General features: G+C 28.4%; 2 protein-coding genes across 5 annotated transcripts; both read right to left on the bottom strand.

Moving 5' to 3' along the window:
• Window positions 1-56,303: 56,303 nt before the first annotated feature.
• On the bottom strand, window positions 56,304-69,368 carry LOC129987673 (E3 ubiquitin-protein ligase UBR3-like). Its single transcript, XM_056095628.1, has 4 exons — window positions 69,177-69,368; window positions 64,193-64,402; window positions 61,893-62,032; window positions 56,304-60,313 (listed from the first exon to the last, which is right to left on the bottom strand). Exons 1-4 carry the CDS (start codon window positions 69,366-69,368, stop codon window positions 60,196-60,198), a joined length of 660 nt encoding a protein of 219 aa, XP_055951603.1. The 3' UTR covers window positions 56,304-60,195.
• Window positions 69,369-69,517: 149 nt separating this feature from the next.
• On the bottom strand, window positions 69,518-142,750 carry LOC129987901 (E3 ubiquitin-protein ligase UBR3-like). Of its 4 annotated transcripts, none has more exons than XM_056095887.1 (34): window positions 142,370-142,750; window positions 140,086-140,299; window positions 135,102-135,238; window positions 134,810-134,956; window positions 133,260-133,367; window positions 129,931-130,073; window positions 128,878-129,106; window positions 126,745-126,924; window positions 126,166-126,299; window positions 125,487-125,579; window positions 124,756-124,911; window positions 123,659-123,840; window positions 121,818-121,951; window positions 118,270-118,415; window positions 116,996-117,162; window positions 110,276-110,423; window positions 109,778-109,873; window positions 107,914-108,151; window positions 105,696-105,878; window positions 97,564-97,828; window positions 92,750-93,055; window positions 90,835-90,923; window positions 89,896-90,036; window positions 88,040-88,230; window positions 86,773-86,883; window positions 82,713-82,919; window positions 76,969-77,102; window positions 76,777-76,847; window positions 74,226-74,355; window positions 74,044-74,141; window positions 72,454-72,617; window positions 72,227-72,334; window positions 70,708-70,827; window positions 69,518-69,651 (listed from the first exon to the last, which is right to left on the bottom strand). In XM_056095887.1, the coding sequence occupies exons 1-34, from the start codon at window positions 142,587-142,589 to the stop codon at window positions 69,535-69,537; spliced, it is 5,307 nt and encodes a 1,768-aa protein (XP_055951862.1). In that variant the 5' UTR covers window positions 142,590-142,750; the 3' UTR covers window positions 69,518-69,534. The 4 variants fall into 4 exon arrangements, with proteins under 4 accessions (XP_055951862.1, XP_055951864.1, XP_055951865.1 ...); XM_056095889.1 differs by having other exon boundaries at window positions 88,094-88,230; XM_056095890.1 differs by having other exon boundaries at window positions 105,774-105,878.
• Window positions 142,751-144,179: the final 1,429 nt, after the last annotated feature.

Raw genomic sequence — 144,179 nt, 5'->3', positions numbered from 1 at the left:
TAAGTATTTATTATTAAGTATTTATAATTATTAAGTATTTATTATTATTAAGTATTTAGTATTATTAAGTATTAAATAATATAAGCTTAATATTATTTACTTAAATAAAAGAAAATGAGAAAATTTTGGTTGCTGAATTTTTGTGAATTGCAGAGCAACAAACACAGACATTTTGAAAGTATCTCCTGAATCTTTTTGCTCGACATTTATTCAATAACAGGTATTCCATTAATATAAGCTTGGGTGAGGGCTGCTTCACCTACATGGAATTTTCGCTTCATCTTCTAAATGTATTTGTTTTCTTTTTTCAATAAGTATCTTGTTTTGTGACAGTTATGACAGTGTTTTACTCACAGAAATTTTTAATAAATAAACAAAAAAAATTATTACGAATTCTCTTTAATTTTTTACCTGCTTAATATAATAAAATGAAATTTGAGTGAGTTTAAAATTTGGTATATGCCCAACTTTTCTGGCATTTCTTCATTTCATTTCAGTATTCAACAAATAATATATCAAGCTTCATGTCGAAATATATTTCCTCTAATTTATTTATTTTTTACTTCTGTTAAAACAAAAAAAAATTAAAGAAAAACAAAAGATTTTATAAAATTTCTTACAACATGTATAAAAAATCATGAAGCCTTTTTGTTTAAAAAAAAGTTATGGTAATTTTACATACCAGTCGAAAACAATATTTTCTAATAAGAATTGCTTGAATTTAAACTGTTTTGCCATGTCATTTTGGCTTTTCAATTACCATTGCTAATCACCTAATCAATATTTCATAACGATCCAATGTTCAGATTTTACAATGAAAACTAAAAGAACAGACTTGGGAATTTAAATTTGAAAAGTATTCGTCTTTTCTTTTTAATTAGTCTCTTAGTCTTAAATTAGTCACTAAATATATTTTCCGAATATTATCACCTGAAAAATAAAATACAATAGAAAATACGAGTAAATATAATTTTATGTTTGTTAAAATATGGCGTACATTCTATAATCAAAGAATCCTTCATATTTATCATATAAGCATCACAAACACCTGTTTCATGAAAGTATCATTAAAGTGAAAACCAAAACCCATTAAAAGCAATTACTATTAATTCATTAAGCACTAATCGTTCATTTGGCCATTAAAACTTGTGTTAGCAACACCAAATTTATTAGTTTAAAAATAACCGTAATTCTTTCCAGTCTGCTTATCATAACATATATCTTGTCAGATATGCTTCATTTAATTTCTCCGCTTTGCAAACAGAGGTTATCTATTTTGGGACATAATTTATCGCTGTTATGATATTATCATGCATGCAGCATATCCAGTAAAATAAACTGACATTATAAAGTTTAATAGGAGGACGTTAATTATAAAGTAACTTTGTTTTAATTATCTTTGGATCTTTTATTGCTTCTTTCTAGAATCTTTTGTTTAGGATAAAGTAATTATTTCTGCCTTAAACATACTGGATATCAGGATGAAAAAAATATCAGTGTATTATTCATTTGTTTGAATGTTGACTCAGGTTTGAAGCAACTCTATGGGATGTTATATAATTGGGAAACATCCTTCAAAGAAATTATGAATTTCGATGATTTTTTTTCTTTTCTCTTATATTTATTTATTCTTTTAAATATAGTTTTATAGTCTGGGTCTGACAATAATAATTAAAGAACACTAAAAAATATTTTCATTTGTAAGCTAAAACTTTTTTTACCTTATCTTAATTATAGCAATTATTTTAATTAATGATAAAACATTTCAGAATTAGGATCTCATATATCAGTAAAAAAGAAGATTTCTCAGTAAAAATATTTGAATCAATTTTTTTATTTTGCCAAAAAAGACAGACAAAACAAAAAAAGAAAAAAAAATTGAAATCTGGTATCGCAAATTTTATGTTGTCATGGGAGAACCTTTTTATTTTTCAAGTCATTGTTGTCTTAATTAATTTAAGTCATTAATCAGTTTAATCCTGTTTGAAACAATCACATAACTATCAGATTACGCATACATCAATATTTAGGAAAACGATGGTCCCTCCTCCCCTTCAAAATCGTTCGAACTCCAAAACTTTATCTCAAAGCCAACTTTTTTTTTTTTTTTTTTTTTGCGAAAATTTAGTTTAAATTGGTTTGGAATGATCACGTGACTATCGTATTGCGCAATGGACAACTTTTAGAAAAGCTATTATTATTTTCTTTTTTTCATCTCAAAATAGTTTGAGCTTAAAAACTTTGCTTGCCTAAAAATTGAAATCTTAAAAAAAATTAGCTGCCCTCACTGTTTTGCGTTTCATCCCCAACTTTTTCTCTGTGCTTCTTCGGGTGATAACTTCTTACAACCCTGTCCTTTATTGGCCAGAGAGGAGAATCGGATACATGGCGTACATTCTCGTCTAGCTGTAACTTTTTGCTGGCCATAAATTTCCACATGTGACGATCTTTCTTTGTCACTTTCAAATAACCCTAAAAGCAAAAAATTGATGCCTCAAAAGCGAGAAATCGCTAATTTTCAGCCCGTAAATTTTCTGTCTTCAAAAACCTCAAACTAAAGCAACATCATGTTCTCACATGTTAACAAGATTGCGACAGTATTTATTCAGAGATTGCATGGCAAATTTATAACCATCCAGAATAATAGAATTCATTATTTATAAATTTTATTCATGATAATGATGAACTCATGAATAGGAATGGAATTCTGTAAATTCAGGTTTGACAGAGCTATTTATTACATACATACAAAATTAAATTATAAACGATGTCATATAGTTTTGTTACTATTTTACTTCTCTAGAAATATAAGTTTTATTTTTTTATTCCTTTCTTGTTCTTTCTTACACAATTAATCATCGAATAATATTGGGTTGGCAACTAAGTAATTGCGGATTTCACTCATAGATGGCTTCAGTTGAATTTTTAGGTTTGCAGACGTAGTACAATAGTAAAAGACATTTTGTTATTTGATAGTTGGCAATTCAGCTGTCAATCAGTAAAAAAAGTTTTTTGATCGGTTGCGTAGTTTTCGTTTGGCGTTCGTTGAAAAATGGAAAATCAAAAGTAACATTTTCGTCATATTTTGCTTTTTTATTTCTGCAAAGGGAAAAACGCCTCGCAAGCTCATAAAAAGTTATGTGCTGTTTATGGTGACGAAGCCTTAAAAGAACGGCAGTGTCAAAATTGGTTTGCCAAATTTCGTTCTGGTGATTTTTCACTTAAAGATGAAAAACGCTCTGGCCGTCCAGTTGAAGTTGATGACGACCTAATCAAAGCAATAATCGATTCGGATCGTCACAGTACAACATGTGAGATTGCAGAGAAGCTTCATGTATCACATACATGCATTAAAAATCACTTAAAACAACTTGGCTATGTTCAAAAACTCGATACATGGGTTCCTCACGAACTGAAAGAAACGCATTTAACGCAACGCATTAACAGCTGCGATTTGCTAAAGAAACGTAATGAAAATTATCCATTTTTAAAACGACTAATAACTGGTGATGAAAAATGGGTTTTTTACAACAATATCAAGCGGAAAAGATCGTGGAGCAGGCCAGGTGAACCAACTCAAACAACATCAAAAGCTGATATTCATCAAAAGAAGGTTTTGTTATCAGTTTGGTGGGATTACAAAGGAATTGTCTACTTTGAACTCTTACCACCCAACCGAACGATCCATTCTGATGTCTACATTGAACAACTAACGAAATTAAACAATGCAGTTGAAGAAAAGCGGCCCGAATTGACAAATCGAAAAGGTGTTATATTCCATCATGACAATGCAAGGCCACACACATCTTTGGTCACTCGGCAAAAATTATTGGAGCTTGGTTGGGATGTTTTGCCACATCCACGATATAGTCCTGACCTTGCACCATCTGATTACTTTTTGTTTCGATCTTTACAAAACTCCTTGAATGGTAAAAATTTCAATAATGATAATGATGTCAAATCGTACCTGATTCAGTTTTTTGCTAATAAAAACCAGAAGTTTTATGAACGTGGGATTATGATGCTGCCTGAAAAATGGCAAAAGGTCATTGATCAAAATGGGCAATACATTACAGAATAAAGTTATTTAGTTCCATGAAAAAATTGTCTTTGATTTTCTAAAAAAAAATCCGCAATTACTTAGTTGCCAACCCAATAGCAATTATTTTAATTAATGACAAAACATTTCAGAATTAAGATCTCATATATCAGTAAAAAAGAAGATTTCTCAGTAAAAATATTTGAATCAATTTTTTTTATTTTGCCAAAAAAGACAAACAAAACAAAAAAAAGAAAAAAAAATGAAATCTGGTATCGCAAATTCCATGTTGTCATGTGAGAACATTTTTATTTTTTAAGTCATTGTTTGTCTTAATTAATTTAAGTCATTAATCAGTTTCAACCAGTTTGAAATAATCACGTGACTATCAAATTACGCATACGTCAATATTTAGGAAAAAGATGGTACCTCCCCCCCCCCCCTCAAAATCGTTCGAGCTCCAAAACTTTATCTCAAAGCCAACTTTTTTTTTTTTTTTTTTTTTGCGAAAATTTTGTTTAAATTGGTTTGGAATGATCACGTGACTATCGTATTGCGCAATCGTCATCTTTTAGAAAAGCTATTATTATTTTCTTATTTTCATCTCAAAACTGTTAAAAGCTTAAAAACTTTTTTTGACTAAAAATTGAAATTTTTTAAAAAATTTGCTGCCCTCACTGTTTTGCGTTTCATCCCCAACTTTTTCTCTGGGCTTCTTCGGGTGATAACTTCTTACAACCCTGCCCTTTATTGGCCAGAGAGGAGAATCGGATACATGGCGTTCATTCTGGTCCAGCTGTAACTTTTTGTTGGCCATAAGTTTCCACATCTGACGATCTTTCTTTGTCACTTTCGAACAACCCTAAAAGTGAAAAATTGATGCCTCGAAAGCGAGAAATTGCTCATTTTCAGCCAGTGAAGTTTCTGAATTCAAAAACCTTAAACTAAAACAACATCATGTTCTGACATGTTAACAAGATCGCGACAGTATTTATTCAGAGATTGCATGGCAAATTTATAACCATCCATAACAATAGAATTCATTATTTATAAATTTTATTCGTAATAATGATGAACTCATGATAGAGGGCGGAGAATTCAAAACATCAATTTATTCTTAGAAAAGGAATGCAAATTCTGTAAATTCAGGTTTGACAGAGCGATTTATTATATACATACAAAATGAAATTATAAACGAAGTCCTATAGTTTTGTTACTATTAGAAATACATTACATTATTACATTTTATTACATTAGAAATATATATTTGATTTTTTTATTCCTTTCTTGTTCTTACACAATTAATCCTCGAGTAATATTTATAAATTCATATTTCTGTTTCCAAAATATTTTAGCTGCCCAGATATAAAGATTTAGTCTGTAAAATGTTAAAGGTTAAGTTCAATTTGGAAGAGATTTTGAAATTCAAAATGATTTTGAAAATGTGTTACATCTTTAAATAACAAAATGAAAATGAAATTTTACGTATATTGAATATTACGGAAATGAAAGAAAAAGTTTGCTTCATATTAAATTTTTCCTTTCAAATCTTGTCTATTTCCAGACATCCAAATCTTGCCAAAAAAATTGTATTTGAAATTATGTGTATCGTCTGCGTGCCTTTCTATAAAAGTTGTTACTGTGCTTGGATATTTATTTTACAGAATAAAATTCTTGGCCTGCTACCAAAATTACGTAAATTGGAAAGTTTTTTTTTTTTTTTTGCGGGATTATTTAAGGCAAATGAAAATTGTTTAGAACTCTTTATAAAACAGCTGAATATGAAATCAAAAGTTAATAGAATAAACAAGTAATAATGAGAATTAATGTTTAGAAAAGATAAATACTGAAAAATGCCAATGGCAGATATTCCCTTTTTGTATTCACCATGTTTATGTAAAAGAAAGTTTAATTTGTCAGTACAAAATAATAAGTTTTAATAATACAGAAGCGGTTTTAATCCCTCTGTTTTTTTGTTTTTTATTTTAATCAAAACATTAAAGTTCTCATACGCTTATTTTGGATTCATAACTTTTTATTTAATGAATATTTTGATAAAAACGCTAGCTTTAAAGGAATTTTTGCTCTACTTTTGTTAGAAGTTTCCATATTATTCGGCAAAATTTCTCTCAAAATTACAATCAGAAGGATGTTTAAAAAAATTTCAGAAAAGATATTTTAAATGAAAAAGTTGCAACTACTTTTCTTAGTTATAAATATGATTAAACACAACATAATCATATAAGTTTTCTAATATCATTAATTACTTTCCATTTTTTGAAATCAAGAGAAAAAGAAAATAGATGCAATGTTTTATTGAACTAAATCCCTTTGAGTATATATTAATTTCATAAATACGCTGCGTACATTTGAAATAGCTAAAGATGCATTTGTTAAGATTCAGTTAGTAAATAAGTTACATTGTACGTTATTGGCAATTGTTAAAAATTATTTACAGTTTTCTTAAAGATGGTGATTTCGTTGCATATATTATTCGAGTTATTCTTGCTTAAGTTTTTCTGACTTTTCTAAGAGATTCACATGATAAATATATCAGATATATTATTGAAATTGGTTAAAATTATATCTTTAATAAATTAATTGAATTGTATTTGTTAGATTTACTTTGGAAATACACTGCATATGTTACTGAAAATATCAAATCTACGTTGGAATTTTATTAAATCTTAATGCTCGTTAAAATTTTAATAATTAATTATTTTATGTAATTCCTACTTTAATAGTTTCTTCATTAAAATATTTTAAAACTTCACATTTCAATTCACTCAGAATATTATAAAGGCCTTCAGTCATAACGCAATCTGCATCTCTCCAATTTTCTGTTAACTCCCGTAGAATTTATGCTATAAATTAAAGTGGAAATGGTTAATCTGCAATTAATATAATAATATTTTTACTGAAACAAAGCATTTGTTTTAATAATATGATTACTGAAAACAGAGTCACTGAGTATTTAAACCTTATGGGCACTAAAGAATATCTTTCTTAATTTATGTAATATCTCAAGAATTTGTCAACAAAATTTTCTCAGATTCATCATGAGTAGATTGATTAATTAACAATGTATAATTTTAAATGCATCAAACACTAAGAAAATAAACAGAATCGTTTAAAATAATAAGTCGAAAACAGGTTAAAAAAATTACTTAAAAAACGATGAACTTAAACTAACATAAGTCAACCTTCTAACTCTCCGACCCGCCCTAAGGCACACGGATTTAAACCATAAAACTGAATGACCGGACCGCCGCAACAGCAATTGGCGGGAACTGTGGTTGAGTCCTAAGGGCCGTCACCGGCCACGGTACAACCCTCCCCGAAGGAAGTACGTCCCGTCATCGATGGGAGGAGCCAGATCCCCCACCTATTAGTGTACCCTCCAGGGTGGCGAGATCCAACCACCATGCCAACCAACTTAATTACAAAAGCATACAACTAACCTAAAAATAATTTAAATCGAGTCCGCTTCCGTTGAAATGTAAACAATCAGAATACAATGCGCATGCGTGAATTTTCAAAGCCAGTTACGGCAACGCAAGTGCGTGAATTTTTCTACGCCAGTTGGGGTAACGCTATGTAGATTAGAAATTTTCCTTTCATATGTTTTATTTTAATTCAAAAGTACTTCAGAATGAATCTGAAAGATCGATTCATTAACAATGTTTAATTTTAAATGCATAAAACATTAAGAAAATAAACAGAAACGTTTGAAATAATCGACCGAAAAATGTTAGCCCTAGCCTCATTGCTGTTGGGGAAAAAAATGGAAGCCTTACTCATTTGGCGCTGGGGAAAATGAAAGGATTTTTTTTGGCGGGAAAGTTAGTTTTTAATTAATAATTAAAATTTCAAAAAAAGGGACCCCAGGTGCACATTCCCCACCTCCAAAGTATACACGTACCAAATTTGGTAGCTGTAGATCAAATGGTCTTTTCTGTAGAGCGCCAATACACACACACACATATTGAGCTTTATACATAAGTATAGATTTATTTGATAAATATGATTATAGGTTGACATTTTATTAAACGGAACTTTTATTCTTTCAGTAAATACATTGCATATGTTATTAGAAAGTTTTAAAGCTATATTTCTTGAAAGAATCATTTGGCAAATGTGCTTCAATTGTCTTAAAAAAATAAAATTAATGTCTTAGCTGTATTTATAGTTACGAATTACTATAAGCATTTTTTTGTTTGTTTGTTTACGCTATAAAAACCTACATTGAAAACCTTTATGATAATAATATTTATCAAAACCAGCACGACTAATCTCTCCGAAACTTTTTTTTGCATACCCCCAAGGAAGGTGCTATTCCCTCTTCTCTCCCCCCTCCCCCCGCGGAGCATTTAAAACATAGCGATGAGAAGCCTCCGGAATGGTGATTCGTTCTCGTTGTCCTTCTTGATACAGAAATGGTGTGGGTTCAGCTACCCCTGCTGATGATGGAATGCGCCTCTTACTAGAGGGGTTGTAGCGTAGCCGGTGATGACCCTTGTGACTTAACCTTAATTCCCAAAAAATGCTGTCTGGGAAACCGGTCATTCAGATTTTTCCGTATGCTTTCGGTCAGATCGGCGTAACTGTTTATGGTTACCTCCCTTCCATCGCATAAAATTGTGGTTGGGCAAGGCTGTAAATGCCAAGAGGGCACAGAGTTTAATTTTTAAACGTGATAATCGTGTGTTTTCGTAGTATAAAAAAATCAGTATTTTTGCATTAACTGCATGTTCTTGGGGAATGGTAGGTACAAAAGTTTGGTCTTTGGCATGGTTTTATTGAAGCCAAAGGCTAATCAATCGCCAACAGAGAATCGCCTCATTTCCAGCCGATTAAAACTAAGAACTGAAATGGATCTATAATTGTAATCATAATATTATATCCTAGATTTCAGTTATTTTATAGCGTTTCTGAGTTATAGCATTTGCATTCATGAGAAAGTACACGCTGACGGACAGTCAGTCGCTTAATGGATTTGGTTCCAAATTTGATACGAATCTACATTACAAATGGTAAGCCAGAGTACCAAATTTCATCTAACTAGCTCTTTTCAATTTATAGTCACAGTGTTCACTTGTACTCGGGACTTATTTTGAATGGTTTTTGCTTAAAATTTGTTTGAAATCTAACAATTCGATGCGAAATGACATATTTCATGCATCTAGATCAAAGGATTTTTTTTTTAAATTTTCGTCTTCACAGACAGACAGACAGACAAAGTTCCAAAAAACAAATTTTCAAAAAAATCTAAAACATGAAAATTGATTTTTTTTTTTTTTTTTTTTTTTTTTTTTTTTTTTTGGCGAGTACTATACTTTCTCTTTGTATAATTCGAATACGAGAAAGTAAAAATGTTTGAGTCCCATTAAATAAGCTTTATAATTTAGCTTCCTCTATAAGAACGCAAAGTTTATTATTTTTACTGTACTTATTTTTGACTTTTGTAAATTTTTTTTCTTTAGCACGGCATTATCTAATTGCTTTCTTGTTTAACGGTGATTTCAAAAGATTCTACGGCACTACATTTTGAAACTGAGATAATCATTCTTTATTTTGTAAACCTGCATGATTTGGGTTTTTACGTAAGATTTTTTTGTGTTTTCTCATCTAGTAAGTTTGCGCCTTTTAAAATTTTTGCCCTGTTTTATTTCAAATTGGAAAATGAAAATATTCTATGTAAATCAAGATTTCAAAAATTGCTCCGAATAAAGGAACGATAAAAAAAAAGAAAAGAATATATTCTATTTTCTGGTATTAAGAAAAACAGATTCGTTAATAAATAATTTCATTATTTTTTTCCCAAGAAAAATCTAAGATCGATTCTTTGCCATTCGTCTTATTTCATGAAAATTTTCTCTTTCATATATTTTTAAGAGTATTCTATTATAATCTTTTAAATTGTTTTTTTTTGAGGGGGGGGGGCTTGTTAAATATTTTATCCCAAATACTTCTTACATAAAAATTCCTTTTTCAACAGAATTCATATAATGAAGACTAACATAGAGCTTCGAATTGAAAAATACAAAACAAGAAAACAGCAATATAAATCAAGAAATTTGATGAAAGCGGAAAGAAGTATTAGAAATAAAGTTTCGAATGCATTGGAAGAATCAACATTATGAGACAACAAATAAATTTCAAAAAAAATTGAAGCCTGCAGACCATGGAAAAAATACAATCATTTATAAATGCTTCATTTTTCTTATATTCCTAAAATTTTTTTCAAAATTTCATTACAAAGTGTCCAAAATATCTACAGAAAAATTATAGCAATATTTGGAAAAAAAGGATCATAACAATAATATGAGAGCTAGAATTATTCTTGTGTGTGATGCAGTGAATTTCTAAGTTGCAATCTATATTTATAATAAAGCTCAATGTGTGTGTGTGTGTGTGTGTGTGTGTGTGTGTGTGTGTGTGTGTGTGTGTGTGTGTGTGTGTGTGTGTGTGTGTGTGTGTGTGTGTGTGTGTGTGTGTGTGTGTTAGCGCTCTACAGTCCAGACCGTTTCATTTACAGCTATCAAATTTGGTACATGTATACCTTGCAGATCGGAAATGGGCACCTGGGATACCTTTTTTTTATTTTTAATTAGAATTTCATTTATTAATTAAAAACTAACTTTCCCGCCACAAAAATCTTCATTTCCTCACCGCCAAATGATTAAGGCTTCAGTTTTTTTTTTTTTCTCACGCTAATGTTGTTAGGCTTAACATTTTTCGACCGATTATTTCAAAGGATTCTGTTTATTTTCTTAATGTTTGATTCATTTAAAATTAAACATCGTTAATTAATCGATCTTTCAGATTCATTCTGAAGTACTTTTGAATGAAAATAAAACAGAATAAAGGAAATTAAAAATTTCTAATCTGCATAGCGTTACCCCAACTGGTGTAGAAAATTCACGTATTTGCGTTACCATAACTGGCGTTGAAAACTCACGCCTGCGCATTGTGTTCTGATTATTGACAATTATTTCCAACGGATTCGGACTTGATTTAAATTATTTTTAGGTTTGTTGCGCGCTATTGTAATTAAATTGTATTTATGTTAGTTATATATTTTTTGTATATGCTTATAGTTTTAAGTATATCGTTTTTTAAGTAGTTTTTTTAAACTGTTTTCGACCGATTATTTTTAACGATTCTGTTTATTTTCTTAGTGTTTGATGCATTTAAATTTAAACATTGTTAATTAATCGATCTGCTCATAATGAATCTAAGAAAATTTTGTTGACAAATTCTTGAGATATTACGTAAATTAAAAAAGATATTCTTTAGTGCCCATAAAGTTTAAACGCTGAGTGACTCTATTTTCAGTAATCAGATTATTAAAAAAATGCTTTGCTTCAGTAAAAAATATTATTATATTAATTGCAGTTTACTCATTTCCACGTTCATTTAAAGCATAAATTCTACGGGAGCTAACAGAAAATTAGAGAGAAACATATTACGTTATGACTGAAGGCCTTTATAATATTATGAGTGAATTATATGACTATCAAAATTTGAAGTTTTAAAATATTTGATGAAAAAGCTATTAAAATAGCAGTTATATAAAAAATTTCATTAATAAAATTTTAACGAGCGTTAAGATTGGCTAATCAGCTGGCCGCCAAAGGCGGCTAGTATTTTTATAAAATAAAAGAAATCGGGAATTGTAAATATATTTTGAAGAATAACATTATAATCATACAACTTTTCTGAGTATCAGAAAAATAATACTTTCTAAATTTATAAACTTGATTTTAAGAAAATATGGACAATACTGTAGGATAGATTATATTATGTTCTAAATAAAACTAGCTTCAACATAGGAAAAAATTTTGATTTTTGACTTAGCAATAATGTTTTATAGCATTATAATACAAAAAATTTTACAATATCGTTTGCGCGTCGTCTGAGTCTTTATTTTATCTGATACTTTTAAAATATCGACGTAGAAAACCAAAAACATTATGATTTTCCCTATAAATTTTCATAACAAATTTTACCCTACTATTAAAAAAGTTGTAAGAATATTTTATTTATAAATTTTAGTATTATGAAGTTTTCTTTTACTATTCATACTTTTTCATACTTATTATCATTAATTATCTCTCGTTTCAACACTTCAGATAAGTTCAAACCACACTTTGATTTTTTTCCCTAATAGCTATCATTTCTACAAAGCTAAAGTTCATAAACATTAACATATCAGTTTCAAATTCGGACGACAAAATATATCGTATATAAAATTAAAAGTCTTAAATTATAGAATTAAAATTCTGAATTTAAACAATTCAGAACAATTAATTTAAAGCAAAGATTCTAGCTAAGTCGTAACCATTAAATAGATAGCCTACTCAATAGTGATTATCTAACATTGTTATCTTCTCGCCTCTCTTAAATTATAGTGAATTAATGCAAAGAAAAAAGATATTTTTCAGTATAATACATTAAAAAATAAATTCCTCTCCATAGAGTACAGATTAGTTTAAAAGGAAATAATAGTTCTCATTTGTTCTGAAAAGGCATCTACCGTGCACTAGTGAATTTGTTTTGCAAATGAGCCCAATTTAAATAATAAGATTTTCAATAATTTTTTCCCTTTGGAATACCTTACTCCAAGTAAAATCATCGTCTTAGACGTTTATTAATAGATGCTGTGTATTTTATTATCTTGTCAAGTTTTAAAATTCGTAAATTTGGCCCAAATGCTTATATTTCGATCACATGAGTTAGATTCGATGTAATTTCATTTACATTTTATAGGTAATGAACCGCTTTTGGCGACTGGTTGATAGCCTGGATAATTGTTGTGTCATACTTCAATTCAATCTTCTAGGCATAATTTGATATCCATGATTCCTTTAACAAAATATTTTCAACCACTGAATTATAATAAGCAGTAAAGCTGTCTCATTTTAATATCCTTATAATTACATTGTTGCAGGTGTAAGTGAAAACTTTCCTAATGGAGTCAAACCCCATGACATCACAGTGCTACTAAAAACCAATTTCCCCAAGTAGTCCACCTTTAAATGCTAATTATGCGTGAAATTATTTTAAGAAGCTCTGCAAACTAGGTAAAAAACACAATTAAATTGATATAATAACAAAAAAAAACATTTTTTAATATTAAGTTGATATAAAGATTTGTCATGTGACAAGCATTTCTGGGTATAATCGAAGAAAAGTGCCAAAATTTTGTTCGGTTTTTTTATTAAATAAAAAATTTCAAAAACATTTATATCGCTCCAAAGTACACATTTCTATTCTTTAAAATATAATTATGGCATGTAAGATTTATAAAATTTGGTGGACTAGCTTCAATGATGTACCATGTAAACATGGTACATCATTGACAGACAAAAAGACACCTTCAAGACAAAAAAAGATAGATAGAAGACAAAGACAGAAAGACACCTTCACTTTTATCATTATAATGAAAGTAACAGGTATTTTAATAGTTAATGATCATGTATTTTAAAAACGTTATTTAAATCATATGAGATCTTCTTAGTTAGGAGAAGGTCATATTTTGAGAAATAATTTCTAGTATAATGAAGTTTAAATAATTATAAATTAAAAAAGTAATTAAAGTACAAAATTCTATTAGATAATTTTATACTTTTTTTAAAGCAGAATATTAGAGTATTAATAATTTTGAAATAATATGACTACTAAGAAATTACTAATTTCGCATCTGAAATGTCTGACAGTGAAATATATCCAAACTTATAAATTAATGACAGAATTCCTTCCAAAATTGTATTAAAATAAATGACTAAATTTTAAAATACATAAAATTTAGTAATTAGAGATATACAAATCATGTCTATCTCACCTTAAAATGTTAATTTTTAATTTTTGAGAGCTTACATTTTTATAAATATTTCTATTTAATGTAATTTTGTCCTTTAACTAAACTTGTGTACTAAATAACTCTTACTTAAGATTTAGAAAAAAAATTATCTAAAAATTTCTTAAGGTGACGAAATAAATCTTATTTTAGCGACTAACTTTTCCATTAACTATTTAAGTTAAGTAGTTAAATACTTGAACTGAAGTCGGAAAGTTCGGCCTAAACAGACAAAAAATGTTCCAAAAGTCGAAGTTTTGCACACGCCATAAAAGAGAACACTTTAATCTGCTTAACAATGTTTATTGTTAAAGAGCAGAAATTTGCTCAGGACAACCAACCTTGGTGAAATCCAAAGTTGCCGAATACTAAACCTACTGTGAATATTCATGAAGCAATAGATAAACGAATGTAACAAAAGGATGAAAAGTTTCGGAATGAATGGTAATCTAGTTATTGACTTTTTTTATCGTCTGCCAGCAGTTTCGCGCTTTTTTTTTTTTTTTTTTTTTTGTAGCGAGTACAAAAGGAGATAAGAGAGTCTGATTGTATTCGCTTTACATGAACAGCACGTAGAAAATGCAAATGTTCCAAAGAATTCCGATGAATTTGTGGTGTCTAGTTTATGCGAACATTTCGGTTCGATGCATTAACAAATTTCTTGTTATCTTTTTTAATCGAATCTTTTTTTTATTTACTTAAATAAGTTTAGAAGAACTTTCTGAATACTTTCATCGATCTTTGTAATATCTCAATTATAATTTGTTTTACAAAGTGCTAGAAAGAATTATTTCGTTATAAGTAAATGTTCTGTCAGATTTATTTAAAATAAGGAAGAAAGATATTTTCATTTTTGTAGTTCATTCATATTCATTTTGTTAGAGATATATTTTTTTCTTTCGCTTTCTTGTTGCACATTAAGTTACTAAAGAAATAAAAGTTGAAGATATCACTTTATTTTTCAAATGTTTCACTTTTTAAAAAACATTTATTGTAAAGTATGATATTCAATATTTAATATAATTATCGTTTTTAGAAAAATATATATGTGTAAAATAATACTTCGAATTTTTATTCCACTATAAATTTATACCTAGTTTTTTAAATAGCATCCAATAATCAGTAGATATTTCTAGCAACTAAATAAATAAATAATAATTTCAACACGGATTAGATTTAAAATGGAGAAATGAAGAATTAAAATTATGTTTTTTGAATAAAGTATAAACCATTTTTAATGACGAAAAAAATGACATTAAAGGTAAGCTCCGAAGAGATATTAATGTGGTTTTTTTTTTTTACTTTTAATGATTTTATGACTTTAATTTAACATAAAGGAAGTAAAATCTTTACTTTATTTTAAAAATAGATAGAACTATTTATAAGTACAGTGGCTCAAACAATTGAGAGTACACCTTACTTTTACTTTATAAATCCGACTTTCAATATAAATAACACATTACCGGGAAGTGCAAACATGTTTTTATTTTTACACATAACAATTGGTTTAATTTAAAGTAAAAATAAAGAAAAGATGATCAAAAACTTCTAAACTGAAGAATTTCAGAAGCATTTCAAATAAACATACGCAGATTTTTACCTGAAAAAATTGAGAATACACCAATGAAATGATTGTAATATCTCGCATAAAAAGAAAGTGTCAATATTTAATTGCATGTCTTTTGAGTTTTATAATAACCTTTAATCGTCATGGTACTGATTCGACCACTTTTTGATGGTATCTGAAGATATTTTACCCCATTCTTCTTGCAACACTTGCTTTAAATGGGTTTTGTTTCTAATTTTGTGTTTTTGAACCACTATTTAGAGTGTGTCCCACAGATATTCAATGGCATTGATGTTGGGGTACTGTGGTGGTGTGTGTGACTGCTTTCTACAATGAAAAAGACATCACATTTTGACGTTACGTGCATTCTGTTTGGAGTCGTACTGGAAAATGGAATTTCCATCTAATCCCAAATTTTTAACACTTTTCTTTAGATTGCTGCGATCATATTGGTCATCAAACTTGCTGCAGAAACTTCTCAAATCATAGAAACTGTGAGAAATACCATTAGATAAGCTGGATATAAAAGACACGTTGTTAAAGAGAAACCATTCACCAGCTTGCAAATTAAGAAAAAGCATTTGAAGTTTGCAAAAACTCACAACTGAAGACCCATAACTTTTGGAAGAAAGTTCTATTTAGTTATAAAAGAAAACTCAATATTTTTGGCAGTGGCAACCATCTTACTATATGGAGAAAGCCTAATACTGCTTTGGATCCAAAAAATTTCCGTCCTACTGTTGAACATGATAGTGACTCCGTCATGGTTTGGCGTTGTATGGCTTCATCCGGGATAGGAAATTTAATTCTTATAGATGACATTATAAACCACATGGTTTACTTGGATATACTTCGCAGCAATCTAAAAATTTGGGTTAGATGAAAATTTCATTTTCCAGCAGGACAACTACCCCAAACAGAATGCACGTAACGTCAAAATGTGGTGTCTTTTTCATTGTAGAAAGCAGTCACACACACCACCACAGTACCCCAACATCAATGCCATTGAATATCTGTGGGACACACTCTAAATAGTGGTTCAAAAACACAAAATTAGAAACAAAACCCATTTAAAACAAGTGTTGCAAGAAGAATGGGGTAAAATATCTTCATTTACCATCAAAAATTGGTCGAATCGGTACAGGACGTTTAAAGGCCATTATAAAAGTCAAAAGACATGCAACTAAATACTGACACTTTCTTTCTATGTGAGGTATTACAAAAATTTCATTGGTGTATTCTCAATTTTTTTAGGCAAAAATCTGCTTATGTTTATTGAAAATGCTTCTGAAATTCTTCAGTTTAGAAGTTTTTCATTGTTTTTTCTTTATTTTTACTCTAAATTAAACCATTTATTATGTGTAAAAATAAAAACATGTTTGCAGTTCTCGGTAATATGTTATTTATATTGAAAGTCGGATTTATCAAGTAAAGGTAAGGTGTACTCTCAACTGTTTGAGCCACTGTGCATTAACTTCGAATTAAATATTTACAAATCGAGTACCAACGAATAAATTGTTATTTGCATGTAAAGTATTTATAAATAAAACGTGATTTCCGTCTGCATTTGTTTGGGCTGTTACGTGGCCTCGCCCAATACTTGGGAGGATAGGCAGCTGGAATCACTGCGTGCTTTGCACTCTTTCTTTGATACTTTATTCATGGGTTTCTATAGTTATGCCAGAAAGCCTATAGAAAAAGTTATTAATAGTTTAATAATGAATAGCTAAGTTAATATGAACTTTTTCTGTAACTTCAATGCAATAAATATAACTGTCAAAAATATTTTTCATTGCTGTATTAGATTCAACGCATTTCCAGTGTTCCGACATATTTTTAATTGTTTTTCAATCCATTGTGTAAAAAATTTCATACGAATTTCTTTTTTTGCTTATGACTGATATTATTTGCTTGCAGATTAAGGACAGAATAAAATGTTTTTTTAAAAAGGCTGTACATTCTGTTCAATTTAGTTTTTTTTTTTTAACAAGTAAATGAAAACTATAAAAATTTATTTATTAAAATTTAAAACATTCACAATTATTAGGGAGGGGAAAGAGAATAAGAATAAAAATTAATACTTGGAAATTATATTGATTTTAATAAAAGTTAAACAGTCAAAAAAATTTGAATTTTTCAGACACAACATATAAAAATGTGCATTAAATATTCAAATCTTTGGACAGAAAAAAATTCAAATTGCAATCTAGGACCAGACATTTAGACTATTACACCTCAAAAACATAGTATCAAACGGTATGAGATTATTTAGTTTCCTATCTCTGTATTATTGAAAAATTTTTAAGCAATGGACCGGTAGGCTACCAAAGTGCTAAATTTTGTAGCTGTAGGTCAAACGATCTCTCCTGTAGCACACACATTCATTTTTATTATTTGTAGAGATGCGTATTATAATATTTTAACAAATTGCTCTGACTTCTTCTTCTACCGATTTAAGTAGTTTTATAATATTTTCATTTAAAATCATTTATTATTTCGTATATTGAAATAGATGTTAGAATGCTCGTTTCAGGTCGCGGAATAAAGATTGCTATTGTAGTCTTACAAGAGATTAAGCGTCCAGGCAGGATTTAATCTTCCGAAACAAATGGATTCATTTTTAATGAGAGCCAGTTAATAAGAAACCTAATTAGCAGGAAATTAGAATATTAGAAAGCGATTTTACTCGACACGAAATATCTAACATTTCCACTCTTTCATTCCGTAAAGTTTCAGAAAATTAATGCAAAGAAGTGGAAGGTATTTATCTTCTAATATTATACACAAAGCAGCGACAAATCTTCTTACGTCAAACATAAATGACTTAGAGGAAGAGAGGCTAACAACTATTCTTACATATTTATTTTGAAATCTTCTGCTGCTTTCATTAAATATGTTCAATAAACTATCGGGAGTAGTCTCACTCAAACTTTCTCGCGTACTTTCTAATAAAGTTATCTTGCTAGAGAACGTACATTAACATACAATAGTTACGAAATATTAACATTTGGCTGGAATTTTTTACTGGAGCAATCGTGTCATACTTGGCGATTTATTTGGCGATCAATTTCTGGCATATGTTACTAATATCCAAAAATCGAGTTTCTACTTAGACACTTTTTTTCTCAATCGATTGAAAAAAAATATTTATCGTCTGATATTTGGCGAGATTTTTTGGCAATTAATTCCTGGCGTGCGGTTAATAGTATCTGAAAATAAAATTTATGCTTCAGACATGTTTTTCTCAACCGATTGTAACAAATATTGAACTTAAAACTCCACTAGTAGTCACAAAACCCCATACCAAATTTGATAAATTTAAGGCATTGCGCTTACATGTTTCAAAAATTATAGGCCGACAGACAGTCATCCTTTGTTGGTTTTGTCTCAAACTTTGACAAGTTTCCATATTGTAAAGTTAAATCTGTGTACTGAACTTTATCTGGCTAGCTCTCTTCGTTTTATTGTTATCGTAAGAAATTATATTCGAAAAAACTGACAGACAGACTGTCACTGAACGGATTTTGCACAAAATGTGACAGAAATCTATAAATATGAGGTAAACAACATGTATCGAATCATTCATTTGGGTCAAATCTTTGATTTATCTTTGTCACAGACAGACGGGCGGAAAGACAGATATAACACGATGAATGTGTTCTTCAAGTAGGTTTAAAAAGTGGAGATTAAATTAAAAATAAAATGAAACTTAAAATAACAAAAATCAAAGCTTAATAACTTGGTTAATTTTCTTCGAAGGAAGATGAAACTTTTTTGTTTAAAATGCCACGCAGTCTTGGTAATATATTCAATATGAATAATAAAACTTATAAAAATTTAGACTTCATAATTTTTTCAAAAGTGTGTTTCATTGGATCAAGAAACAGAAAAATGTAATTCTTCATGTCATTTAAAGCATTCTTTCCAATTGGAAGTATATGCTTAACGGCTTGGAAATTAGTTGTTGAGCCACGTAGGAGGTAACAGCAGTAAAAATTTTTATTTTCATATATTTGTTTTTAAAATATATTTTGAATGATTTTTTATTTGTTAAATTATATTTTTTAGCTAATTAATATTTTTAGAAGAAACCACAACCATTATTTTAATAAATTATTAACCACTATTCCAATTATCCTCAAACGAAACCAAGATTTCAAAAATTCCTACAGTTTTTTCCAAACTTATTTAAATTATACCACATCATTTTATAAAATAACACAACTAATAATTAAGTTTCAATGATATTAAAGGTACTAATGTTTCGATAATTTTAAAAAAGAAAACCGTTTATTCTAAAGTTTTTCGATTATAGTCCTAGGATGATATATGGAATGAAATATATGGAATAGAAATGGAAATTTTTCATCAATAAAATCCTCAAAAGAAAAATAAAATGCAAAATTTATCTTTCTCTGAGGTAATTGATATATCCTCATCGATATTTATAGCAATGGTTAATATTTCTATAATGAATATTCCCAAGTTGCCACACAAGTAACTGGTAGAACGCGAAACTGTATTTCGTCTAATATAAAATAAAAAAAATGGCAAAAGAATTGAGAAATCTGAATTTCAAATCAAATCGATGAAAAGTCGATTTATCGCTTGCCCCCATCTGCTTTTCAAAAATTCAATAAATTTATTCGGTTGACGGCTAAAGATAAATCATAAATAAGTTTGAAATTATAATAATGATTAAATAAAGAAAATTCCTTATTAATTAATATTTTCCAAAATTCTCGTTATAATGTCTCAATAATTCATTAAAAAATGTTGTTATTTTCACTAGAGGTGAGATATTTTTATTTAAATTTAGAAATATTATAAAATTTGTGCTTATTTATAGCGAAAAATCGTTTGCTAATATTACTCATCGAAAAAAAAACCTATTTTGCTTCTTTTTAACGTTATTAAATTGGAATGCCAATTCAAATTAAACAGCTGTCAAAATATAATTAATCATTGAACCTAAACCAATTTGAAAAGTAGGATATATTTTAATAAGCTAAAAAAAATGTGTTAGATGCTTAAAAAATTTATGAAATATTAAAAAGCTCTGCTCTTTTTCAACAGTAAAATTTTATTTTCAATCCATTTAATAACTTTAAATATAATTCCACTGAACGTATTTTTCAAGAATATGAAAAAAAAACTATACAAATGTGTTAGAATTTCAAATTTGAAATAAGAAATTAAATTTTCTGAAATTTGGTTTCAATTACTGTCAATCAACACTCAAAGTACATTACTTTTTAATGATTAGTTAAAAAAATAAATAAATAAGAAATAATAAATAAAATTTTAAAATGTATAATTATTACTAATTTTTTAGAATTTTAATTTTTAAATTAAATATTGAATCAAAACTTTTGTTTCTTTTTAATATGTTTATCAAATTAAAAGAACATTTTTAAAATGTGTACTTAAAACCTGATTATGCGTGAGGCGTAAAATATTTTAATTTGTGTTAGACACAAGTTTAAATGAAAAACATACTTTTTTCTTCTTAAAGAATTATTAATGGAAAAATTTTCCTGGGAAAAAAAGGGAAATATTTCAAAAAAATTGAGAAATTTTAAATTTTAAAACTGTATTGAAACAACTAATATATTTTGAAAATATTTCCAACGAAACCTTTCCAATTTTAGGTAGAAAAATAAATTTAAAATTTTTAAAATCGAATACATGAATAAAAGCGAAGATTCTGTTTATCTAAAATATAACAAAAATTACAACTTCAGTCTTCAAACTAAAAAGTAATCACAATTTTTAATAAAAAAAAAACATCCATATTATGTTACATGGCACACAAGAATTGAACTTTTAATTCGCTCATTGTAGATAAGATTTCAAAGAATGATATTTGAGGCAAGCCAATCGAAAATTACTTATCAATCATAATACGTTTGCTGAATTATGGTTTTCAGACTTCAGTAGAAACGAGACAGAAAATAAGACAATGTATAATGTGTTTTTATCATGCATCTACTTGTTCTGGAGAAAAAATCGTCTGTTACAAAAACGAATCGTATGTTCATTGAAAGTTGAGATTATTACTGTAACTCGGCATTTGCGTTTATTGCCAAGAAGAATAGAAATAGTTAATGCCTGGAAATTGTTGCAGCAACTCTTGACAATCCATTGCTTTGATACAAATCTTTACTCCAGTAGGAGATTCCCCCAGGGGAGGGGGCCACCTCGAAATGAGAATGCGATGCTTCCGGCATGGTGGTTGGATCTCGCCTTCCTGGAGGTTACATGAAAAGTTGGGGGTCTGGCTCCTCCCATTGATGACGGTACGTTACTTCCATAGGGACCGTGTACCGTGACTGGTTATGGCCCTTAGGACTCAGCCACAATTCCCGCCAGTGTTGCTTCATGGTGATCCGGTCATTCAGTATTTATTTTCCATGTACATTCGGGTGGATTGGAGAGTCAGTGATATGACTTACTCTACTAGGAGTTATAAAATATAGGAATGACCAATAATGTGAGGAAAATTAGAAAGAAAGAATAAAGATGAGAGATTTCGAGTTCTTTTCTCCTTTTACAAAAAAAAATTATTCGAAGCAATGAATCTACTAAAAAACCTTGGCATAGTATGTGCCTTCTTGTGAAATGAATAAGAAATTGATAGTGAAATTATATGCAGTGCAGTATAGTATTTCAGTATCATTTAAATGTGCTAATCAAATGGTGGATTACTATATTTCATAATTAATAACCGAAACTTCAGATTAAAATATGAATTAACTCTCTTGATTTCGAAAAACTGTAAACATTGTCGTAAATCCACTAACCCTATAAAAAATTTGTTAGATATGTAGAAATTCAGTGAAAAATAATTTCACATCATTGGATTCATAATTTGGCCTTCCTGATTACTAGGATAACACTGTACGATTCAACTGAGTAGCTTTTTTAAAGCATTTGAAATTCAAAACTAATATTCAGTGAGTCTCTCTGCAAACGCCATTCTTTCAGATATTGTTACAGAAATAGTTCGGCGGATGTACAATGAATTTTATGAAACAAACTGATTAATGCCAAATTAAGCTTTAATTCATGAAAAGCACGAATCAAAGCCAAAAAGATGCAATTGATACCCACAAAGAATAACACTTATAGGCACCTATAAACACAACAACACAAACAGACTGCAAATGCAAATAGGAAATAGCAGTTTTTAAGAACCGCTTCAAAAGGACTTCAAACAATGTTTCATTATCGCAACTGATGCATCGAAATCGCAAAACTTTACTTCAATCGCCGGCATTTCGGATCGGTCTCAGTTTGCTTTTCGAACCCACAACATCAATCAATTTTTACAGCTGAAGTTCTTGCAATTTGCCAGGCTCTGGACTATCTTTCCGTTCCTGAGAAACATTTACTTCTTCTTACAGATAGTCTTTCAGTTCTTACAGCACTTCAAAAATTTTCAGATAAATCCCCATCCATTATTCATAAAATTGTGGGCAAAATCTCAGATTAACCAACTTATTACTTTTCTATGAATCCCAGGGCATTCGACAATTTTATGGAATGAAAAAGCGGACTTGATCGCAAAATCAGTTACAGAAATCAGCCCATGCATTGAAGGGATCGCATCGGAAGACATCATCTCAAATGTCAACAAATCTCAAAAAGAAAAACAACAGACAGCTATAGACAGAGCAAATATTATGAAATTCTTGGAGAAATTCCAGACATAAAAAATATTGCTAGATGGACAAGAAATAGAAGAGAAGACATCATTTGCGCTGGAATTTCTACCAAAACACTCATTACACCTGGCCTTCTACATCATTTTAACCTGTCGAATCAACCAAATTGCGAAATATGCCAATCTTTGAATAATTTGGATCATATCTTACTGCACTGCCGAAAATACTCAAGCATCAGATGTTGCCTGTGGTCGAAGTTGGGCCTCAACTCTCTTTCAAGTTGTAATTTCAAGCAACTCACGAGCAAAGCATTTGCAGATAAATTCTCTCTCCATATTTTCCTTCAACACTTGAAATTTTTTGACATTTATTAATTAGAGATATTGTTGAACGCTGGGATGACAGCCTTTGTAGCTAAAAATCCCTAAATCCCTCTCAAACAAAGAAAACAAACAAAGTAATAGCGCTTAGCAAAAACAATTAGACAGCTCTCCTGGCAATAAACATTCTAAAAAGAGAATTACTTAAATCACTTCAGCTTCACGGGTTTAAAAAACTTTTCCGACTGGACTTGGAAGAATCTGCAGATATTGATTCATAATACAGAGCCGAAATTCATGCGTTATCTGGAATCGTTATTTTTTGAAGAAGAAATTCTTCACGGCGCAACCAAGCCAAGGGAATCCATCTTGGAATTAATTCCTCTTTAGTTTCTCGATCTTATGTAGATTTCCTGATAAAGCATCACGTCATATGGAATTTCCTCGAAAGATCTCCAGAACTTAGATTCAAATAGAGTGTTAAACACTCTAAAAAGATAATATATAACCATGATTAACATCACAATCCTTGTATTTTACAGAATCTCCTTTTTTATCACCAAAAATCATTAAAAAGGCCAACTTCTTGGCTACATCACCAAATAGTAGCAAAATATGTCATCAAGGTATTTATTCTTGATGACAAAATTGGCCATCATTTGGTGAAGTTGCAATGGATTTGTCATTGTGGCTAAGAGCTGGGTTAATTAAATAACCTCACCCTTGGTGACGAACTTAGTTCCATGTGGCGATTTGGCAACGAATTTGGCATCACTGAAAATCCATAAAGAATATCTGCAAATTTCTTTTTTTTTTCCAAACAATGGAGCTAAAAATACAGAAAAGAAATATTATAACGAATAAGCTACGGCTGCTTGTCCATTATATATTTGCATATAATAGAAATGGAATCCATATCGTATACGATATTTTTTAACAAGAAAATGTTTGTAAACTGACAAATAATTTGTAAATTGTGTCATTCAACACGCATGGTGTGGTAATCATGCTTAAAAATTATTTGAAACACTCAGTAAGTTAGATCATTCAGTTAAAAGTTATTAAATAGGCAGATAGTTAATTTTAAATGTTCACTAAGAAGAAGTTTCCTAAAATTTTATTAGACTTTTAATAAAAAAAATTCGAAATTAAATATTTTTCTTTATATTATTGCACAAAAATCAATTTTGCATCTCTTTCAAATTCGAAAAAATTAACTTTAAAGGACTAAAAAATATATTTATTTTTCCCACAATTTTAATAATTTTTTCAAAATGTTTTTAATTATATTATATACAACAATATTTTCCGTTAGGTTTTAATTACGAAATTTATATTCGCGCACGTTTCTACAATAATAAATACGTTTCTTCTGTGCCCATTATTTCTGTTATATAATTAAAAGTAAATTTTGAGCAATAAAATAAAGATAGATGAATGAAACTCAAAATGTTATCAAGCAACGACTATTTTTTTTTTTTTCATTATTCTGAACGCTTTTTTAAAACATTTTTTCCGAAATGTTTTTCAATATTTTTTCGTTTAATAGTTTGGAATATCTTTTGATTTTGTTTTAATCAAGCATCTATATTCTTTGCTTTGTATCTGAAATAATTCTTCACTTCAAAAAGTAAAAACTGATGTGGAATCATTTCAGTTTTCATAAAAAACGAATTATTAGTATAAATATTTAATAAAAATTTTTCATTAGAAAAAATTACTGTAAAAGTGTTAATTTACTTTAATTAAATAAAAACTGACTATGTTTTTTACATATCAGTAACGATTTAAGTATACCAGTAACTGCTAAAATATCCGCTTCATTCAAATCCCTTTTGTTTGTCTGTTTTAGATTTTCAAATAAGGGCATATTTTGTTTGAACAGTTTTATCTATCAGATTAAAACTTAATACAAATAACTCATATCATTTTTATAAAAACTAGCATTAAAATGACAAAAAAAAACTGGGAAATTCTCTGGAAAAATAATTAATTAAAATTTATAATTAAAAATATTTTAGAAATTAAATAGTTCCCATTCAGAAAATGCACATCAAATCACAAAAAAAAATCTAATCAATGACTCTTTATAAAATAAATTTTAAATGGGATCAGAAAAAAATTTACTATGCCCACCAATTAAATATAGATACAATATTTTCCGATTTTTATAATAAATTAGAAAAATTTCCTTACTACAATCATTAAACTCTTTAATAACAGTAATATAGTAGAGCCAATGAATTCTTTTTTTTAGCTTCCAAAATAGATTTAGCGAGATAGATTGTCAGACGATTTTTATCTTTCGTGAAAAATGGTTCTTTGTATCTAGTTTGAACAGTAACATTTTCCACTCATGTGTGGAAAATAAAAATCTGAGCATTCATAGCGTTCACGACTGAGGAAGAATGCGAGAAAATTTCGGTAAAACCATTCCCAGTGGTTTCTATTGTTAATCATCAAGATATGGATTCGATTTAATTTTCTAAATTGAATAGATTTGAGTGTAATATGTGCTTTAAAAATTTTTTGAAATTTTGTTCTACTTGCAATTACGGTTTGAATTCAGAATTAAACACTTTTTAAGAACGTTTATTTTTAAATACTGTAATACTGCTCTTCTCTGAGATATAGTTGTATGCATAAAGATATAGACATAAAATTAGGGTAATCCGTAACATAATGAATAGAAAGTTGTGACACTTCTAAAATAGAATGAGCTATATGTCTATCAAAATTAGAAATTAAAAATATTTTGCTCAAGAATCCATTATGGAGAATATTTAACAAAAATTTTTAACAACCATTTTATTCCGTAGAACCAACTAGTCACCGAAGGCAGCTAGTACATATAAAATCATAAAGGACCAATTTTTTTTATATAAAAAATAAAATTAGATTATAATTTTATTAAAGATTAATTTTATTAGAAAAATTTTATATAAAGATAGATATAAAGATTAATAAGTATTTGTTTAGATAAAAAAACGATTTGGTCAGAAAGATTCCTAGCCTAATTTATGCTATTCCCGCCAGATATTTATTACAAGATCAGAAAAGGAGAACTGCAGCATTGCCTCTTGTGTTGCATCGGTCATCCCCGCATTTTTATCACTCCAGCTGACGCAAGATTGCGTTTGGACAAACGAAAAAAGTGGTAAAGAGATATGTCACAGCAGTTCTTGGCATAACAAAAGCTTTTCTGATATTATGATTCATTTTCCTTCTGATAAGCAATAAGTACATGGTCGACAAATTACAGAATACATTTGATAATTCCAGAACTTCTTCGCTGAGATATTATTTTTCTGCAGCAATTTTAGATGCCATAAATAAGTATATAGATACCATATTTTCCTTTTTCCATCTTTCAAATTTGACTTTAAAGTGGTCAAATACAATCCATAGAATATTAAAAAGAATGTCTATAAGCTGATTTTTATTTTGTAGTGATCGTAGCGCCATCTTTCATTCACGTTATTCTAAAGCGCTACCTATCTACTTTCCCTAATAATGTCTATGTTAATACTTCGCCCGGGGAATCCCCGTTCTATGTATACGTGCGCTAAGCAGTAATATTCCGATAGTTGTTAGTGAAATAAAGAGTTTATATTTCTAATAGCGATGAAGTGCTTTATACAACACTCTACATGAACATCACCACTACACGCAACCTTCTGATCTGGAGTCAGAGGTATCAAGTCCGGGTCACCAATTTAGCGATAAGTGATGTGCTAGTATAGAACCTGGGACCTTCTAGTTTGCAATCCAGTAACTTAACCAGAATACAAAAGCGCACGCTCGTGTATCGTAGTTGTTAACTAGATTATATGCTATTTACCACAATTTGAATAAGCTCTCACTGGGAATTTTAAATGTATTCAATTTTAAATAAATCCCTTAAGCATAATTTGAATCTCTGAGTTAAATATTTTTTAAACATCAAATAATAATAGACATTATAGCTAAGCCTTTATATTTGTTCTCTTTATTCTCTTTATTTATTAATTCCTAACTGAATAGTGTTTCATGAAATTCTAGCATCATTAAAAATACATCTGTCCGGGCAACGATCTTCTAATTGCACGTTGTCTTTCGAAGTATTTTTTTTTCCTTCTAATTTTTCTCGCAAATTGCGCAAATAATGAACAAAATCTTTCTTCCTAAGCTCATAAGCAATGGGGGAGAAAATCACACAATTGAATATTTGATGAAACAATGCAATTCAGAAAAGATCTGCATAAAAACTAATTTAATATCAGTAATAAGATATGCTTTCAAAAAATTTTATAATGATGTAAAAATTATTTTTGTACAATAATAATTTCAGAAGGTAATCCGGAAAAACGGGGATACCTCGTTTAGCTTTTAATTCATTACAATTTCAATAAAATTGCTATGATATCCACATCACCCATCCTCCCCCCCCCTACGCATACACACTTCTAAATATATTTATGCGAAATTTAGTAGGTCTAACTCAAACGATCTGCCTTGTAAACAACAACACACACATTCTTCACAGTATATTGATACCAAAACTATTCCAAAATAAATTTAATCAAACATGGTCGCTTTAGTTCAATTGGGCTGCTCTGTAGATTTTAGTTTAGTTTAGTTACATTAGTGTCCCGTTTAAAGCAACACGAGGGCTATTTTAGAACGGACCTCGTAATTCTGAACCGCGGTCAGATGACGAGGACGATACTTGAGCTGGCATCCCCATCTCTACATCACACCATACAAAACAAACTGGAGAATGTTTGGCCCTGACGGATTTATCGAGCAACAGATCCCCTTACACTGTGGTTATTCGACGGAATGGGGTCTCGAACCTGAAACCCTACGGCTCACAAGCCGAGACCTGCTCTGTAGAGTGCCAATGCGTGAGCACACACATACATTCACTTTTATTATCAATAAAGATAGAATCTAACCACTTTCGGTGACCAGAACATCGGTAATGGCGACCAAGTATCATTTCCTTTTCATCTCCCAGACATAATTTGATATTCATAATTCTTTTAACAAAGTTTTGAACAAGTAATTGACATTTAAGATTTATAATGATAGTTATCTTGTTTTTATTTTGTTCATTTTGTACATGAACGTCCCTAATGTCGTCAAATCACGTGATGTCTCTCTCGACGTCATCAAACATCTAACTGATGCTCACAGATCAAAATTTTCTCCTCGTGCAAAATAGGCAGCCGATTAAAACATCAAAAGGGTTGGATGCCCGACAACTATTAGCCAATTATTATTATGCTGATAAACAAGCAGGACTGGTCTCTACGACACTTTCTCGCATATTCTCTTATAATTTTTGAATTTTCAAATAACATAGAAACAATATTTAGGCCATAAAATTTTTGAATGTCAAAATATCGGTCAATAATTGTATAATAAAAATTCTGATTATTAAAAAAAAAAAAAAAAAAAAAAAAAACCTTTTCCGAATGTTACTTTTCTAGTCTATCAATACATACATAAATTTTTTTGCAAGTAGCAATAGAGATCAGATAGAAATTGTAACAATCAATAAATTACTTATATCAGAAAATTCATTAAAAATTACAATAAGTCTTAGATTTATTATAAACTAGCCGCCTTTGGCGACCAGCCGGTTCGCCAATCTTAATGTTCGTTTAAATTTTAATAATTAAATAGGTAGAACCGGAGTTTAACCCCCTTCTTCGCCAAGTTGCGATAACGCTCCAAAGCTGGCAAACTTTATTATGCACTATAATTGAACATCTGCTCCTTTGCTTTTGAACATTTCGCAAGTCGTTGTTGGCAATTTTTAAAAATTGCTCCAAGCAGGAGGTTAAACTCCGGTCGTACCATTAAATATTTTACGCAATTCCAACTTCAATAGATTCTTCGGCAAAATATTTTAAAACTTCAAATTTTGATAGTCATATAATTCACTCATAATATTATAAGGGCCTTCAGTCATAGCCTGATATGTATCTCTCTAATTTTCTGTTACCCCTCGTAGAAATTATGCTTTAAATTAAAGAGTAAATAATTAATCTGCAATTAATATAATAATATTCTTTACTGAAACAAAGCATTTTTTTAATACTATGATTACTGATAATAGAGTCACTGAGCCTTTAGACTTTATGGGCACTAAAGAATATCTTTCTTAATTTATGTAATATCTCAAGAATTTGTCAACAAAAATTTCTCAGAGTCATCATGAACAGATAGATTCATTAACAATGTTTCATTTTAAATGCATCAAACACTAAAAAAATAAAATGAATCGTTTAAAATAATCGGTCGAAAACAGGTTTAAAAAAATACTTAAAAAAAGATGTACTTAAAACTATAAGCATATACAAAAAAGTATATAACTAACATAAATACAATTTAATTACAAAAGCATCCAATTAACCTAAAAATAATTTAAATCATTGAAAATAGGTTAAAAAAAACTACTTAAAAAACGATGTACTTAAAACTATAAGCATATACAAAATATATATAACTAACATAAATACAATTTACTTAAAAAAGCATGCAACTAACCTAAAAATAATTTAAATCATCCGTTGGTTGCCATGTCAACAGTCAGAAAACAATGCGCATGCGTGAATTTTCTTCGCCAGTTACGTTAACGCAAGTGCGTGAATTTTTCTACGCCAGTTGGGGTAACGCTATGCAGATTATACATTTTTAATTTCCTTTATTCTGTGTTATTTTAATTCAAAAGTACTTCAGAATGAATGTGAAACATGGATTAATTAACAATGTTTCATTTTAAATGCATAAAACATTAAGAAAATAAACAGAATCGTTTGAAATAATCCGCCGAAAAATGTTAACCCTAGCCTCAATTCTGTTGGGAGAAAAAAATAACTGAAAGTTGGCGGTGGGGAAAATGGAAGATTTTTTTGGCGGGAAAGTTAGTTTTTAACTAATAATTAAAATTCTAATTAAAATTTCAAAAAAAGGGACCCCAGGTGAACATTCCCGACCTCTAAGGTATACATGTACCAAATTTGATAGCTGTATGTCAAATCACCTGACCTGTAGAGCGCCAACACACACACACACACACATTGAGCTTTATTATAAGTATATAGATTAAGTATTTAGTAGAAGCGTTGTGTTTTTGGTAGAGGTATAAATTTTATTGATATATGAATGTTTAAAATAAGGTTGCCCAATTAGAGAGGTATAATAATACCAACTATTTAAAAAAAATGCAAACTCTAGTGTTTCATATACGTAAGTATGGAATTATCATTAAAATGTAGTTTAATTAGAAGTTTGGTAGTTTTTTTTTAATATCACATTTAATAATAAATAAAATAATTAAAATAATTTTTTGCGTTTCATATGTCGTACCAATTTCTTAATGGAACTACTTTATTCATTTTAAAAAACATTTGACATATTTTATAGGAATTTTAAATATAATATACAAAATTTGTTTATTGTCAACTTTTTGCAAACTGCGAAATATTTTTCAAAAATCTATAATAAAAAAAATCTTCTGGCAAATATTTAAGAGAAATTATTATCCTAATCATTTGCCAGACGATAAAAATTGGAAGACGAAACGAAAATAATGACAAAATAGTGAAGAAATACTTCATATATTTTCATGAACCTTTGAATTCATTTTATGGTAACTATAAATGTAATTTATTTTCTTTAAACTTTATGCAAACTACCAAATACTTTTTTAAGAATCAATAATAAAAAAAATAGCCTAGGAAATAATTTGGATTATCATTTTCGAATTAAGAAATAACACCGAAATTAAAAGTATTTGGTGAGAAAGAAAAGAGAATAAATCACTCAGACTTATTTCAATTGGTTACCACTACTCAAGATTTTAATGATTTCCAATCGAGAACATTTTTTTAGTAACGAGAGGAAAACTCCTTACCTAGAGATTACTTATATGCAGAGACGGAGGAAAATTGTTCTTTGAACGACATTCATTTTTTTAATTCCCGATAAATTCATACTTTTGGCGTAGTTGCAAGTTTTCTCTTTCTTGTAAACTTTTTATTTTTTAAAAAAAATTCAACTCTTGTTAATCTAGTAGTTAAAATAATTTTCCATAAAATAAAATTCGCGTCTCATTTCTTCTCGATAAAATGTCTGATTTTTTTTAGAAATGTCTTACTTAATTTTTATTGAAAGTGACATAATTTGATGGGTTGCAACACGATATGTACAAGAATTCTGCTGTAATCACAGTAATTTTTCCGTGGAATTTTTCTAGCAACTTTTTTCTTTGAAAATATACTCAGATTTAATTTTTTTTTCTCTCAAAATATAACAAGAGCATGATGTAAGCGCATATTTTAATTATTTTTCGGTCCTTATATAAAAAAAAATCAGCAAGCTTAAGCTTATGCAGAATATGTTAAAGAAATATCCATGCTATATTTTGGATGCGAACTATGCAATAAAAGTACCGTTATCATTCAAAAAAATTCGACTGCGAGATTTTAATGGATCCTCGCATTTTAGACCTCGAGTTGATAAAAATGCATTTTAGGACTCATGTTTATCCCGTCACTAAAAAAAGAAAAAAAAAATGAATGGAATTTAGGATTATTACGTGTTGTTGTTGTTACTTGTGGCGCTTTGCAAGCAAGCTGACCAACTGTCAAGCCGAGAGTGCAGTAGCTTCTGAGGACCAAGGCCCCTGAGAACCCGAAGGCTGACTTCTAGCTCATATGAAGATTCACAACACCTCATTCGTTTGCACAACCCCTTTCTACAGGGGGCGTAGGGGCTCTTTCACACCCCTCACAGATAGAGCACAGCGTAGAGAACAACCATGCCTGAACCAGGACTCGAACCCGAGACGCCTAGATCACGGGGTATGCGCGTACACCTAGACCTGGTCGCCGGCTTATATACAGTAGTGAAGTTAAGTCAAATCAGACAACCAGTTGATCATTTGTCGGTCTATCAATGGCATGTATGAAATCGATAATTCAGCCAACTGGAGTTGTCTTCCCGAAACTTTCTCGCATACTCTCTAAGAAAAGTGAATTCCTGCCTTTCTCCCCACTAGATAAAATTATGGATCTTGGACAATGCTATGAAATTCACAAGCGCTCAAGTGTTTATTCCCTTTGCTTTGGGTCTGAAATCCCTCATTCATAAAAAAGAGATAAAATACTACAGAATCTTCTTTTCCTATGAAACTAGGACATACAATGAAATGTTCACCAAATTGTTTAAAAAATGAATTATTAGTATAAACATTAAATAAACCTTTTTCATTAGAAAAATTACTTTAAAAGGGTTTATTTCTTTTAATATAAACAAAAACTAATTGTTTTTTACATATTAATTACTACTCAAATATACGATTCATTCAAAGGATTTTTTTTTTTAATTCTAAGATAGGAGCCAATTTGTTTGAAAATTTTTATCTGCCGGATAAAAATTTACTACATATAATTCACATTGCTTATAAAAACTAATTTTAAAATTTAAAAAATAGAAATTTTACCGAAAATATTTTTTTAATTCTTATACTACGAATGATCATTTTAATAATAAGAAATATACACTAATAGAAATATACACTATACATAGAAAAATGTTTTAAAATTAAATTAATTCTCATTGAGAAAAAGCACTTCAATTCACAAAAAAAATCTAATCTATCAATCTCTTTAAAATAACCTTTAAGTATGATTAGAAAAAATTAATATTCTACTCCAATTAAATATAGGTACAGAATTTTCCGATAATTATAAAAAAAAAAATAGAAAAGAGTTCCCCATTTCAATCATTAAATTCTTCAGTAAGAGCGACATAGTAAAGCTAATTATTTTTTTCCCTTTTAAATAATTCTTTTTTTAAGCTTCTAAAATTGATTTATCGCGAAAGTTTGTCAGGCGATTTTTATTTTTCAAGAAAAATGATTCTTGTATCTAGTTTCTACAGTAATATAATTACACGCTCAGATGAATTATAATAGTCTGGATTAGATCGAATTTACTAATTTTAATAGATCGCTTAGTTGAAAGACGATAGATAAAAGAGTTTATAGTTGGATGTATTGAGAAAAAAGAAAAAAAAACCTTAATTATCTGTGAGATTAAGTAAAATAATTCAGAATGGGATTAAGATTATTCAAAGTAAAGCTTGCTTTTCTTCTTTATTATGCTAAGTATTCCTTAGTCTTATATACGTCATTGAAATGGTTTTTTTAACTTACTTTCTTATGGTTGTGTTGAGGCTTTAATAACTTTGGCTATTAATAACAATGTAAGAAACGTTGGCATTTTAGGCGAAATGTGTAATTCTAGAATTATTCGAATATACATTATATTTAGGCGTTGTATGCAGTAACTATGCATTCCATAGAATAATCAGTGTTATTTAGACAAAGTATGAAATGAAGATCTTGAAAAAAGTCTTATTTGAAAGACATACAGTATACAGAATTACGAATGTTATTTAGAAACAATAATAAATGCTATTAAAAATCTTTTATTCTAAATAAGTGAAGATAAAAATTATACAAAACAAAGTGTATGCCTTTTATATTAGAGAAAACAAAATAGAGTGTGAACCTACTTTATGCGTTAAGAACGGGAATAATTTTATTCTGAATTACATTTAATTTTATTTCTTACTAAAAATAATTGGCGATTTCATAATTTGTCATTTGATATTGTATAAAATGTTTAGGAAATATGAAATATAAACCATTTCATACTCTTGTCTAATAAACACTTTAGCATTCTATAAAACGGCGAATTTCAAATTTTGCCTGTACAAGCAACATTACCTAAATCACTCTATATTTATATAGCATCCAAATACATAAGATTAGGAAATTTAACAGTGGCAACTTTATATTTGCAGCCATTATAAAATTAGTATTAGCATGGAAGATTTGTAATCTTTCAATATATTCACTAACCTACAATAGTGTACTATTTGTTACCAACCATATAGAAATCATAGGATATTTGAAGGGGTGCTAGTTATGACCGTGGCTCAGATAAAGCGATTTCCAGAATCTTAGGAATAGTTTAAAAGCAGCACCCTTGACAGAATTCTTTTTTTTGGGGGGGCGGCTCGAATTTACTGATTAAAACCTCTGTAATTATGATTCTATTTTAAAGCAGAAGGAATCACTTTGTGACATTATAAACAAACTGTTCCAGAAATTCTTAAAACCGCTTCATCCAAACACCTTTCGAATTAATACTGTTTTCGATTTCAAATGACCTCTACATAGTTAGAAACAAATTGTATACAAAGCTGGTGACTATATCTGTTAACTACTTTGGTGCCAACATGACAATCTTAGCGAAATCCTAAATTAGAGTCTTGTAAATTTTAACTTATTACTTACAATTTGCTGCTTTACAATTTGCTACTTCTTCTTTGGTTACACCGCAACCTCTATTTTTAATTTACCCACTTTTTTATATGATATGGGTAAAAGTCTTCATGAAGTGGTCCGTCGAGCCGGAGTAGGACCAGTGGCTTATGGACAAATAAATTCATACTATAGTGGATAGCAATGAAGAACATGTATTGATACCAAATTTAAAAAAAAACTATATTAACAATAAATGTAGTTTATTTCAATATAAGGTGAAGCAGTAATTGACTCCACTAATAACAATACAACAGATCATTCGTTCACAATTCCGATTTTGGCGAGAATTCCCAGGTATTTACAAGCCAAACATGGCGCATTGGCAGCAAAGTGCTTAACATATCAAAGAAACTATAAACTTTTGAAGTTAATACCAATCTTATATCAGCCGTAATCATAAAGTTTCCAATTTTAAATTTTCAATCCTTGTATATTTTTATAGATATCATTGCAATAGCATCATTCACTTTACAGACTTATTTTATAATTCAAGTTTTAACTTCAAAATAAATAAAAGTATATAAATATAAAAAAAATATTTAGCGTTATTTTATCTGAAAGAAGAAGAAAGAGAACAGACATGCATAAAATAATAGAAGACCAGCTAATTTTATAAGATGATAATTAAATCGAAATATGTTTCGATAAAAAGGCGGTTTGGTCAAAAAAGTTCCAAGCCAAGTTGTCCTATTACCATCCAATCTGTTCTATTGCTTCTAAGAATTTTATTCCAGAATCAGAAAAAAAAGAGCTGCAGTATTGCCTCCAGTGTTTCATCGGTCATTCCCACATTTTTATTACCCCGACTGGCGAAAAGATTGCGTCTGGATAGACAGAAAAAGTGGTTAAGGGATGTGACAGCTCTTAACCATTAAAGACTTTTCTGGTCTTGCTGATTATTTTCCTCTACTAAGCTTTAAGAATACGGCTGCCAAATTACAAGCTCATTCGTAGCATTTGTTGATTTTAGATCTCAAATGATTTGCTTTCTATAGGTAACATAAATAAGCTTATGAATAACATACTATAAACTTTTTTTCCTCAGATTCGTTTGATTTTAAGGCGGAGCAGTACAGTTCTTAGAATATTAAGAAGAATAGCTGTTAGTTGATTTTTATTTGAAATGAGCCGTCTTTGTTAACCAACTAATTCTTCGAGAATAGTTGTTGTGTTATATTTCTATTAAATACCCTATATATAACTTGAACAAAAGCTGATGTCTGAACGAAGTATTTTCAAACATAAATTTGCCATAGACTTTAAAGTTGCATTATTTTAATCGTCTTACATCAGCTCTGCTCATACATGAAATTACATGATGAACATTACATACATGAAATTTCTTTATTGAGATTAGTTCTATGGCATCAAAGTGCCAGTACAAACTTAGCAGCACAGGCTGCCTATCTTCTAATTGCATATAGTTTTCGTGGTATTGAAACTTTCCTTTCTTATTCTGAATGGAAATTGCACTAAAAATAACAAAAACCTTTTCTTCTTCAGTTTTTAATTCTAGAAGAAAATAGCATGATTAAATATTTGACGAAATAATGAAATTCTGGAAATATCTTCTATAAAACTAAATTCATATCAAGAAAGTAAATTTTTTTTTAATTTTAAAAGGATATAAAAATAACTTTTGCGTAATAATAATTTCGCTAATCATCGTCAAAATCTCTTTTAATTTTTAATTAATTGAAATTTTTAAAAAAATTGCTTACGATGTACATAAAATCTCCATCTAAATGTATTTGTATCAAATAGAATCATTTTAGTTCAAACGGCCGGTCGTGAGATAGAACTAGCTAAATACATTAGAAACCTCCTAGTACTTCAATGTATGAATGTTAACCTTCTGATAAATGTTAACATGCTGATAAATCATAGGTAGGGGTCTTTCCGAAACTTTCTTAAATTTTCTCTCAGATAATATAGAAACAATAATTAAGTTATAAAAATTTTCGAGTGTCAAAATTTTGCTCAGTTATTAATTAATAAAAATGCAAATTGATTTCTTTTTAAGTTCCGAGTGTCACTTCTTTAGAGCGCCTATACCTATACATTTGTTATTATAATATGCATAAATTATAATATGTCTTATATTTAATATAAAATAATGCTTAAATAGGAGTATTTTGTTTTTGATTGAAAGATACTGCTTCTTAATGTATTGAGGCTTAAAATAGGGTTTGCAAATTAGAACGATATAATAATTCTAAATTATTTTTAAAAATAAGTAAAAAGTACTTCTAAGTTTAACATAATAATTTATTCATCTTGAAAATTTCATTTAATTATTAACGGTAGCTTTTATTGTCACAAATCAAAATAAATAAAATAATAAAAATAATTTGTAATTTCAATTTAATGTGTCGTGCCTATCTCTTTGTGAGAAATACTTCGAACATTTTTATAAACCTTTGAGTCATTTTATGGTAATTTTAAATGTTCTTTTACAAAGTTTATTTTCATTAAACTTTATGCAAACTGCAAATATTTTTCGAGAATCCATAATTTAAAAAAAAATCGTCTGCCTAATAAACACGATAAATCAGTTTTTAAACTAAGAACTAACGGTGACAAAAATTGAAACAGTTTGGGAAGTGTGAAAAGAAAATAAATCACCTAGACTTATTTCAATCGGTTATCATTACTTCAAGCTTTAATGATTTCCAATCGAGAACCTTTTTTAATAAAGATCAGAAAATTCTTTACTTGGAGATTACTTATTTAGAGAGACGGAAGCAAATTGCTCTCCTTTCTTTTTTTTATTCTTGACGTTCTCTTTTTCTAATTCTAAATAAATTCATCTTTTTTTCGTGATTGCATGTCTTTCTTTTCTTGTAACTTTTTATTTCTAAAAAACTTCATCCATTGTTAATCTTGTAGTTAAAATAATTATCCATAAAATAAAAATCTTGCGTCAATTCCTTTCGGTAAAATGTTAGATTTTTTAGAATTTTCATTCTTAACTTTTATTAAAAGGGACTTGATTTGACAGGTTGTAACATATACGTAGAAGAATTCTGTAATCAAAGTAACTTTTTTTAACCCGTATTATAGCTATACTTTTTTCCTCTCAAAATATAAAAGAGACATGAAGTGAACGTGTATTTAAATTATTTTTCAATCGATAGGCAAAAACATAAACAGCAAGCTTTATTTTTATATAGATAAATCAATGTTTTGTTAATTAATTTGGTACTTACGTATTAACGCAATCAGGCCAAAATTCGCATAAATCGCCAAATTTGGCGACCCTAATTCTTTTAAGATGATAAAGCGAATTCTTGATACTTTTTCGGATGTAAACCAAGCAAATTGAGAATGGTTTCCATGAAACTTTCTCGCATACTTTATAATAAATATAGTTCTGTATCATATGCTATTAGTGAACAATTGTATCGAAACAGCTTATTGGAATGCTATTTTCTTGCGATTAATCGCTGGGACCTAATTGAATTTTTCATTTATTTGAGGTAGGTAAATACGTTGAAAAGTCGATTTTTTGCATAATCAAGAAATTTTTATATTTAATATTCTTAATGCTTAAACACGTTTCTTCATAAAAACCTATAGAATTTGGTTTCTAAGTTTGTTTGTTTGAGGAATTTACATTAATTTTTATATTTGAATTTACATGCGTTTTAATGCTATTTTATAGCTTTAGATGCTATTTTTTTCAAATTTTTATCTTTGATAGAATTTTCTTACGAAAAAACTCATAAATTAAAATCTAATGCATATGTTCTGCTCAAATTTGGTATTATAATTTCTCAATATGTTTTAAATTTCCTGAACTAGAGAGTAAGTAATTTATTCTTTTAGAAATATTTTATAGATGTTTTATTGTTTCACAATGTTGGCTTACAGTTCTTTAATGCTTCACAATGTTTAGAGTTTAAAAATTGAAAATTTCATGCTATTTAACACTTTATCCTATTATTTAAAGAATGGCTAAAAATACAGCTTATTTTTTAGTTCAGGAATTGAATAATACATTTTTTAAGCTATCTGCAAAATTTTTAACTAATCATTTTATAAATTTTAAAATTAGAAGATTTTTGTTTAATACTTCTTTTTAAAAAAAAATAGCCCCTTTTTCCAATTTTTAATAACACTTTTGCCATTGAACTGGTATATTTTGGATTTATAAATGTTTCTACAATCCCTTTTGTACAAATATACAAAAATATAACTATTTCCGAACGTTTTTCAAAAAAATTCATCCCGACGTAGGTAGTCACAACTTAAATCAGTTTAAGTCATCGATTTTATATGCTTCTCAAAGTACAGACCAACAGACAGTCAACCTGTTAATGGATTTAATTCCAAACTTAATACGTGTCGACTCTTTAAATGTAAAATCTGTGTATCAAAGCTTATTCGTTTAGATCTCTTCATTTTGCATTGTATTTGGATTGAATTGATTAGGATTTTGAAGAATATTGGCACATCAACTTGGCTATATTGCGCCAAACGTATGATGCATTTATCAGTAGAAGGTAGCGTGTGAAGTTTGTTAAAATGTTAATGCTTTCTTAAACATTATTATAAAGGACAAAACCTTATCAATTCTATAACTCAACAAAAATTGTTAATTTCAATGATCAAATAGAGATCAATAAATTGTTTATGTTTGGACCAATGGGTAGATTTGTCCATTCTACCATTGTGGATAAATGGGTAGATGCCTTCTCTGAATGCAATTATGTTTGGACAAATGGGTAGATTTGTCCATTCTACCATTGTGGATAAATGGGTAGATGCCTTCTCTGAATGTAATTATGTTTGGACAAATGGGTAGATTTGTCCATTCTACCATTGTGGATAAATGGGTAGATGCCTTCTCTGAATGCAATTATGTTTGGAAAAATGGGTAGATTTGTCCATTCTACCATTGTGGATAAATGGGTAGATGCCTTCTCTGAATGCAATTATGTTTGGACCAATGGGTAGATTTGTCCATTCTACCATTGTGGATAAATGGGTAGATGCCTTCTCTGAATGTAATTATGTTTGGACAAATGGGTAGATTTGTCCATTCTACCATTGTGGATAAATGGGTAGATGCCTTCTCTGAATGCAATTATGTTTGGACAAATGGGTAGATTTGTCCATTCTACCATTGTGGATAAATGGGTAGATAGCCTTCTCTGAATGTAATTAATTATGTTTGGACCAATGGGTCGATTTGTCCATTCTACCATTGTGGATAAATGGGTAGATGGCCTTCTCTGAATGTAATTATGTTTGAAAAAATGGGTAGATTTGTCCATTCTACCATTGTGGATAAATGGGTAGATAGCCTTCTCTGAATGTAATTAATTATGTTTGGACCAATGGGTCGATTTGTCCATTCTACCATTGTGGATAAATGGGTAGATGGCCTTCTCTGAATGTAATTATGTTTGGACAAATGGGTAGATTTGTCCATTCTACCATTGTGGATAAATGGGTAGATAGCCTTCTCTGAATGTAATTATGTTTGGAGAAATGGGTAGATTTGTCCATTCTACCATTGTGTCCATTTTACATTCTTCTCTGAATGTAATTATCTATTAATGTGATATTTATTCAAGGGTTACCATCAGAACTATAGATGTGTGTCAAATTTGTACCAAATCCGTCAACATGCTGCCATCTGTTGGTCTGTCTTTACACCTGCATAAGATAAGTCAAAAACGTATTGACTTAATTGAATGAAATTAAGAATTTTTAAGTCAAATTGTCCCAATTGGGATTTTGGACCTAACTGGCTAAAAAGAAGTTCAAAACAACAATTCAATTTTATTCATCAAACTTCGTGAGATCGTTGTGGCCTAGATATAAGGTCTCGATTTCAGACCCGGAGAACTCAAGCTCGAAACCCCATTTCTTTAAGTCCCCATTATGTATAACGATTTGATTCTGGTTAAATTTGACGGAATGAATCTAACGTCCTCTTGCTGTGAACAGAACTTAGAGAACAGAGGCCACCTCAGATGTCTCAAGTAGTCTTTGTGCTGATTCAAATCGGATGTTGATATATTTAAGCTAAATGCCTTGTAATATGTAACATTTAACATATTATTACACCCGGAATAATGTCTTAATATAATAAATATACAAAAAAAAATTGAACAGAATATACTTAATCTTCAAAATATTCTCGTTTCAATCAATATCATCGCACTAATGATATAGAAACAAGAATTTATTGGGACTCTTAATCTCGAAACTTTCTTCTATAAATTCATATCTTCAAAACAGAAACACGAAAAATTTCACTGAAAATCGGCGGAAGTTAAACCCCGAAACTTTCTCTGGTTCTTTATCTTTATAAGCTCTAATAAAAATGTCATCCCCCTTTCTTTTATCAAAATTATGAAATTCAAGCAAGGCCGTGGACGCCACGAGTGTTCAAATTTTTATTTTCACACATAAGTTTAGTTTAGATAAATTAGCGTTCCTTTTGGAAGCAACATGAGCCCCATTTTCCGGCGGATTTCATAATTTTGTAACCTTGGCAAATAACGAGGGTGACACCTAAATTGACCCAGAGAGTTCCAGGCTCGAAACACCACTCCTATTATTATAATAATTATAAATATAATTTTAAATATAAAAAATAATTTAAATAATTGTTTTTATCTTAAAATCATTAAAAGTTTTTAATTTTTGGATTTTAATAATGATAAATTATTTTTTATAACTCAACACAGCTGTATTTATATCGGTAATTAAAGAGAGCAACTAAAATTAATAAAGTTATATTAGCAAATATTCTCAATATTAATAATCAAACAGAAAAAGTCGAAACCAAATGTTAACTTTTGGAATGGTTTACATAATGTGCTTTGAGGATTTAAAATATGCGTGTTGTAAAAATCTGTGTTTTGAACTCAAGAAAATCTAAAACAAGGATTTGCCAACAACTTCGGTTGGAATTATTTGACGAGGCGACAATGCTTCGTACTGTACATTTTGCGTAAAAAAAAGTTCAAAAAATAAAAGTTATTTATTGATTTTATAATCTTTGATGTACTGAAAAAATAAACATCTAATAGAAACGATTATTGCGTAAAAAAATCAGCTGTAAAATGAGAAAACATGAATATAATTTATGATTTTACAATAATGCGATTTACTGCTTGCTGTGAACATAATTTTAAGCTAGTGTTTTTAAAATTTGACCAGTTTAATTTAATTCATTTCACTTTAAAACGTCTGCTATCATTTTACAATATTTTACAAAATAGCGAATTTATTTCTGGGGTTTTTTTTTTCTTCTCCATTCTTCTAATAAATTACGAGAACGCTTCATTCTAAAAATTAATTATTCTTTTAAAAACCATGAATCATATATTTTGAAATGAATGGCAACAAGTTGACATTGATTGCAGTATAAATAATTTCCTTGCCTTTCTGGCAACAGCTTTTCTAATCGGAAAACACATTTCGTTTTCTTTAATGGATTTAGGCGGGGAAAAAATAATCGAACAAAATAAAATTACTCATTGAGCTTAGATTCTTTTCTGAATAACGGGGATCACTTAATCATTTTGGTAATTCATCATTCCGTAATGTAGCTTTCTTGTTAAAGCACCAGAATTTCAAATTACAATACCTTGTTTTGACGGTAATTGGCTTAAAGGCGCTCACTCAGGAAGGTTAATAGGGAAAGAGGGAACTAGTTTCTTCGAAATCATGTGACTTTAATGCGATTATTTTATAAAAATGAGATTAAATCCCATTTCTCCGATGTTCTAAGAACATCGGAGAAAATAGAATTTTAGATTAACGAAAATGGAAATCTCCAATTCGCTCGCGATTTAACAAGATTAAAATACTCTAAAAAAAGCTATTAATATAAAAAATAATATTCTAAACATTCGCAAAATCTAGATAAAGAAATAAAGCTAAAATGGTGCGTAATCCAATTTTATTTGAAAGCAATTCATTGTTATTTTCATATTCCATTCCGCTCTTTATTTTCTTTGAAGATAATACTTCCTTTTAGAAGTATTTTTGTATATTTGATAAAATACAGTTACGTTTTCTTTTTTTACTTTCTTGTATAGGTAGTATAAAGGAAGTATTGAGATCGACAAGAAATTCGAACTCAAAGTTTTGACGAATCTCCGCTTTTTAGATATCTCTGACTTCGAAAAACACAATTTTGGAAAATGTCTATCTTTCTGTCTCTGACAAAGAAAACTCAAAAACGATTTGCGCTAGACAGGTTGAAATTTGATATACGCTCTTTACAACAAATTGCAAATTTCTAACAAATTTTGAGCAAAATCCGTTCAGAAGAAGTCTTATTGCCTGGCTGTTCGAATATAACACAATAACGACAAAACGAAGAGAACTAGATAGATAAAATTTGGTACAATTGTAAATTTGAAAGTCATATAAGTTCCTTTATTTTCTAAGTACAATTTATTTTTTTGAAAAGAAAAAAGATTTAATGAATCTGCTATTATATTTTTACTAATAATTTGCTATAGTTGAAGTTATGTATTAGTTTTTTTTCCAAGAAAAAAATCCATTTGCATCTAAAGCTTATTTTCTAAGCGTTTTTCACGATTCTACGAATAAAACGTATTAGTTTATGTATTTATTACTTATCTATTCATCGTATTATACTGTAAAATATAAGCTTGTGTTAATTAAACAAACGAAACTTAGAAAACCACGGGACAACAGCTTTTCAAAAACTTTTCACATACTTGTTAAGACACATTACTACCATGTTGAATTAGTTACTATTGAGATTCAATAAATTGCTTACTCCAATGTCTTGCAGGTTACCACAGAAACGCCAGAATCAATCCACGCGCCAGCACGCTTTTCACAACAAATCAGGTTATATTTACAGTTAACAGCCAAAAAAATATTATTGCAATGAGTTAACGGAAAATATTCAAAAATTACAACAATGCTTTAAAAACTCATAATATATGCTGTAAAAATTAATAAATATTATTTGCCGTTACATACTCTTTAACAAGTATAAAAGTTTGTAACTAACCACGTGTCATTGGCGAACAATAATCAAGAAAGAGACAATTAACATACGATCTTATCAATTTTTTGGCGATAAATTGCTGGAATGCGGTTAATACACAAGTATCAGAAAACCGATTATATTTTTTGTAAGACCAATTAATATCAAAATTAGATTTGGTATTAGAAAATTGCAAATTGGAAAAATATCTACACTTTAAAAGCTAAAACTTTGAACCAAATTTCATGTTTCGTTTACACTTTTGAATTACCTCATTTATATGCAAACAAATGCAGACAGACAGATGGTCAACACTTAGACGGATACGATTCCAAATTTGACAAATATTTACATTTTAGATGTTAAGTTTTTGTATCAAATTTTATCCATCCAGCTAGCTGTCTTCTTGTGATAGTTATCGTTTTAATTTATAATTGGTCGTCCGGATACGCAATCGTATACCGAATTTCATCGATTTAAGTCATTGCTTTTATAAGTTCATATGTATATATGCATGCTAAAGTATAAAAGGATTGATGGTCGTTCCTTTGACAAATTAGTTCAAAATTAGATAAGAATCTGCATTTTAGATTTAAAGTTGTGTACTAAATTTCATCAATCCAGCTCTTTACATTTTGCAGTTATCGAGTTCATTTGTATTCGAAGAGCCAGAGAGATCTCCTTTCAATGGATTTCGTTCAGCATTCGGCAGAAATCTATAAATTTGGCATAAAGATCACACACCAAATTTCATGTGTCTAGCTCAAAACAGTTTTTGATTATAGCTTTCACAGTTAAACGAAAGGACGAATACATACAATTCCAAAAAATTTGTATTTCGGACCATGGGATGTCTGAAACGTAGAAATTCGTTGAATTCTCGAATTCCAATATTTTGAAGATTATAATACTTTCTCTTTATAAGAGAAAGTAGAAACAGAAGATCACACAAAACGCACCAAGCTATTCCGAGTGTTCAGCGAAAATAAACTGTGCACAAAGGGTTAAACGAGCCAAAGAACGTTCACACCGAAGGCAAGTAGATAAAGGTAGAAATTAGCGAAAGTACATGTGTTGATTCACATGTTCCATGATGCTTACATGAATTTGTGTTAATTCACAACTTCATGTAAGCATCATGGAATACAGGTGACAACATGGCAGAAAGGGCGCAAGTTTTGCCATGCACTCTACGGGAAAAGTGAAATAAACTGAAATAAAAACAATGCAAACAATTCAAAATTCTTCAATTCGTTCGCTCTATGTTTTATTTTTGATCTAGTACCATCTTTATATTTCATATAAGATGGTACCAAAGAATTTGTCCCCCCAATCTCAATCACTGATCCGATTTTGCCAATTTTATCTCATATCCGTGTTTTTGACTCCTAACTCTGTTCATCAACTGTCGTTTGCTTCAAATCACCTTTATTTTCGAGACATATTGCAAAATAAAATTTGGGCAGAATCCTTAGTCTCAGCAATTGAACCGATATCACTATCATTCAAGCAAAGATAACCAGTCAGAAAGCTTCCTTTTTAATATTGAAAAATAATTTAAAATTAAATTTTCTTTTTTTATGATAATTCATCAAATTTGATTGATATGCCTTAATTAATACTAGTAATATGATGCGTGAATAACCAACATAATATAGCTGGTAGAGATAAATTTAATGATATATATATAAAAAAAAATCTAAATGAAATTAAAATATCACAACGCCAACTTCGACTTTAATTTTACGAAAATCTCACAATTGACAAATTCAATAAAACTTTTTTTTTTCAAAAAAATGACACTATAAAACTGTATTCATAAGCCTGACAAGCATCATACGTTAATCTTCTGCTAAAAAAGGACGAGGAGAGAGAATAGACAGCTTTTCCTGAACAGAATGGCGGTCATGAAAAACTCATTTCTTGGGTGACAGAAAAAACTATTTATTATGATGGATTGCAGGATAGCGAACGTGCGGAAGAAGAGATCCCATTATTTTCCCGCGTTTTACCGAGTAACGGTGACATTTATTCGAAATACTATGTAGGAAGAAATTCTATGTACGTCGGTATATACTAGATTCTGCATAATATGAAAGATAGAATTACATAAAATTTTATTCGAAAGCATTATATTTTCAGACTAGTGACTGTCATTTTTTTTTAAATTTGAAATTGCAACCGTTTACAAAAAGTAATAAAGAGTCTAAAACAAGGATGTGTCAGTGATATAATGCATTTGAGGGTTAATTCTTTCTCTAGAATATATATAATGATATTTCTTAATTTAACTTAAATCCTAATTAATTTCCTGTCTTAAATTAGCCCGCATTACTTTATTCTAAAAATGTCTGTTATTTCTTAATCCAAATCCCACTTTTTATTTAATTATTCATTCAAACACTTTAAGAAATTGCTGAGTTTCGACTTCCCACACTTCCAGAGAAACAATAAAAACCCCTAATACTTACGGATTCCTTTCTAAGATATTTAAGATTCCCTTTCAAAAATCAAGTCAAAGAAATTCCCATGTCATTCAAGATACAAGTCAAAGAAATTCCTGTAAGAATCTCTCAGTAAAAGCACTAAAGGAAAGATTACAAGAACGGGCGGGTTCCACTTTCAGTCCCCATGTACAAACCATACCCTCCTGTTTAAAAATGAATTAAATTCCAATTTTTCTTCTTTTCGGCCATGTATCTGCAAAAGTTATGTTACCTATATATATGCAATTTTATCACTACATAGGCCATTATATTAAATTCAATAATTATTATAACAGAAAAACTTTAAAATATATTACTATTAAAATATATTCGTTGCATTTGTCTCAACGCTTTCCAAGGAAACTAGTTACCACAAATCTGAAAAATGTCCAAAGGTTTCTATTCTTTATTTCCACTTTAAACTTAAAGTTTTCATTATTCCGATATAAGACCCTGTAAATAATTTTTCCTTTAACTTTTCTTTAAGTACCTTAGGATTTGATAATAAAAAAAATTTAAAAAGTACTTGAAAAATTCTCATTTTTATAATTTTTTAAAAATTGTTTTATAAATATTAATTTCACATGAGTTGGTAAAAGAAAACCATTGTTGGATTAATCAAACTTTTCAAAGTTATTTAAACAGCATGAGGATTCAAGTCAAACCCCGGATGCCCACAAAGTATTTTCGCCATTTTCACTCAGTAGTTTGAAAGCAAATCATTCCACAAAAAATATACAATCTTTTATAGCATCTTAAAATTCAAAATTTCAACGTCTCAGTGATATCAATTTCCTTCCTATGAAATTTTCCCTTTGTTTTTTATCAACGTTTTTAAAAAATTAATAAAGAATTTAATAGATGCAGACGACTTTGAAATTAAGAAAATTGCAAATACTCCATCGAAATGTTGAATTACTCTACTTTTATTTTTTGATATATTTTTTTTTATTTTTTAGATATTTTAGCAACATTTTATTGATTTTAAAAGAAATAATTTTTCAAAAATAAATTTGCAGTCAATAGGAGGATTTAATGTACAAAAACATTTAATGTACAACACAGAGAAATAAAAGCTTCTCCTCCATGGAAAATCTTTTGTAGTAAAAATAAGTGATTTAAAAGTCATCTGTTACCTGTTGGGATTCTGTCTATTGCCAATATTACATAAATTCTGACTTTTTCAAATATGATAATTTTTAATTTAATTTTTAAAAAATTTCATAAATAATAAAGCATAACCAACATTTTAATGAATTTTTTGTGACATAATTTTTTTTTTCATTTATGTAAAAAGAAACCAATTAAATTTTATTCCGAGCAAAGCAAAGTATTCAGTTAATTCTAAATATATATTGAAATATTACTTTTATATTATTTATTTATATTACTTTTTCTCGAATGGAATTTAAACAAAACAAATATCTAAAATTTATTGATTTATATTTAATGAGGTCATAAATGGCATTGCATTGTTCTTAATTATGCAAAATTCATGCATATTATTCCTATTATTTGTAATAAAGCTGTGCTGTGCTATTTTAGAAAAAATATCACAAAATCTTTTTAGATAATATTAACTAGCCTTTAATTTTTTCGCTCGTTCTTTTTTTTTTATTGCATCAAGTAATAAATATCTCATATATGCTTTGTTTATTCTGCTTCAACAACTACATGCAACAATCTATACATTAAATACCCTTCGTACATTCATTCTAAGCCATGTCATTGTGTTGCAAAAGTGCGTATAATTATACCAGCGCCTGAAATGTAAAGAATCATTTTTCAGGAATACAAAATAAAAATCGTCTGACAAACGATCTCGAAAAACCATTTTTCAAAATAAAAAAGAACTAAAAGAAAAAAATTACGATGTTAAAGGGGAAAGAAAGGGAATTCATTGGTTTAAAGTTGACACTAATTTCAATATGCTACTTCTACCGAAGACTTTAATGATTTTCAAACGATAATTTTTTTTAATAACGATCGGAAAATTCTTACCTGGATTTAATTGGAGAGTTCCGAGGTAAATTGGCTTTTTTTATTCACGTTTATTTTCTATTGTTTTATTGAGAATGATAAATTAACCTTTTTTTTTCCCCTTATCGCTTGAATCTCCCCCCCCCCTTCCACCTTTCTTTTACTTGGTTTTATTCCCTTGTCAAAGTGTCTTTTTTTTAATAATTGAAATATAAGCATAGCACATAAAATAAAAAATAAATTATGCATCAGTTTTTTTCTTGCGAAATGCGAGAATTTTCTTGTCACTTTATGTATTCTTGATTAAAGCAAGGCTTTATAATTAGCAATGATTTTTTTTCACAAGAAAAAAAGATTTCACAAAGAAATTCGGTAAATCAACTATTATAATAGCATCAGAAATCATAAAAGAACATTTTTAGAAAAGAATTTTTTTTTGTTTCCATATTCAAATTCTAACAGATAAAAAAAAAATCTTTATAATCATTTTTCAACAACTTTTTTTAACGCAAATATCGATCTGAAATTCTTATCAAGAATTTTCTCCTATGTGGTATATACTTTGGAACTTCAAAAACTTCGCTTTGGAAAATAATTAATTGAATAATAAATTGAATTTATTAAAAATAATAAAATATATTTCCAAAATTATTTTTGTTGTTTTATTATTATTATTATTTTACTTTCTGACTAAATAAAACTATCTTAACATTCTATGGTTCATTGCATAAGTTATTTTTTTATAATTCTTATAGTTTCTTAATTTAAACTTTTCCTTTGGAATTAATAATATAAATTCAAAAAACTGTTAAAGCTCAAAAAAATTTACAACTTTCCCTTTTATTTTATTGAATTTGATATCCGGAAGCAAATATGGTAGAGTCTTTTTTTATGACTTATCCAATAGCTGAAACCAATAGAATTTCTGTAATGCATTTTTTTCATGTCAAAGTACAGCTCAATAGGGCAATATGTTCAAAACTGGCTTTTACTGCCATCAAACATTTTTGTTTGCATAATAGAATTACTATCTTAAGTACCTATTAAATCGTTTATATATAACTTGATATTCATGATTTTCTTATGAGAATCTATCACAGTTTGATGCTTCAAAATATATTAGAATAGCGTTATTTTATTGTAATATCCTTACACTGGCTCCTTTTACTGTGTAAATGAACCTTCTTAACTTTCCCGTATCCAGTGGGAGGTTTGAGAGCTTTGAAAATTTCGACTTAACACCCAAGAGGGCCGTTTTGGGTGCCTGCTTTCTTTAGAGGGGAGGTCGATATAAAATATTGCTACTGTGTGAAACCCCATAAGTGGTCTATGTTATCTTAAATAATTCAGGTTTTTTCAAAGTCCAAAGGGTCAGTTATAAGATTCAAAAGTACAAAAAAATAATTACGCATGCGCTGAAAGAGCAAGCAATAGCAAGGACTGACCTACAGCTACGAGAAAAACCCTTGTAACCCTATAAGTAGGAGTCAGTCGACATGGAAACGAGATATTCTATTACATTTTGGGAGTGAAGGAAAGGGCTGTATTTCATTTGGCGACAATAGAACCGGTTGGAAGTCTCATTTTACTTTGTACTTTGGTCCATGCCTGACGCTCATATTTTGTGATTTTCTCATCAATTCTATCTCTTGTTTTGCTTCATTAATTTTTAGTCTAAGCTGTGAAGGAGAACTTGCCATTTGTTTTAATAATTTTTTAGATTTGCTTTATGCAATGACTACATTTAAAAGTGGGAAGACTGCATTCTCAAGCGCGTACTATAGTTCAGAATGCTATGGAATTTTTTGAACAGGAGAAAAGTACAAACTCGTTAAAAATACCGATTTCAAATGTGATTAAGAGGACTGCCGAAGCGACAGGGATTTCAGCTTCAACAGAAAAAAAAAATGAAACGGAAAGTGAAATCGCTTAATGACAGTGAAGTAAGTGTCTATCGACTCCCGATCTGTTTTGTCGAACATGCAGGTACAGAGGATGGATTTATTGATGGAGCTGAGCTTGTTTACAAAGCTTCATCAAGTAGTGGGGACAAATGAATGGCGATCTGTTTTGTCGAACATGCAGGTACAGAGGATGGATTTATTGATGGAGCTACGCTTGTTTACAAAGCTTTATCAAGTAGTGGGGACAAATGAATGGCGATCTGTTTTGTCGAACATGCAGGTACAGAGGATGGATTTATTGATGGAGCTGAGCTTGTTTACAAAGCTTCATCAAGAAGTGGGGACAAATGAATGGCGATCTGTTTTGTCGAACATGCAGGTACAGAGGATGGATTTATTGATGGAGCTGAGCTTGTTTACAAAGCTTCATCAAGAAGTGGGGACAAATGAATGGCGATCTGTTTTGTCGAACATGCAGGTACAGAGGATGGATTTATTGATGGAGCTGAGCTTGTTTACAAAGCTTCATCAAGTAGTGGGGACAAATGAATGGCGATCTGTTTTGTCGAACATGCAGGTACAGAGGATGGATTTATTGATGGAGCTGAGCTTGTTTACAAAGCTTTATCAAGTAGTGGGGACAAATGAATGGCGATCTGTTTTGTCGAACATGCAGGTACAGAGGATGGATTTATTGATGGAGCTGAGCTTGTTTACAAAGCTTCATCAAGTAGTGGGGACAAATGAATGGCGATCTGTTTTGCCGTACATGCAGGTACAGAGGATGGATTTATTGATGGAGCTAAGCTTGTTTACAAAGCTTTATTAAGTAGTGGGGACAAATGAATGGCGATCTGTTTTGTCGAACATGCAGGTACAGAGGATGGATTTATTGATGGAGCTGAGCTTGTTTACAAAGCTTCATCAAGTAGTGGGGTAAAATGAATGGCGATCTGTTTTGTCGAACATGCAGGTACAGAGGATGGATTTATTGATGGAGCTGAGCTTGTTTACAAAGCTTCATCAAGTAGTGGGGACAAATGAATGGCGATCTGTTTTGTCGAACATGCAGGTACAGAGGATGGATTTATTGATGGAGCTGAGCTTGTTTACAAAGCTTTATCAAGTAGTGGGGACAAATGAATGGCGATCTGTTTTGTCGAACATGCAGGTACAGAGGATGGATTTATTGATGGAGCTGAGCTTGTTTACAAAGCTTCATCAAGTAGTGGGGACAAATGAATGGCGATCTGTTTTGCCGTACATGCAGGTACAGAGGATGGATTAATTGATGGAGCTAAGCTTGTTTACAAAGCTTTATTAAGTAGTGGGGACAAATGAATGGCGATCTGTTTTGTCGAACATGCAGGTACAGAGGATGGATTTATTGATGGAGCTGAGCTTGTTTACAAAGCTTCATCAAGTAGTGGGGAGAAATGAATGGCGATCTGTTTTGTCGAACATGCAGATACAGAGGATGGATTTATTGATGGAGCTGAGCTTGTTTACAAAGCTTCATCAAGTAGTGGGGACAAATGAATGGCGATCTGTTTTGTCGAACATGCAGGTACAGAGGATGGATTTATTGATGGAGCTAAGCTTGTTTACAAAGCTTCATCAAGTAGTGGGGACAAATGAATGGCGATCTGTTTTGTCGAACATGCAGGTACAGAGGATGGATTTATTGATGGAGCTGAGCTTGTTTACAGAGCTTCATCAAGTAGTGGGGACAATTGTGGACGAATGAGTCATCAATGTGTCACAAAGCGATTCAGATTCTTGCACAGGCAAAGACATTTCAAGCGATTCGGACCTTGATGTAGTATAGAGAATAGTTATTCATACTTCATATTAATAAAAATAAAAAATAGCATCTTTAAAAAAGAAGCGGAATCTTGTTTCTGTACCAATGCAAAAACACTGAAGTCGCTACTCATTACAAAATGCACATGGGTATCTGCTATGATGTTAACAGAGCATTAATGACTTCAAAAAAGTACAAATAATTGCTATTTAATTTTTTAAAAATTATAAATGTGTTAATTTATTTGATCAACTAAATTATATCAGGATTTTTGAGTAAAATTATATATTCAATCAGATGTCTGTTAAATAATTTTGAGTAATGTTTTAGTTTATTAAAAATCTTTGGAAACGTCTTTTATTCAATAATTTGTGGATATTCGTTACATGTAATATATCTGTAAGAAGTGCTATGGGTGAATGTGTAATGAATGCCTTAGATACTCATCAATAGAGGGGCGCTTTCATCAACATGGGTGGCAAGGGTAATTGTGCATGAGACTCTTAAGGATGTAGTTATTGGAAAGGCATTCACTAAATATGTTGTTTGTGTATTTTTTTTTTAATGTTTTCAATGGGTTTCGGTTCCTATTTTCCAAAATAGGGAAGATTTTATGGCTATTTGTTAAAAGTTCTCACTGGAATGCTCTTTTAATTATTTTAATCATATATAAAGATACGTTCCTTACTTTTCCGATAAACACAAAATATTCTATTATACTAAAGTACCATAATAATATTTAAAAAAAACTGTTGAATCATCATTACAGCCAATTAACAATTCAATTTTCTCACGAAATGTATAGAGAATCTTATTATGGCGGAAGCAAGGCATTTTGGGATTCCCAACATTCTTATTCCATTATCAAAGGAATGTCGGAATTTTTTATGTTAAATAGAAATTACACTTTCATATAGCATTAACAGACCCAAAAACTTCAGTCTACAACGTTTTCTAACCCTCCAGAACTTTAGTCAATAGCTCCTCAACAATCAGGATGGAAGAGTTCCTGACAAGCTGAAATTTCAATAAGATTTTGAGTTTATTTCCCTGCAGCCAAAAGATCACTGTTCACTTTGAATATTCTAAAGTTCACCCTCTTTAATACTATGTGGCATTGCACCAACTGTTTTCCCATAGAAATAATATTTATCTTTATCTGGCCTATTGAGCCTTAAAAACACCATGCCTAGTCAGAATTTGATTAAAGTAAAAAACTCCTTGGAGTCATTTGGCACTGACATTGTCAAAAAAGTTTTTTGACCATCTGCCTTTTCTAGATTCCTGCCATCTATTTTGAAATGAATTTATTATTTTTAATTTGAATTTGAATACACGAATTTCAGATTACGCAAAAATCAGAAAAATTTTTAAACTTTTCCTTACTGTATTTCATCTATTACATCAGCTTGGGTAAAATTTCAGAATTCGATTTAGGTGCAATGTTTTGTCGATTTCCAGACTGATTTTTTTTTTTTTTTTCATCCTTTTCCGTGCAATTTATTTTAACGAAATCCGATCCCGATAGAAAACAATGCGTGATAAGCAGATCATCATCACTGCTTCCATGCAAACATTTCGTATTTTGCATTTTCTATAGGCTTATTCAATTTTACTTCCAAAATCAAACTATTACCATGTTTGCTTTGTAATATAGATTGAAGGAATTATGACCAACTCTCGAAGCATACTGTGAGGAATCAATCACGATATAACTGATAAAAAAATCATTCCATGCGTTTGACTCGTGATGACTGCGTTTAATCCAATCTTTATTCCATGGGTCTGTCTTGAGATATTCATGTTTGCGTCAAATTTTTCACCATAAGTCAGAGTCATTAAAGTACAGGAAAGAGTTAATAATGATTTACAAATTAAAGATTAAAAAGTAGAAAATACTTAAAATACAAAAAAAAAAAAAAAATCTGTATTTTAGTACATCCATAAAAATGTATTTTTATAAATTCTTTTTATTAATTTATTTAAAATTTGTATATAACAACCAGCGGGTGTGGTCTCACAAGAACTTTCTCGCATAGTTTCTAATAAACTTATGCCAGAGAACGCTTTACATGGCGTTGGCATACAATAGTTAGGAAATATTAACTTTTGGCGTGGATTTAGTATTTTTACTGCACCTGTCATGTCATTCTTGGCGAGTTTTTGTCGATAAATCTCTGGCATGCCATTAATAATATCCCAAAATCGGATTTGTGCTTTAGACACGTTTTTCTCAAGCGATTGAAACAAATATTAGACACAAAACTGCATTTGTAGCCCCAAAATTCCTTACCAAATTTGATACATTTAAATGATTGCGTCTACATGTTTCTAAAAGTAACAAGACAATCAACCATTGTTGGATGTCACTCAAAATTTGTCAGGTATCTATATTAAAGTCAGGTGTTCTCAAAATTTGACAGGTCTTATTACACTATATATGTGTACCGAATCTTATCTGTCTAGCTCGCTTTGCTTAGTAGTTATCATACTAGATTATATTCGAACAGCGGGACAGACGGATTTCCTCTGAACAAATGTTACTCAATATTTAACAGAATTTTGCATATTTGTTGGCAAAACCGAGTACCAAATTTCAACCATCTAGCTCAAAGCGTTTTTGAGTTATCTTTGTCAAGGACAAATAGACGGGACATTTTCTAAAAATATGTTTTTCGAAGTCAGGGTGGTTGGTCTAAAACATAAAGATTCGTCAGTCTCGAATTCGAATTTTTAGACGATTATAATGCTTTTTCTATACTATGTATACGAGAAAGTAATGGTTTTACAAATCAACTTAATTGTCAAAAAGTGAATGCAAGACTTTCATTTCGTTATCATTCATCAAATCTGTCTTTTAATGCTCCCACAATGGGAGTGACGGGTTTAATCCCTTTATTAACTTCATCAAATTTTGTAAAACTTCTCTGTGTATAAATGGTGGCCATTCGAATTCATTAAGAGAATTAAATAAAAGTAATCTATAAATGTGTATTATTTTTTTAAAAGATAATTTATTATTGAAAGCATTTGCAAAATAAAGGTTGAATTAGTTTTAAAAAATGAGTAAGGTTTTTATAAAAACCACTTAATCCTCTCTCTTCCTCTAAAAGAAATATAAATCTATTCTATGAAAATTTTATTGCTACGAGAATGATTTTTTTTAAAAAAAAACTATAAGAAATAACAAAAAACCCTAATAAGATAAAATTAAATAAAACTCAACTTCCTAGAATAAGAACTAAATAATCCATGTTTTAATATACAAAATTAATACATATTAAATAGATGAAAACAAAGTTTTATTCGGATATTCTTTTAATCTTCGTCAAAACATGAGCAGACATATTTGTTTTATTGGTTACATAAACAAATCATATGACTTCAAGATAGATGAATAATGATGAAAAAAATAAAAAAACATGTAATTCTAAACAGTTATATTTCTGTTACACACCATCCATCCAAATCATAACTTTAACTGCATATGAATCCGATACACAAAGATCTTAAAGTCATATGCATTTGGCATGAACCAATTATTTTTGGTTATCTTGCAGTGCATATAAATTAATTATTATGCATGGAACAATGGTTTTAAGATAAGTATACTGAAAAAATAATTTATATAAATGTTCATTTTTTAAAGAATTTTATCCATTTTTAGAGAAAAGGGGAGAGGGGAAAAAATCAGATTTCAGTAAATCTGTACATAATCAATTTAATTTTTTTTCAACCAACAATCCATGAATTAAAATTCATAAAGTCAAAATTCAACTATAAGATATTACAGATAGGATAATGTGGGAAAATGTGCACATACATATATATATATTCTATATATTACAGTTTTCAATAAATTATTTTTACAGTAATCACATCTTAACAAAATTTTATAAAAATAACTTCCAACTAAGTCATTCTAAGTCACATGTTATACAATGCTTGAAAGATTTTCAAATACAGGACAGAATGCAACTACATGTAATGTGGAAAGACTAGTTCCAAAAGCAGGAAGAATATATGATTCAAATTAAGCACTAAAAAAAAGGTTACTTTCTACAAGCATACATATCAAAATTACAATATACTGCATATTATTACAATTATTATTATTTGGTGTTTGAAGCATTTCATAAAAAATGGAGATTTAAATTGTTTCACAGAGGAAGAAAATTAAAAACGGTTTCTTTTTTTATTAATTTTAATACTTAAAGAAAATATTTGGCAGCTCTACTACATTTCTAATAAACATAAAATGCACAAGAATATATAAATTCTTTTTGAAATAAATTTTTGGTGAATAAGTCAACAAGAGTTTACAAATGATTTTTTGAATTGGAATTTTGATTAGAATTTTTCCTTCAACAACAGATTTGTGAAAACACAGTTTGAAATCTTAATTCTTTAATTTTTGTAGACTTGCAAATTCAAAAAATTCTTGTATGAGTTATTTCTTAAATATTTTTCACATTCATTTTTTTTTTTTTTTAATCAAACTCAAAATGCTCAGAATTTATACTTTTCCCTAGATTATAGAAATTTAAATTGCAGATATACTTTTTATAATCTTTATCATAATAATAATGTTTTAATTTTTTTCCAAAATGTTTCTTTCTTGAAAGAAATTCAGAACATTTGAAAGACGGCAATTACCATCTAAAAAGTATTGTCTGATCAGATGTGTTGTTAAATTAATATTTATTTTAATATAAAGAGATTTAAAAAGTCTATAAAATTCAAAATATGGGGAAATCCAACAAATTTCCAGACATGCCTTCCAAAAGAGATTCTCAAAAATCTCTTCAGAATCAAAAGAGTCATGAAGAATCAAAAGTGATTCTCAAGAATGGAGAATTAATCTCTATTCTTGACTCATAGTAACTCAATAATAATAACAGATGAAACTATTAAATATTCCAAGTTGTTTTCACCAAAAACTAGCCTTAAAAACATTGCATCATATTACAGTTTATGAAATAATCAAATAAAAATTATCAAAATAAAATTTCAAGAAAAGATTTAATAACAATAATCTGATTTTTTTTTTTTTTTGTACTTTCTAAATTATTAGTTATAATAGAAAAAAAAATATATGAATTAAAGAAAAATGTCTGCCAGTTTACACCAATATAATCATTAGTTTCCAACTACCTGTATGCCTACAAAACAATTTTCCCCTTATTGAATGCAGCAGTTTGATGGCATAACCAAGCACAATTAATGGTGTTTTCAAAGTACTTGATTGCATAATTACTGCAGAAGCAATAATAATAATTTTTACAGCATTTTTTAAAGAATGATTTTTACAGAATAAATAAGATAATTTTTTACATTATTTAAATTATAATAATAATTGCTTTCTTTTTTTTTTTTTTTTTTTTTTACCCATCAAAACTCACAAATGCACATTTCCCAATTTAAAAAAAAGAAAGAAAAAAAAAGAAAAAACGAGAGAAACTGAGGCAGATTTACTTTCTACACTATTTTATGCATGCATTTTGTATTTAAGACATAATTACTAAGTCATATTAATAAATAAGTACAAAACAGCAGGTTATCATTTGCATCTTTAATGAAAGACACACTGTATATCATCACTTGTTTCCAAGGTCAAAAACAAAGCACAGAACAAATTACATTATTGCTTCAATAAATAGTGATTTTTTTTCCAACATAAACTGATTCTGATAAACAATTTAATCATGCAGAAATTTCCATCATCTAAATTATATATCCAATTAAATAAATAATGAAAATAGAACAAACATGGAATGCATATCACTACATTATGTTGAAGGCTGCTTAACTTTATTTTAGCACCAAAAACTGTTATAAAAGGAAGACCTAAATTGTCATGTTGTGAAAGAGAAATACTGTTTTGTAATTCGTCAGGAAAATTCCATACTGTTTATCACTGAATGATTTTTATGAATGTTACAATGAAAGCAACAAATTCTATAGAATTTTAATACAAAATTATTGTTTAATGGAAGATGAAAACAAGCACCCATTATATTTCAAATTAACCAAATCCATTCATTGTAAATAAGCATCAGCTCATAACAATCTGTTTAATGTTTTTCATAAGATATGAAAGAAAAAAATTAATATTCACTATATGTAAATTTTCCTTAAAAAATGTATTCACACACTGAATAATTATTATATAAATAATTATTTAAAAGGCTTCAAAGATACATAATACAAATGAATCGAAAAATATATTATTTACCATTGGAATCAATACATTGAATACCTTTATTTCATTTTAAGGGAAATACCTGTCAATCAAAATGTTTAAGAATAGCCACAAGAAAATAAACTTTGAAAGAGATTTCAACTTATTAACAGTGATTATTATTTATTAACATTTGCTATTTCCATTTCTCTATGCTATCTGTGTGCTCAGATAATAATAGTAATTATTTTGACCATTTCAGTAATTTAAATATTTTTTAACTGCACATTCATAACACAATTGAATAAAAAAATATATTATTTATCATTGGAATTAATGCATTGAATCATTTAGTCTTCTTTTAAGAAAAATACCCAGCAGTCAATATGCTTAAGAATAGCCAAAAGTTGAAAATAAACTTTGAAAGAGAATTCAACTTATTATCATGGCTATTATTTATTAATATTTGCTGTTTCCATTTCTCTATACCATCTGTGTGCCTAGATAATAATAATTATTTTGACCATTTCAGTAAATTAGCACAACATTGGTATTTACAAATGTTATAAAACTTTGAAGTATATTATTACTTCCTCAGATAATAATTATTCAAAGTGTGCATACATTTTTGAAAACACCTATGACATTGAAATTTTTTTAGTAATTTAGTTAAAAGTTTACATTTTTTTGCTAATTATTAGTAAGCAGAACTTTTTACAATAAAATTTTAATTTCATTTTATCAACAATGAAATAAAAGAAAATATCTTTGCAAGGAAAAATCAATCCAAATAAAAGATTTGTCAGACTTTAATGCAAAATCAGATCATTTCATGTAAAGGGAGAAAAAAATTATCTAATCTAAAATTATCTATCATAATGAAGCTTTGAAAATAGGTTTGAATGGAAAATGGAAATTAGAATTTATGAATTAAAATTGTTTTCAATTACTGTAAATAAAGAAAAGAAAATAATGCACAAAAATTATATCAATAAGAAATCGTCTGCATAATTTTTTTTATTTGAAATTATGTATTTTAAGAAAATATTTCACACACAAAAAAAAAACTGACATTCTGGCCATTTCAATGTTTATGTATTTTAACAGAAAAAATACATTAAATTTTTTTTAAAAAAAATATGCAGTTCATAAATGCAAAAGCCAGACTATAGTTTATGAAATATTATAAATTACTATCGTACTGATTCAGAGTAATAAATAATAATGATACTAAAACTGGAACTTAAAGTCCTTGCTATAAAATGATGCATAGCAACGATTCAACAAAAAGTTGTAGAAAAGAAATTCGAATTAATAAAAAGTTTGATTTTTCTAATAAGTTTTTGGCACTTAAAGAAATATAAGCAAGAACACATTTAGAAAAGAATAAAACATATCCATAAAATAGTGCAATGTTTTTAATTTTCTAAGATTACGCTTTTTTTTTTTAAGCACCACCATCTGAAATTGAAAGTAATCTGTAGGAAAACAACTATTGCATCACTAGTACAAAGATAAAGATCCTAATTATGAAAAATAAGTGCATTATTTTAAAACCAAGAAGGAAAAAAAATTATGTGTTTTTATCAATTTAAATCAAAAATAATTATAAAGTAAAATATATTTGTTCACAGATTTATATTCATTTATAAGATTCAATATTCTCTAATTAAAAGGATAAAATGTTTCAGACAACAAATCAATGAAAGTGAGCACTTTTTAATGCAGATTAAAACAAGGAAAAATTATGTTTACAATTCATCTTTTGATAAAAACCATTACTTCAGAAACAAATGAATCTTTTAAACAAACAACAACCTATAATTTCATTCAAATTCACAAAAGAAAAGTTCTTTTATTTTTATTATTTAGCAGTCCAACCCAGGGTGGCTGTATTGAGTCCTTCTGTAATTATAGAAAGAAACAAGTTTATAATACAAAAGTTCTGTATACCAGAGCTTCATATCTTTAGGCAGGAATTTACAAATATACATAAAATTAACGTTATAAGTTGTCCTTATGCCAGACCCATCTCTTGTTGGTATGATCGAAGCTGTGATTGATCCACTGTTGTTGGAGTAATGAATATCGTTCTTCACTGAGAAATAATGGTTTGCCTCGCCTGCAACAAATTTTAAGTCATGTAAATTTTAGAGTCAAATAACATATATTTCATTAAATGAATAAATTTTCGTTCACATGTTAATGTTTATAGAAAATGTTTTTGAAAACTGTGTGAAGTGACAAAAAATAATGAAAAAAAAAAAAATTGTTCAAAATGTTCAATAGAGCAGACTGCTAGAACTAGAGCTTCGAAATTCGGCACATTTTTGATACTCATACATCTTGATAGTAAGGTGCTTGTTCAGCATTTTGAAGATTTTAATTAAATTTTTAATTAAAAGTTGACTGAAATTTTAATGTTTTGCTTCAATAACTTATGAGTATAATAAAACACACATAAACACAATTTAAAATTCAAAAATTACTTCAACAAACTTAATTCCCTGCTTTTTTAAAAAAAATTTTAGTAATTTTTTAATCAATTTTGAAGCAATTTTATGACACTTTATTGATTTTAGTAACAGGGTTTATACACGCATATATTTTAACAACATTAAGTACTCTTAGTGAGCATGTTACCATTTCTGTAATAAAGATTGAATTCTTAATATACAGATACTAAAATTGGTGTTAAATTATGATCTAAAATAATGTTAAATCAATATTAAATAATGATCTAATCAATTTTACGGAAGCAAATGCCAACCTTTGTGCTTTCCTGAGTAATATAGGATAAAATGGAATTTGCTCGATGAATAAGAGAGGCTAGGATATATCTCTTATTTTAAAAAAGAAATAATGTTAATATATTAAATTTAATATTAGCATATTCAGTTTTCTCCCACTGCCATGTATGGAACTCTACACACTTTTCAAAAAATCTTTTCCCCATTCTGTAAAATGTTTTTAGAATATTAACTTTTGACCTCAAAATCATTTGCATGAAGGGTAAAATTATAAGTAAACATAAATTTATAATAGTCAACTTTTATTTTCTAATAGCAAAGAATTAATATCTAATGATGGCAATATATAGAACTAATTTTTCTTTTTCACTTTTAAAAGCAGCATTTGTAAAAAAATGCCATTAATAGTCATTAAATAGAACATTAAGTCTGTAATCTCTTGAGTCATATAAAATGTTATGTAACTGCTTCCTGTAACACACATTTCTATATTTAAATTACTTATTTCTGTAATATGTTTGGTATAATAAGAATAGAACGGATTTCAATTTTCCCTTAAGAATTTGTTTCTAAATGGCAACATTTTCAGTTTATAATTAGTTACTAAAAGTATATTAAAATGCATAAAAAATAAAATAAATCTAATCATTTCATGTTACTAAAAAAACTGGGGCAAAATCATTTTGACTTTTTGATCTACATTACATAAAAAAACATGTTGACATGAAAACCTCCATTAAATATTGGGAAAATGTGTATGATTTTACAAACTCATGTTATTCAACCTCAAAATATTCTAGAAGAGAAAGATAATGTCATAAGTTCTTAATAAAATAAAATCATAATTTAAAGTAACTTCAAAATTATAATCCAAATAATTGGCAGTATACATCTGTTATGATTAAAACACACACAAAAAAAATATTTATTAAAAAAGAGTAAATTACATACTTCAAATCCCTATCTTCCTCTCCATAGCTGTCGAGATATACTGAACCCCAAAGACAGGCTCGTTTACCTCTGATCACAATAATAGTTGACGAGTTAACAGCAAGGTAAATAGCAGTGCCTGCTCCACAAGTGACAGAATGCTATAAAAAAAATTCTAAGATTGAAGAATTGATTTTTTTTTTTTTGGGGGGGGGGGTCATCATGTATAAAAAAACAAAACTAAAATTTGATTTTTAAAAAAAAATTTAACAATTACGAACATACTGATCAACATTCTTTTCTTAAATTACCATCAATAGCTCTTAATATACTTCTTTTCAGAACTTTAGCAAAATGAGTTAATGAGTTACGTTGGGGGGGGGGGGGAGAATATCATATGCTCATTGAGAAAAGAAAATTATAAAACATTATTCATTGTTATTGTTTTTTATCATTCCAAAAAAACATATAAACATGATTTGATATCACACTATTCCATAATGTCATCAGTAGGCATGTTGCTGATTGGTATTCTATGCAACAAACATTTTGATCATGATTACATAAATAAATTTATTCTGAATTAAGAATAAGTAGTATTTATTACCCTGCTTTCACTTTTCGAAAGATCATTTTGTTAAATGGACAGTGGATTTTGAAATAAGCAAAAATATGAAATTTTATTTTTATTGTTTCATCACCAAAAGAAAAGTTTATGTTCAACTAAAAGGGTGTCATAAAATGTATTGTTCAATAAAATGAATATTTGAAAGGCCTAGAATACATTTTAATGACTTTTTGCAAAATGATATTGTAATGAAATTTAAATATCTTTGAAATGTTCCAGGTGTCCATTCCTTAATTTTTGAGAAAATTAAATAAAATTGATAAGAAATATTTTGATTAAACATTAAAAGTTATTATCTATGTGTTTTATATTTTGAGGCTTTTTAGATAGTTAAAAGTCAATTTCAGTTCAGAAAAAAATAAAATTCTTATGAAAATTTAATAAGTATGCATAAAAATATTTCTAAAAATTAACATTTAATTGGAGTTACAAAATCATACACAATTTAGTTCTAAATAAATTTATATTGGGTAATAAGAAAAAATAATTAAAAATTAGGTCACCTGGAATATTTTCAAATTTTTAAAAAATACATAACTTTTAATTTTTTAAAAATGATAAATTTCATTTTAAAAAGTTTTTTTAAGGAATTTGATGTGTTTATATTTTAATACATGAGCATAAATTTCATAAACCTAAGTGAATTTGCAAAAGTGCTTAATAGAGTTCACCATCCCCTTAATAGAAAGAATACTAAATTTATAGAGAGTTCTTTATGTTAACAGTTCATAGAGAAAAAGTCTAAATCATTGGAAACCCATTAAATTAATTAATATTTAAACTTAATTTGCAGGAAGCAACAACAAAATTTGCAAACTATATGAACATTTTAAATTTTGGAAAACAAAAGTGTGGAAATGTTATACCTTAAATCAAAACAATATTAACTTAACCTTACTTTCGATTATAACTCAAATACATAGTGAGAAGGCAATTAAATTAATATCAGTATACTGAACATAGGTAATATCATGGAATCAGAGATGGAAAATTAAGATTAACTTTTCTGATCAAAAAGTGCCCACCCTCTTTATATACAGGAGCAACTCACAAAACATGCCATGAGGAAGTGACTTCCATGCAACATCGCACATGCCTGTTGTAGCAAACAAATTTTAAGCATCTCTATTAAACTGTTCTGTTTTTGATTACAAACTCTAAGTTACTCCAATTCTTTAATCTAGTGCACTACTGTCAAATGCATAATCTGAATATTCCATATATTAGAAGAGACATGACAGGAAGCCATAATTAATAAAATTAAAGGACTTTAAGTTAAAGAAGTCCAAATAATTATGCATCTGTATAAGAATGAATATTTAAATAAGATAATTAATATTTACAGAGTTATATATTATGTGCATATAATTTATTTATATTTAGATGAAGTTATCATCTATGAACACATAACTGCAAAATCAGTGATATAATAGACATCATATAATAACAAAAAAAAAGCAGTTTACTCTGATGAAGGCAAATAATAATGGGCCAAATTATCTTTTGAATGATAGCAGAAACTATTATAGTAATATTTATGCATTGCCATTTTAAGTTGCCAATTTTATTTTTTTAAAAAACATTTTCATTAAAGAAAGGCTGAACTCATAAATTTCTGTAAAAAATATATATAATAAACTCCAGGTTTAAGTTACAAATAATAAACTTGAACAAATACTTTCAGAATACTTACTGAAACAGCTTCATAATGAGCCAGTTGACGACAACAATTTTCCCTCAAACAAACCATAGTTCCACATATTAAACACAGTGAAGGATCTTTTGGTTCACTATGGCACACAATACAAGGTTTCTTATGATAATATTTGAAGATGTCATCATAGTTATGAGGAAGCAAAAGTAAAGTTGGAGGATACCACTTAATGTGAGTCTGCAGTAATCCCTGAAAACAGAAATATTATTTTCATATACAGAACAAGCAGAACCTTAACACTCTATTTTTCTATAACGAACACAAAATAAAATATAATATTTAATTTTTATTTAGAATAAAATAACATTAACAAGAAGAGAAAAAAATAACAATTGTAAAAGAAAACAATAGCAATATTACATATTCATTAGAAAATACCATTTTCTTCATAACCAAAAAAAAAAAAAAAGTGATTTGAATTTCTAGTCCAAAATAATTGTAACATAATTATGTTTTAGACTGGATTCAGCAGCTTTTTCTTAACAAAAATTGTATTTAATATTGCCGCAAGATGCAACTACATAAATGCCGAATTCGACCGACAAATTCAGAATGGTGACAGGAGGCATCAAGAAGATAAAGAATCACTGTACAACATGGGGTCCCAAACGACGTTTAGGAGGTGAAAATCGCAAAAATATAAGGAGTCGGCGAACTTTTGGAAACTGTAAAAAATTAATAAAAAAAATACCAAAAGGTGTTTTAACTATGCATTTTTTTTAAGTGAAAGCACATCCTTGAAGGCTATTTTTAATGTAAGTAACATGCCGATTTGATGGACCAGGGGGTCGTAAATTATTGAAAACGAAAAACTAGTTTAGAACACTTATCTGCAAAAATACAAAACTTTAAGAAAAATAAAAGCTTGAAAATATAAGGAATTTTATACAAGTACTGTATAAAATATACACTGTAGTGTGAAAATTGAGGAGGTTTTAAGATATTCAAGAAAAATTAAGGAAACATCGCTGCAACATCGGTACCGATGTTTACAGAGGGTGTTGCCAAATTCGAAAGGTAAATTTAGAGAAATGATAGTAGGCATTAAAGAGATTAAAAATTATCATAAAAGATAGGGTCGCAGGAGACGTTTTTTCTGTGAAAATCGCAAAAACAGACATCGAAGAGAATGGCCCTAAGAATGCAAGGATTTGGAACAAGGTAGTTGAGCAGAAGTTTTCTCTTATCTAAATTTTCCATGCGTTCGAGGAATATAAAAGCTGCAGTCACTGCAGAATTGATGGTTCGAGGAATATAAAAGCAGCTTATATTCATTAAAGAGCAGTGCAGAATTGATAGTCGATAAGTTTCATTCGTAAACAACATGTTAGATTTCACGAATGACGAATATGCGGATATGCATTTAATTTACGATCATGCACAACAGAACATGTGATTAATGCATGGTGGTGCACCAGCGCATTTTTTGAATTCTGTGAGTAACTAACTAGATGATACATATCCTGGGACGTGGATTGGACATGGTGGACCTGTTGTTTGGCCTCCAAGTTCCCCGGACCTTAATCCCTTGGATTTCTTCTTCTGGGGCCATATGAAATCTCTTGTTTATCAGACACCTTTGGATACATTGAAAGATCTCGTAGCACGGCTCGTCGTCTCTGCTGGAGAAATCGCAAGCACACCTGGTATGTTTGAGCGCGTCCGGTGGTCCTTTAAACGTCGGTGTTGATTGTGTAATGACCTTCGCGGCCGCAACATTGAGCAATTTTTATAAAAGTTTCTCATCCTCTTCTTTCTTAACAGACATTGCACAGACATGTCTGTTAAATGTATGCTGTATCTGTATTCCAGCAAATAAATTTTCAACGTCGTTTGTGAGTTTATATTTCTTTGAAAATTCTTATCGCCTTGATGCCTACTATTACTCATCAGAATTTTTCAATAGAATTTTGCAACACCTTCTGTAAACATTGGTACTGATGTTGCAGCGATGTGTCCCGGCAAACATTTTAGTTTTTCTTGAATATCTTAAAACCTCCTCAGTTTTCACACTACAGACTTATATCAAATTTAAGAGTAAAAAATTCCTTATATTTTCAAGCTTTTATTTTTCTTAAAGTTTTAATATTTTTGCAGATAAGGGTTCTAAACTACTTTTTCGTTTTCAATAATTGACGACCCCTGGTTCATCAAATCCGCATGTTACTCACATAAAAAATTGCCTTTAAGAATGTGCTTTCAGTTTAAAAAAAAAAAAAAAAACATCATAGTTGAAACATCTTTTGTTATTTTTTTATTAATTTTTTACAGTTTCCAAAAGTTTGCCGATTCCTTATATTTTTGTGCTTTTCATCCCCTAAACGCCGTTTGGGACCCCATGTTGTATGGTGATTCTTTATCCCTTGATGTCCCTCTGAATCACCCCCCTGAATTTGTCGGTCGAATTCGGTAACACCCTGTATACGTCTCCCTAAGTCAATGTGTTAACTGCCCCAGGCGTCACGCAACTATATACGTATATATATACGTGACATTGGATACCGAATCTCGCAAGTTATCCGCGGCAGGTAAGGGGTTAAATATGACAATGGTGAACAATACAGTACACTCCCAAGTATTTGGTTCGCGATTATCCGGCCTATCTTTCTTCTGTTAAAATTAAATGAGGAAGGCAAGGAGTTACATTTGCAACATTGCCAAGACATTGGAAGCAGACTTCAGCTAAGCTCCTCCTATATATTGTGGAAAAATACAAGTTGTGGCAGAAAAAGAGCAGTGTTCTGTCCATTACTCATTGTTTTGTCAGTGTGTAATAGACTTCTATTGTTGCTCAATTGATCCTGATTACAACTGCACAGTACACACATTATTCGTAAATTATTCTTGGGGTATGATTAATGTTAAGTGTATGACCATGAAGATTTCAAAATGGATGTTAACCAAAAAAAAGTAGTGGTGACTATTTAGGAGAAATTGCACACTATACAGCAAGTAAACTCTGGTGTAACAGCAAAAAATGGCAACTACTTCTATGATTCGCCAGGCAGCATTCACACTCCACTTGGTTTGTGATAATTGGAGGACTTAGTATTCAGTAAGAAGTGAGAAAATATGTATTATGATGAGTTTTGTCTAAACACTTTGCCTTCTGGTATTGGTGTACAAAGAAATTGAGCTCATAGAACTCCAACCAATGCAGTATTTTTGTTATCCAATCTATCTTTCCACCACATTAGGTAGGATACTCGCGAGTGTACTGTAGTTATGAAATATAGAATTGCCTGAATCTAACTTTTTTTTACTGAATTTGGTCATGACCATTCAGAATGATCATGATTTCGAATGCAATTTTTGGCATGTGGACACTTGAGTATATCTCTGACACTTTACTTTTCAGGTATTTATATACATGATAAAAAATTTACAAGTAGTTAGTATGCAAAAGCACTCAAAAATCAAATATGTATTTTTGACATTTTTTTTTACCAAAATTTAATACATAGCTACAATTATAGTCATACAATCATGCACCAAATTTTATTTATTTAAGTCATTTCTTTTTTCTGTTTACATTCATGCAAAAGTATAAATTAACAAGTGGTCAAACCCTTAACGGATTTTGCTCAAAATTTGATATAGATCTAGAATTTAGATGTTAAACCTGTGTATCCAATTTTATCTTTATAAATTAAATTTGGTGTACAAGTTTGAACTTGGTAGAAATCTACAGATTTGGTGTAAATTCCATATAAAAAATATTTGAGTTATTGCATTCACAGAGTATTATAATCATTCACAGACAGACTGATGAAAGATTAACATAATTCCAAAAGTGCATTTTTCATATTCATTGAGGTGTGGAGCATAGATATTCTTCAAAATCTTGAATGATTATAATACTTTCTCTAGGTACAATTTGTACATGAGAAAGTAATTATTAAAATGTCACATGCTAAATATTAATTCTTTTACAGCCAGTAGTATTCAGGGGTGTTTGTGGGACCCCAAAAAATCCCCTGAAACTTCTACGGACATTTTGGAGTTTCGAGAAGGGGGGGGGGGAGAGAGAAATGAAAAATTACAATTATGAAGTATTGAATGACCTAATTATGAAAGTTCAATGAATTACTTTTTTTGCAAAATTAAGACCTTTGAACCCAGGTCACGTGATCGCACATCTGGTCGAACGAAGTCTCCCTTTTTTTTCTGCCGCGCCTACTTGCCAAAAAGAATCCAGAAGAGAATGTCCGAGAACTGGGGGAATGAGTCATAACTCGCAATAAGGAAAGAACAAAAAAGATGTTTTTTTCCCCTTTTCACGCATTATCACTGCCTTTGGAGAAAGAAAGGAAAAGTTTTCACCACACACACTGACCTTGCGTTTTCTGCTTTCAAAGCAAACAAAATTACCCAGATCAAAATAAATAATTCATTATTATTCCTACTTCCTTTTGAACGACGATCCCCGGAATTTCCGGGTATCGAAGTTCAAAATCCTCTGAGCACAAACACCCCTGAGTATTACATCAGTAGTTTTTTTTTTTTTTTTTTTTTGTCTTAATGCAAATTTTCAGTCCCTACGAAATCAAGATTTCATTTCACGCATACTACCAATCACAACATTTTACTTCACTCATGATATCATATTAAATAATGCTCACATCAAATGTTGCTACCATCTGTAGTTAAAGTTACTTTTTAGTTCTACTATATTGCAACATCTATGATGAGCAGGTTCATTTATTATGAGGGAAATTTAATATACACAACATTACAAGCAAACTAAAAAAAAAATCCCAGTTTTATTTTCTAATGAGGGAAAGCACCTTTGTTTTTCCTAACAAATCCCTGTTTTAAGACAAGATAATAGATTTCATTGGAAACACGTGAAGCTAAATAATATTAAGTATTAGAGCAATATTAGTACAATTATGGATTTGAAACTGTGTTCCAAATATTAGATAGATTGTTTAAATTATTTTAAAGGACAAAAGAAACTTACCCTGGCAGCAATCACAGATAAATTAATAAAGTTAATATAGTCATCACACCACGTTCTAATCAAATCCCTCGGATCAGAAACAGTCCACTCTATGCTAGATGCAGCTGTAAATTCAGTTCTGGGCAAATTACTTAATCCAAGGAAGTGACAGAAGAAATAAAATTCATCATCATCAGCCTGAAATAAAATCATTCATTTCATTTTCAGTCAAGGAATTCAGTATTCTTCTTTTTCTCTATTTTTCATACTAAGTGTTAGGTAACTTTCAAAATAAAATATATCATAAAATCAGGCTTTTTTTTGACAAGTTAATTATAAAATTTAATTTTAAAGATTCTATTGGGATACATAAATAAAATCAATCAGTAACAGTATTCACAGTCCACTCTATGCTAGATGCAGCTGTAAATTCAGTTCTGGGCAAATTACTTAATCCAAGGAAGTGACAGAAGAAATAAAATTCATCATCATCAGCCTGAAATAAAATCATTATTTTCATTCATTTCATTTTCAGTCAAGGAATTCAGTATTCTTCCTTTTCGCTATTTTTCATATTAAGTGTTAGGTAACTTTCAAAATAAAATATATTATAAAATCAGGCTTTTTTTTTGACAAGTTAATTATAAAATTTAATTTTAAAGATTCTATTGGGATACATAAATAAAATCAATCAGTTAACAGTATTCATATCACATTCAAAACAAGGTTCCTGTTATAAATATCACATTTGCTCTGCACATGACAATTAAAAAGTGTGTTTACATTTTTTATTGGGAAAAAAATTATCAATTCATTGATGGAAAAATAATTATTTTGAAGTATTCCCAATTACAACATAACAATAAAATTCATATTAGAAAAATAAAGCGAAATATAGGTATTTCATAATTAAAAAATATAACAATTTCATTTGCAATAAAAAGCTAACAGTCTATATATGATACTTTTATTACTTCTGTCTACAATTTAGATATACTTTTTTTAATTAATAAGTTATATTTTACCCAATAACTATACAGATGAGGCAAACCAAATTGAGTTTTGGCTTGACCTGCCTGCTAGTGAGATTTTAAGTTTAAAATAATGCAAATATGAATTTGCAACATAATTTGCTTCAAAGTTATTGAGAGGAAATTTTTAAATTTCAATTAATTTTTACTTTAAAATCTAATTCTGAAAATTCATTAAAATCTTTGAAAAACATCCTTTTTTTAGTACTTAAAAAAGTACAATCTACTAAATCTGGTAGTTCTAGTACAGCAATCTTCCCTTTAAAACATTTTATTTTGTTTGATTTTTAAGTATGCATGTCACATTATGAAATTTACATATATTAAAACCAACCTATAATTATTATCATGTTAAAAATTTTTAAAGTGAAGATGAAAATCGGGCAGATTTGATGAATGTTATTCTACACATACCTTTGCAACAATATTAAAGATGATAGTAAAATTCAATATCGAAATTATTTGCAATATTCATTTGAATAAAAATTACAAATTAAAAAAGTAGCAAAACAAAGCCTTACTTTTAAGTTAATTTTTTCTTCAAATAAATGGCTCTGAAGCAGAGCAGCTATCTTCAAGAAATGTAAACAATGTTCACGTACAAACTTCTCTAAACAATCATTTTCAACAGTAGAAATGCACTAAAATAGAAGAAAATACTATTATCAATTGAAAACAAAAATCATCCATTACTATGAAATAATCAAGTTCAACAAAATAATTTTTATAACAAAATATTAACAATTTATAAGAAATTTGCTAGTTTTAGATAAAATTAACATTAAGTAAACTTCTAAGAATTTTTGTACTTTACATTTTTTGATGCAATTACTAATATTGAAACAGCATTAAAATTGTATATAAATGCAAATTATAGATATAGGTCACATACAAGAAAAAACACATTTTCATTTTTATTTTAATTTTTAAGTCTATTTCTTTTTTGCATATATTCTTACAATAGTTTAAAAAATTACCATGACTGAAAATTAAAAGTTTTAAAAAAAAGGACATGTATTAAGCAATGTTATAATTCGCTTTTATTTATATTTTGCTTTAAAAAGTTATTATAAATAATTGAAGATTAAAAGATGCAAATTTAAAAATATACTACAGCATAAAATCTCTATCACATGTATTATTTCTGTTGTCAACATCTTTTTTCCCCCCAACTAAAAGTTTCAATGACATGAAAATGGATGAAAGTATCAATGACAAGTTTTCTATTCATCTCTGATAAGACATTTTCAGTTGAAGTTGATAAATTTCAGTTTAAAGAAAATTAAAACATAATGAACACATTAAAACTGATGTCAACGCAAATACAATTTTCAGTTAAGTCTTGGAAGCTAACATTTCAAACAGCTAAATAATACTTCACAAATGCTATATTTGTATAACAATAACAATATTTTTGTAATAATTATCAAAACTGGCAAACAAACAAAAATCATGATCCCTGCATTCAATATCATTATAAACAAAAACTATTGCATATATATTCATATCAATGAAGAATCCAAAAAAAAGACAATTTTATTGAATGGAAGAAAGATTGAAGATTGAATGAAAAATCTTGCTGTGTGAGTGTGTGCGCACGTACCTGCATGTCTGAAAGTGCAAAAAGAATAAGTGGTCAGTCTACATAATGACACAAGAGCAGAAGAAAACAAAATGTTTACCTTCAGTGGTTTTAGAATTGGATTTTTATAGGGATTTCTTTGACACGTGTAGATTTAGGAAATTAAGGATTTTTATTCCTTCACTTAGAGCGTGAGTAAATGCTGAAGTGAGCAGTTTTATAGAACGTATGTAAAATCAATTAAATAAAACATGGGAATTGGATCAGGAAATAAGAGAAATTTTAGAATAAAGTTAATATGGGCTAAATTAAGACAAAAATTAGGGAATTAATTAGAATTTAGATTAAGAGACATCATTACATATGTCATATTGACATTCAAAAATAAAAAGGGTTTTCAGTATGATATGGCAAAAAAAAAGAAAGAAAGAAAAATTAATAAGGGGAAAAAAACTTACTTTTGATGAATCCATTTCATCATCTTCCACATAAAGGCAACTATACTTTAAACCACCAATCACAAATCCTAGTAGAGTTTTTGTATCTTTCATTTTGCTTTCTAATTCCTATACAGAATTAGCAAATAAATGAATTATCAATGGGACATTCATACTCAAAAGATTCTAAACTAATTAACTTGATATGCAAGATTATCAGTTCTGTGTTTTATAAATATTTTACTTACTTCATTTTTCTCGCCATCAGGGCACTCTTCAATATCCTTGAGAATCTGAAGAGTCCTAAAACTTAAATCATTTCTATTTGAACTATTTAGTCTACAACTTATCTGAACTAATGACTGAATTAATATGAAGTTATAAAGAACTTGAATCACGCATCTGAAATAACCTGAAAAACAAAATAAAACAATTAAATCAAGGAAATTATATAAATCAGAAAATTAAAAACAGAATTGGAAAAATAGTTCTAGCATTCCAATTTATGGCATTTATCTTCAAAAAAATTCTATTGATTTAAAACAATTTTTTATTTTTTCATCTAGAAATCACACTGATTTAGTTCATTTTTAATATGTCAAATAGACATCAAACCAATTTAAATTTCTCATTAAAAAGAATTCATCATTTCCTAAAAAGAAATTTTCTTTCTATTTATTACTACATTTTAAATAGCATGCAAATTTGTATATATAAATTTTTATAATAAAAAAACGTATAAATAAGTCAAACTACATTTTACATGCAGCTTAAAAATACCAAAATAATGCATTTGGAGAATACAAAGAATAATTGCAAAGCAAAGCTCAATAACAAACGTGGAAAAACATTATTAAATATTATTCATCATGAAGGATAATAGCCATGACATTCACAAATTGTGCATTCAGTTTCGCATAAACAGCTAATGGTGGTTGTTAAATATATACCATCAATTATTTTATGAAAAACAAAAAAGCAGAATAAAATCGAAATTCATTGAAAATACTAAAAAGAAAAAGGATAAATCAGCATTAAAATTTTTTTACAAAAAAGCAGTATAATACAGACATACCTCTAAAAGGTGTAAAAGTAAATTGAACTTCTCGATGTCCAAATGGAAATAAGCAGGGATTTAAACAGGGCAGAAAATATAAGCAGGGTCTGATGCGAGGTTGAAAATTTATGAGGCAAGGGTAACGAACACATCCAGCTTAAAACAAAGTGAAATGGTGGAGAAAATCGAAAAGATGATAGAAAGATAGAGCAAATGCATTTTTGGAGCTAATTTTGCAGAATTCCATTTTTAAAAAATATGAACTTTTAAAAATATCATTTATAAGTTCTGTTGGAGCATATCGTAACTATACAGCATAAATGAATTAAAAACAATATTTTTGTTGTTTGAAATGCTTTTTATTATGCACACTCAAGCATAGATAAACCAAAAGAATCCATATCTATTTCTTTTCGATGCATATTTTTAAAAAGTTGTAAAGGAGACACAACATGAAAGGCATCTTTTTGCATTAAATTACTAATAAAATAACTATTAAGTTATTAAAAAATAACTAATATATGTTTATTTATTAAAACAAACTAATTTTTTTAGATTTCCAAAACAGAGCAAATCTACTACTATCATCAATGATATACACCATATTTATTTTCCAATCAATATAACACTATTAAAAATCTGCTTGAAATATCCATTTCTAAAGAAATTATCATTAAAATACATGTTATCATGCCTATAGATAGAAATATTAGATCAGTATTTATTATATAAAAAATGCATAAAAACCAAAGATTAAAATTTTACAGTAATGCAAACTTACTCTTATCAAGATTTATTGGTAGAGTTAATATAATCTGCAAAAGAACAGCAACTGGGTCTCTCAAGAACAGAGGAACTTCAACAGCAAAATATGTCAACCTAAAATCAAAAATAATAATAATCAGATCTGTGATAAATATGCTATGATGTTTTTCAAGCACAAACAATTATTTCTGTCCTTACGAATTGTGATCAGCAGGAATTTGACCAGTTAGGCGACTCCATACTTTTACAGCATAGTCCATTTGTTGACTCTTGTCTATAGTCTGGGACAAAAGTCTGGAGTGCAAGTACAGTACATTCAATAGAGGAACTGTTGAAAAGAAATTGAAACTAAATTGCATAATGAAATTAATTCCATTACTTTCAAAAAATTATTGTTATTTATTACAAGTTCAGATGAAAAGAATAGACAGAAGTTTGTTTAAGCAATGAATTATTTTTAAATAATTATTAAAAAGAGAAGAGGAGAATTAGATCATCATATGATTCAAAATCATAATAAAGTTATTAATATATTACCAAAGCATTAATATATCACCAATCATTTGCAAAATTTTAGTCTAGTTTTGTAATTTTTTATTGAAAGTTTCCACAGTAGCTATTCAAAGGAATATAATTTTGTTGGGACATTTCCTTTTTGATATAAATTGAAGATAAAAATAACTTACTGTAAATAAAAATAATCTTTGAAAATAAAAGGGAAACTTGACTTCAGTAAAAAATAAATTTAATTTGATTTAATCATAACGGATAAAAAAATAATACATAATACAAACAGGGAATAATAGATCTACAGATACACAATTGCAGAAATGAAGTCTAATTTTTTTTTTATAGAGAAAGGAATGCAAGTTTGAATAAATTCCTGATGATTCATTTTCATTTGATTTAATTTAAATTCATCTATCGATCATGGAATTTGCAAATAAATGTGATTTCAAGATATACAATGGGAGAAGATAAAATACCATCACTATAAAGGTATTACTTGATGAATCTGCAAGCAATATTACGTTTTTTATGTAGTCTAATTAAAGAAATGATTAAAAAAAGGGGTGACAATCATTTTTAGAAACTTCTCTCCTACCAACACACACACCAAGATGAATGTGTAATAGATGCCAAAATTTGTAGACATGTGGAAGAATTAAGAGTATACTGAAATGCCTTGAAGAATAACAGAAGATTACATACAAATAAATTATTCTAAAAATAAAAAATAAACCGGGATTGTAAGGAAAAGGGGTTTTTTTATTATTATTATTAATTTTAATAATTTTGCCAAATTACATAGAAAACAAAGCAATTGAAAATAGTCACCGTCAAAATAGAGCAATCTCACAACTGTGCATAATTGATAGCAACAAAAGTTGTAAAAAGGAAACCAGGATATGATCTGTCACAGAAAGTAAGTGAAAAGAAAGACCGACGAATACACAGGACACCAAAGCCAATTTGAATAGGAAGCAATTTAGGCCAATAATCATTTCATGAATTATGGCCTCCATAGCAAACATCCTGCAACATGTTTTTTTATTAATTTCTAGGTATTTTCAAGGCAGTTTTGGGCCATGCTGTGATTGAAATAACTGGAAATCTGAACAAATGTGATCATAGAGGCAAGAGCCATATCTTCATTTATAACTAATATTGCAAAGAGATCACATGGAGGGCTTTTGACAAGTACTTCTCATACTTTCCAAAATGAATATAAAAAGTCAAGCTCTAACCATTATGATTTAGGAAGAAATTTTATATGACATCAGGACTTTCCATATGACTATCCCGATGACCCTGGATGAAGAATGATACACCAAAATGCTTAGCAGACTCAATGGGTACTCATGAATAGGATGAATTGAAGCTTATTCTAACATGATAATATTAAATTTTGTATTGTTGCTGAAATGCTATGTGTTTTTAGTCTTGTTAATTCTCCAAGAAAATTCTACCCTGTTACCATTCTATTATGGCCAACATCGTTATCAGATCTATCAATGATTTAACATCTGTAAAACAGGACTACAAGGAAACTTTTCCTCCAACCCTCTCACAACTATTGTCAATTTTACTGAATAAGTGCAATATTGTGCTTGTAAAATTGGATGCATGCACTTGTTCACTTGCAGGTTGTTGGAAAGAAGTTGCAGAACATAATTTTATATGTAAACTTTTGTATTTGTTCATGAAATTTCAATTGCTTTTATGTTTCATTGCAACAAATATGTTGCTAAAGTTTCACATATCAAATTAATACTGTTCTAATGTAGAAATTTTACTTCATGTCAGTGTGTACTTAATAAGTCACATGAAGATTAGATGAAATGGGGAAAAAATCCTTTATCTATAAGGATAACTAACATTATATGATTTATATATTATCTTATATATTATTATATATTATATTATGATTATTATATCATTAAATGATTTATATATTATCTTATATATTATTATATATTATATTATGATTATTATATCATTAAATGATTTATATATTATCTTATATATTATTATATATTATATTATGATTATTATATCATTATATGATTTATATAATATATATTTTCTAACAGGACAACAAAAACATTATATGATTTAGTAAATTAAGAAATAAAATGTCAAAATAATTTTGTATTTTTCTTTATATCAAGAACGTTTTAGAAATTTATTTCAATAATTACTAAATATCCCAAACTAAATGCAAATAAAATGAAAGAATTAATCATACCAAAACATGACTTTTTCTTCAGTGGTTCAAACAGCCGTCCTCTTTGAACTAATTCAATTTCCAAATTAGTTCTGAAAAATAATAATGACACAATTTTAAAAAAAACATAAATATACTTTTTTTTTTAAATCAATATTGCATTTAAATAAAGGAATGAATATTTATATATAATGTAAACAAACATCTATTTACCGAGCTATTGAGCAAACAAACAAGAAAAGGCTACTGGGACTTGGTGCACATAAGGAACGATATTGTGGATAGGTAGCATTTGTTATGTCCTCCATAATGCCACCCATGTATTTCTTCAAAAGGTTAGAATCCCTCTGAAACAAATGCTATGATGAAATTTTCGTCTTTCAATTTATGAGCAATAGCCTAATATCCAAGTTTGCAATATGTAACAGTCTGAATACAGAATTTCAGAAACCATTAAGATATAAATATTTAATAATCTTAGTTCATATAAAAATAAAAAAATTATTTCGATCTTAATGTAAAAAAATATATATATACATATATATGTATATGCAAAATACAAATTTATATTTAATTACAAATAAAAACTAACAAAAGAGATAATTAAATGTATTTTTAAGCAAACAAATAAAAAGATTAAAATATATCAATAGTTTTAAGATCATGATGCCAGTCAAACAATGTGATAAATTTATTCAAATTTCATACTGTAGACAAACAAAATTGATCAAAAAAGCAAAATCAGAAAAACGGATGTGGCTGTCTAATGGATTACACAATACAGTATAATGAATTTTAAAAAATTAAGATTCTGAAGAAAAAGCCAAAACAATTACATTTTTTTTAAAGGAAAGTATTAGATACATAGATCTGGCCTCTACTAGCGAATTTTGCACAAGGCAAACTGTTTATTACAACAGTTTTATAGTAATTTCTTAAAAATAACTGTTTCTTTTTAAATTCTATAAGAAGAATAAAATTATAAAATATTCACACAAAAATGTCATTAATAGTTTTGAAAAACTTTAAGAAAATAAATATTTAATTTTTTTAAAAAGCTTATTTGATAACAGAAGCATAATTAAATAATTTATTGTCAGCTTCTGCGTCAATATAATTTAATTCATACTAACAATAACTCCAAATCCATGACTGATTTAAACTATGCAGATCATCACAAAAATATCCATCTTTGTTTTTCATGGTAATTTACAAAGAACAATCTTGAATTTTTCATGAATTATTGCAAAATTAAAATTTAAATCCAAAGACTTAAGATAAAATTTGTAATGACATATGCATGATTTAAAAAGCATATCAACAACAATATGTATTTTAAATCATGCACAATCAAATTCAATAGCAAATATCATACAGATTATTTATTTCAATAGAATAGACAATTATTTTCTAAAATCACACACAATTTCTATATGTTTAGACAATATTAAAGCAAAAATCTCAGTTACGGCTAATATAAGCATTATTGGAAACATTTATAGTAGTGGAACATTGAAGTCCATATTAAGTATCCATAATACTTACAGTATTTGAATTCAAGCAGTGAAAAAAAGCACATGATGTTACACAGAATCAATGCATAAAATTTATCAATTTCAAAAACTAGATATGTTTTAAGCACAAAAATTTCACTTAATTTCAAGATTATTTAAAATCCATTAATAAATATTTTGATTAATATAAGAAAAATAAAATTAAACAAAATATATATATAACTAAACAAATCATTTTCATGCAAAATATTTTATATTTAATGAAAAATTGATTCAGTAATTACTAAATATTCACTGAAATTCTATAAATTCCTTTAAATGCTTATAAAAAGAAATTGGATTTCTAAACAATACTAAATCAGGAAAACTTACCATCGCATCAAGTATTATATAATAATTCATAAATAATTATTTCAAAAATATTAATCTAATATCTAACCAAAAAACAGCTATCTGTTACATTTATGAAACATATGTCAAAACATTATGATGTTTATATTACAACAAATTAAACAGAAAAGTATATTACATAATGTCCAACTCCTTACTTTAAAATATAATTATATATGAAATGCAAGATTAACATCTGATATTGTTTTTAAAAAATATACGGTTAAGAAATGCTCATAAATAATTTTGTATGTAAAGAAAAAGACAAATTTAAATATTTATATTTAAAATCATTTAATTAAAAATAAAAAATTTTGAAAACAAAGAAACAATATACTAACATAAAATAAATACGTCCTTAAAAGAAGTACTAATTAAAAATCTAGTAATAATGAATTTGCACAAAAAGTATCATTTATAAATTGAATGGTTTTAAAGTCACACAATTACTCTAACAAAAAAAACAATTAACACTCTCTTCATTTATCAAATTAGAAATTCCTCTTCAATGGGTAAGGGAGAAAAAAGATAATTTAATTGGAAACAAGTATAATCTTTCATTTAAAAATTATCACATATATATAAAAATGGAGGGAGGGACAGAAAAGAAAAATTGCTTTACATTTTTTTAGAAATAGCATGAACTAATTCAATGTTTAACATACTTGAATATCAAGGAGCTAATCAATAATATAAAAATTGATAATAAAAAATACATTTTCAAAATGATATAAAAATATGATTATCATAAAAGTAAATATGAAGCAAACACAATTAAAAGATATGTTCCTCCTATGAACAAAATACTAAATAGAAGTAAAAAAAAAAAAAATCAGAGTAGAATGTAACATTATTGGTGTTCTATTATTCATTTTCTGTAACTCTTAAACTTTCAGAATATAATAATTTTTGCTCCTAACAATTCATCATTCAAAGTCATACACAAAAGAAATAAATGACATCATAAAATTTTAAGTTTCAAAAAGCAAGTTTCTTAAAACATATGAATAATATTTTTAAAATATACATATGAAAAGAGAGTGTAGGAATTCAAATTAGATTAATCCATCAATGCTTCTCTTTGTTACTTCAAAAAGATTTTAAAAACACACGTTCATAAAAAATACCCTTTTAAAATCTAAAAACATTTCCAGCAAAATTGACAGGAAATGTTAAATAAAACTATCTTCAGATCAAATATAATATTTTTATTCTTATCATAAAAGGAATCAAAAATTTTATATAAATAGTATAGGAATATTTAATGCTAATATTCACAACAATGTCACTCTCTATTAGCTAATGTACTTAAAAGAAAACAAGAATAATTCTTAGAAAAAAGCTATATATAAGCATTTTTATTTATTTCCATAATATAATATTGAGTTCAAAATTATCACATTCCTTCCAAATGAATTTATTCTTTTGTCTAGAATAAGAAAACATATATCAGAGAAGGCAGATGGGGTAAAGGGACAAAAAAAAAAATAAAACATCTTTTATTAATAAGCCATCTATCACAAAAAAATAATTTAAATCTAATATTTTAAAAAAAATTATGAGAGTTCTCTTTAATTTTTTTCTAAATGTATAAAATTTTCAAAGGCTTCATTTTTTTGAGATTAATATCCTAAACATTCCTAATATATAATAAACATTTGTTATATCCTAACTTTCATATTATTTAGATCAAATATCCTAGGAAATATATCCAAGTTTCAAAATTAAGTTCAACTTTATAATACGAGGTTAAATTAATTAATGCAATCTGCTATCATTTGTGCATTGAAGTGTTGATAACCCTATTAAAAAACTACTTGGCAACTGTTAGTTTAGGGTTAGTAAAAAATGAAGCATTTAACGATAGAATAACATGAATAATGTAACATAATGTTAATGAAAGATTTGAATTAAATAAAAAAATTTAGTTGTTTTTCTTTAAATTATTATATTTTTCTCTAATCATTTACACAGAATAGAGTTATGCATGGAATAACACATAAGGAAAATAACCTCCACTGGTACATACACAGTCTTTTGCCAAAATTTTACATGACTATTTTGTATAAATGTGGCTGAATTTCATTGATGCAGCATTGAATGTCCTCTTTCAATGCATGCATGCTTGTAGGCTTGTTAGCATAGATCTTTGATTACAAATAAATCCATAATACTAAGAAATCCAATAGTGTTAAATCACATGACCTAGGGAGCCAATTCTCAAATTTTTCAACTGTGGCTGCCAGATTTACATTATTTTTTCAAATATTGTTCAACAATGAAAATATACTGCTCTATCATGTAATGCTCCATTTTTACTAACCACTATCAAATTATTTTTTTAATAGGGTTGCCAACACTTTACTGTAGAAATGGAAGCAAATTCAAATATTGCGTTAATTTTAGGAAGTTGGGAAGTTTTATAAATTAGAAAGCTTAGAAAATGATTCCAAAAACTTTTGAATGCCTACACTTTCCTTTCAAATAAAAAAGAGGAAAGTCTTTCTTACCTTTCCCTGAAAAAAGGACTGAGAATTATGGTCATTAGAGTTATTAGCAAAAACAGAAGACAACTTGTCGTGCACATTAGTATAAATCTTTTCTAATTGATTTTTATACCTTTCAAATGTCCATTGTAACTTATGGACAACGCCTTCACTTCGGTTAGCGGTAACTCGTTCGTACATATAACTTTGGCCACAACTTAGAAGGCATTTCTGCAATGATCAGCATTTAAGCAAATAAACCCTATCATAAAAAGATCTAGGACATCGGGGAAATGACTGATGCAACTAGAGTTAGAGTACAATTGAAAAACGAAACCACACGAAAATGTCCATCATCAAGCAAAAATATTATGAATGGAACCATGCTTTAATCTAAAAAAATAAATTAACATCTGTGTTCTAATCAAAGCATGCATGTAATGAAAGACACAACTCATGCAAAAGGAACTACAATATATAAATGTTTTCAATAAAAGAATTTAAAAAGAAATATATTTAATCTCTTTTTTTTTTTTTTTTTTTTTCTTTTTTTTTCATACAGAAACAAAATTGATTGAAAAAATGATTTAGTTTGTTAAAAAGAAAATGCATTTTGCAAATTTTATTACACTTTAAGATTTCAAAAATTTTCTTACAGGGAAGCAAAAGATTAATTTATAACTTTTAAAATTAAAAAAAGAAAAAAAAAGGGGAAAATCTAATTTAATATTTGAAAATTGAAAAGTGATCTTATGAAATACAATTACTGATTCTCGAAAAGTATTTTACAAACTGTAACAGAAAATCGAACAGCGATATAGATTTAAAGACAGAGGATTCTATGGATCACAAGGAATGCATGTCCAAAAAATATACTTTATATTAAATATCTGAGATTAAATTTCAAATATTATGTAAACTGTATAGTATTCCTGTGGGATAATTTCAAATCATAAACTTTTATTTAATTTTAAGAATATAAAAAAAAAACAGAAAACCCAAATATGATCAGGATTGAAGGTGTGAAAATTTTAAATGAGAAATTGAAATAAAAATTAAATTACTTATATTCTCAACTGGAAATAAAATTCTGGAAAAAAATTTCACAGATGTCAAAAAAAAAAAAAAAAAAAAAAAATTACTTTTACCATATTCAAGATTTAAAAAAAGTACAGATACAAAGGAAAAGCTATGAAAATCGGATGCATAGTGCTGAACTATATTGCATAGGGTCTTTGAAAGTACAAGGAAGAGGTTACGCTTTAATTTTTTTTAAATCAAAAATCCGTTTTTCTGATTTTGGCAAAACTAAGAACAAAAAAAGGAATTTTTCAAAACTTATTATTTTAGCAAAAAATATATTTTGATTATATTATTACAGAAATTGAGTAGATTTGATTCCTTTATAATGGTGTGATAAAATTCTAACAGTTCCAAAAAATTAATGTAATTTAATAAAAAAAATCTATTAAGATCCAACTGACATCTACAAAATTAAAATGAAAATAAGAGAACTCAGAAACATATAAAATTAAAGAATCAATAAAGAATACAATAATTTACTCACTTCTGAAAGTGGCGTTGACAGAAGATCTGATATATCTGCGGCAAGAATTTTTAAATCTTTTCTTGGATATTGTACAAGGGCTGAACCTTCTCTATAACCTGGCCTTAAAGGAATTACAGAATTGGCAAGTTGCCGACAAAGTGGACAATAATATTCCCCTTGTTCGACTGCCAAATTCTGAAGACGGGAAGATAACTGGTTTTGGTTCTGTAAAATATAAATATTATAATACTATCAATTTACAATAACCCAATAAATAATTATCCAATTTAACAATGTACTTTACTGCACATAATGATAAATTAAGTTGAAAATATGGAGGAAGTTGCAATTAGCATTATTATACCAAGATAATTTAGTTTCAAGTATACTCAGTTTAATTAGTCTCAAGTACTAATCAAGTACTACTCAGTTTTACTTCACAGTAAAACTCGGAAGAGCCCCTTCCAGTACAGCTAACACCTCTTTAAATTGCCAGTTTCATTTCAAAAAGAATTTTTGCCCAAAGACATAACATTAAAATAACCTTAGAACGAGTGCTTCAAATCCCTCAGAGGAACAAAGGCACTTTTTAAAAATGAAAAGTAAAAACAAATTAGCGTGATTGGTCTACCCAAAAGTTGGTCTTTCCAATAGTTTTGAAATATTAAACTCTGCTGCTAATTTAGCATTTTTACTGAATACATCGTGCCATCCTTGGTGAGTTTTTTGGTTATTCCCACCATGCTGTAAATAGTATCTGAAAATAGAATTTTTATCTTACAGACATTTATTCAACCAACTGAAACAAAAATTTGACACAAAATTACACTTGTAGTGTCATAAAATTCCATACCAAATTTGATATATGTAAGTTGTTGCATTTTTGAGTTATCACATTTGCATGTTTTTAAAAGTACAAACTGACAGATAGTTAACTCCTAGTTAGATCTGGTTCAAAATTTAAAAAGTGTCCACACTATAGATGTTAAATCTGTGTACCGAATTTTATCTCTCTAGCACTCTTCATTTTGTAGTTATCATATTAAATTATATTCAAACAGCTGGACAGACTTCCTGAGCAGATTTTGCACAAAATTTGATAGAAATCTCCAAATTTTAACCATCTAGTTCCAAGAGTTTTTGAGTCATCTTTGCAACAGATAGACAGACATTTCCCAAATTGTGTTTTTCGAATTCTGGAAGATACAAAATGTGGTGATTTGTCAAAAAATCAACTTTTTTTATGAATAAAATATATTATTATGAACACAAGAAAGTAACATAATAATAATAATAATAAGTCAAAAAGAATGCAAGAAACCAGATTGGTATCAATTATTCTTTTCCCAATGGGTAGGGGGCAGTAAACTTTGATCTCTGCCAGTTTCATTTTTACACTCTTTGTCTAACACAAACACAAACAATTCAACACTACATTAACATAGATTTGGCAGAGCATATTTATTTGAATATGTTAGAAAAGAGTTTGCTATCAAAACTTGAAACCAAAATAACATTTTGAAGTAAGAACCAAAAAAATTTTTTGAAACACTAATTTAATAGTAATCATGACACTAATTTCAAAATTTGAAAATACTTCAACAATATTATGTTTTGTGCATCAAAAGATTTAATTCATGATTAGCCAATTCATGAATTACCAATGAGATTTGGCTAAGCATACTCACTTGAATATGGTGCAAGAAAGTTTGTTACCAAAGACTGAAAATTAAATGGTGCTTTGAAGTGTCAGTAAAGATCTTTTAAAATAACAATTATATGTATATATATAATTACTTCTCAAAATTTGAAAAAACTTCAGCGAGATTGTTTCACATATCAAAAGATCAATACACTTTGAATAAAATTCACCTTTGACAGAAATAATGAATAAGAACTTATTCAATTAATATTTTGTATTCAAGACATTAAACCCCTTAGAAGAAGCCACTCTTCTGTATAGCTAATCTTCTTTGGAATGGAAGATAGTCACTATATAGAATTTTTACCACAATCAACGTTCAATGTTAAGAACATTGAAGAAAAAGAAGTATTGCATATAAAACAAATATCTTTTATTTTCTGGAATTAAGATTAGTTAAAGTACATAATAAAACATCCATAATAATACAATTTCCCATAGTTAACTAAATAGCATGAATCTGAATTTTCACAAAAAAAGCAGATGAGTACATATTTTACTTAATTTTATTTTGTTACTAAGTTAATCAATTAAATTTAAAAGTAATTCAATGTAAATGACAACTAACTCGTAAGGAAAATATTAAACTTTATATAACATTATAAAGTTGAGTACTGCCTCAGGTAAGCTAAAGTATCAGATACATAAAACTTACACAGACTAAGGGTATCAATTTTTGGACCTGAATAATACCAATTACATATATCCTTGAAATCATCCATTTTCAAATGTTTTAGAAAACTTTTCTACTGTCTTACTGTTTGCTCACAGATCCTAAAGCAGTGTGTGCTTTTGCAGATGTGTTTGGAAGTCTTGGAAATAGGAGGACGAGGAAAGATGAACAGAGGAGATATTTACATTTAACCATAAAGTAAATTCAGATTATTCATGGACTTATGAAGTGTAAACATTATAGATAATTCACAGGAAAAGATACTAGTAATACTAATTATTAATCTTTCTAATAATAAGATATTAATTCACAATAAATTATTTCAGTAAATATTTTTTATTTACTGTAAAGGGCATAAACATTAGATTATGATGAATCAATGAAAGATTTCTGTTCTTAAAATTTGGTAACTCAATTTTTTACAAAATAATAATGCTTTTTCTTAATGTTAAAATGTTTCTTATTTTATATGTTATTGAATTTTTTGACAATATTTTGATATTAATATTAGAGGATAATCAAGAATTCGCCCTATATATTTATATAACTATGTAAACATATAATTTTTGAAAGCAGTTTTGCAGCTGAAGACACTTTCAATTTTTAACTTCTTTTTATTTCATTACCGGGGGCATGATTTATGTACAAGCAGCACAGACAAGACAGGTCTGTTCACAGTGCAATACAAGAGCATATTAGCATAAAAGAGAGGGAGAATAATTTCCCAGTGCTTATATATAATGAGATTCTGATAGAGATTTCTCCCACATGTCGACCACAGGCAAGAGAATCATAGGGATCTTCTAGAAGAATTTGCTTGGCTATCAATTTGTTATCCCTTCACTCAGAGAATGGAAATTGCTGACCAAAGCATTTTTACAGAGTTTTCTGTTGCATTAATTAAATAGAAAAAGTGGAATGAGATCAGGAAATAAGAGAATATTTTAGAATGCAGCTATGTGCTGAATTGAGCTAAAAATTAGGAAATTAATTAAGTTTAAATTAGATTTTAAAATATCCTTACATATTATATATAAGAAGTTGCTGCAAATATGGAACGTCACAAAAATAGTATAAATATTACTTTTAAATGGTATTTTTAAATATGTAATTCAATATTTTTTAACAATATTATTAATAGTGACTTTTTTACTTAAAAATACTATAATTTTAAATATATTACATGATATAAGCAGCAAAATTTGAAATAGTAAGTGAATTAGCTATATAAGCAACCAATATGCAATTTTCAATTAAAATGAAATAATGCAGTCAGAAATGGCATGTGAAAAAAAAAAAAAGTTGAATGTAAAAGTATCTAACAGGATGGAAATCAAGGTCAAAGAATTCCAGAAATGTGAATACTGAAGTGAACAGTACAATTGTTAATTTCATCAAACACAATAAAAGTTGCATTTAGAATTTTTTTTTAATTAGTACAAAAAATACACAATTAAAGTGAAACATTCAAATCAATCCTGATTATATTCATCTTAATATAATTAGTTAAAAATAATCAATACTTTTTTAAAGATATCCATTTTAATTTTTTTTTCTATCATGGAAGGTCATGAAGTGAAACCATTATTAATATTATTAATTGAAAACACATAAAACCAAAGCTATATGTTATTAATACTCAAATACCATGAATGAAAACTTAATTTTGTAATTAATAAGATAAAACATCAAGAGTAACATACCTTCAGTGACACAATGTATGCTTTATGGCAGTCAATATGTAAGTAATGACCACATGTCTGAACATGTACTCCTCCTTCCCAACCAATGTTTAATGCCATAGGCCAGTATCGCTAAAGAGAAAGATCACACTTTAAAAATGTTTTTTTAACTGATACATTTACAATTTGCATTACAATCTAGCAGTCTGCATCATTTTTATAAAAATCAACATCTTTTTAAAATTGCAAAGCAAATTTTATTACAGTGATATTTGGATTAAAACAAAGTTAATGGAATCACTATAAAAATTTGAGGTATCCAAAAAAATTTAGATCTAAAAATGACTAGAAGTGACTACACAGAAAAAACAATTTTTAAATTAAAAAAAGATAGCAAGAATTTATTTTTAGAATTTAACAATTTAAAGGAATAATATATATTTAAATATTAAACAATAAACAATTTTAATTGATAAAGTAATAATAATAATTCATAATTCCAAAAAAATAATAAAAATAAATAATTAATTTTATTTTAAAAATACAACATACATTTTGAAAATAACAATTGTTTAATAAAACTTCAAAATAAACAATACATTTCGCATCCAACACTTAAAAAGTTTTTTTTTTTAATAATGAAATAAGTTTCATTGGCTGTTACTTTTTTTATTGAATATACTGAACTACTGTAAAGTACTGAAATGAATTAAGAGCATTAAAAAATTAAAACATAAGGTACAAACATATTTTAACTAACAAAAATAATTTAGAAATAAAAATATTTAAATATAATTTTTTATTTTGTTTTTGAATCAATTAAAATAAAAAACAAAAATTTAATCAAACACAAATTATTAATAATTTTTAAAATTATATTAAGAAATTTCTGGAAAGAGAGAAAATTTTAAATTACCAATGAGCTCAAGTTAAAAAATTTTTAATAACTTAGGTTTTGCTATTTTTATTATTAACACATTCAAACAGAATTTTCAAAATAAAATATGAATATTCCAAATAAAATTTAAAATTATATAGCATAATATAAAATAATTCATTTATGCTTGCCAATCTTTTAATTTATAAAACTAGACTGATCAACACATTAAATGCCATATTCAAAAAGAAAAATATCCCCTGGGGTATATGAGGATTATGTTTTCTAGTAAAAATTATGCATATTAATATGCTCCCAAGCCAGTGGTATCAAAAATAAGTTACACATATGGCAGTTAATGTGTTAAAAATAATTTATAAAAATTCTTTTCATCAGTTTAAATTTAATTACTTTATGTGGTTTCCTTTCTCTGAAAAATTTAGGAAGACGCGTTTTTTCACTCACATTATTGAAGTAGCGTTCAAGAAGTTCGATTTTATATTTCACTACAGAAGACATGTTTTCGCCTTTCAGAAGTTCTCCACGGTCCTTTTCATCACATGGCAATGCACGATTAGGAACTTGATGATAATGCCCAGCAACTATATTAAAAATTACATCTTTCAGAAATTGAAAGTCATCTTTAAAGATATTGCTATTGATACAAATCATTATAAACAATCAATTATTATATATAGAACAAACGCATAAAAAATTTGAACAATGCTCAATTCTTTTTACAACTATCAATATAGTTGAACCTCCATGAACCAAAAATATTTCTGTATTAAGTGTTTTCAGGAAATTTGAATTTTCATGGGAAAAAAAAATCAGTTTCTAAAGATTGAATAAAAGTTCTATACATCAAATTTTGATACATAGAAATAAATAGGTTTACATAAAAAATACTATACAAGCACATTACAGTCGAAAGCACTCATCAATTTTATTCATAAAAGACTAATTAAATTAATTAAAAACAATTTTAATAATAACTGTTTCACTAGTGCTTACTGCAATTGAAATTTTCATCTGAAAATTGTCTGTGAAAAAGCAATAAAAAGGTGGCAGACAGTTATATATTATTCTATGCTTTTGTTCTTTAAATATCTTTCTTGGTTTTGAATAGATTTTTATTTTAAACTCAGTTTAGCTCTGAACTTTACCATTTGATCAAAAATAAATGTTAAAGTTTAAAATTTCAACATACAAAGTATTCATAAGTCTGAAAAATTTTGCATAATTTATTACAATTTTTTTTAAAAAATAATAGAGGAGATCAAAAATGATTTAAATCCTTAAAAAAATAAGATCATAGATGTAGTATTGAAATAGGTAAAGGATGTGAGACAATGACAGAAGTTACTTGACAATTTGCAATATGTATTTGTACTTAAAGAAATTTCTATTAATGAATTTTTTTTAAGAACCTTCAAATTTGATATTTAAAGGTCCGGCTGCATGTTATCAAATTTTATAAGTCATAGAAATTGTGTTCTAAACATTAAATTTTGAATAAATACAACTGAACAGATTTAGAAATAAAATTAAAGTAAAAGCAACAAAAAAGGCCAATTACAAAAATTATTGTACATTTTACATTTCAGAAAATTAAGGCAAAGAATTTAAACATTATACATTTGGTAGATTTTCAAAAATAAATAAATAACTACTATAAAAATTGTGATAATAATTTCTAAACATTTAAATCTCTAAATATTTATTTTCATAATAGAAACTGGTGACCGTGTATGCTCCTCCTTTATCATTCCAAAAAATATAATTTACTGTTAGCAAAAATTATTTAAAAAGAACAAGAGAAGGTTATCTACAATTTTTTTTTTTCCTTTCCAAATTAAATAAGGGTATACTGATTTAAAGAACCAGAAAAAAAAAAATTCATTCTACATAACAACAACAAACAGTTTCAAATTATTTAAAACAGAAATTCTGCATGTTTCCTTATAGGAAATGAAGATCAAAGTGGTCAGCAGATAATCAAATGGTAATTGATCTCTTACTTTATTTGAAACCAAATTTCTTACTTAAACTTCCCTTCTGAAATGGACCTAGATGAAAGAAGCTTCATACTTTATTTAGTTCATGTAAGAAGTTAAACACATGTCACTGATTTACATTCAATTAGCTAAAATGTGCAAGATTCATTGTGACAGCAATGCAAATCATTTAAATTTTAATATACAGTTTTTTTAATTTCATTCAAAAAGACTCACGTTTTGTTATTAAAGAGTGCAGTTAAAACTCACCACTCGTTGCCTGCAAAAGGACAACCATTCCTACAGGTCGATCCTCTTCAGAGGCTGACATTTGACTGCAAATAACACACTCATATTCTTTTTGAGTATCTTCAGCCTCTTCTTCAATACCAGATGTTCCTTCTTTAGAATCTAAAAAAATAAGTGTATTCCATTAGCTATTTTTATTAATGAAATTCCCAATTAGATATATGAAACATTAATTTTTGCATTATAGGGAATACCCATCCCATACTATACCATTAATTTTTTTAACATTTGACATGATGATATGCTGCATCATGATGCATTTAAAAATTTTGCATGCCTTACTTCATTAATATGGCTGATCACAAATCAATTAATAAACAGCATCATTTTTTAGAAATATTGCATTATGAAACACGTATGACAGATTCCCTGAAAGATAATTAGCATAAAAAAAAGAAACACAAATCTTATTTCCCAAATAATTGAAAGGTACCTTTACCCATCGAAATCTTAATTTTAAGAGATCTTAGAAACTTTACTTAGTCAAAATCTAATGCATGAAAAATAATATTGTAATAAATCATTTTAACTGATAATTTTTTATATTTCTATACGTTTAAGATACAATATAAAATAATGCAGGAACAATTATCACAAAAAATATGAATTAAAGAAAAATTAATTATAGAATAAAAATCTAAAATAAAGTTGGTTTAAAAAGATAAGCAGAGAAAATTTATGATTATTTATATATTTGTGACACAGGTTAAATTACATTAGTAAATAGGTGAGTCAGATGTCACTTTAAATTAAAAATGAAAAAAAAAAAAAACTACATTTAGATACAAAAAAAGTATTTTATCAATGCAATTTAAATAATCAAAACAAATGTTAGTGCTTAAAATAATCACTTTCAAATGTAATTTAAAGAAATATGTTAAATTTAAACTAATAGCAAACCTGTTTCCATTGTTTTTTGCATGAAAGCTTTTTGTTTCGAAGCAAATTCAGCCATTAACTTCTGTTGCCTTTCTTTAGCTCTCCTTCTCCTAAAATATAAAGAAGGTTAAATTTTATTAAATTATGACAAAACTTATTCAATAAGTGTTTGCGTGCTTTTCTCCATCCCACCTGATCACGTGACTCAATGTAATCACGTGATGCAATGTGTTGATGTGTGTGCCTAACATGGTGTGGTTGTTTTTTGTTTTTTTTTTTAGGAGTAATATAGTAGAGATAATAACAAAATGGATGTGTTGTGAGGAGCAAATAATATGGTCCGTCGATGTGTTGTGTGAGGAGTTAACAATAACAATTCATGAAAAAAAATATCAAAACAATAAATCCGTAAACTTTCAATAAGGAAGTTTAAATATTCTGACAATAATTATTATCTTTTTTTCTCTAATTGTGTTTGTTTGCCCATAACTATACCATAGAAAACTTCATACATAAAGTGGAAAAAGTTGCACAAAAGGAATAAAAAACAGCTTTTAATTAAGAAGAATGCAATTTTAACATTATTTTTTTCCCCTATATTTATACAAATAAATGGTATACATATCATAAAATAATATGCTGAAACAGTAACTTGAAAATAACCGTCACATTTCAGGAAATACCCATCAACTTGATAAATTTCAAAAAAAGAAAATGAAATAAATAAACATGATAAAAAAAATCCTCTACATCTGCAGTTCATTTTTTTAAATTAATTCTTAAACAGATGGTATCTTAATAAACAAACTTATATTCCTTGATTTTGTAAAGTGTAGAGGCTATATTTTATCATTTATATAAACAATCCATTTTTTTCCTCAATATTTTTATAATTTAATAGCATACATATCATAAATAATTTGCTAATATACTAACTTGAAAATATCCTACACATTTCAGGAAATACCCATCAACTTGATAAATTTCCACAAAAAGAAATATTCTAGATCAACAATTCATAGTTTTTTATATATATCTATATATATATATATAATAATAATTCTTAAACACGTGGCATTTTGCTGATGTCCTGGCTTAGGAGTAGCACGTCTTCCCTGTGATTTAGACGTTCCGGGTTCAAGTCCTGGTAAAAATCCCCCCATAAAAAAGGTTTGTGCAAGCGAGTGAGTAAGTATAATCTTCATATGAGCTAGAAATCAGACTTCTGCGCTTGGATGGTGAGGGGTCTTTACCCTCAGAAGCAACTGCACCCCCTTTCCGTGGTAACGTGGACATGACATTGTCAGATGGCATTTTAATAAATAAACTCATATACCTTGATTTTGTAAAGTGTAGAGGCTATTTATTTCTAAAATAAACATGTATACAATGTTTGCAAATCTTTCAATAAATATTTTTAATGTCAGTTTTTAATAAATTAGTCTTTTAGTTCTTAACTAATCAACTGTCATACAATTTTAATATCTTCTTTATACCTGACTTAACATTTTAATATCAGTCAATTTTTCTTTGTCAAGAATTACAATTATTTCATAATACACGACAAACTAAGTTTTTCTTTAATTGTGGTGTACATGTATATATCACTAAAACATGATGATTTTAATTTTTCCAGCAAAGCTTATAATTCATTCTCTAATCACTCAAGAGAAAATTTTACATGCTTATTCTATTGTATCATCCTATATGTAAAACTGTCAATGGATAACATAAGTATAGAAAGACTTAAGAGCTATTAAAAGAGATGGCAAAATGTTATTTTAAAATAAGTAATAAAGGGAAACCAAATTCCTATTTCTATCCAAGAATTTTTACTTTGAAAACATGCTGTAAGCAATTACTTAAAGGTAAAAAATTCCAAAACATGATTTTGCTATGATTATTCTATAAAATATATATTTCATTCATATATTACCTTTCTTCTTTATCAATATTTTCAGAAGAAGGTGATGCATTGACATCAACTTTTCTTGGCCATAGCTTTTGACGGATATTCTGAATTGCATTTAAACTGTCCCCGCCAGAAATAACAATTTGATTTAACAATCTCTCCACAAACAGAACTCCATCTCCAATTCTTGAATTAAGCTCTTGAAAAGACATATTTTCTTTGGGTTTATAAGAGTCAGGTTTTTCTGACAATTTTGAGTGAAGTTGTAACAGAAGGGACAATATACTTTCATGAACATTTATAGTCCTTTTATTACTAAATGAATGATATCTGGAACAAATGAAAAAAAAATACATCTTCAGAGATCATATTAAAAAAATCATTATAATCAGAATACATTTCACAAAAATTTGTAAAGAATAATTACTAAGTGGAGAATTTCAATTCCTATTTATTTTATCATGCATGCAACCATACAAAGAAAAAATACTGTAATCATTTTTTTATTGATGTGTATTTTTTAATACAAGCAAGACATTTCAATGTATATTCATATTATAGATCACCCTGAATCCAAAAAAGACACATTTTTTTTTTTTTTAATTATATCTGTCTGTTAACAAGATAACTCAAAATGCTTTGAGATAGACAAATAAAATTTGATTAAGGATCTTGACACCAAATTTGTAAAACTTCTTTCAAATTTTGAATGAAATCCATCAAAAAAGTTTGGCTGACTGAAAAATAACAAAAGTAAAGATAACACAATGATTACAAAATATAAAGAGCTACATAGATTTAGCATCTAAGATTTTGATTTACATTAAATGTGGAACCAAATATGTCAAGAGGTTGTCTGACTGTATGTTTGCACTTTTGCATACACATAAATGTAATAGTTAAAAAAAAAAATGACCTTAGGTAAATGAAATTTAGTTCACAGTTTATGCAGTTAAAGTAAAAAGTATTTATTAAATTTTGAGTTAAATCTAAAACAGTTGACTGTATCTTAGTCTTTTACTTCTGCTTTGGTTTGGTTTGGTTATATTGGTTATATCCCGTTTGAAGCAACACTTGGGCTATTTTGGGACGGACCTCGTAATTTTGAGCCACGGTCAGATGACGAGGACGACACCTGAGCTGGCACTCCCCTCTCCACACCACACCAGCGGGAGGACGTTTGGTCAGGACGAATTTAACGTTCAACAGACCCCCTTACACAACTGCTCTTCAGTGGAATCGGGTCTCGAACCTGAAACCCTCTGGTTCCGAAGCCGAGACCTTACCACCAGGCCACTTCTGCATGCATGTAAATGCAATAACTCAAAAATGCAATGACTTAAATAAATAAAATTTAGAATATAAATTTAATTACAATTGTAACTCTGGTAAAATTTCAGTTTCAACTGTTTAAAATAGAGCATCAAAAATAAATATTCAGTTTTCTAACATCTGCATATTAACTCATACTAGCGATAATCACCAAAGATTGCTAGCTAATAGGGTCTTTACTACCTATCATTCGTCAGTGGCATGTGGTTAATACACAACTAACAGCTTTCTTTACTATACCATGTAACATACAACTCTCATATTCTGAAAATAAAATTCTGACACCTCCTACAATTTTATGAGGTCTACACTTTTAGATAGGGAGAGGATCATAAAACCTAATTAGATTAAATATGAGAAAGCTTCAGATAGACAACTCCCATTCATTTCCATAGATCACAAAAAGAAAATAAATTTTTTTCCAGTCCTTGATAAATGTAATTTAGTAGCATGTACATCATCAAAGAGATGAATAAATTGAATCATAAAAAATACAATATATCATGATTTTGATCATAACAACTTAAAAATGCTTCAAATGCTAGCAAGAAATAAAAGAAACCTAAAATTTCTCACATTCTAATTATTCCTTTATATTATGAAGCTTGAGCATTATAAATTTTGATAAGTCTCAGTGTTGCTGTGAGTCTTGTTGTGGTACTTGAGTATTGACTTATTAAGTACTTTAAGCAAAACAATCATTAGAAAACAATATTTTATCTCAGGGCTTTTTATCTGTCTATATATGTATAATGCTTACATGAATGCAAAATCAGGACAAATGTGTTAATCACTGTATGGCAACACTTCGACCTCGCCCAGGAACATCAACACGCGATTTGATAAGATTCCAATTGAACGCTATTTTAGCATCGATTTAAAAAAAATTTTAAACAAAAAATTAATAATCAAAAGACGGACAAATTTTTTGAAATGAGTTTAAGTCATGCCGTATCAATTTTAAAATGAAATCGTAAAAAAGAGAAGACAGATCGAATGAAAATGCTCAAGAATCGTTCATAAGAAGATCCAGTCGCAATGAACGAGATAGGGTTAAACGTTTATGTGTATGGAGCGAAGTTTCCGAACTAAAGGAACATAGTTGTGGGACTATGCCAGGACTCTGTTAATTTGCCTGGCATGTTAATGGGAAAAAGAAGTAAATTCAAGTGGCAAATACACAAAATGTTGTCATGATTAAAAAAAAAATGTTCTGGAACATCTGTTGAATCCACCGGAAATATTGAAAGACCTGCTGATCAGTGATTCAATCGAAGGAAGAAACTATTAGAAGCATATAAGAGAACTAGCTGACCCGGCAAACATTGCATTAGTTCTAGTGAATATTTTGGTTGTTAATTAAAAAATAGCGAATGTATTGTAAGTCTGTGGGGAATGGGATCTATGATAGAAAGAGGAATGGAACGCTGTAGACGATGATCGCCAATAAAAACAAAAAAAACACCAACCATTCATTTCCTGAATACAATGTATTTCATTAACGTAACGAACATATACATTGTTTGATCTCTTAATAGTTCAACGTAAAGTGAAAAAAGTAATATATTTTTTATTCCAGAGCAATTGAGTGTACGATATTTTTTGTCACAACGTCTTTAGCTAACACAAATGCGTATTTGTGCAATGGTTTACCCACGCGAAAACATGCCACGTATAATTGTCCGTGTGAAAAACATGGTGTGCCGAAATCTAAGCCGCAAACAGACATCGTTTGGCCTTGCGACTTATTGATTGTCATTGCGATTGCCAACCTAATAAGAAATGGTATGCGTTTGAATTCAATTGGTACATTTGCGAGAATCATTGGAATTCGTGGCAGCAAAACATTTTCAGCTCGGAATTAATTTGTCATTCAAAATGGTGGCTTCGATAACGTTTTTCATCATTTTTTTTTTAATGACCAATTGTGTGCCATTGCACAACCGTCAAATTCCGAAGTAAAATAACTTTAACCAGCTTTCAGTCGTAGAAGGTATGGTGACATGCCTGGCAAATCCAGTGAAATCCAGTTCAAAAACTCTGTTGGATAATTTACAGCTTCGTTAGCATCGCAAACTGTATCGATCGATTTGTAAGATACCAAGTCGCTTGGCAACGACTGCTGTATCTTGAAGTTTAAATCATCGAAGTCCACATTTTTTGCTGCCAAAATGGCTCTTTCTGCCAGCCACGCATGATTTATGTATTGAGTGCGTACATGGGGAAATATGCGGTCAATGGGAGCATTTTGCGAATCAACGACAGTGCAGAAATGAGTAGGCAATTTTATGCATCCAGTATTTTCATAGACAGCAACTTTTAAATTGCCAATATCTAACAATTGGTCCGAGAATGTGTCAGCAGATGGATCTTGTAGCCTTTGGATGCGCATGTTTATTTTTAGCTGGACTTTTTCAACATTACACCACAGTGGCGATGATTTCAAGCAAGCGTTGATCTCATCAGTGTACGTTGAACGTGGATAGGGACACCCTAATTACCTAGCGTTATGAAATATACTTTAAGACCTATTCTCATACCTACCAAATGCACATAAAAAATTTCATAAAAATCGTTCGAACCGTTTCGGAGGAGTACGAACATAAACACCGTGACACGAGATTTTTATATATTAGATATAATTCTGCCACTCTTTCCCTAAATATTTTGTAAATAGTGATTTTTTTTAATTCGGTTTCTATGGTATAGTTTTCAAATTTGAAAAATTGTGAGAAAAGCACAATTTTTTTTTTATTTGTTTCTGCAGTGGATGTATATAGTTCCTAAATGAGAAGTTATTTGTGTTTACGAAGAACTTTTCTAAGGTTCAATTTTCGAGTGTACTTTTTGCCTTACATTTTTTATTTCTTTCATTGTTTTATCTTATTTTGGAATGGACTAAATTTGAATATAGCTAATTTCAGACATTTATTATTATTATTTTGTAAATAGCAAATTCTTATTCTGTTTCTGTAGTGTAGCTTCCAAATTTGAACAATTGTGAAAAAAGCTTTTTTTTTTTGTAAATATCAAATTTTTTTTATTCTGTTTCTATTTTATAGTTCCCAAATTTGAAAAATTGTGAGAAAAGCACAATTTTTTTTTTTAATTTCAGAAATTTAACGAAAAATTTATTTTTTTGGGAGATAGATGTATATAGTTATTTAAATGAAAGGTTACAAAAATGTTTACAAAGAACTTTGATGCAGATGATCTTTGCGAGTGTACTTTTTGCTTTACATTTTTTATTTCTTTCATTGTTTTATCCTATTTTGGAATAAATTGAATCTGAATATATCAGTTGCTAGATTAAAGTGGTTTAGTAGATGGCGCGCGTGCGAAGCGATCCGAGAGCAACTGCATTAACAGTCCCTGGGGATTGGCGAGTATAAGCGAGCAGGGAGCGGAGCCCCCTAGTTTCAAATAAATCAATATTTTTACTAACTCAGAAAATTAGCTTAGTTAAAACAATCACAAATCTAAAGCACAGATATTAAATACATTACTTTTGTTCTCCAGAACAACTTTCTGATTCAGAGGAACCAATAGCTAAAGGCAGGCCTTTATCTGACAGTAGCATTCGGTGTCGACCAGGAACTTGCTTTAATTTCATACACTTTGGTCTAACAGTTGTAAGTCCTTCTGAAGTTGGAATGAGGGCCATATTGTATGAGCTACTACTAGCTGGTAAAGCCAGTTGTTGTCTTGAAGAATCTTGTTGTGGTGCTGTAGTCCCAGATGTTGAAGGGAGAGCACCAGCAGCAACAATACCTAAAAGACATTGACAAATTTGATTTTTAAACATGGTAAATAATAGACTGATCATTATGATTCAAATATCTGAAGCACTTTTACTTATTTTTAATTTAATATAAGAGAATGATTCTATGCGAGCAAAAGAGTTTTTATAATAAGGAAAGAAGAACTGTACCTCTTATTTATTAAAGAGAAGCAAATCTACAACTAATTAGATAAGAAAAATTAATTTAGAAAATGTGTAAATGCTTTTAATAAGGATTAGCATAAATTTAACTCCAAGTATCTTTTTATTCAGAAACTTTTAATCACTTATGAATTAGTAATAAAAGAAATTCTCTTCCAGGAAGAATAAATCATGATACTACTAGATATCCACTTCTTAAAAATTGCCATCACTAGTAAGCTGTTATTAAGGCTGCCTTTAGAGATGTCCAAAAAAAAAATTCTGATTTCTAAACAAAATTTTAAGATATTGAAAACAAATGTAGTTATTTTTTTTTTCATTTTATCGTGAAAACTAACATTTTTCAATACAAGAAAACAGAAAAACTCCATAGGTTATTATGGACATATAACCTTCCATATGTCCATAATAACCTATAACCTTTCCCATAACAACCATAGGTTATTATGGAAAATTTATATCAGACATAAAAAGTAAAAGTAGTAACTTCAGACTAAGTTTCTTATATCAAAGACTCAAGAACAAATATATTAATAGTATGATAAATAACATTAATATATTTTCCCCACTTTGAAATAATCTATTATGCTTTTCTAAAGTGTTTCTTAAAAAGTTCTTCCATAGCCTTTTCTAAATTAAATTTAAATATATATTATCTTATTATTATTAATGTATTATTTTAATTATTATCTTACATTAACTTATTATTTATCATAATAAATACATGCATTTACATTAAATAGCATGTGTTTTCATTTACACTCACAAAAATCCAATGATTCACAGATAGTTGACAAAACCCAAATTGACCTTGGAGGAGCTAGAACCAATTATTTGAAAGAACATGTACTTAAGATCATCTATTATAGTTTCAAAAGCCCAATGAAACCATACGTCAATCATTCTGCAGAGGAAGAATTGTCATAAAACAGAATAAAGTTTTCAACCCAGATGGAAATATACCATAAATACAAGTGTCTTCTTTCTTTTTGAATGAATTAATAATAAACATCGCATTTAATTATGTAACCAAGGAAAATAAGGAAAAGAATTGACAGCCGAATCACATCCTTTAGTTTTTTCTTAGCAATTTAGGCCAAAATTTTTATTTTAGCTATGCTTTTGGAGTTATACTGTGTGGTCATGAACAATAATTAAAGTAATATGCTAAAGACAAAAAGAAGCAATTGCTGTTGCAGTTGCTTCTTTTATAATTAATTAATAATAAACATCGCATTTAATTATGTAACCAAGGAAAATAAGGAAAAGAATTGACAGCCGAATCACATCCTTTAGTTTTTTCTTAGCAATTTAGGCCAAAATTTTTATTTTAGCTATGCTTTTGGAGTTATACTGTGTGGTCATGAACAATAATTAAAGTAATATGCTAAAGACAAAAAGAAGCAATTGCTGTTGCAGTCTACAGCTTTTCTGAATTCAAAATGGGAATTTGTTCGCATCTAAAAACGAAACTACACCAAATTCCTGCAATGTATATATATATATATATATATAACACTAACGTTCGTGACATAGAAATCGCTCTTATTACGAAATAGCAGCAATCAAATATAAACATATCTATGTACAAATGTTTGAGCAGATTGCTTTATTAAGCATTTTTACAGCTGCATTTAATTCAACACTTCAACAAAATTAGATTTTAATGCTGCTTGTTGTGTCAAACATTTCATTCTATTAGAAGATGTAAAAGAAATTTAGAAATAAGCATTAATCATGAAAATCCTATTTTAAAATTAAAATCCTATTGTTAATTCTGTTCCTAAAATCCTATTTCAAAATTAAATTTAATAATCAAGAGTGAAAACAACTTAACCATCACTCGCTATGATTTACCTAATAGGAATTGATGATTTCCAAAACCAATTATTTCCCAAAAAGATTTTAGCATTATCCAAAAACTAAAATCTCTCTAATGATATCAATTTCATTACTGTACAGTTTTTATTTTTATTTTTAATGAATTCTTCAAATTAATTTTATAAAGTGACAATGCTTTTATTGTTATGAAATTCAAAATCATCCATCAAAATACTCAATCTTTACTTTTTGTGCTTTTGCCAATGTTAAAATTAAGATAAAAATTCTTTATTTTTTTATCATTAATTCTGAAATAGGATTTTCACTTCTGCTTATATTTTATAGCATATACACTTTTGTGTCCACAATAATTTGTTGAATAATTCAATTAAAGTCAATTTTTAAGTCGTACTAAACATACTGAAATTTTTACAAAATGCACTCTATATTAATTTTTTAATAGCCAAAAAAGTCAATAATCCTGGCGAGTAAGGTGGTCGTCATAGGTGGCCAGTTCTATAAGATTTGTGATGTTATTCATGCAATCGTACCTATGCCAGGCAATTAAATTTATGCTCAATAGACTTCGAAACAAAACCAGAAGAAAAGCTTGCATAATTCAGAAGAAAAAAAAATGAAGTGGTTATTTTTTTTAATTATTTAAATTTCTTACAATTTAGACGATAAAAAAATGGAGAAAAAATAAATGCAGAAAAATGTAAAAAATGTAGAAAAATGTATTTTATTATATATATATATATATATATATATATATATATATATATATATATATATATATATATATATATATATATATATATATATCCTGCACATTAGAGTGATTTTTTTTTTTTTAGATTTTAGTTTGGTAATAGTGCGGAAAAGCTGCCTTTTAGGTTCAAAAACAATCTTTTTAAAACTTGGTTGCAAAATTAAATTAACTTGAGGTGCCGCAAAAAGCTTAAAATGTGTAAAAAAATTTTAAAAATGGAAATTTTTAAAAAAGGCCTTTAAAAATTGTTCTTAGATTTTAGTTTGGTAATAGTGAAGAAAAGTTAGCTTTTAGGTTCAAAAAGAATTTTTTTTTTTTAAATTCTGGCTGCAATACAACAATATCCCTCAATGCTAAAAAAAAGCTCAAAATTTGTTAAAAAATTGAAAAATTGTGATTTTTTTTTTTTTTTTTGTTCATATAATGTTACAAAAGATGATTTTAAATACATATATAAGTATTACAACAGGAAAAATTATTAAAGTATAATAATAAAAATAACATTTTTAAGGTAAATTTTGCATTCCATACTTCTATATTCTTAATGATTACAAATGGTACAGCTGCAAAATGTTTGTTTCTACTTCATTGCCACATTAAACTGTTTTTTTAATTATATTTTAGCATATTCACACGTGAATCAATTTTTGCTCGTATGTATCCTTGTCTTGTGATTGAACCACAGACATTTGAGCTATCTTCAGCTAACTTCATTTATTTAAAGTTTGTAAACAAAAAATTTTATAATTGATTTTTTGTTCACTTCCTGATGCATGAGTTATGAAACTTTTATGTACTGTTGACAACAAAATAAGATTTTAATAATTACAAAGCTTCATTATAAGCTAATTGATAAATGAAGTGAAATTTTTCCAAGACATGTGGAACCAACAAATAATGATTTTGAGACTAATCTGATAGTGAGATTCTATAATATTTATTATAGTGAACTACAGCCTGGCCTAGGGGTTGCACGTCTTCCCCGTGATCTGGGCATCCCAGTTCGAGTCCTGGTTTGGGCAATGGTTGTTCTCTACCCTGTGCTCTATCTGTGAGATGTGTGAAAGAGGTAAAAACCTTCTCTGTAAAAAAGGTTTGTACAAGCGAGTGTGTGAGTATAATCATCATATGAGCTAGAAGTCAGACTTCTGCCCTCAGGGGTTTGCACTCAAAAGCTACTGCACACTCGGCTTAAATTTCTGACTTAGTCAGCAGGCTTATAAAGTGCCATAAGTAACAACAAAAACCCTGCTGATCTTCAGCGTTGTCATTGTTGGGCCAGTAATCGTTTCTGATGAACTAGTATTTTTTGTCCATTTTTGATTAAACTTAACTATTCTCTGTAGTTCTTTACTCTTTCTTGCTTGTTTCTTCCTGAAAGTGCATGTGTTGTAGCTATATCATTATTACCTATAACTATTTTCCTGTTATAGCATTGATCGTTTAGAACCTTTTATTCCATAACAGACACTTTTATTTTCTTTCATACAAATAAGCAATATCAAATAAACATCTAGTTTCTTCTCTAAATTCTGTGATATTGGACTCAAAGTTATCTGAACATTTTCTGCTTTCAGACTTTAATAAATTCTTGTATTTAGTATGATAAACTTTTATCATTTGTGAAATTCTTTTGCTAGAAGTAAAGGGAATAGAAACTGTTAGAGTTTTGATTCCCTCCGGTGGAGGAAAGGGGAAATTCTGTTCCCCTAACCAGATGTATTCGAGACACCAACGCGGCGACATGTACATACTCTCTCTCTCTCTCCCGTTTTTTGTGTTGTGATGTGTTTATGTGGTAGCTTAGAAATGTCTGTGTCCATATACAGTGGTGGCCAAAAGTGTGGACATTTTTTGAAAGTTTCATGTTTTTCAACTTTGCATGCTTGTACGATATATTAATTTTTACTTAAATACAAATGTTTATATATCAAATTAAAGGTACTTTAATGTAGAATTTAATAACAAACACAGTATTACAATATCTTTATTACAAAAAAAGTTACGCTCATTTTAGTAGAACAAACAAACACAAATCGTTTTGAATAATGATGTCTTTTGTAATAAAAGCGTACTAGCCAATCACAAACACTGTTCTGAGGACCCATCAAATATCTGTAACTATAGTTTAGGTTATTTGGATGGTAAAAGAGTTATTGTGGAAATATTTTGCGGAATGATGCATACTAGTACAATTAAACAGAGTATTGCTGTTTTTGAATATTTTAAGTCCTTTATTTTAATTAAACTAATTTTAAACAATGTCACCAACAAGAAGAACTGATTGGACATCTACAAAAAGAAGCCGAATTGCCATATTGAGAGAAAATGGCTTCTCTTATGCTGAAATTGCAAGACAAGTTGGTGGTTAAGTGACTTGTTCTGGTGTACGAAAGTTCTGAATAAGAAGAAGGTTACCAGAATTTGGACAACAGGCTAGAATTCCAAGGAAAAACCATATTTAAATCAAAAGTAACGCGGAAAACGAGTTAAGTGGGCAAAAGAAGACATTAAATGGTCAGAAAATGAATGGAAGCAAGTAATCTGGAGCGATGAGACTAAAATATCGCTCTTTGGTAGTGATGGTAGAAAATCCGTGAGACATAGAGTAGGTGAAACGCTTCATCCTCATTGCATTGAAGCAACTATAAAAACAACAACAAATGCCATGATTTGGGCATGTATGTCTGCAGATGGTGTGCACCGAATTCAAGTGATTGATGGCATCCTGAATGCCAAAAAATACATCGAAACTGTCCTGGAACCAAAATTGATACCTTCCATCAGGGATTTCTTCCCCAACAAAGCACCATTTATTTTTCAGCAGGATTCAGCTCCATGCCACACAGCAAAAGTATGCAAAGCATGGTTTCAAAATAAAGGCATATATGTATTACCATGGCCAGGAAACAGCCCTGATCTCAATCCAATTGAAAATTTGTGGCGATGTTTGAAAATTCTTGTATGATAAAAACGTCCATCCATTAAAAGACAATTTATTGAATCTGTAATTGATTCTTGGCACCATGTGATTACGAAAGATGAACTCCAAATACTCGTTCACTCGATGAAAAGACGCTGTGAAGCTGTCTTAAAAAATAAGGGTTATCCTACTAAGTATTGATTGTGTAAGTATCACTTTAAAAAAATGCAAATCTAAAATAGACCTTGCTAAAATGAGTGTAATTTTTTTTTTTTGTAATACAGATATTGTAATACTGCTTTTGTTATTAAATTTTACATTAAATTACCTTCAATTTGATATATAAACATTTGTATTTAAGTGAAAATTAATATATTCTACAAGCACGCAAAGTTGAAAAACATGAAACTTTCAAAAAATGTCCACACTTTTGGCCACCACTGTATATGTGAAAATAAAACCTATGAAAGTTTCAACTCCTGCTTCGTCATTAATGGAATTGTCATGCACTGATTGAACAGAAACTTTTGACCATATTTGTTCTATTATGTGAACTAAAGTAACACATATTTCACATACAGAAGGATCCTTCTCTGAAACAATTTTGAGGTTATATCTAATATTAACAGTAGCACTAGATTCGTATGTAGTGAGTTCAACTTCAAGCAAATCATTAAATTTCCCAAAAATAGAACACACTGATATTTGCCTTGTCTTCACTAATTTAGACTGAGCAATTTTTACTCATAGCAAAGCACACAAGCGCACAAACTAACAAATCAGTTACATAATTGACGGAGTGGAGATGCGAACTGAACTGCACTCAGTTAAGCTACTGATTTGAAACCAGCTCTGTCCTTGTCACCGGACGCAGACAAATCTCCCCCTTACCACAATAACAACTGCTCCAGTGATGACTCAGTGCCATGCCAGTGCAATAGTAAAACTGTTTTTATTCGTATATTCAAATGAAAATGCCTGTTTAAAGCATTTTATTTCATAATCGAGGCACACACAAATCCTTAAAAAGTTGCAAGTTTTATAAAATTTTAGCATCCTTACGGCACTTCAAGATGTACTCTAATATTTTCTATAATTTTTATTTATCTTATCTATACCAAAAGGCGACTTTTATGCACTATTACAAATTAAAAATCAAAAGTTGATTATTTCATAAAAGAACTTTTTAAAAAATGTTAATGAAATCTTTGATTGCAAACTTCAAGTTAGCATGCGAGAACATTATTATTTTAAAGTCATTATTTGTCTTAATTAATGTAAGTCATTAACCAGTTTAAACCGGTTTGAAACAATCACGAGACTTCTCTATCGGTCTCTATCTCTCTCTATATATAATTTTTTTTAACTTTCATTTTCAATTTTTCTAGCTGGCAAACAAAGTTTTGTAGTTCAAGCAATTTTGATATGAAATAACAGCTATAATGCCATAGTTTTATGTCAACCTTTTAAAAACGCATCTGCTGTCAAAGAAGCATACATAATAATAAAGCAATATTGGTAAAAGCAGGTCCACCTGTTAAAAACACATCTCTTTCAAAGAAGCATGCATAATAATAATACAATACTGGTAAAAGAAAGTAAAAAAATATATGCAATTAAAAGATTAGGAAAATTGCCATTTACGCTTTATCCATTGCCTACGCGATTTTGAGCTTCAATATTCATTTGCCTACGCAATTTCGAGCTTCAACCCCCCCCTAACCAAAACAACATCATGTTCCCACATGATAATATAGCAAAAATTTCCAATTTTATGAAACTTGAACGTCCTTCCAGCATTTCAAGACCTACTCCAATATTTTTCATATTTATAATTTTATTTATCTACACCAAAACGCAACTTTTATTCGCTACTACAAATTAAAAATCAAAAATTTATTTTTTCGTTTCCCCTACTGCATATATATGAACACAACGATGTGCTTCGTGCACGGTGTTGGGGTGGAGTGCCGTAACGAATGCATATATATGAACATGTATAGCTTTATAATTTGTATATTTCTTTTGTATATATATTTCATTTTAATTCTCATTAAAAAAATTTCAGACTTTCTAATTTTAATGCAGGAAATAATCCAAATTATTCAAAAATAAATGCAAGCGTATTAATTGGTTTCAAATGAACCAACTGTATATAATAATCTACAAAAAAAATTACCAGATAAATTAAACATATCAATTATGGTATGATCAAGATATGCTGTGCTAGGCACAGGAAGAAGTTGAGTTTGATTACTAGATGTAGTTGCAACAGCAGTAGTAACAGCAGATGTTGATGGCAAAGCCAACTGAGTATCTGTTGCAGGTAACGGAGGATGCTGAACAGATGGATCTGGATAATCTAGAAAAATAATGAAAGGACAGAAACTTTAATAACTGCTTAAATACGATCCAATCCAAATCAGTAAATACTTGTTGGATGCTAGTTTAGTATTTAAACCCAATAAAACTTTTATATATATATATATATTTTTACTAAGGTTAAATATGCCTATGTAAAACTCCATTTTATTGCAAAATTTTACATCTTAAAGGATCACATCTAAACACAGATCCTTAAATCTAAATAAAAAATATATGAAATATTTTAAGCTATGAAAAACAAATGTTTTAACAGAACAGAACAGAAAAATAAATGTTTTAAACATCTATTTTCATGTCATATGGATGAAATTTATATACATTCTGCTTTCAAACTTCATGAGCAATAAAAGATTTTCAGCAGCCTACTTCTATTTAACAAAAGACACAAAACATATAACAGTCAAATACTTGTTAATATATTCTGAGACCATGTTTAAAAAAATTGAGTAAAGGTCCTTTCTGTAATATCAATTTCATTATTATGAAATTATTTTTGTGTTATCTTAAAACTCAAATAATCGCTTTTTAATTATATAAATTTTATTTCCATATAATTTTACTTTATTTATAATAATTTTCTTAATTTGATTTGAGATTGTGACCATTTTTGTTAAATGTAATGATGAAATTCAACTCATTCATCAAAACATTCAACTGCAACTTTTTGTGGGTGTAAAATTTAATTTTTATTTTATTTATTTATTTACATTAATTTAGAAATAAGATTTTCATTTCTGCAGTTATTTCGAAGTATATGCGTCCTTTAATTTCCATTGACACTAATTTTTAGTCCAATTAAACTCATGTTTCTCAATAGTATCAAATAACAAGGTGAAATTTTTTAATGAGTTCCATATTAATTGTTTAACAACCTACAAAGTTTATAATCTGGATGAACAAACTGCCGTCAAAAGTTCCAGTTTAATTGCAATCAATACCAATCTGGATAGTTGGATGCTTAATGAAAAGTTATTTCTTAGAAAATAAAAAATTTGTGAAAAGTGTATCAATTCAATATTTACAAAAACTATGTTTACATTTTGTTTATCAACATTTGTTATTATCTTGCATTTTATAATTTTGTATTAAAATATATATTCTTGGACATTTTTATCATGTGAGAAGATGATGCTGTTTCAGTTTGAGGTTTTTGAAGCCAAAAATGCATGGGCAGAAAATTGGCAATTTATCGCTTTTGACATATGAATTTTTCGTTTTTGGAATAATTAGAAAATAATAAAGGTAGTCACATTTGGTGACTGATCGCCAACAAAAAGTATCAACATGGTGTGAATGTCTGCCATGTACCCGATTCTCCTACCTAGCCAATAAAGGACAGGTTCGTAAGAAGTTATTCTCAACGAAGCACAGAGAAGAAAACGGAAATGAACGCAAAACAGTGATTGAAGCTGTCGGAATTATGTTTATATATATATATATATATATATATATATATATATATATATATATATATATATATTCAATTTTCCTAGCTGGCAAAAAAAGTTTTAGATTTTGAACAATTTTGAGATGAAAAAAAAAAAAAACATAATTTTTCTAAAAGTTGGTGAGTGCGCAATACAATAGTCATATGATCATTCTAAACTAGTTTATTTTCGCAAAAATTAATAAATAAATACACAATTTTTTTAAAAAATCTTGTCCTGAGATAAAGTTTTTGGAACTTGGATGATTTTGTGATGAAAAAAAGACATGGTTTTCTAAATATCGGCACAAGCGTAATTTGATAGTCTAGTGAATGTTTCAAACCGGATTAAACTGGTTAATGACTTAAATTAATTAAGACAACCAATGACTTAAAAAAATAATAATGTTCTCAGATGATAACATGAAATTTGTGATAGCAGATTCCAATTTTTTAATTTAATTTTGAAGTTGTTTTGAATAATTGAAGTACTATTATCATATAATTTTACTAATATACCTATTATTATCAGATTAATTTCAGTCAACAAGGAAACTAAATTCAAATAGAGTCACACTGTTCTCACCTTCTTCAATTATGGGGCTAGGAACGTCATAAACTGTATAACCATCTGGTCCCATTTCCATTTCTTCTTCCACTTCTTCATCTACCTCCATTTCTTCTACCATGCGCATGGACATAACAACTTTCTCAGTAATAACAACCGAGTCAATAGTCTTTGATATGTTTTGTAATATATTGGACGAATCAAACCAATCTTCATATTTAAGATCTTCCACTTCCTTTAAATCTGATTGTGGGCTCTGCAAAAATATGATTTACATTATAAGTAACAAAAATAAATATCATATAGAAATTAGTATATAGCACAGTTATGGAACCGAACACTCCAAAATTTGGCAAAGTCATTTTGCCAATCCATATTTAGTAGTTAAGCCTAATTTTACAACAACAAAAAATCATAAAGTAGAAGCATTTTAATATAATATTCTTAGAAACACTTTCATTCATAATTTAACATATTTCTCAGAACATAATCCTACCGCATGTCCCAAAACACACTTAGAAAATATTTTACCTTCATTCCCTGCAATAGTCATCACGATGCATTTCTCCATATTCTCCTAATGGCATAAGCTAAGCAAAAAAAGAATGTTGGTGTCTCTTTAACTTGCATGTGCACTTTTAAAGAGTTATTTCCAGTTTATTTATACCAGTAGATCTATCAAATCCACAGACATAAAAAAGAAACCAATGCTCAAACATGGAGGTCAAATAACATCTGACTTGTTTGTTATGAAAACCATTGCTATTTAATTAATTTTGTAACATTTAAAAATTCTAACAGACCCTTCTATTTTCAAATCATGTATACAGGACTCTGGGCTACCATATTAATCAGAGATCTTCATATGAAAGCAATGTTGGGCCAATAAAATGGAATCATTGCATCATGCCTTGCAACAAACAAACAGATTAGGAAGTACCACCATAAATTTTGATGTGCATTTAATTTTGGGATAAAAATGATTACCTGATAATTTTTTTAAAAAAAACTATAATGCAATGAAATTTATAAATGAGTTTTTATATTCAAATTAAAATTTCATTTTGCAAGTTATCATCAATCATATGAAATAATTTTTTTTTCTTAAATCTACATTTCATGTTTAAGAAATGCAACTGAACATATACTATCTTTTGAAAGTTTACTTTTACGTTTAAGAACTTTTACATCGCCTCTTTTTGATAATGCTTTTAAATTAAATTTATACTATTTTCATCTTTACAATTTTTGGTCATATTGCACAGTAAAATGCCAAAATAATTCGGATAAATGAAAGTAGTTTTCAAACATCTACTTGGCAAATACTCCAATGTGATACTAAGTTTAAAATCCTTTCAGATCTTTATTTGTTATTCATCTATTTTTGTAAATGTTATCATATCTTTTATCCAAAATAACAAAAGTAAATGATGCATCATACTAAAAAGTTAAAAACCTGAACAATGTAGAAAAAAATCTAACAATAAATATATTCCAAACATGCATGTGTGCAGAAAAAGGTGTTTCATTGATCAAGAAAACCAATCAAACTGCCAAAAAACAAGAATTTTAGTCAATATATGAAATTATAAGTGTCCTAAATTTTAAATATTATATATCGTTGCTTCCAGATAAATTTGTTTTTAATTCATTTTTATTAACAAGCATATAATTAAAATTGAATTGAAAATAAGACCATAACTGTCACATTTATCTGAGGATTGACTTTTAATCAACTTGCATATTACCAATGAAATAAAATATGAACTACAAATATTAAGTTAATAAGCAGTTATGTGCGAATGAACATTAATGAACTAAGTTTATTGATATTCAAAAGAGTAATAAAGACGCAAGTGCAACAAAAATGTGCACTACTTACAGCAGAATATTCAGATGATGGAAATCTGACAGCCATATCCAAAAGATAAATACAGAAGCTAAGAATCTGCTCAGGAATATCAGGATCATTCACTGCCTGAAATAAAATACATTCTTCAAAACCAATTTCTATACTTCAATGATTCCGCATTAAAATGATACTGTTAAAAATACTCTGCACAAAATAATTCAGACTAAACTAAAATTCAACTTTATATTCAATAACAGAGGAAACTTCACAGTTTCAAATATATAACGAATTTCAAATCCTCTACTTTGGAAATTATATGAAAAAACATAAAATTTGACAACAAAATTTTTATAAAATTCTTCTATCCAAAATTATAGTTTTCTGAGACAAAATGACCATCTATTTTTTACTAAGTTATAAAACATTCATTTTATAAAATTAACAGCATTACTATTTTTAAGATCCTTTTTATCTCAAACAAAGACAATATTTTAAACATTACATAAAATAAAAATTATAGTTACTTACCCGATATAAAATAGTTAAAATTATACCATGCATAGTTTTGCAGTGTAAAATCCTGCGAGGATCCTGGAATTGATCAAATACTGGTGGAGGTATTCTAAATGGTGGCCAAGGTGGCCTTGAGCTTGAGAGTTTATTATTTTGTCGAAGACTGGAAATTACAATATTAACATGTTAATTTAATAATATCACATTTGTTTATAAATTCTGACATTTTATAAATAGATTTCATGACATAAAAAAACTAATATTACAATACAATCAAGGGTAGATTGTAGGAATTGCAGGACTCTCTCCAAATTCTTCCATCATTTTTCAGCATATAAATATATTTATTAGTTAATTTAATTTTGTCTGCTTTAGCTAAATCAAACAATAATCTAATAGTATTCCTTAACAAATATTTAATATTCAGGAGACAACAATATACCTCTCTTCACAAAGAGAGAAAATTTATTAACCTAGAATTTATTTCCAATGATTTCTTCTACTATACATGCAAAACACATTCAATCTGCCACATGATTTGCAAAAATAAGAAGGTGTTATAAGAATTAGAGTGTTTTCTTTTTTTCCAGGAATTGCTGAACTAAAATTTTAAATGTTTTATAATTTTTAAAAAATGCTTTGTATGCCTATAAGTTGAATAAAATCTTTTTAAATGATTTATAATTCTTGATAAATAAAAATCAATTAAAATTTTATACTATTAAAATTTTATAAATAAATACAAAAGTAATGTATTTATCTTTAATGCATTTTAACCTTGCATGTTCATGGTTTTTGCTGTTAAATCACAATTGAGTTAGTTTTTATAAATAAAACCAAGGTATACAAGAAAAATATGCAAATATTTATTTTGACATTTAATTTGTAATTTCAATTGCTTAGTTACAGTTTCTTTATTAAAACTTACTTAGATTAAGACAAAAATCTAATTAATCTTATTGATTAATGATTAATTTTTTTAATTAATCAGAGAAGACAATTACTATTAAATGTATATGATTTGTCTCTCAAATATAAGAGGAGCAAAAAGGTTTAATTCTGCAGTTTAGCTTACAGCATAATATGCTTCAACTTGTATAAAAAGGATATCCAGAAACTAAGTTCTGTGTTCAGTTTTAGCTATGTTCAACATTGCATTCATGATTTCATACATAAATATGGAAGCAGGTGACAGTCTCCACGAGATGGCGCCAGTCAGTGAGAACCCTAACACTAGTAGATGGAATGAGACTAGAGTGTGCGGTTGCTGGACTGTTCGGGGGAAAATGGCTGCGGACTGTGGCAGCACGATGAGGTGCCCAAGCTGTAATATGTACCGAAAGTTGTAAATCTATATAATGTAAACTATATTTAACCCCAGACACTGTTTCGTAGTGAGTTTTTTCGAAGGATGGACACCTTCGCTCCCACAACTTGGGGGCTCGGCCTGGATCGAAACCGAAACTAATCGGTGAGCTGAGAAAAACGTAAAATTTATTTTTGTGGGCTTAAAAGAGCCGAAGATTTACTTAGAACAAACGGCAATGGGTGCCGCAGCTTGAAGAAAATCATCTTCCAAAATTGGATAACCTGCTTAGAAAGAACGTGTTGGGGCATGCAAATAATATAAAGGTAGGAATTTTTCGATTCTAAGTACGGCTGGTTTAAACAAAACAAAGAAAGAAGATCTTTCAAATTTGGCCCAGGAATTAAACACTGAGGTGCCGGAATCTATCACTATATCAACACTTAAAGCGCTAATAGCGCTGTGACACTTATAAAAATGATTACTAACGTGAGTACGTGAAAGATTTACTAAACACTGTGATAGAGGTGAGAAGATTGGGGAAGAAAGACGGCGCGAAAATAATTTGAGTTAAAGAAAATTAAACTTAGCAGAATTGGAACTTCAAAACGCGAGAAATGGCAGGTCGGAATCGGAGCCAAGTGGCCTCCCAAACCTGGAAAGCTTGATAAAATCGGTTAAAACTTTAGCACTGGCAGTTCCTTCAAGGCCAGAGAATTTCGCATTATTTTTCAAATCGCTCGAACGAGCATTTAAAACAAAAAATGTTGCGGAAAATATGAAATCCGAAATATTGATTGCAATTCTTGAAGAATAAGCCAATAATGCGCTGCTGTATATTGGCGAAGAGCAGTTACAGGATTATAAGAAATTAAAATCTCTGATTTTGCGTGAATTCCAACTTTTTCCACAGGAGTGTTAGCAAAATTTCCGACGTGCAAAAACGAAAGTCCGATGAAACACGTGTTCAATTTCAAATAAGAATAAAATCTAATTTTGAGTATTATCTAAAACTGCGAAATGTCAGCGAGTTTAAATCGCTTTGTGATTTGATTATTTCTGATAAAATATTCGAATCCCTAGATAAAGATACTGCCACCCATATTGCTATTCGTCAATTAAATTCGTGGTTTCAGCCACCCCATTGGCTAAATTCTAGAGACGGGTACCGCCAAGTTTGGCTCCAAAGAAAAATCTTTGCACGAAACGAAAGAGCCATATTCAGGCCCTGCAAGTTGGCAAAATCGGAAAATAAATCGTCAGTCAAAACCTTATCATAATGATAACTTTAGGCATTCCGAAAAAAAATCCGGTTGTTTCATTTGCGGACAAACTTCCCATTTCACAAAGTTTTGTGACAAACACTTTAAATCAAACGAAATAAGACAGCGAGAAAACGTTGCGGAATCGTAAGCCATTACATCAAATTGGCGCTCAAAGGAAAAAGGCGAGCTATTTCAAGATTTGGAATTCGCTAATCTAGTTATTAATGAAACACCGATTAAGAGGTTGATTGACAGTGGTGCTAGAATTAACTGTATGAAAAGATAGCTGGTAAACGTACCTAAACAACCTGGCCGATTTATCGAATTGAAAAGTTGCTTCGGACAGATGGTTAATGCAGAAATTCATTATTTCGAAACCACGCTGGAACAAAACAATTAATTTCCGTTTGCAGTAACTGATCAACTTTCACCCGATTGCATCATAACGCAAAAGAATTATGAGCATCTGCTCGAAGAGAATGAAAAAATAAAATTAAACCAACGCGATGAGTCCTCCTCTGGCGGTATTATTCCCAATACACGGGGGGGGGGATGAATAAAAACGAAATTCTTTATACCTTTTTTTTTTTTTAATCGTCGGAAGAAAAAATAAAAAAAGATATTCTTTCTGTTTTATTTTCAGAGCAAATTATAAATGAGAAACATTGTGTACGGAGTATTTGTAAAGATTCTTTTTTGCTGAGTGAAAATGATTTTTTGTTGTGTGACTTTGATTTTTCAAGTGAAAATATGAATAATGTTGATTTATCGCATATCGCAGATGCTTAAGTTAAGGATAAAATTAAGGAACTTGGAAATAGCTATTTCCCGAATAAAATAAAAACAACTAACTCGATGAGAATAAATTTATTGAAAAACGACCCAATTTATTCAAAGCCGAGAAGGTTAGGATTTTATGAAAAAAACTTAGTTGATAAACAGATTAAAGCGTGGCTAGAGGAAAAATTATACAAACTAGTAACTCTCAATATTTATCCCCAATAGTTCCGTGAAAGAAAAAAGGCGGATCCACACGGGTGTGCTTGGATTTTCGTTTAATTAATAAGATAATGATAAGAGACCGTTTTCAATTGCCAATTGTTGATGATTAGATCAATTGCAAGGAGCTACCGTTTTTTTCATCCATAGATAGACCTAAGAAATGGATTTTTCCATGTAGAAGTTCATCCGGACAGTAGAAAGTACACAGCCTTTGTCACAAGTACAGGGCAGTAAGAATGTTTAAAAATCCCGTTTGGCTTAGCTAACAGTCCAAGTGTATTTCAGAGACTTGTTTACACTGTATTCTGTGATTTAATTAATGAAGGTATAGTAGTAATATACATGGATGACATAATCATTCCATCAAGCAGTAAATTTGAAGGCATACAACGTTTAGCCAAGATGCTAAAGACTGCTGCAGTGTATGGGTACATCAATTTCAAAAAATGTCAGTTTCTTAAAACTACAGTTGAGTTTTTAGGCCATGTTATTCACAATGGAATTATAACTCCTTCACCAGATAAAACTAAGGCTGTACAAAAATTGCCAGAACCTAAAAATATCAAACAACTTCAAAGTTTCTTTGGGCTTACAGGTTATTTCAGAAAATTCATTCAGAGCTATGCCAGTATAGCAAAACCCTTAAGTGACTTGCTGCGCAATAATAGTGACTTTAAATTTGGCAAAGAACAAAAACTAGCCTTTAAAAACCTCAAGGACATTCTTTCTACAAAACCAGTTTTTCATATTTTTAAACAGGGAGCAAAAACGGAATTGCACACTGATGCATCCAAATTTGGATATGGTGCAATCTTATTGCAGGAATCAAATGACGGGAAGCTTCACCCTGTACATTTTATGAGCCACAAAACATCAGTTCAGGGGAAAAAGTATTCCAGCTATGAACTGGAGGTTCTAGCAATAATTCGGGCATTAAAAAAATTTCGCAGTTATCTATTAGGAAACAAAATTGTCACGGACTGTTCGGCATTCCAAAAAACCATGGGTAAAACAGAAATAACCCCCAAAATTACTAGATGGGCTCTTGCTCTTGAGAAATTCCGAGTATGAAGTCGTCCATTGCTCAGGGACTCAAATGCGTCATGTCGATGCATTAAGCCGTTACCCAGTAACCATGCTCGACTGTGATGAAATAACACCAAAAATTGTGGCTGCTCAATTAAAAGATGAATATATCAAAACTATTGAGGAGCTCCTCGAATCTATCTGGTAAAGCTGAAAATTATTCACTTAAAAATAACGTACTCTATAAAATCGAAGAGGATAGAGAAAAATTAGCAGTCCCTACAGCTATACAAATGAAAATTTAGTAAAAGAGACTTACTTCTTCCCTAAAATTAGAAAATGTGTTGTGTAAGTAGTGTCTGTGTTAAATGTATTTTAAAAAACAGAAAAAAGGGAAAAGGAGAAGGGTTTTTAAACTGCATTCCTAAAGAGAATGCACTTGCAACATATCATATAGATTTTATTGGACCATTACCCTTCACTAATAAGAATTACAAGCATAATTTCACTGGTTTTATCCAGTTAAATTATCAGCTATAGAAGCAATACAAAAATTAAATCAACAGCAAACTTGTTTTGGAAACCTGTCTCGGATCATTACGGATAAAGGTTCAGCATTTAGTGAATTTAAAGAATATTGTAAAAATGAGAAAATCGAACATTTATGCATTACAACAGGTATACCCAGAGGAAATGGACAAATAGAAAGGATGGACGAAACCTTGATCCCTATTCTCTCCAAACTATCAATCGAAGATCCAACCAAATGGTTTAAATGGATAGGTGTTGTGCAAAAGACCATGAACTCTACGACTTCAAGAAGCACAAAATTTTCTCCGTTCAAGCAGCTGATTGGTGTGGAAATGAAGACCAAGGATGAGTAACGAATCCTCGAAATCCTGGAAGAGGAGTACACCAATAACCTCATGAACTGTCCTGAAATGCTTCGAGATGAAGCGAAAGACAGCATCCTGCAGATCCAAGAAGAGAACAAGAGGGTGCATAATAAGAAAAGAAAAAAAGCTCATACATACAAGAAAGGTGCGGCAGCTGATCACATGAAGAGATGGGGCAGTAACGCCTAAACTTAATCTGTTGGCTGCATATTCAAAACTGTATATCTTATATTGGACAAAGTACCGTTTTGAGGGGGTGTTTTTTTTTCTCCTCCTTTTCAGAATTCATGAAAGATGGCCAAGCTGTGGAAGCAGGTGACTGTCTCCACAAGATGGTGCAGGCGGCACCTGTGAGAACCCTAACACTAGTAGATGGAATGACTAATAGTAGTAGTAGAGACTAGAGCGTGCGGGTGCTGGATTGTTCGGGGGAAATGGCTGTGGACCGTGGCAGCACGATGAGGTGCCCACACTGTAATATGTACTGAAAGTTGTAAATATGTATAATAGAACCTATATTTAACCCTAGACACTGTTTCATAGTGAGTTTTTTCGAAGGATGGACACCTTTGCTCCCACATAAATGTATACTTTGCTATTCATTGGCAAATGACAGTAATATTTTTAAATCCCTGAGTATTGCATCAGCTGCATGTTAAAAATGTCTATAAAAATTAAATATCCTGCTGCATGCCAGTTAAATCCTATTGCTTTCTTAATGCTAGAAGCAGAAAAGGTATTCAAAAACAAATTTGTGAAGTTAACAGACAGAAAGTGATGAGTGATTCATTGGTAGGCAGGTGGATGCAAAGTTTCAATGAAAGGTGGAAAACGTTAGCAACAAAGAAAAAAATGAGTGGAGTCTCTGATGATTTGTATACATAAAATGAACAGAAGATTAAAGTGAATGAAAGATTTACCATCACAACACTGCCTACGCATTTCCCATTCACTTCATCATCGCAGGTGGCATTTTTCTACAACAAGGACACACTAAAGCTCGTACCCTGCTAAGATAAATGCTTCAACAAGGGTTGCTACTATGTTGTAAAATAGCCAAGGCTTTGTATTTCATTAACAATAAAAGTGTATTTCTGATAATAGTTTTCTTTTTTATATCCTTAACAGAATTTAGTTCCTGGAAACCCCTAGTAGCATGCCTTGCAGCACTCTCTAAGTCTAGTACATGGAAATTCAATATACCACTACTGATACAATCAATCAATATAAAATTACATACTATTGCGAAAATCTGTCTAATGAGGCTTGATACTCTCGTCGATGCACTGCTCTAAGAAGAACATGAATGGGGTCATATTCTTCCTCCCAAATCTCTGCTTTAGGAACATAAGTTCCCTGCATCATTGCTCCATTGGCCTCAAAATTTGGAGCCTTATAAACAGCAACCTTAAAATAAAATATCAGAGGCCATGTTTCAAATAATTTAAATATATGGATAAAATGAAAAAAACAAACATAAGTTGTAAGTAGAAGCAAAAATTATAAAAATTCTTTTATAATTTTATCTCAATTTGCATATGGCAAAAATATGACATATTAAGGACATTTCATTGTAGATATTTTTTTCCTATTAATTTTTCATTCACTATATTTAGAATATTTAAAATATGATTTTTAATTATAATGTATTTTTTATCAAAATATTTTTAGTTCAATTATTATCTTAATCTCTAATAAAAATGAATGCATGTATATTGTGTCTGTAAGCATTTTACAGAACAAATTATTGGACTTGAAGCTACAAATTTTACAAATGTATACTTAAGAGAATGAAAATATTTATTTTGGAGAGTAAAGATCTGCAATTTAAAAGTCTTTTTTAAACATTGATTAATGAAAAATTATGAAAATTTTGATATTTAATCATTAACTTTTAGAAATATTACTGCAAAAATAATTTTTGCAACATTTTATAATTTTAAAAAATTATCTTTTAAAGGCACCATTTTAATTGTCATCCAATATTTTTTTTTTAATTTGCAGACATTTTCAAAATATTTTTAAGTAAAATTTAAAACAATATTTTTTCAATGTTGCAATGAAAATCAAAGAATTTTTATTCTTTGCACAAATATTTAAATGTATGTCAAAAACTAGATAATTTCTCTTTTATTTCATCATTAAGTGCATTAGCATATATATATCCAGGAAGCTCAAAAATTATGATTACTAATCATTCATTCTCTTTACCGGTACGTTCCAATTAAGCTAAATGGCTGGACATACGATACACAATGCCATTTTAATATTATGTCTCTTTAAGGGCATATAATGAATAAACAATACAGTCACAAGGCAATTGAAAAAAGCAAGTGTTGTATGTCTATCACTATTGAAAATGTAACATTTTGTTAAAGAAACCTTAAATGCAAAATTAAGCAAAAATATTTCAATTAAATCAGACAAAATTAGTATTCCTTGAACATAAATTGATTACCAAACGCAGCTAATAATAAAAGATGTGCTAAACATAAGAGAAGTAACAACACTGACCTGATTTAATATGGATTCAAAATTCTTGTTTTGAGAAGTTTCCCCACATTTATCAGGTATTAAATCCATAAGCTGTGAATGTGTCCTATCATTCATGCAAAGAAGTGACACCATTTCTTGCCTGATTACTTTTTCTTCTGATAAACCTACAAAAAAGAATAAAAGTTTACAAAAAAAAAGCAGGGGTAAAAAGTTATTTGTATTGTTATTATACAACACAAAAAAATTAGACAAATAATTTTTTTGATTTACAAAATCTTGCATCTTTTTATATCATAAGTTGGATAAAGAAATGGGAACTTAATTTTACAATTTTAAGTTGTATATAAAGTACATAATTCCTTTCAATTCCCCAGAAGTAATTTACTCCTGTCTTTACCCATTATTAATACAATTAGTTGTTTGGTTGCCATAGATACTCATTTAAATACCAGTCTACTTTACTAATAATAAAGGAGCACACAAGTGTTGGAACTCTATAGATCTGGCTGTTCGACCTACAGCGCCAAATTAGGCACATATATCACTTAGGATGATGGAAATATGCTCCTCGAAGCAATTTTTTTAAAAGTTAGTTTTACTTAAAGTTTCAGCTGAATTTTGATATTTCCCCAAAAATATAGCATAAAAATATATTTTACATCATTTAGAAATTTAAAAACGATCTTTTTAAGAATGCTACTTTAATGGTTGAGTTTGTTTTATTAACATTATTCTAGCATTTTTTTTAAATATCATTTAATCTAATTTCCAACATTAGTTAATTAATATTAAAAATTGTTGCTTTGGAATTCAAACAGTTTCTACTGTTTCATCAAATATTTCACCTCATGAATTTCTTCCAGTATTGAAAGCTAAAGAAGAAGGATTTTGTTTAATACCTGTGTATTTTACCAGATGAATAAAACAGTGAATTGTGAAGTTAGATGAATCAGACACACAAAATTTTTATTAGAGTCGGACATCATAAAACTGGGGCACATAAGAAAAACTCATTTCATTCTTTCACTCATTTATTAAAATAACAAAGTTTGATGGAATCATGGACATGAAGTTATATCTAAATAATTTAAATTAAATAAATCCAATATCCCCTATGAATCAATGATCATTAAGGGAAACAAGTTTTTAATAAAATAAGGAAGCAAAATTGTCAGTGGAATCATCATTCATGCTTAATTACGGAAGGTGCCTCTGACCTAAGCACATTTTTTTAGAAACATCATGTATTTCTAGTAGAAGAGACATGTTATGATTCCCACCCATTTCTATCCAGAACTTTGGAAAGTAAATCTTTTTTTATGTCTAAAAGAAGCTTTAAAATAGATCAAATACTGAATAAACTAGCAGGAGCAATCTCCCAGAAAAAACTTTTTACAAATTCTCTAATAAAGATATTATCTTCTTTTCCCTCCTCATATAAATCTGTAGAAAACCATATTGTTCAGATATTTATTTCCCAAGTTGCACATGAGTTTTGTGCTTCATAATGGGTTGGGAACTAAGTAAGTGCGGATTTTTTTTAGAAAATCAAAGACAATTTTTTCATGAAACTAAATAACTTTATTCTGTAATGTATTGCCCATTTTGATCAATGACCTTTTGCCATCTTTCAGGCAGCATCATAATCCCACGTTCATAAAACTTCTGGTTTTTATTAGCAAAAAACTGAATCAGGTACGATTTGACATCATCATCATTATTGAAATTTTTACCATTCAAGGAGTTTTGTAAAGATCGAAACAAAAAGTAATCAGATGGTGCAAGGTCAGGACTATATGGTGGATGTGGAAAAACATCCCAACCAAGCTCCAATAATTTTTGCCGAGTGACCAAAGATGTGTGTGGCCTTGCATTGTCATGATGGAATACAACTACTTTTCGATTTGTTCAATTTGGGCCACTTTTCTTCAACTGTATTGTTTAATTTCGTTAGTTGTTCAATGTAGACATCAGAATTGATCGTTCGGTTGGGTGGTAAGAGTTCAAAGTAGACAATTCCTTTGTAATCCCACCAAATTGATAACAAAACCTTCTTTTGTTATCAATTTGGCAGTCACAATCACAGTCAACAATATCAATCAGCTTTTGATATTGTTTGAGTTGGTTCACCTGGCCTGCTCCACGATCTTTTCCGCTTGATATTGTTGTAAACAACCCATTTTTCATCGCCAGTTATCAGTTGTTTTAAAAATGGATAATTTTCATTACGTTTCTTTAGCAAATCGCAGCTGTTAATGCGTTGCGTTAAATGTGTTTCTTTCAGTTCGTGAGGAACCCATGTATCGAGTTTTTGAACATAGCCAAGTTGTTTTAAGTGATTTTCAATGCATGTATGTGATACATGAAGCTTCTCTGCAATCTCACGTGTTGTACTGTGACGATCCGAATCAATTATTGCTTTGATTAGGTCGTCATCAATTTCAACTGGACGACCAGAGCGTTTTTCATCTTTGAGTGAAAAATCACCAGAACGAAATTTGGCAAACCAATTTTGACACTGCCGTTCTTTTAAGGCTTCGTCACCATAAACAGCACATAACTTTTTATGAGCTTGCGATACCTTTTTCCCTTTGCGGAAATAAAAAAGCAAAATATGACGAAAATGTTCCTTTTGATTTTCCATTTTTCAACGAACGCAAACGAAAACTACGCAACCGATCAAAAAACTTTTTTTACTGATTGACAGCTGAATTGACAACTATCAAATAACAAAATGTGTTTTACATTTGTACTATGTCTGCAAACCTAAAAATTCAACTGAAGCCATCTATGAGTGAAATTCACAATTACTTAGTTGCCAACCCAATAGAATATTGAAGAGAAACAAATATGCATTTTGAAAGCCTTTTTTTTTTCAGACTATTTGAAAAGAAAATTTGATGCACAATAGCAATTTCAGTAACAAAATAATAAATAAAATTTCATTTATTTAAATTTTTACATTTTTGAGTTATCACATTTACAAGCATATAAATGTATAGACCGATAAGACGGGCAAGCCTTAGACAGATTTAAATAAAATTTTAATTTCAAAAATCTATATTTTAGATGCTAAAAAGGAATACAAAATTTTATCAATTCAGCTCCACAGACACAATTCCTGAGAATGGATTTGGTTCAAACTTTGTAATTTACAAATCTAGTGTAAAAACCACATGACAAATTTCATCCATTAGTTATTGTGTTCACAGATAAACATAATTCCAACAAAATGACTGACTGAAAAAAAAAATGGAAGATTATCCAAAAACCTATGCTTAAAGAACTCATCTAATGCTTATAGCATCAATTTCAACATTTTAAAATAGAAAAGAAATTTCTTTCAAAAAATTAATATTTATGAAATTATACCATAAAAAAAGTATTTTAGCAAATTCTACATCAAGTAAATAGAAGCTACACAAAATTAATTGTACATCATGAACAAACTTGTGAACCTTTTTAGCATTTCATATAAGCTGTAAATATGAAAATCCATAACACTATATAAAAAACAAAATTTTTGTTGAAATTGATACATATGATGAAATTGATACATATCATACCTATATTTGTGTGAGTAGACAGCAATGTAGTAAGAAATGAGAGAGCACCTTCTAACATTGGCATTACTTTATCACTGTCTAAAAACGTATTATTTCGGTTTGGATGAAAGGTCAACCATTCCCATACATGAAACCTTAAAAAAGAAAAATAATTAATAAAAAAATTTTTTAAACAAATAAAATTAGCAATTAATATTATATTCCAAAATATAAATATACAGATTTTAAAATTTGAAAAAAAAAATCAATTTTGAACACTTTCCAAATGAGGTATTATAGATTCAATAATTACACTAGTCCTGTGCTTCACACACACATATACAAAATGTCTTACCTAAATTATAGATTCATTATGAAGCTTAATAAAAATGGCCTTTAAGCTTTCATGCTTATAAAAATATCTTTACATTGTTTATTATATACAATAGTCAAAAATAGTGAAATTTAGTATGATTATGCATTTATTAGTTAAATATATTTTTTATCATTACCAATTTAACCACACTGCATTTTCATTACTGATTTAACAATAGATGTATCTACTGGGATTGCAAAATACAAAAAAATTTTCCTATTTTGGTTAAAAAAATTGCAAAAAAAATTTTAGCTTCAAAAACTGAATACATCCAATTTACATGTTTATGATTTTACCAAAGGCCGGGATAGCCTGGTTGGTAGAGCGTCGGATTCGCGTCCCTTAGGTTGAGAGTTCACACCCCGCCGGCCGAAGATTCCCCGCGTGCTTGGTGGCTGACGCGCGTTAAATCTGTCGTGGTCACAAAGTCCACCATGTTGAGAGTAATACCACTGGAGGTACTGGATCAGGGGTGATCGTTCTCTGATTCAGGTCTAAATTACGATCTGGGAATAAATGATATGTGTGAATGAAGTCTGCCCCGTAAAAAGGGTTGTGACCTGTGTGTAGCTAAGTCGTTCTCTTGGCCCTAGATGGCGCTACGATAGAAACAAGAGGCGCTCCCCCTCAGGCTAAAATTGGCTGTCTTCGAACAGTGGGCTTGTCCATGGCAAGTGTCATAAGAAACAACAACAACATGATTTTACCACATGGCCTGTAATATATTTTTTCTATCACGTTGAAAATGTTGAACTTTTTTCCATCATTTTAAAAACTTTGAATAAGTGGTTGATACTATCAATATTAAAAGATATCAAAAATTCAACAAGAAAAAAAATATTCAAAACAAATGAAAAATAATTATAATAAATTATTTGTTCATTTCATTATTTATGATCAAATATATGAGAATAAAGATAAGAGAAAGTTGTATTAAATATTATCTTCTTATTTTTGATTCTTTTTGATTCCAAAGATTACACTCACTTTCATTCAAACCTTCTACTACTTTCATACCAAAACATCTTTAAATATTTTTTATTATTAATTTTATGAACTTCGACTAATACTACACTCAAGTACTTCATTAGTTTTTGAGAAGAAAAAAAATATTTTTCACTGAAATTTGGATTTACAATAAAAATGCACCCATAAAATAATATATATAGTCTGACAAAAATTTTGAGCTTTGTATGATTTTAATATATGCTGATCTGAAGTTTAAATAAAAACTCTTTTATTTTTCCAAAATATTTATTATCTTTTTCTATCTTTTTTCCAGGATTGTAAAATTATCTCAACATATAAAAATCAATTGCTTATTATCAGTTAAAATTTCATATAGCATTTTTGTAACAGATATTAAAAATAAAAATTTTACAATAGCTCATACAAAATAAACCTAATAATAACATTCATAGAAATTTAAAATTACTAATAGAATGCTAGACATCGAAAAAAACAACAAGAAAATATCAGCAAATACCTCTGCATGATTGTTCTTAGAAACCAATCAGGGTCTAATTTCATAGCACATAATTGTAGCAAGAAAAGATCGGCATCAACAATAGAGTTGCAGAAATGGCACTGGATATAAGTCATTGCCTGACCTTTAATCTGTAGACCACTACGAACCCACATGTTGCACAAAATCTCATGAAAAGTAACCTGCAAAATTTAATTGTAATAATTAAAATAATATATTTTCAAATTAAAAATTGGCAATTCAAATTGGGAAGTAATGTAGCAATATTAAAACTGTAGAAAAGGAAGATGATGAAATAAATTTTTTTCTTCTTCTTTTTTTTTTTTTTTTTTTATCACTTTTTGAATACTACACTTAACCCTGCTGTTCTGATCAGGTCTATATATGACCCAAAATAAAATTTAAACATTCATAAAAAAATATAGTACAGGGATATTTTCATGAAACTTCTTGACACTGTAGTGAAATAATATAAATATGTACTCCTAGAGGGATTTATGTTTATTTGTATTTCGAAAGAATAATTTTCAATTTATACCTAAATGTATCGTTTGGGTCAATATGACCCAATGCAAAAAATCATTCATTTTCATGCATACATGTTCACTCTTGTTTGGAATAATTCAAAAGAAAAGAATAACAATAGTTTCTCAAATTTATCCATTTTCAAAATCTTTTCATTGATGTATGTGTTTGGCCACATGATGAGAGAGCGCATGCAAGGTCAAAAAGTTGATACGATCGGCAGGGAGCCTGTTGTTCTTATTGCAGGCCCACTAGAATAGAACTTCCATAGCCAGGTTAGTAGTAAGAAGGTTCAACTTATATCAGGGTGAAAATTTATTGTAAAAGATAAGTTGAAAAATAAAATTAATATATAATCAATTATAAATGTGGAAAAAAATTTAAAAAGTAGTAAAATCCCATTCTAAAAGGTTCCTTTATAAGTAGCATTCATATATAAACAAAAACAAAGAAAAATGAGCTAGTATACAAAATATTTAAATAAACAGTAGTAAATATGTCTTTGAAAATCACTAAAGTGGATGTTTATCTCTAATAAAATAGAATTAACATAAAAGAGTATGTTGGTCTACCTGAGCTTGAAGAGGATGCATCATCATTAATTTCAAAGTGTCATCAGGAGGTAATAAAGAGTCTAATTGAGCACCTTGCTGCCTTACAGCTTGTCCCAAAAAAGATGCATAACATCTATGAAGTGGGATATGAAAAGACACTTGATATGGATTAATCTGAAAAGAAAAATAACTTTAACATACAAAGAAGTGGATAATCCATTTGTATATTGTAATTTTTTGAATTTCAGAAAATTTATAAACATATGATTTAAAAGATAAATATAAAAAATGATGTTATTTCTAATCCATTGATATCTGTTTTATCAATACTAGCTATCAAAGAAAATCTTGCTATTAGAATAAAAAATCTTATTTTGAAAGTTAATTTTGTAAAAGTTTGTGATATTATAATATCTTTTTAAAAAAATTACATCCTAATTTTTAGTTTGTATAATTTAATTATTAAAGGAAATGTATTTAATTTTTGTTCTTTTTTTTTAATTATAATTTGTCAGAATTTAAATTTTATAATATATTATTTTATGAAAGTATAAAACTACTTTGAAAATATAAAAAATTATTCCAATAAGAATACTTCCATTTAATCTATTCAAAATACCAATTGCCAGACAATAAACATACTATAACTAAATATTTCAATCTGTCACAAGTTGTATGTTAAAATTTTAAATTTTTATGTTAAAAAACAAGTAAATAAAACTAAACCAAGGAAAAAATTTTTAACTTACTTCATCCCCAACAGAAAAATTAATGGCAGTAAACCAATTTTGCAATGCATCGAGGCATGCTGTTAACACAGCTTTAGTTTTCTCTAACATTTTCTAAGGGAAAAAAAAGGTTATTTTAAAAAGTTTATATATATATACATATATTGATAGCTATAAAGACTAAACAGAAAAATTTTAATTAACTACAAAAAACATTAAAAAATAAAGTGAACTTGCCTATAGCAGTTACATATTATCAATTTAATTTTAAAAAATTCAATTTGACAAATAAAGCAGACAGAAGCAGAGAAGTATACAGAAAACAAACAATCTAGCTTGAAACACTTTTGAGTTAACTTTGTCACAGACAGACAAACATCATGTCAAAAATGTGTTTTTTGAAAAGGTCCAAAATGTGGAGTTTCGTCAGAATTTTCATTCCAAATTTTTTGACGATTGCCATACTTTCTCTATATTTCTATAGAAATATATGAAAAAATAAATAGGGAGTTCACATAATGTGCCCTTCATAGGGGATCCAATCTCTACTCCTACTACCAATGTTTCTCTTTCTATATTATATATATATATATATATATATATATATATATATATATATATATATATAAACCTCTGCGAAGGAATATTTTAATTTTCTACCCATACAATAATTTTATATATACATATAGTAAGAATTTACCGGGGTCTTCAAATGAGAAATAAGAGCCCACATGGGTGTCGCAGATGCTTCCAATTCAGCAGAAAATGCAGCATAGTATGTGTTGGATTCAAATTCTACATGTGCCTTCAGCTCCCTTTGATTTACATTCATACCTAAAAGAAAGAACATCATTATTATCATCATCACACTCTTCAAAATAAAAAGAAGTCTCTCAATAAGAAAATTTATCATGTAGAAAAATTCAAAACAATATGAAAGTAGAATATAGAGAATGAAAATGGGATTTTAAAAAAAAACCTAGCACAATAACTGCTTAGATAAAGAATTCAAAGAAGTAATCTTTTGAAATTGAGAAATAAATGAAAAATACTACATATTTTATAAAAAGCTTCAGAAATTGCAAGAACTGAAAAAAAAAACCATTATCATTTTCTACTTTTAAATTTTCAAAATCCATTACTATAAATCCAAAGTTTTGCATTATTGCTCCAAACATCTCTAATATTGTTTTAAGTATCTAAAATTAATTTCATTGATTTCATAATAATATGGAATGCTTAAAATAAAATAATAATAAATATGCTTTTCAGTTTTTACCTTGAAACAGTGACAAAAATTTAAACCACTGATTTAAAAGGCAGGAATCACTGAGAAATTCATGGGCTACAGCAGCATGAGTAAGGACATTGTTCAGATCACTAACTAGAGGCCAGTAGCAGTGCTCCTTCATGATGTGATGACCACAATCTACTACTAAATGCTCATTTTTTTCAGGACCTGAAAATAAAATAAAATTTTGTTGCAACTAGACTGCTGATAATGTATTGTAAATTTATGTAATATTACACCTAATTCATTCATAAATTAGGATTTTTTATTCTATTATTTTTAATTAATTGCAGTAAAAGCTATAATTTCTAGGAAGTAGTACTGTAAGTCATTAAGAAAAGCTTCTTATTTTGGAAATTATTAGTTTTTACCTCAGTACCAATTAAATAATATGATATTTTTATTTCTTGCCTTCCGTATTTAGTGGAAAAATAATAGCATGATTGTTGACAGTATACAATATTAAAATTATCATGTTAAATTAAACTAAATCTATTGGTACTTTTGAAGTAATGATAAAAAGTTGATCAAAATAATGGCCTACTTCTTCACAGAAATTTTATATTTCAATTGATCTTAAAATTCTATGAGTATTAAATATTGACTTAATTGTTCATGTAAAAAACATTTGAAATAATCATCAGAAGAAAAAAAAGTGAATTCAGTAGCTCAGTAAATAATTACAGCTAAATATTTATTTCATTTGTCCCTGCACCACATTTGCATTTTCCATCAATCCAAGAGCGATACATAGATATATAAGAATTTTTCCTTATACATTATACACTACTTCATATTACACAAGCCACCTTTAGCAAAACCAATCTGCTTTTCTAGATTATTATTTTTTAAGCAGTTAAATTACAAACATGGAATACATTTTTTTAATTAAATTCTATCATGCTATTCTATCATTTGATAAGATAGAAAACTTTAATCTTAACAGCCAACCCAAATTACTTCATGTGCAAACTGAAAAGTATGTACAATGTGAAATAAAAGTGGAAGTGAAAATCCTACTTTGGAGTTATTTTCAAAATAAAGCAAATTTTTAATTTTATTACTGATTTTGGTAACAGACATATATGAATAATTTAATAGATGTACTTAAATTTTCTCATAATTTTAAAACCATTGTTACAATTTTTTCGTCAAATTTATTTTTTTTAAATTAAAATAATGAAAAAAATGTACAAAATAAAAGGAATGTCATTAAAATGGTAATGCTTTGAGTTTTAAAATAATACAAAAGCTATTTTTGTGAGGTAATAATCTTATAAGACATGATTATCAGTTTCCATATGCAAATCATTGCAATTAGCCAACAATTATGCCTACTATCCTGCTCATTGGTGTCTGTTTCTTGATATAATTACATTTTCTTTCCTGTAACTGAATGAAGCTCTTGGGAATATGATAAACCCTTTCCAGAACAATTCTAAAAATATTTTGTGTCTCCACTACTTTATGAAGTGTTGAATTAAATGCAACTATTAAAACATTCATTGGAATAGTCTGTAGATTTGTTTACATTTGACTGCCAATCGGCAATAAGTAATAAAAACTATTTCTGTGTCATATTCGTAGCCGTTTTATACAGAGATATTTAAAATGATATATGGTAAATATAAAAAAGCAAAATATATTAACACTCTTCTGAAATAGATATCAACACATAATGTTGAAAAGTCTTTACCATATGTTTAAGATATCAATTGATAAACTAATCACAATAATAACCCAAAGCTTTCTTTAAAAAAATTGAAATAAAAAACGAGTATTTGTAGATATTTATGGTTCAAGGGTTTTATCTTCAAGCAACAAGGCATATCACCAAGAAGATTGCATTATGTATCAGAGAGCTAGGTGATCTTGGCATAAATTGAAAATTTCCAAAGACCAATATTAATTACCAAAAAATACACATGAACAAAAGAAATATAATATTTTAATACATTAAATAATGACTTATTTTGTTTGCAACTAAAAAAGCTCGGTAAAAATATAAAATAAAACTAAAAAAAATAGTAAATACAAATATAAAATTACATAAATTAATGCCATCAGTAGAACATGCAACTTCAAACAGAAATTTTTTTAAGAATTGAAACTTTAACTTACATTGTAGGGTGCTTTTCTGAGAAATTGATAGCATCATTGAAAATAAGCTATCCACCATAATTTGTAGTAGATCATAATCTTTGGTCATCTGATAAGCAAGATCTTCATTACTGAAGAGCTGAACACTGACATGTACAACTCTGTTAGATAGTGTTTCTGAATCTTTGGACTTAGATAACATTTTACTTATTAGACCATAATGCTTAACAAATATTTTCGTAAAAGCTTCCTGTAAAAAAGAAAGAAATATACTAATTGAATGCAAAAAAGTAAAATTACAAGTAAAATTTAAATTAAGATGAAAAAAATAGAAGAAATTATCATTGGTAAGATAAATTATACAGAAGTAATACAGTATAATCTTGTAAAAAATTATCTTATTAAGATATTAAATATAGGTAATGTATAATAAAATGAATATTTTTTAAACAAATAATAGTTAATATTCATAATATCATTATTTCTTTTTTAAATTCAAATAGAATCAATGTAATACTAAGTTTTAAAATGTTTTCCAAAAATAATTTTTCAAGGGTTTTTTTAAATTTTTTTTCCCCATTATTTCTATTTGTATTATTTTGATAGCTCTTTTCAAACTGTAGATAGAAAAAAAATAGAAAACATACAAAATTCATTAATTTACTAACTATTATTTTTATAACAATTTATATTAATTGCTTAATATGCTGGCTACTGATGATGCACCAAGGAAAATATTTCTGCCTTGATGCATAATAATTAATTCTAAACTATGAATGGGGGGGATAAATCATTTAGAAACTTAAAGAACAAAAAATTTATAACTGAAATCTTCAGTCAACATCTCAAACTGATAGTGATTGTTAGTACTGAATTCTTATTTTATCAAGTGAAATGAAATATATGAAAATGAATTATATAAAACATTTTTATAAACTATTTCAAATTGATAAGTGAACTGAATTAAATAGAATTCCTTATATAGATTATCAACATTACCTTACTCAACACAGTTATGTAATATCCTAATATGTTACAAATAATACTAAATTGATTCAGTTTAAATAAACCTACTTTATAAGTCAGATCTGGCATCATATTTAAAAGTAAACAGACAAGCTTCTGAGGGAATTCAAATTTTATAGTCCAAAAGACAAGTTCATCCAAAAATGATGACTGCTTTAAATGTTCAACAGAGTACCATGTAGTCCTATCAGCTACAATAAAATAAAAAAATCAGTTACTACAATAAACATACTTAAATAAAGTTAACCAATTACTTCAAACTATATATTTTACAACTGTATTATGATTTGTTCTAGGTATATATTTATTAAAAAAAATTTGTAGTTAAAACTATTTACATCATAGATTAACTTTAAAACGTTAACTTTGCTAATTTTTTTTCAGTGAAAAAAATTACATCACTAAATGTTCAACATAAAAATTAATGATGTTATAAGGTATTCTTTTAAATGCATAAGAATTGAGAAACAATATTTTTTAATATAAAATCTGATTTTAGATAAGATAATTTTTTTCTACACAATATAAATAATATATTGAGGGAAACTATCACAACATTCAAACTTCTAATGGCTATTATCTGAATTTTGAGATAAAAATACATTTCAAGGTTGCAATTTGACCCTTTATTTCATTCAACAATAAAAATATCTCTCTTTTTTTCCCCTCTGTCCTTATTTTTTTTCACAAAAAAGAAAATTTACTCAAAATACCCCAGGCACTTAACTAAAAAAAAACTTACTTTCTCACCTTACTCATATACTTACAATCAGATATTTATCATATCTACTTAACTATTTATTTGTATACAAAAAATTTTATATATTTGCATCTTTTTCAGAAATAGAAAATTATGGCAATAAGGTAATCAAATTCTTAAATTAAATTAGTTATTTCACAAATATTCTATTTTGCATTATTGATACAATTTCTCTGTGAAATAGATATTATCTTTAGTTCTAAGTAAGAGAATCTTTTAAATAGAATAAATCATCAAAATATAATATAAATTATCAAAAATATGACATAAATCATCAAAATCAGTGAAAATATAATTACTAACAGAAATGCACATTCATTAAATTGTTTAGAGTAACTTTAATATATATAACAAAAATATGCTAAATTTAAATGCATTCTGATTTAATTTATTTTCAAAAAATGCCACAGATAATATGCACAGTATAAAAATATATAAACAGGAAGAAGCAAACAAAATTATGAAGATGTTTTACTTTGTATTAAATTATGTGACACTCTATTATATCTTTCATTAACTGTTAGAAGAAATTCAGTTAATCTTGTGAGAATTAATTCACACAAGATTGTACAGTCCATCAGAAATGTATCAGACAATCTAATTATTCTTAAACTAATTACCACACTTAAAAACTGTAAATGTAGGCCACTATTAAAATATATTCTCTAAATTATAGAAAATATTTTTTCATGCATTAGATCATTTTCAAAAATGGATTTACAAAAAAAAAAAATAATAATAATTTATTTATTTACAAAATTTAGTTATTTACAAAAAGTTTTTTTTTTTTTTTTCAAGGAGCAACATCCAATTTCAAATGTTCATTTTATAATTTTGAATAAACTGCAAAATGGTTTGTTGTTTTGTAGAGAAATAATAATAGAAATAGTTTCGAGAGAAATCATAAATTTTCAATTCCTAATGTTAAAAAATTCTTATTTTTCAAAATATTTCCAGATATAATAAATCTTATACAGTAACTTTTATTTTGTATTAAAATATTTACTAAATAAGACAAAAGTTATGCATTTTTAAAATATAAAAGAATATTTTATATTTTTTATTAATTTTTAAATCTACAAATTAAAAATGTTTGAATAGAAACACATACAAATTCTGATACTAATTGAAGGGCGAAGATTTTAAGCAACGCTGCTGTAAATGTTTTTTATCCTTTTCTGCAAAACAATGTTAAAATATGTAGGAAAACCTGAAAGCTTTCAGAATGGCATGACTAGTTTTCTTTGGGAGCAGAAGAGCAACTCAACTTTACAAAAGAATTCTCTAACATGAATTAAAATGAGATAGAAAATAAAGCATATTTTTCAACATTGCTTAGATTTACTTTTTTTTTTTCTTTTTGTAGAGAAATGAAAAGGCGAGGGAAGACACAGACACATATAAGATTTTACTTCATTCATATTTCAACCAAACAATACAAATAGGAGTCAATTGTTCAGCTGTAGAAATGATATGCAAGTTTTTCTGATAAGAATGTAATGATCTGCATAAAAGCAAAATTCTTTATCAAGTATAAATTTACATAGTACAAAATGTATTAATGGGTAAAGCATCATTGAATAAAATACAAAAGCAAGTCTTTGTGTGCGGATAATTCAATGTTATATACAATACAATGTTGTTATTACAATGTTATGATAAAATACTCTTAATATGAAACAAAGCTGAAAATATTTTAGAAATTTAATTTTTTACCCCCAATTCTTTTTTTGGTAAAAGATTAAATAGCAAAAAAATTCATAGTATACCATTAGGTAGAAATTTAAATGTGCCTTATGCTGTATACATTTCAATTAAACAGGAATGCTTGAGAGAATAAGCAATTACCTTTATTTATTTTTCAGTTGCTTCTAATCCTTTTAAAGTAAGCTCATTGTAGTAATACTAATACTTAAAATTACCCAGAATTCTTTATTACCTCAAACAATATCACTTCAAAATATGATTTATAGCTAATATTTTATATGCAAATAAAAGTATACATATCAAGATCTTATTTATTCATGTTTCATTGATCCTAACAGTTAACTTTTTTTAAAAAATATTAATATTTTTTCAAGCAAAGACATTATATTAATGACTGAAATGAAAACTTAAATGAAAGTGACCTATCTGCTATATTTGCAAATACCAAAACAGTTCTTGGATCTTTTTTCTTACACATCCACGGTTATTTTGAATTGCTTTGTCTAACATTTTATATTTGGGGATTTCTTCATTATTCAAAATTATTTAAAAGATGAAGATGTGGGTTGCAATTAGAAAATTTGAAGATGTGAAAATATAAATATGTAGATAGCTCCGTATTGAATGCAGTTTGCATACTTTTAAAGAGGACATACTTCACAGTTAAATGATATATTTTCCTGAAATTCAGCTGTTAAGGATTACAAAATATATACAATTGAACAATAAATATATTCTTATTCAAATGCACAGTTCACCAAAAAGTATATCTTTAAGGAAAATAGTATTTTTTTATGTCACTAAGCAAATAAAATTTTACATAATTCAAAAACAAAAAACACAATAGTATTTTAACATTATGCCACCATGCAATTAATTAATAGTCTCACAAAAAATTTATTTTGCTTACTATCACTAGAGCTTATGTCGTCATCTGATGACTGTAAACTATTTCTTGCATTAAGATACTGAGATAGACTTTCTCTTCTGTACTGAAGATGGTTTCCAGTCTCACAATCTGAAATAAGAATTCAGTCTTGTATACTTGTAGTCAGTAATTTTAAATATTCAAAACTTTATATGCAGACAGAATATTTTATAAAATGCAATAATTTCTTATGTAACAATAAATAACCCATCAACAAATTAATATTTTAAATGATTAATTGGTAATAAATAAATGATTACTGCTGAAATAATTTAAAATAATAACAATCAAGCAAGCCAAATTTAAAAAATTTACATTAAAATTATTAAATATATATTAAAATATATTAAAACATTTATATTAAAATGTTGCCTGCATAGGATATTAATTTCAGTATTAATGCATTTTTTGCAACATTATAAAGCACATTTTTACTGAAATATGTTGAATTTTCAGTTATTATTCAATTTCAAAAGCCGAATTTCAATAACCAATGAAAAAAAATTGGAATTTTTTCACTTTGAATTGCTTCAAATATTTAGTTTTTAAGCAAATTTTACTAATAAATCTTTAAAAGTTAAAATATACTTTTCAGTATTAATAAACTAAACCACAAAATGTATTAGGATAGCACCATTAAAGATTGCTAAAAGAAGAAAGACAAAAAAAAAATTTAATGAAGTATAGAAATCTACAAAGGATCATAGTATAGATGAATCACTGGTGCTTTTACAGATTTTAAGTTACAGAAAGACCTTCATTAAATCAAACATCTATATCTTTATAAATTAAATTGTAGTAAAGCTATCAATTATTCTTAAATATATTAAAATTGTACACAATGATGCATCAATTTAACTTAATTTTTACCATTCTCAGTTTGAGTTGTCACAAACCAGAATATGTTTATTGAAAATATTGATATAATTAGCTTTCAAACATTAACCCTCTATTATAGTCTGTGTATTTTCTGTAGGTCACATTTTCTACTGCATTACTGGTACCAGACAACCAATAACGAGGTATAAAATGTGACCTTGAACTGCCTACAGAAAATACACAGACTATAATCACAGCATATAATATATATGTTATTTCAATTAATTTTTTGGGTCATTATATCCATTTTTGGTTGTTGTTTTTTAACATATAACAGTTTGAATTCTTTTAGACTTTTAACAGAAAGCATATACAGAACTTTTGAATTTTAACAGAAAAAAATGTTCATTTACATTCCTATGAGAAGTAATTATTAATGATGTAAAAGACAAATTATTAAAACCTAATAGCCATTATCATAGAATAGATTTTTCCATCTGTGAAATAAACAGTTCCAGATTAAAATTATTATAACCGCTGGGTTTATTAATTATTAATATTAATACATAATTTTCCAGTGTCAAATTACACATTTCAATTTTTTTAATTAAAAAAAATTCTAATCAAATTTTGTTAAAATAAAAATATTACCACTTATCTGAACTTTCTAAACTATAAATTAAATCACTGAATACTAAAAAAGTGTAACTTACCAATAGCTAGCATGTAATATATTTGAGGATTGGTGAGAGCTTGAGTCATTACACTTCTCATGGCAGCTCCCATTTCACTGTGTGACTGTAGCAGACTCAGGAAACCATCCGCAAAATGCATGGCCGTGTGGTGTGTGTCTAAAAAGGCTACAGATAAATAGAGAGAAAATAGTGCACACATTTATACCTTAACTACTTATTTCAATAACTAATTAAACAAAATTATAATAGAAATTAATATTAAAAATTAAAAAATAAGATTACTACTAAAAGAAACAAATGTTCAACAAACCTGGTTCACTGTTCTCTCGTAAATGCTGAACCAACCGTAAAAATAATCGAGGCATCAATACCTCAGCAACACAGAGAAGGTCTGGAGGAGCCTCTGGTTTATTTCTCTGATTTTGTAATCCATGTCTTTGGCAAAACCTATAATCAGTTTATACAAAATATCAGTTTGGATGTGGATGCATACATTTGCAGCACATTATATCAGTTTATACAAAATATCAGTTCATCAGTTTGGATGTGGATGCATACATTTGCAGCACATTATATCAGTTTATACAAAATATCAGTTCATCAGTTTGGATGTGGATGCATACATTTGCAGCACATTATATCAGTTTGTACAAAAAGACATTTTAAACTATTCTAAATATAATTTCAAAGAATTTAACTGTAATTCTTAAGATGGGGATAACATAGATTTAATAAATTTAACATGCACATAAATTTAAATTTCATATAAACATTGACAACACATCAATAAATACAGTGTTTATAGATGAAACATTTCATTAAAATTTTCTAAATATTCCATACTTTTAACTAAATATTTCTTTGTTAATTGCATATAATTTTTCTTCTATTTGTAGAAATACAAGGTTACAAAAAAAAATGAATTTTTATCCACAAACAAAGATTTAGGATTTTTTTAACTGTAAAAGGATTATGCAAGTGAAAAGTTTAGAAATTTGATTTATTGTTGTAGTAATAGTAAATGTAATTTTTTAAATAGTAAAAATAGCAATGTAATAGTAAATCAAATGTTTTTGGTCAACGAAATTTTTTTAACAAAAGATGATATACTCAATGGTAAAGTTCTAATATTTGTAAACACAAATTTTGAATTTCACTAACTAAAAACTATCTATATTAAAAATAAATATTAAGAAAACTGCTTATCCTTCTGACAAACAAGTTATGTAATCAATGCAGGATTATTAATAACATTTAACTGATGCACTATCACCCTTATGTAATGATTTTTTTAAAGGTCATAAAATATGTCACAAAATTAAAGTTCCTTAACAAAATTAGGTCATTCACAAGAAAGCATGAGGATTAATTTCTTCCTTTTTCCTCATAAGAAACCATTAAACATTCCCTTCTCAGAAGTTTTAAACAAATGTCTAAATTTAACATTTCCAGAAGAAAAAAAAAATCCTCAATGCTTAGTCTTTACGAAATGTCTTTCAATAAATCATTTCATAGTATCAGAATATAAAATTTTGATAATACATTTGACAATAAATTTATTTCTAATTTTATAATCAGTGATAATATATTATTCAGTGTATCTTATAATACAGAGCATCTTAAACTGTTTACATTCTTTTTGACAATTTTTTTTTTTCTTTTGTTGGGGAAAAGGGAAATAGAAGTTTCTTGTGCAAAATATTATTGCTAATATCAATATTGGCAAATAACAAGAAAATAAGCATCAATTACTTATAAGTAAAATGAAATGTGAAATATACGAGGTATGACAATTAAAAAATCGAACTGTCCTTGCCCTAGCCATTAGGCTTGGTATGAAGTAGTGTAAATGGAATATAGTTGACCTTAATGCTTCCAATGTAGGTGGCATATTATTCCATCCCTCTATCTAGTTCAGTTTGTTTTTCGTCCTTGTTTAAGTAAGACATAGTTGAGTCAAAGTGCCCCGATCATGATAAGCTTAAAAATCAAGCAGCACATAAATCTGAAATTCCTTGCAAAATTAAAAAAAAGCTCCAAATAAATTTTTTATTTGTTAAAGGAGGGAGATAAATGCATATCATATAGTCAAATGTTTGATGGCACAAATTATTTCCAGAAGAATGGAAGATTTTTGAAAATGATTAACAGTATGGTCGACCTGAGACATCAAGAACTGATGAAAACTTTTATAAAATTAAGGAAATCATGCATAAAGACCAACGTTTGAGTATTTGGTGGATGTCAGATATTACGAACATTGACAGAGAGACAATAAGAAAAATTTTGATCCAGGATTTGAATATGATGAAAGTTTGAGCAAAACTGGTGCCAAAAAACTTGACCCACAAGCAAAAAATGAACAGGAAAAATATTTGCTCTAACATCACGGAATGCTTCACAGAAAATCCTGAACTGATTGAAAAAGTCCTCACATGTAATGACATGTAGATTTTTCAGTACGAGCCTGAAACTAAATGACAATCCATGCACTGGAAGACCCCTCACACACATACACACACACACATCGGCAAATGTCAAAAAAGCTCGAATGAGTAATTCCAAATTGAAGAGTATACTCATCATGGTTTCTTTTCAATATCAATGGTATCAACATGATTGAATGCATACCTCAAGGCCAAATGATAACCAACAATACTGCACTGAAGTCCTGAGAAAGCTTACAAAAAGAAAGATTAAGTAAAGGCCATATCAGTAGAACGCATGGATTTTGCACAAGGACAATGCCCCAGCATACAGTACTGTGCAAATTAATTGGGACAAACACAAAAATGTTCAGAAATGTTGTTTAATTAATATAGGTTAACTTACATGCACAGTATAGCAATCTAATACAAAATATGTCCTCCTCTAGCTTGAATGAGATAATGTACACGGTTTGGCATGGATTCCACTAAATTAGAACATAAATTTTTCATCTCGTCATCACGAAACCAAACTTTTATAGCATTCTCAATCATTGTTTTCTTTGTTGAGTATTCCACTTTACTCAAACGTCTCATTACAATGCTCTACAAATTTTCGATGGGATTTACATGAGGAGAATTACCAGGCCAATCCAAAACCATATTTTTCTGTTTTTGAAAAAAATTCGTTGTTAGCTTAGAAGGATGGCATGGAACAAGATCTTGTTGAAAGATACCAACACTACCAGCGAACGTTTGCATCATGGTCACAATTTTACTTTTTATTATAGAAATGTATTATTTAGAGTTCATCATCCCTTCAACTAGTACTAAGCTGCCAGGTCTTTCAGAAGTAAAATAACCATAAAACATCTGTTTCTGAGGGTGCTTAATTGTTTGAATAAGATGTTGTTCCCTGATGGATTCTCCACCACTTCGCCTGACAAATCTTGGTCGAAACCCTTGCACAAGAAAATGCGTTTTGTCACTGAATACAACCTTCTTCCAATCTTGTGCAATCCAGGATTGATATTTCCTTTCCCAATCCAAATGTTTTTTCTTCATTGCAGGTGTTAATAACTGTTTTTCTATTGGTTTTCTTGCAAATCTCCCAGCTTCACAAAGCCTTCGTCGAACTGTCGATGAATCCACGCTCACACCAGTAGCTAATAATTCTCTCTGAAGATCTCTACTTGTTAGGTAAGGATGCATTGTACTATTTCATACAAGAAATTTGTCTGTTCGAAGTGCGGTCTTGCGTTTGCATCCACATTTACTCTACATTTTGGAGACACTGCCCCAAAATTCTTTTGCTGATTAATAATCCTAGAAACACTGGATTTTCCAACTCCAATTATTGCAGCAATATCACTCACAGCCATAGAAGTATGCTGACTAAGGATAACAATTCTAGTCCTTTTCCTGGGAGTGATATCCATTTTTTTTTAATACACATCAGAAGGAGACAATTCACACAAGCGACCACTTTTTACAGCAACTGAAGGGAAAGATTTTCGACATGTCATGATCACGTGGTCAAACCGGCTTAGACTAGTCAAGGGCAGTCACATGTTCTAAGAAAATGCATTTAAAATCGGTTTGAGGCAGAAAATCCCCGAGAAAGGAACAATTTTCTTTAAAAATGTGTTTGTCCCAATTAATTTGCACAGTACTGTAGAATGTGCTCTCTAAGAAACAGTTCTTGGCAATCAAATGCATTACTGTGCTCCAGCATCCACCTTACTCACCAAATCTTGCACCATGTGACTTTGACTAATTTCCAAAAGTAAAAAGTGCATTGAAGGTAAAACATTTTTAGTCTATAGAAGAAGTGAAGGCAAAAATGACAGACATACCGTAGAAGGTGACATCTAATGATCTGCAATATTGCTTTGAACAGTGTGAAAACTCGTATGGAGTGATGTACTGATAAGTAAGAAAAATATGCTGAAGGTAAATAAAAGGTATTTTTATAATGTTTTAAATAAAACTAATTTTTAAGACTAGCATGGTTATTTAATTGTCGCCTATTTTAAGCATACTTTACATTAGCATATTTCAGCATTGAAGTGAAGCCATCTGCATTGTTGCTACTAATATTTCTTTCTAGTCTTTTTTTTCCCCCCCAATATTGTGATCAAAATATGAAGATTTTGTTTATTTCTTCATGTTGAATAGATTTCAGTATAAGGAATGTTTTTAATAAACCTTTTTATATTTTGCTGTATTCAAAAGTTTTTAAAAAATTTTAAAGTGTCTTTATTTTAAAATATTATTGCTTTTACCTACGATATAACTGGATGTATAAACATGTAGATTGAAAATTAGATAAATGCAAACCACCATGAACAGGACAGTATAAGGCTTTTGAAATAATATAAGTTATATATCTATCAAAATTTGAATTTCCGAAATATTTTGCTGGGGAAATAAGTGAAATTTTTAGCAAAATTAATCCTATAGAATCAATTGATCACTAAAGGCAATTAATAATAAAAATAAATTAATTTAAAAGATCAAGAATTTTTTATTAACAGGATGCCATGGATTAATCTCCAAAAATAAAAATACAAAAGACATCATGTTTACTGCAAATTGCATTTAATCATTAAATTAATCACAAAATATACTGACTATATTTGCCAATGGCATAAAATTAAGGCAAAAATTAAAAAAGAATATGAAATTAAAAAAAAAAACCAAAGATCAGATGATGAGCAGATTAAGAACAACAAAAATAAATGGCATGCAGTTAATACATAAGTATCTGATCTTTTAAAATCATTTAAATTTATTCAATAACACTAGAAATTCTAATCATTAAAATTTCATGCGTGTCGTGCTATTAAAAAAATGATGAAAACTTACCCAGATTCTTTCATTACACTTTTGTCTCCACAATCACAGGCTCCTCCAGCCTGACTTCGAAACATGTTGAAGTCATGGCCTTTGTGATCACCTCTTTGGAAGCATTCTGAACACAAGGACATACATGGAGAAATTCCACAAGTTCGACACCGATAAGCAACAAAATTGGCAGTCCATACAAGTCCACAGGTGGTAGCATTGTCATATCTTCTCACTTAAAGATCAATAAATAATTTATTTTAAATGAAAAAATATTCAACAAAATATTCTTTATTAGAAGTTAAAGAATTAAGAAAAAACTAGAATTAGAACATTTGAAAATTATTCAATAAAAAGATTTTTTATAGTCAAATCTAGATACCTGTTAAAGCATTTATAATTTCATATTAAAAGAATTATGATTTTTAAAAAGAGCAGATAAAGTAACTATTTATTAATTACATTTTGATTATTTCACAGATAGTTTTTCAGAGTAAATAAAAATATAAACACATTTGAAATACAGAACAACGTAAAATTTCTTTATAATGAAGCTTCGGGATAAAATTAAGATATCAATGCTTATACTGTATCAAAATAAATAGATGGGATCATAAGCACTGAAAAGTAATTTCTTAAGAAAAGAATTGTCTTATTGTAGTGCAGACAAAATTTTAATGTAAATTTCAATTTTCTTAATAAGTATTTGCAAAATATATATATTTATCAAAATTTTAAAATATTAAATAAATTTTAAAATTTACTCGTGAAAGTTATTATCTAAAGGAAAAATAAGATACCAAATTATTCCATTATGTTTTAACCCATTGTATTATATGCTTTAACTCACTATATTTAATACTTTAACTTACTATATTTAATACTTTAACTCATTATATCAGTCTTCTTGTATATATACCAAATCATTAAAAGAACATAATTTATAAACAATAAGTTCTATTACAAAAGCTATCTTTATAAATTTATTGGTTATTTATTATGAACAATCTTGACATAAACAATATTTCAAAATTATGACATCAACCAAGTTTATTTTTTCAAAATAAGGTTGTTGTTATTTTAATGTCCACTTAGTCTTAGGATATTAGGCACAAATAAGGTATGCATTAAAGCATTTAAAATGTAAATATTTATATTTAAAATGTGGCAGCTGAATGAAATATATTCAGCATTTAAAATGTAAATAGCTGAATGAAATATCTATCTACTGCATTTTTTTATAAATATTTAAAATAAATATTGTTTATATTTTTTTCCCCATAACCCTTCTTTGAAAAGTAAAACATAATAAAATAGTATTTCTTTAAATATACAATAAAAATTTTCATAACAGATAACTCTTTGGTTACTCTTTAAAAATATTTTTGCAATTTTATGAATGTTTCTATCATTCTTAGTAAGAAAAATGAAATTTACTTAGAATTATCAAAATACTTTGTAATAAGCAAAACACAACTTTCTTCTTTCATCAAAAGCAGAAAAAGACTTGCACGCAGATATGCAATATGATTTTAGTCTCCTTGTTTTTATACGAAAACTAATATTACTTGCAATTGTGCAATGTAAAAAACGTAACATGAATATGATAACTATCATTAAATTAATGTAAAGAAGGTAATTATAATAACTATGATCTGCTATCAACTTTCTGCTTTAAAGATAATAAATTATTCGCTGCCACAATAAAAATTGTTGATGAATGATATACTTTTATTAAACTATTACATAAATATTAAATAAAATCTCTATAACAATGGAAAACATGAAACTAGATTGTTATTCTAGTTAACCTTAATTTACCAAAATGCACATAAATGAATAAAATGAAATCTCACATTAATTTGTTGTGCATTATATTTGTAAATTTGTTTTTATTTAGGTAAAATGTGACTTGAGATTTTAATAGCTTATTAAAATTTAAAACATGAATTATTTTCTGCATAAGGAATGAGATTAAAATCTACATGCATACCTTTAATGTAATATATTTTTCAGCAATATTTTACTGCATTAAAATCTATCAAAAGAGCCTTATGCACATTAAATGAAGCAAATTTTTAATATTAAACTTATTTATATCAAATGCGCATATAATTAACTTCCTATAATAATTCATAGAAGATTTTGGCAACAGATCAATTACATAATAATTTCAGTTTTCAAATAGCAATTCAGAAATAGTTACAAATTTAAAGAAAAGGCGAAAAATTAAGGAATATAATAGCAAACAAAATTTAGATATCAATTAACAACAAAAATAGAAATAAATAAATAGAAATCTGACCTGTTTGAGTATAGTCTTCAGGTGTTCTTCCACCTGCCAAAAGCCATTTGCACCAATCTATAGAATCCCAGTCATTTATGGGAACTAAAGGATTTAATATTGAATCAAAAACTTCATTTGTGATATCAGAGTTATTTTGAGAACTACAAACTCCTTGTATATATGCTGCTGTAGCGCGTTTACCCTTCTTGATCAAAACATCTGCAGCTTCCGCAGCCATAATTATTTACAAATGTACAGATTTATCAATCACACTGAATAACATATTAGCAAAAAAATTGGGATTTAATTTAAACTAGAAAAGTTCTTCTGCGATTTTTCCCCAATAAAATGTTCTTATAACTATTAAAATCCAAGATTCCATCCATATTTGGACATTGTTATGTTGCCAACTCTTCAAAAAATATTGCTTACAAATTCTCAGCTGATTAAGGCTTGTGCTAGGATTGAAAAGAGTTAACAATGCAATTATGAAAGCTTTATGCAATTCAAAACCTGTTTTTTAATAACTCACGTTTGCATTAAATTGTTAATTTCATGTCAATATTACCAGTGATATAATATTAATACATATAGTTAATCTTTATTCGAAAAATTGGTTCATTCAAAAGGATTCATGAACAATCACATTTCTATGCGTCATTTAAAATGCTCGAAACTTATGCGCATTCTCTCATTAGTTTTTGATTCATTGATGAATGCGTATAACAAGCGCATTGTCAGAATTAATTCATCGATCGTTGTTACATAATTACAGATAAATTTTCAAGATAATCTTAAATTTAGCTTCATATATGAGAAATTTAAAAGTAATAAGTGAATTTTAGATGACAATTTGTCAGTGAAGTTTAATAATTTTTAGCTTATTAATTTTTCTTATTTTTTAAAAGTTATTTATGAAACTGATCTTTATATAGATGCTGCAAAAAAAAAAAAGAGAAATTCTGAAAGATTTAATAATTTATTTTATTTATTCATTTATTGATAATATTTGCTTATGGAACAAATAAATGAATTTCACTTTTTATTTTTAAAAAAACTAATATTTTTTAAATTTAAAAATTCCAATTTAATTTCAATTTTCACTGCCTCTAAGATAATGCTTTCTATTAATATTAATAGAAAGCATTCTTTAAAGTCAGTGGCAGAATTCTAACTAGGTTGACTATGCAGCTGCCTAAGATCGCATCGTTAATCTGAAAAAGGGTCACGGGCAGGTCGTTTAAAAAATTAATTTTTTAATTGCCGATAAATAAATTTGTAGAAAAACTGAAACTCTATGAATAATAAAATATTAGATATTAGCCTAAAATAAGTTACTAACATATTAAAAATTCACTGAAATTTGATATTAAATTGATCAATTAACTAAAAAAGTTAATAAGTTAATAAAATTAATTAAAAGTTTCTCTAAAATTAATTAAAAATCTCGCCATGCTCTCTGTCTAGGGCCGCGAAATACCTAAATCCGTCATTGTTTAGGGATCCTAAGCAAAATTTTTTAAAAAAGGAATTTAATATATAAAATTAGGGCAACACTTTCTTTAAAAATACGAAATACGAAAAGCAAATAAGAAAATTGCAAAAATAATATGTTACCTTTAAAAATCTCTAAACATAGATGTGTTTTAGATGTATTCATAAGTTAACTTTAACAACTAAAATTAGCAAACTTATTGTATAATTAAAATCAATTTAACTCACTAATTTTTCAGTTAAATGCTAATAATTAGATGTTTCATTTAATTTTTTAATCATTTTCTTTTTTAAGATGAATCTATGTCAAATCAATATATTTGATATATAAGTC

Source organism: Argiope bruennichi, chromosome 10, assembly GCF_947563725.1.
Source record: "Argiope bruennichi chromosome 10, qqArgBrue1.1, whole genome shotgun sequence".
Classification (NCBI taxonomy): Eukaryota; Metazoa; Arthropoda; class Arachnida; order Araneae; family Araneidae; genus Argiope; species Argiope bruennichi.
Note: the sequence above shows the minus strand (reverse complement) of the source record. Positions and strands in the feature narration are given on the sequence as shown.

Coding starts and splice junctions, on each gene's coding strand:
- LOC129987673 (XM_056095628.1), bottom strand. CDS start 69,368: ATGATTTTATTTCAGGCTGATGATGATGAATTTTATTTCTTCTGTCAC. Junction 64,403..69,176: donor TATCTGTGATTGCTGCCAGG/GTAAGTTTCTTT, acceptor TTCTGTTTTCAG/GGATTACTGCAGACTCACAT. Junction 62,033..64,192: donor CTCATTATGAAGCTGTTTCA/GTAAGTATTCTG, acceptor TTTTTTTTATAG/CATTCTGTCACTTGTGGAGC.
- LOC129987901 (XM_056095887.1), bottom strand. CDS start 142,589: ATGGCTGCGGAAGCTGCAGATGTTTTGATCAAGAAGGGTAAACGCGCT. Junction 105,879..107,913: donor TAGCCCCATAATTGAAGAAG/GTGAGAACAGTG, acceptor TTATTTTTCTAG/ATTATCCAGATCCATCTGTT. Junction 97,829..105,695: donor TGATATGTTTAATTTATCTG/GTAATTTTTTTT, acceptor AATGTCTTTTAG/GTATTGTTGCTGCTGGTGCT.